Source organism: Trichosurus vulpecula, chromosome 1, assembly GCF_011100635.1.
Source record: "Trichosurus vulpecula isolate mTriVul1 chromosome 1, mTriVul1.pri, whole genome shotgun sequence".
Taxonomy (NCBI): Eukaryota; Metazoa; Chordata; class Mammalia; order Diprotodontia; family Phalangeridae; genus Trichosurus; species Trichosurus vulpecula.
This window is the reverse complement of record NC_050573.1, coordinates 3,583,621-3,718,087: the sequence shown is the minus strand read 5'-3', so window position 1 is coordinate 3,718,087 and position 134,467 is coordinate 3,583,621. Positions and strand designations below refer to the sequence as shown.

The 134,467-nt window shown below is 43.0% G+C and overlaps 5 protein-coding genes across 5 annotated transcripts in view; 1 reads left to right on the top strand and 4 right to left on the bottom strand.

Moving 5' to 3' along the window:
* Positions 1–15,115: 15,115 nt before the first annotated feature.
* Positions 15,116–32,818, bottom strand: LOC118849829 (zinc finger protein 420-like). Its single transcript, XM_036758861.1, has 4 exons — positions 32,588–32,818; positions 28,017–28,143; positions 27,479–27,574; positions 15,116–18,980 (listed from the first exon to the last, which is right to left on the bottom strand). The coding sequence occupies exons 1-4, from the start codon at positions 32,636–32,638 to the stop codon at positions 16,729–16,731; spliced, it is 2,526 nt and encodes an 841-aa protein (XP_036614756.1). The 5' UTR covers positions 32,639–32,818; the 3' UTR covers positions 15,116–16,728.
* A 9,716-nt stretch (positions 32,819–42,534) lies between these two features.
* Positions 42,535–78,178, bottom strand: LOC118849836 (zinc finger protein 721-like). Its single transcript, XM_036758871.1, has 6 exons — positions 78,104–78,178; positions 77,919–78,012; positions 71,973–72,099; positions 71,316–71,411; positions 66,348–68,554; positions 42,535–45,077 (listed from the first exon to the last, which is right to left on the bottom strand). Exons 2-6 carry the CDS (start codon positions 77,952–77,954, stop codon positions 43,863–43,865), a joined length of 3,681 nt encoding a protein of 1,226 aa, XP_036614766.1. The 5' UTR covers positions 77,955–78,012; positions 78,104–78,178; the 3' UTR covers positions 42,535–43,862.
* Positions 78,179–85,393: 7,215 nt separating this feature from the next.
* On the bottom strand, positions 85,394–87,039 carry LOC118834305 (zinc finger protein 501-like). Its single transcript, XM_036741760.1, has 3 exons — positions 86,398–87,039; positions 85,765–86,149; positions 85,394–85,629 (listed from the first exon to the last, which is right to left on the bottom strand). Exons 1-3 carry the CDS (start codon positions 87,037–87,039, stop codon positions 85,394–85,396), a joined length of 1,263 nt encoding a protein of 420 aa, XP_036597655.1.
* LOC118834302 (zinc finger protein 184-like) lies at positions 86,040–117,253 on the bottom strand. Its single transcript, XM_036741758.1, has 12 exons — positions 117,132–117,253; positions 116,947–117,040; positions 110,972–111,098; positions 109,672–109,767; positions 105,336–107,061; positions 101,451–101,584; positions 101,199–101,281; positions 100,953–101,133; positions 100,640–100,728; positions 93,894–94,020; positions 92,197–92,292; positions 86,040–87,822 (listed from the first exon to the last, which is right to left on the bottom strand). Exons 2-12 carry the CDS (start codon positions 116,980–116,982, stop codon positions 87,080–87,082), a joined length of 3,438 nt encoding a protein of 1,145 aa, XP_036597653.1. The 5' UTR covers positions 116,983–117,040; positions 117,132–117,253; the 3' UTR covers positions 86,040–87,079.
* A 12,743-nt stretch (positions 117,254–129,996) lies between these two features.
* The window catches only part of LOC118834280 (zinc finger protein 420-like), a 12,054-nt gene continuing 7,583 nt past the window's right edge, over positions 129,997–134,467 (top strand). The window contains exons 1-2 of the mRNA XM_036741742.1: positions 129,997–130,032; positions 133,912–134,038. Of these exons, the coding sequence (XP_036597637.1) occupies positions 129,997–130,032; positions 133,912–134,038 (163 nt within the window). The remainder of the gene's footprint in view (positions 130,033–133,911; positions 134,039–134,467) is intronic.

Genomic DNA, 134,467 nt, shown 5'->3' with positions numbered 1-134,467 from the left:
CAGTTAAGGGTGACAGTGAGGTTTTAAGCCCTCGACAGTAATGGGGACATCTGGTGGGAAAGGTCATGAGTTCACTTTTAGAGATGTTGAGGTTAATGTGTCTACAGGACTGAGGCAGTCGGACCTGCGAGTCTGGAGGCAAGGAGAGAGCTAGAGGCTAGGTAAGTGGGTTTGAGAATCATCGGCATAGAGATGATAATTAAAGCCATGGGAAGTGATGAGCTCTCCAGGAGTGTAGAAAGAAGACCAGACCAGAGCTTTGGGGGACACCTCCACCCCCGTTAGGAGAGATGGCCTAGATGAAAAACCAGCAGCGAAGACAGAAGAAGCCACAGGACATACAGGAGAAGAACCAGAACACAGCAGTGTCATAGGAAACCTAGAGAGAAGAGAGTTTTAAGGAGAAGAGGGTGATCATCAGTGTCAAAGGCTGTAGGAAAGTCAAGAAAGAGAGTTAGGAAGCTGGACCATAAAGAGTTAAGAGGAAAGTAAGCAGAGACACCTATTGTAGGTAGGTTGTCACAAGAGGGAGCAGAAATAAAGGAATATTGTTGTTCGGTCATATGTTTTCTTGGCAAAGATGCTGGAGTAGTTTGCCATTTTTGTCTCCAGCTCATTTTACAGATGAAGAAACTGGGGCAAATAGAATTAAGCGACTTGCCCAGGGTCACACAGCTAGTAAGTGTCTGAGGCCAGATTTGAACACAGGAAGAAGAGTCTTCCTGAATCCAGTCCTGGTACTCTATCCACCATGCTGCTTATCTGTAGGCAACAGGGAAGAAGCCAGCAGACAAGGAGAGATTGAATATGAGTGAGCGGGGTGGATAGCAGAGGGGGAAATTTGCTGGAGGAGACAAGATAGAATGGGATTGCTTATACAAGTTGAGGGGTTTGCCTTGACAAGGATATCGACCCCCTCCTTATGTGAGATGGGCGAGTGAAGTGAGATAAGGAAGAGGGGAGAAGAAAAAGCTCACAGTGAATGCCTCAGTTTTTTTTTTTTTAGAGAAATAAGAGGCAAAGTTCTCAACTAGTCAGGGAAGGGTGGCCGTGTGAGGTTAGAGAAAGAATGAAAAGGTTTGGAAGATCCACAGTGGTGAGTGGGATAGTGAGTTCATGATAAATGTATGAAAGGATTGCTTTGCAGCCATGAAGGCCCTGTAGAGGTTAACACATTTATAGTGGAGCAAGTCAGCACGGTTCCATGATTTTCTCCAGCTTTGCTCAGCAATACATGAATAGGAGTGAAAGGGGATTAGAAGATGGAAGTAGCCCAGACTGAGGCCTGGCTACCATAGGATAAGAGGGCAAAGGCCTCAGGAGAAGAGGACAGTCTAGAGCAGAACTGGTTCACCAAGGAGTGAAGATGAGGAAGGGAGAAGTGGTAGCCAATGCATGGGTGATGGCCTGGGAAAGGACTGAGGGGTCGAAGACTGGATGTCACAATGAGGCTGAAGAACAGGAGTTGGAGTTCCAAGGCAGAGAGAGAATGATAAAAGATTGTGATCAGATAAAGGAATTTCAAAGTTCATGAACATGAAAATGGAAGAACTTGTAGGTCTTGGCAAAATCACGTTACAATAATTTATACAGGTTGCTAAAATAGAGTAGAGAGGGTCACTGGGAATGAGTACATTGAGGAACTTGCTTGCATATTCATGCATGCAGTTTGTTCTGCTATAACATGACGTGTGCCCCGCCCCGCAAATGCAAATTGCATAATAAAAACCATGAGACTTATGGGGAAAATGGGGTAAGGAACATTATGTTAAAAACTTTGTCAGTGACATGTAAAAAAAAAGATAGGAATTCAATAAAAATGGTTTTTATACATAATAAATGGTTAAGAAATACACACATACTGCAATAAATAATGGTGGCATCCACAGCCTTGGGCCACAGCTCAGCCTGTGCAATAGTTCCCAGGTCTCGGCCATTGTGGAAGGAGATGGGGTGCAGACCAGCCATCCTCTCTCTACTCCTGCTGCACCCAAGATACTCAATATGGCACATTATCTTGAAAAACACCAGAAGTCTGCTTGGAGAAGTGGGCCCAGGTGTCCTGCCAGAGGATATCTTACATCAGAAAACTTGAAATTCAACTTCTACTGAAATTGTTCCTTAATGTACCAGTTGTTAGAACAGATTGCATTTTCTATGAGGGCAGGAGTTGGAGAGAGAGAGACCGTGAGCCAAGCACTGACTCCTTTAGGAAGGGAAATGTCCTTGGGGCTCAGTGGCCCCCAGGACCTTGATTCATTCATTAGAAAGAATTCTTTTTCAGAACAAAGTTGAAGTAGATGACCTCAGTGGTCCTTATCAACTCTAACAATTTGTAATTTCTGGACTCTCTGGAAGAGCACCTATGAGCCATTCTTCCATTTACATGCCACATCTTTATTTCCTTTGGCATTTCATGCATAGGTAAAATGACCATATGGAAGGTATACTGACATTTTGGTTAATATTGCTTTCTTTATTAGCATTTAAACCTCAGAATATTTGTTTTAGGGATAGGGAGTAGAGAAGGTATGGTGTTCATAGTCTGCTATAGGATAGGCAGGAGAGAAGCCCAGATCAGAAGCCATAGCAGTAAGAGAAGCAGGGCCAGACTAGGGAGTTGAGTGTGTTCAGAGAAGACTAGTCCCTCTGGCGTGAGGGTTGCCAAGCCCTTTTCAGGGCTGCTTTCCACCTTTGGTGTCTACCTAACTCTCACCTGTGGCTCCAAGAAGCTGTAGCATGCACAGTGGCCACACCTTGGTAAACTGTTTCAGAAGACAGGCTGAGCCGGGTTGAGGGTGACTGAGGAGTCTCAAATCCATTGATGAGTTAGAGGGTATCTGCTGCAAGCATGTGAAGACTTTCCCCTGGTGGAATGGGTGGATGAGAACAATTTGTTTCAATAGCTATGCTTGGTTAGACATCAAAGACACTGAGGTCATCCACTGCATCCTGGGCCATCATCAGTCATCTTGACTCTGTCCTGCCACTGGACTGAGACAACTCTGGAAGAGAGTGAGGCTGATGACTTCATGCAACTGTGCCTCACTTAAATCCAATTTATGCATGAATCAAAAGACATCACCTATACATTCCTACCTATCTCAAAGTCCTGTAGTGATAGGCAAATAATGAAGCAGCAGAGGCAGATGCACTGGGAGATATAGTCACAACCCTGCACACAGGTGGCCCAGACCATAGGGTCATCTTCTCACTGGAAGCAGCAGTGGGATTTCACAGTTGCCTGAGTGTCTGAGCAGCCTTTTAAGGATTACGTGAGGAAGAGGCTGGAAAAGGTGCCCTAAAAACTATCTGCTTACTAGCAATCATCAAAACTACTTGGTACGGGCTAAGAAAAGAGTGGTGGATCAGTGTTTGATAAACACAAAGACTCCAACTTCTGGGATAAGAACTCATTATTTAACAAAAACTGTTGGGAAAACTGGAAAATAATATGGCAGAAACTAGGCATAGACCAACATCTTACACCATATACCAAGATAAAGTCAAAATGGGTACATGATTTAGACATAAAGAGTGAGACTATGGGGCAGCTAGGTGGTGCAGTGAGTAGAGCACCAGACTTGGAGTCAGGAGGACCTGAGTTCAAAAATGGCCTCAGACACTGGACACATGTACTAGCTGTGTGACTTTGGGCAAGTCACTTAACCCCAACTGCCCTGCAAAAAACAAAAAAACTAAAAAAAAAAAAAGACTGAGACTATAAGCAAATTAGGAGAGCGAGGAATGGTTTATCTGTCAGGTCGATGGAGAATGGAAGAATTTATGACCAAACAAGAGACAGAGAACATTATGAAATGCAAAATGGATAATTTGGATTACATTAAATTTAAAAGTTTTTACACAAAGGCAGTGCAACCAAGATTAGAAAGGAAGCAGAAAGCTGGGAAACAATTTTTACCACCAGTGTCTCTGATAAAGGCCTTATTTCTAAAATATATAGAGACCTGAGTCCAATTTACAAGAATACAAGTCATTTCCTAATTGAGAAATGGCAAAGGATATGAACAGGCAGTTTTCAGATGAAGAATTAAAGCTTTCTATAGTCATATAAAAATGCTCTAAATACTATTGATTAGAGAAATGCAAATTAAAACAACTCTGAGGTATCACATCACACCTATTGGATTGACTAACATGACAAAACAGAGAAATGATAAATGTTGGATAAGATGTGGGAAAATTTGAACACTAATGCATTGTTGGGGGAGTTGTGAACTGATCCAACTGTTCTGGAGAGCAATTGGGAGCTATGCCCAAAGGGCTTTAAAACTGTGCATTGCCTTTGATCCAGCAATACCACTTCTAGGGCTGTATCCCAAAGAGACCATAAAAATGGGGAAAAGACCCACAATTATAAAAATATTTATAGGAGCTCTTTTTGTGGTGGCAAATAATTGGAAATTAAGGGGAAGTTTCTCATCAAATGGGAAATGGCCAAGCAAGTTGTCGTATATTAATGTAATGGTACACTATTTATTATTCCATAAAAATTGATGAGCAGGTGGACTTCAGAAAAACCTGGAAAGACTTACACGCACTGACACTGAGTGAAGTGAGCATAACCAGGAGAACATTGTATGCAGTAATAGCAACATTGTTCAATGACCAACTTTGATAGATTCCTCAGCAATCTAAGACAACTCCAAAGGACTCATGATGGAAAATGTTATCCACATCCAGAGAAAGAACTATGGAGTCTGAATGTAGAGTGAAGCAGACTCTTTTCTCTCTCTTTTTTTTGTTTCTTTCTCATGGTTTTTATCTTCAGTTCTAATTCTTCTTTACAACATGACTAATATGTTTAATATGATTGTACATGTATAGCCTATATCAGATTGCTCACCATCTTGGGGAGGGAGGAGCAGGGGGAGAGGAGAGAAAATTTAGAACTCAAAATCTTAAAGAAGTTAATGTTGAAAACTAAAAACAAATAAATAAATTTTTTTTTAAAAATTGTCTGTTTATTAAATCCTGGCCTGTTTACTGTGGCAGGTGGGTAATCCCACCCTGTGATCAAAACAGAAAAAAAATGTACAAAAAATTCTGCAAAAATGGTTTTAATCACCATTGGTACATGGAATGTGTGACATGGGGGACTCTGGCAAAGGACCACCCAGCAGGTGTTGGTTGGTTGTTGTCTTTCGTTCTTGAAGAGGGCCAAAATGGACCAAAATGACAACACTGTGCTTGTCGAGATTCGGTGTGTCTGTGGCTGATCAGGCCAACACAGGGTTAGGCACAAATAATCCGTGTAAACATTTGGGGTGGATACTCCAAATTTGCCCATCCTGTGCTTCCTTTGAGCTGTTTCAATTCTGCTTTGCTCAAAGAGCACAGTGCCTTCTCTGATGTGGGAATGCCATGCTGAGCAGTCCTATGCCAATGTCTCCTATGTCATACAGTCAATTCCAAAGTTCTTGAGAAACACCTTGAGAATGTCCTTGTATTGCTTCTTCTGACCACCATATGAATGCTTGCCCTGTGTGAGCTCTTCATAAAACAGTCTTTTTGGCAAGTGTACATTTTGCATTCCAACAACGTGGCCAGCACATTGGAGTTGTGCTCTCTGAAGTAGAGTTTGAATGCCTGGCAGTTTAGTTTGAGTAAGGACTTCTGTGTCTGGTACCTTATCCTGCCAGGTGATCTTCAGAATCTTCCTAAGACAATTTAAATGGAAGTGATAAAGTTTCCTGGTAAGACTGTCTAGGTTTCACAGGCATACAACGAGGTCAGCACCACAGCTCTGTAGACCTACAGTTTGGAAGTCAGTCTAATACCTCTTATCTCTCATATTTTACTTTGGAGTCTCCTGAACACCGAGCTAGCTTTGGCAATGCATGCATCAACTTCATTATCAATGTGTACATCCCTGGAAAGTACACTACCAAGGTAAGTGAACTTATCCACAACATTCAGAGCTTCTCCATTTGCTGTAACTGATGGTTCCATGCATGGATGTGGTGGCAGCTGATGGAGCACCTGTGTTTTCTTGGTGTTATTTGTTAGGCCAAAATTAGCACAACCAGCAGAGAACTGATTCATACTTCATTGTATCTCAGCTCCAGAGGATGCATTGAGTGCACAATCATCTGCAAACAAAAAATTCATGCACCAACACTCCCTCCACTTTGGTCTTGGCTTGTAGCCTTTTCAAGTTGAAGAATTTACCATCAGTGCAGTAGCTGACCTTGATACTGAGTCCATCCTCATTGAAAGCATGACAACATGGCTGAAAACATCTTGCTAAAAGCACGAGAGCAAGCACATAGACTTTCTTCACTCCACTTGGTGACTGGGAAGGTGTGTTGGTAAATAAAATGGGCTCTTAGCACTCAGTTCAACCAAGTGCCCTTGAAGAGTTTGGCCTTTGTTTCCTTGATTAGATTTGGGAGTCCTTGGAGTCCTCCTTGCCTCAGGGGAGGGCCTAGTTTACACATGAGTTCGAGTGACATGTTTGGGACATCAGAGGCTTTTAGACCACGTGGGTTTAAGTCACCTCTTTGTGATGATTTTAGGTCACATGGGTGAGTCGCATGTGTGACTCACCCTTGACCCTGAAAAAGATATAAAACCAGGGGTTGGCTTTCTCTTTCTCAGAGCTCTAGCCCACAGCTGTGGTGGCGTGCGTGACTCTGGGCCAGCCCTTGTTGAGCTCCCAGGCTGAACCTAGATGTTGGTAACTATGAATCTGTATTTGGTCTGTCTGTCGATGTTTGTAATTTGTTTGTATTTGCTCCGAAGTTCAGAGTGCTGGCTTTTTCCCCTGAACTAAGTGAATGGTATTTGTATGCTGAATTAAAGTAAGCTTGTCAACCCCTTAACGTTGCTTTCCTTACTACAGCAGATCAAAAGAACCTGGGCTTTTGAAGCTCTTTTGCAGTGTTCTTGTTGTTGGGCTTGCGTTGGTCTTTCACCCCCCCCCCCAACAGCTGCTAGCCCAATTTTGAAACAGAAGGCAGGAGAGCATTGTCCATTATCTAGAACCCAGGCAAGCATGCCATCATGAAATTGACATACAATGCTGATAAACTTCTCTATGCAACCAAATTTTGACATAATTTTCTATAAGCCCTCATGACTAACAGTATCAAAGGCCTTGGTCAGATCTACAAACTTTGTATATAGACCTTTGTTCTGCTCCTGGCATCTCTCCTGGAGTCATCGAGCAGCAACTGTATAGATTGTACCTCGGCCCTTTATGAAGCCACAGTGACTTTCAGGTAGATGGCCATCTTGCAGGTGAAGGATCAGCCTGTTAAGGAGGACTCTGGCAAGAATCTTGCCAGCAATGGCTAACGGAGAGACCCTCCTGTGATTGTCACAGGACAATCTATTTCCTTTACCTTTATAGAGATGGACAGTGGAGGCATCCTTGAACTCCTGGGGGATAACCTCCTCTTGCCATATAACCTGGAAAATTTCAGTCAGCTTTTGTATGAGCAATGGACCTTGTAAATATCAGCTGGAATAGAATCAGCACCAGGTGCTTTGCCACATGAAAGGAGCCTAATGACATTCAAAACCTCTTCTTCAGTTGGAACTTCAGCTAGGGAGGGATTGACTTCAATCTGAGGTAAAAGGTCAATGGCCTCAGCATTGATTGATGATGGTCTGTTGAGAACACAATGGAAGTGTTCAGCCCATCTCTCTAGGATCATGTCCTTATCACTATTCAATGTGGCTCCATTAGCACTGAGTAGTTGAGATGGACCATAGGTCTTTGGCCCATAAATAGCCTTCAGGGCATCATAAAAGCACTTTGGATTACTACTATCAGCATAAAACTGAATGTCATCTGCCTTCTTACTGAGCCAAGAATCCTGCATCTCTCTAAGCTTTGTCTGTATTTTACTTTTGATGGAATTAAATGCTGCCTTCTTAGAGATAGATGAGCTATTCTGCTGGTAAATGCTATGAAGTTCCTGTTTTTCATTTAGTAGCTTCTGAATTTCCTCATCATTTTCCTCAAAACAGTCTTGGTGTTTGTGAATGTTCTGACCCATATGAGCAAATGCAGTGCTGTACACCAAATCTCTGAAGGCTGCCCACTCCTTTTCTGCTTCACTGTTGCCAACTGTGTGTTGGCTCAATTTTCCCTCCAAGTTAGTAACAAACTGTTCCTGCTCAGAGAAGAGCTCTAATTTGTTCACATTAATTCTTCTGGTAGTCATTTTGCCTTGGGCGGTGCTGCTTTTGCTGAATGTGAATATTTAGCTTGGAAAGGATCAATCTATGATCAGTCCAGCACTTTGCACCACACATTACCTTCATCACTCTCACATCCTGTCTGTCTCTTCTCCTTACAGTCACAGTCCATTAAATGCCAATGTTTGCTGGGGCTGGGAGGTGGGGGTGGGATGCATCCATGAAGTTTTATTGTGTTTAGGTAAACAGAAGACAGTGTTGGTGATGAGGTCATGAGATGTAAAGGCTTCATTGCTGTTGCTGTTTCCAACTCCATTCCTCCCTAGGACTCACTGCCAAGTCAGGTAGTCTAAGCCTACTCTAGCATTAGTCACCCAGAATTATAAGCTCAGCCTCTTTTGGCATATTGATGATAAGGGTCTCCAGATCTTCATAAAATTTTTCTTTGACCTCATCAAGGTTCGTCAGAGCCTAGCACTGATGATGGTGGTGCCTGTTCATTCCTTTCGGCAGGCATACAAGCTTCTTGACTAGATTAGTGTTGCTTAGACAACACAAAATCCAGTAGACCTGAAAGATGAACAGCTCTTGTTGTAAGAGAACTTGGCATGTATCACATCCAAGTAGCAGCCCTGAGTGAAACAGGCTGGCAAATGAAGGCCAACTTACTGAAGTCGGAGCTGGATACAGTGGCTGCAGTGAAGGGGGGCGCCATGAAGCTGGCGTAGGTTTTGCAAGCAAAACTAATCTAGTCAATAAGCTTGTATGCCTGCCAAAAAGAATGAACATTCCATGTGCTGATGGTGAGTGGAATTGTGTTTGCAGATGTTTTTGTACATTTCTTTGTGTTTCGACCACAGAGTGGGATTCCCCAAGTAATCAGGCCAGGGTTGGGTAAGCAGACAATTTTTAAGGCACCTTTTCTAGCCCCTTCCTCACACCAGGAGCCGAATCCTACTACTGCTTCTAGTGAGAAATGACCCTATGGCCTGGGCCACCTGTGTGCAGGACTACAGCTCCCAGTGTATCCGCACCTGCTGCTTCATCACTTACCTGTCGCCATAGGACTTTGAGATAGGCATAATAGTAAAATGGTATGGGTGATGTCTTTTGATTCATGCATAAATTGGATTTAAGTGAGGCAGAGTTGCAAAGTTGTCGGCTTTACTCTCTCCTTCAGTAATTACAGTTCAATGGCAGGACAGAATCAAGACAAATGGTGATGGCTCAAGATGCAGTAGATGACCTTGGCATCTTCAATGTCTAACCAAGCTCTAAGCACTCCACAGCACCTGCTTCAGCTGCCTTCATGGCCACTGGAACAAATTGTTCTCATCCTCCTATTCCACCAGGGGACGTCTTTACATGCTTGGGGTAGACACTGCCCCCCCCCAACTCACCAATGGGTTTGAGGCCCCTTGGTTACTCTCAACCTGGTTCAGTCTGTCTGCTAAAATGGTTTACTGGGCATGGCTGCTGCGCATACTTCTTGGAGCCACAGGTAAGAGTTGAGTGGTACAGGTAGACACCAAACGTGGAAAGCAGCCCCGAAAAGAGCTCAGCAGCCATCACACCAGAGGTCCTAGTACTCCCTGAACACACTCTATACCCCCCAGCATGGTGTGCTGCATCAAAGAAAGTACTGTGCTCCTCGATCTATGATCAAAGAAGAACTGAAGTAGCTCAAAAGAAACATGGGATGCACAAATTGAGAGAATCCACCCCAAATGTTCACATGGGGCTATTTGTGCCTGATCTTTGGTAGAGGATTTGAAGCTTGTATTGGTCTGATCAGCCACAGTCAAATGCTTGACACTAACATAATGATGTCATTTTGGTCCTCTTCAAGAATGAAGGACAATAGCCAACAGACCAACCAATGGGCCTGTGGATCACAGTGGTTCTATAGGACTTTGCCTTCTTCCCCCGGTTCTGCCCCCATCCTCCTTTCTGCCCTAGTCTCCTTTCTGCACACACCTTGCTATAGGCTCTGTCCGATGTGAAAAGATACCATTGGCATTACATACAGAGTCTGCAATCCAACTGCTTTGTAGGTGGTGATGGTGGTAGGTGAATACACATTCCTACCACTATTGCAATATTCTCAGCATCAAAAAGCGGAACTCAGAATGGATTTTCCTCTAATAACATTTGTACAGTGGAAGAAAAACAGAACTTGGAGTCACAGGGTCCAAGTTTGAATCCTGCCCTGCCAAGAAATGCCTGCATGTCTTTCAACTACTGTCTTACCTCTAGGCCTTGGTTTCCTTATCTGTGAAATGAAGAAATGGGATTAAATGACCTCTTTAGATTCTTTTCACCCTTTTGAGCCCATATACTGATCTCCAGCTAGAATTCTCATTTCCTCCATTCTTCCAGATGTACATCTTCAGCCGCCTAGTGGACACTTCAAAACAGACATCTTATACTCAACATTTCCAATCCTGAACTTCTCTTTCCCCCCAACCCTTCCCTTTTGCTAAGTTCTCTAATACTCTTAAGGGTACCACCATACTCCAATTGACAACCAAGTGTCACCTCTGACTCCTTGTTTTCTTAGCCCCCATATCCAATCTGCTGCCACATCCTATAGGTTCCATCTCTGTAACCTCCTTCTCTCCTCTGACACTGTCTTGTACCTCCCAACTAGACTATTGCAGTAGCCTTCCCGTGGTTCTCCCTGCCTCAAGTCCCTCTCCATTTTGATCCCTCCCTCACTTGGCTGTCAGCGAACTTCCTAAAATGCAGGTCTGACCATGACTCCCCTATTCAACCAACTCTAATGGCTCCCATTCACCTCCAGGATCAAATACAAAGTCCTGTTTTGCATTCAGAGACCTTCATAACCTACCCCTCCCTTCAGTCTTCTTAAATTTTAATACCCCCACCCCCACCTTAGGGACACTGGCCTCCTTTCTGTTCCTTGCACAAGACATTCCATCTCTCCTCTCTGGCCATTTTCTCTGGCTGTCTCCCATGCCTCTCTCCTCATCCCTGCCTCTTGGCTTTCTTTGGGTCCCAGCAAGGGGCCTTCTGCAAGAAGCCTTTCCTGTTCACCCTTAAAGTTAATGCTTTCCCTTTGTTGGTTTCTTCAACTTATCCTGTCTATAGCTTGTTTATAAATAGCTGTTTGCTATCTCTCCCATTAGACTGTGAGCCCCTTGAAAGCAGGGTCTTCTTTACCTTTCTTTATATTTTTATTACTTACCACAGTGCCTGGCACATGTTAACTGGCATGGAATATGCTTGGATTTGCCCTTTCAGGTGGGTTCTGTTCTTGGTTCCAGCCCACAACATGGGTATTGGGGGCCTACCTCTGGCCTGTGAGTGAGGGGCCTCTAGTTGGCTACTGACCTGTACTTTAGTCTGTATATTAAACCTATCCTCTGGCATCTTCCTTCCTAGCTGTGAGCTAGGACTCTAGATTTGGTGCTGAGAATCAGATGGGACATGAGGTAGCTGCCTTGCTCCCCAACCCAGCCTCATGTGGTTGTGATCAGCAGCTTTGTTTTTGTTCTTTCCTGATATTGGGTGAATCAATGTTCTGATGCGGGAGTACCCAGAAAACATATGAATTCAAAAGATCCAGAGGGCCTATGTGGGGTTGGTGCTGGGTGGCAAAAGTTGCTTCTGGGTCCACTGCAGCAGTAGCTAATTCTCCTGGTGTCAGAAGCATCTGGAAAGGAGGAGTGATGCACGGATAATCATTTAATATCAATTTAATAACCTCAATGATGGCCAGAGCCTGAACTAATCAACCAGAAGAAGAGCCTGAACCTAACAGCTTCTTTGTTCTCTGAGTAAACTCAAAGAATACCTGTTCCTATGTTAACAAGGTCAGATGGGGCTGACTTAAAAGTATTTTCTCTGTTCATGGTCATTAAGGATGAGACCATTCACCTGAGACACTGTCTTGAATAATGGACTTTTTCTTATCTTAATGTTTTATGGACATTTGCTATGTCATGACATGTTAAAGCTAAATTAAACACAGAGATCCTGGGTTGTAATTTCAACTGCCACTTTGTCAACTCTCTTTTCTTGTATTTACAACCTATTCAATTAAGAAAATTCCTATTCTCATGCCATGGTTAAACATACATGGAGATCATAAATTTAAATGACACAGACACGCTGAGTTGGGACTATTCTAATACGTATTTAAGCCTTCTCATTCTTTTCTTCCGATAGTCAGAACTTACGTCTTGGCTCCTTGTACATACAAATTCACTAGCTTTAATAGCTTTAAGGGAATAAAAAATATGAATATACATATCACTTAGCCTGTGTGCCTCTTTTAACCAAACTTTCAGGTTGACAGTACCAAGGCCTGATGGGCACCCCGAGAGAGAGGAGTCTAATCACTCTTCCCTCTTACTTCCCTGTGCAAACACTCCTCCCCAGCCACCATTGCCCTGTATGGGCTGCCTTCCTATTAGAATGTCTGGTCTGCTTGTATTTTTATCTCCAGTCCTCAGCATGATTTCTGGTACATACTAAGCACATAATAAATGCTTTTTCATTCAATTAGGTTCTTTTACTTTAAAGCAGGATTGGGAAGGTATGCAGTAGAGAGTATATATTCCTTGCACTCAAGAAGCTTATATTCTAACATAGGAGACAACCTACACTTAAATGATACATAGAATGGATGGCAGGTGGCCTGAGTGGAAGGCAGTAGCCTCTGGGGGGAACAGGAAACAATTCCTGTTGAAAATATCACTGGAACATGATCTTGAAGGAAGCCAAGCATTCTTAGAGCCAGAGAGAAAAACATTCTAGGAATGGGGGACAGTCACTGCAAAGACAGAGATGGAGACTGGCTGGAGCATCACATGTGAGCAACAGCACACAGGCCAGTTTTGACTAGAGCACATGGAGGATAGTAACATGAAGAATCTTGGAAGTATAAGAAGAGATCAGGTTGTGAAGAACTTTAAATGCCAAAGAGAGAAATTCACCTTTGATTCTAGACATGAGCTACTGGAATTTACTGGGAAGAGGGATGACATGGCCAGATCTGTACTTTGGGGAAACCACTTTGTATCTATTACAAGAGAAGCATTTTATTGCAGAAGGTGGGGGAGATTGCACAGTAATGATATTGAAGCAAAAAAAAAATAGCATTAGTAAAACATTTTTAAAAATTACATAGAACAGAAGCTCAGGGGGCAAAACACAGAACTTTGGAATATGAATTTATTAAATACTTTTAAAAAGCTGTACACAATAGATTCATATAAAATCCTTTTCTTCTGTCCTTGTACATGGAAATGTTTGTTTGCCAAGTTTGGAATAATAAACTTTTTTTAAAAAACGAAATTCATTTTGGCAGTTGTATAGAGGGTGGGTTGGTGTGGAGACTTGAGATGGGCAGACCAATAAGTAGGTGGTATGATGAGGCTCTGAATTATGGTAATGGCTATATGAATGAAGAGAAGGGGTTACGTGTTTGGGGAAAGAAATTACAAGATTTGCAACTAGATGAATATGTAGGGTGAGTAAATGTGAAGTCAGACTTGAAACGGAGATTAAAAAAGTGGATGCCTGGGAGAATGGTGGTGCCCTCAAGAGTAATAGTGAAGTTTGGAAAAGCAGAGGGTTTGGGGAAAATATAATGAATTCTATTTTGGGCATGTTAAGTTTGAGATGTCTGTGAGGCATCCAGTTCAAATAGGCAGTTGGTAGCGTGGAAAAGAGCTCAGCATAGAGGCTAAAGTTGAATACATAGATCTGAGAATCATCTGCATAGATAATTGAGTCCATGAGAGCTGGGGACACCTTAAGTGTTAAGTGGGCATAACACAGATGAAGATCTAGTAAGGAGACGGAGGAGTGGTAAGACAGGGAGGGCAACCAGGAGAGAGAACCTCAAAAACCTGGAGAATTGAGAGTATCCCAGAGGAAAAGGTAGCAATTGTGAAATGTTGCAGAAGGGTTGAGGATTGAGAGAAGGCCATTAGATTTGGTAATTAAGTTCAATTTCAGTTGAACAATGAGGTATCAACTCAGATAGCAAAGGGTTTAGAAGAAGGGTGGGGGGGATGGAAACACTGAGTATAAGCCACTTTTTCAAGAACTTTACCTGAGAAGGGGAAACATGGGGTTATAGCTGGCAGCCATGGTAGGATCTAGTGAAGGTTTTTCAAAGATGAGGGAGATTGGGGCATATTTATAGCCATCAGGAAAGGAACCAGTAGATAGGGAGGATCTGAATATTAGAGAGGGAAGGTAAAAAGTAAAATTGAATCTCTTCCTTGGAACTGGAAGTGAAGGAGGAAATGAGAGAATGATGAAAGAAGTGAGAGCTAAGAGGGCAACTGAACCAGCCTTCTTCTTGGGGCCATCTGCATGCCACTTCTCCCATCTCAAGCTCTTGATGCAAGTAGTAATCAAGCCAAAGCTATCATCCCTAGAAAAGATGTATCTGTCATTGGTCCTATGATTCCTAATAATCATTCTCTTTGGCTATCCTATCTAGAACACCCCTCCCTGACTATCCCCCAATATGTGCTGACTTGCCATAATGATAAAGAGATCCTGAAGGCAAGTACTGTTTTGCTTCTATTGGTATCCCCAGCTCTTAGCACATGGCAAATGCTTAATACAAGGTGTCCCTAATGTCTGGACACCGAGGCAAAAATGCCCATTTTTGAAATATTTGGAATATTAACAGACCTTAGCCCCCTTGACTTCTTTTTCTGGGGTATGCTAAAAGAGGTATACTCAATGAAAATCACAGATGCAACACACCTGATTCAATGCATAGAGAATGTGCTAAAAGTGACAGCAATGTGGAGTCGCTGCATCGAGTTCACGTGAACCTTGCAAAGCACATCAATCTTTGCATCACAAATGATGCAAATCATATTGAAGATGTTATTTGTTAATATTCCAATTAAATAAAATGTTGAAAATTTCATTCATTTCTCGAAAATATGCATTTTTGCCTATGTGTCCAGACTTTAGGAACACCCTCTATATTCTTCACTCACTTTAGTCCAGGAGACCAGATAGATGGTTATCATAATTGGCCTGGTGATAAGAACCTGAATTAAGGTGGTCCTATGTGAGTGGAATATTACAGAGTTAGAAACAGTAAGATTTGGCAATTGGAAATTGCACATGAATGTTTATAGAGTGGAAGAACTTAATTGTAGGCAACTAGGAAAGACTAGGAGGGATAACCTGAAAACTAACAAGAGTATATCATTACTTGGGTGAGGTCCTGGAATTGGAAGGAGGGGGTGGGATCAAAGGCACGAGAAAAGGAATTAGCCTTGACAAGGTGCAAGGATACCTGTCTTCCTCTAGACTAGAAGGAAGAGTGGTTGATCATTACAATAGTGGAGATGGGGGCCTAAGCAAGCACCAGATTGTCACAATTTCCTCAGCAAATAGTCTTATGCCATCTACAGTATATATGGAGACTGCAGTAAAGAGATTACTGAAGATTTCAGGAGGGAAAAGGAAAAGCTTCTGTGAGGAAGTACATAGTAATTGACATGCCTCATTTGTGCAACTTTAGTCTGGATTCTCTAATTTTCAGTAAATAATGATAAATGTGACTGAGTCAAAAAAACACCCAGTAATTATAACAACAATAATTGAAAGGATGAGACACTAAAACATCAAAAGGAAATTAACAAAATTATAAAGATCCAGCAAGGTCAGAATGAAGATATGAGAGGACAACCCCTCCCCAACCTGCCCAATTATGGAGGTGGGAGGCCCACAGGGACAAGTGTTACACATTGCACAGATTTGGGGGATTATTCTATGCACTGAACAGTTGTGTTTTTTCTTCCTCTCTGAAAATACTATTCTATGGGATAGCTCTCTAAGAGGAAGGTGGGAAGAACACTTGGGATAACTATGATGGAAGAAGGAGAAAATATCAATAAAAACTTATTTAAAAAAAAAAAAACAATGATAGCTCTGACTGAAATCTTCATGTTCATTCCATTCATAAGATTTCTCTCCAGTATAAGGCATGTGCTTATGTGGAGGGCTTTCCTATTTTCATTGTGAAAAGGCTCCAGTATGAATGCTATGACAACATTTAAGTTCTGTTTTGTGCCTGAAGGCCTTTCCACATTCATAAAGAAAAAGAGTATTTCTTCTTTTCAGACTAAAGGGAAGGAAGAATGCTTCACAATTCCAAAGAGTTCTGGAGTATGAAACTGAAGTGAGAGCCTGTTATTTGACTGTGACTCTTTTGTCATAGATTAAGTCTAAATCACCTGCAGTACATATGGGGATTGTGGAAAGTAGGCACAGAAGGGAGACAAAGATTTTAGAACAGCTACTCTGAAAACTACACTGGAACTTGCTAAACCTATAGAATATCCTTTAGTTTGAATTCTCTTATTTTCAGTTAAGGTCTGGGTGAAACTCCTCAAATTCATACCATCCGTATGACCTTCCAATATAAATTATCTGATTTTTAGGTTTGTGCTCTAGCTAAAGGTTCTTCCACATTCCTCATTTTCACAAGATTTCTGTCTTCAACAGCAGCTGATGTTAAGTAAAGTGTTTGCTTTGGAACAAAGTCTCCCTTCAATCATGACATTCATAGAGTTTCTTTCCAGTATGAATTCTCTGATGTTGAGTAAGCTGTGTCTTCAGGCGAAATGACAAAACACATTCACTGCATTCATAAGGTTTCTCACCAGTATGAATTCTCTTATGTCGAGTAAGGTGTGTGCTAAGGCGAAAAGCATTCCCGCATTCATTACACTCATAAGGTTTCTCTCCAGTATGAATTCTGTGATGCCGTTTAAGTTCTGGTCGGTGGTTAAAGGCCTTTCCACATTCATTACATTCATAAGGTTTCTCACCAGTATGAATTCTCTGATGTTGGGAAAGTTGTGCTCTCAAGCGAAATGCCTTCCCACACTCCTTACATTCATAAGGTTTCTCACCAGTGTGAATTGTCTGATGTTCAGTAAGTCCTGTCCTCTGGCGAAAGGTTTTCCCACATTCATTACATTCATACCGTTTTTCACCAGTATGAATTGTCTGATGTTGAGTAAGTCCTTGGCTCAGGCGGAAGGCTTTCCCACAAACTTTACATTTATAAGGTTTCTCTCCAGTGTGAATTCTCTGATGCTGAGTAAGTTGTGAGCTCAAAGGAAAGGCCTTTCCACATTCATCACATTTATAACATTTCTCTCCAGTATGAATTCTCTGATGCTGAGTAAGATATGAGCTCAGGGGAAAGGCCTTCCCACATTCATTGCATTCATAAGGTTTTTCTCCACTATGAATTTTCTGATGTAGTGTAAGTCCTCTGCTCCATCGGAAGTCCTTCCCACATTCATCACATTTGTAAATCTTCTCTCCAGTATGAATTCTATGATGTCGGGTAAGTTCTGCCCTCTGACTGAAGGCTTTCCCACATTCCTTACATTCATAAGGTTTCTCTCCCGTATGAATTGTTTGATGTTGAGTAAGACCTGTGCTCAGGCGAAAGGCTTTCCCACATTCATTACATTCATAAGGCTTCTCACCAGTATGAATTGTCTGATGTTCAGTAAGCTGCGTTCTTAGGCGGAAGGCTTTTCCACATTCGTTACACTCATAAGGTTTCTCTCCAGTATGAATTCTATGATGTCGAATAAGATCTGCCCTTTGACTGAAGGCCTTTCCACATACATTGCACTCATATGGTTTCTCTCCAGTATGAATTGTCTGATGTTGTGTAAGTCCTGTGCTCAGGCGAAAGGTCTTCCCACATTCACTACATTCATAGGGCTTCTCTCCAGTATGAATTGTCTGATGTTCAGTAAGCTGTGTTCTTAGGCGGAAGGCCTTCCCACATTCATTACATTTGTAAGGTTTCTCTCCCGTATGAATTGTTTTATGTTGAGTAAGTCCTGTGCTCAGGCGGAAGGCCTTCCCACAGATTTTACATTTATAAGGTTTCTCTCCAGTATGAATTCTCTGATGTTGAGTAAGATATGTACTCACAGGGAAGGCCTTCCCACATTCATTACATTTAAAAGATTTCTCTCCAGTATGAATTGTCTGATGATGAATAAGTCCTGTGCTTAGACGAAAGGCTTTTCCACATTCGTTACATTCATAAGGCTTCTTCCCAGTATGAATTGTCTGATGTTGGGTAAGTTGCACTCTCTGCTGAAAGGTCTTCCCACATTCATTACACTCATAAGGTTTCTCTCCAGTATGAATTCTCTGATGTTTAATAAGCCGTGACCTCCACTGGAATGCCTTCCCACATTCACTACATTCATAAAACTTCTCTCCTGTATGAATTCTATTAGGTTGATTAAACAGTAAACTCTGGTGGAAGTTTTTCCCACTTCCATTATCTTGATAATGTTCTTCCCCAGTATATAACCTATGATTTTCAGTGAGCTCTGATGCATACTTGAAAGATGTCCTACATTCATCATACTTAGAAAATATCTTTTTTGCACAGATTCTGCTATATTTTCTTAGGTCTGTATGTAGTCTGAAGTACTTTTTAAGGGTATCATATTTACAGAGACTCTTTCCTACATATATTCTCTGTTGTGGAAAAAGGATTAGCCCCCGATTGATGCTTCTGCCAAATTTATTATGTTCTTGGACTCTTAGTTTATTGTGAGATTTCTTTGGGGTGATTTTTACTTTCTGAGAACATTTCTTATTGCTCTGCTGCTTCTGTAATTTGGTATCACATTCCCAGGCTTTTTCCATTTTGGAGATACAGGTATTATTCCCTGTGATTCTTTCTTGGAATGATTCTTCAACTGAAATACTCAGCATTAGAGCTGACTCCTTAGTTTCAGGCCTAGCTCCCCAATCTGAAAGACAAGAAAAGGTAACTCTATTATTCTTCCTCATATACATGGAACTTTGTTGTATTCTCTATCAAGAAAAAAAAAACTAAGCATATTTTCTCATAGAGAGGCAGTGAAGCGTAATGAACAGTGCTTGGCTTTAAGTCAAATTAGGTCCAAATTCCCCCTCTGTCTCTAATTTTATTACCAAATAATTTGACCTCTCTCTACCACAGGTAACTTTGAAACAAGAAATGTATTGCCATGTCCACTGATGGAGGGAATTATTACATTGATGCAAGCTTGTTAGTTAGATTGCTGCATTTTCCTCAAAACTGTGTTTCAGGTGTCCCAGTAGTTTATGTCAAACAGGATCCCAATCTCAGCACTTTATGCTGGGCTTGTTCAAAAATACTATTTGCCTGTAGGTTTTGATTATCTAGTCCTGAATTTGAATCTGAACTATTTGTGAAAAGGACTAGATAGTTTTCATAGTTACTACTGGATAACACATCCTAGCATTTTAAATTATTTCCTTTGCTATAGCTAGCTAGAATTTACAAAGAGCTTTACAAATATCTCTTATCCTCTCAACACTGGGAGATAGGGACTATTATTATCCCCATTTTACATATTGGGAAACTGAGGCAGGCAGCAGTTAAATGACTTGCCCAATATTACAAAGTTAAGTATAAAAAAGATAAACAAGGGTGAGGTAGAAAACAGGCCTGAGACCTGTAATTCAAAGATCCTGAGGAGACAGGAGAAAGGGGAAAAAAGGGAGAAAGCCTGTTACTACCCTGTTGTGGAAAGGACTGGAGTCTACCTAATTGGGGTTCTTTGTGACCCATAAGACAGACCTGAGGAGTCAAGGAATAAGGAAGTGCCTGGAGCCAGATTTGAACTGAGGTCTTACAGACTGCAAATCCAGTTCTTTATCCAGCACGTCACTTGGCTGCCTCTAATAATATTCTTGACCTTCTCCTCCTCCATATGAATTTTGTTAAAGTTTTCTTTAATTCTTATTATGAGATTATGTTCACTGCAATTATTTCCCATGATTTACCCTCCCAAATTCTGTTGAAACAAAGAAAATAAAACCAATAAATAATGACTAAGTCCATAGATGTAATAGCCTTTGCCCATCGTTCACTGTTCTCCGCAAAGAGGAAAGTACATTTCATCCCAAGACTGATCCTTACATTCAACTGAGTTAAGAGGGCTTCTAGTGCTGGTTTCATTTATATTAAAATCATTGTGAATATTGCTGTCTTCATTCTTCATCAGTTAATAGAAGACTCCCCATGTTCCTCTGAATTCCACCTATTTGTTGTTACTAATGGTAGAATAGTATTATTATTAATAGCTAGCATTTATAGATCACTTGAAGATTTGCAAAGTACTTTTCCTCACGTTGTAAGGAACAAATATTATCCCACTGGTTCCTTACAACATCCCTATAAAGTAGATGCTATTACTAGCTTCATTTTGTTGTGGTTCACTTGCTTTTCTGTGGTGTCCAACTTATCCTGATTCACTATGGGGTTTTCCTGGAAGATTTTGGAGTGGTTTACCATTTCCTTCTCCACATCGTTTTACAGATGAGGAAACTGAGGCACAACATCATTACGTGACTTGCCCAGGATCACACAGCTAATGAGTGTCTGAAGCCAGATGTGAACTCAGGAAGGTGAGTCTTCCTGACTCCAATCCTAGCCCTCTATTCACTATGCCACCTATCTGCCCCGCAGCCTCATTTTCCAAACTGGGAAACTGAAACCAAGAGAGAGGTTAAGTGATTTTCCCAGGGTCACAAAGCTAGGAAGTGTCTGGAGGCAGCATTTGAACTCAGTGTAACAATAATTTTGTTAGCAGCTACTGTGGCTGTGTAAAACCAACAACAACCAGCACACAGAAGGCTGCTAACACAGGTTCTTTTGATCTGCTTTACTAAGGAAAGTAACTTTATGGGATTAACAATCTTAGTTTAATCAAACATGTATATCATTCAGAGTTCAGGGGAGAAAGCCAGTACCCTGAACTTCAAAACAAATACAAACAAATTACAAACATCAACAGACTGATCTTGTCGGAGCAAATCACGATACAGTTACCAGAGAAGAACCAATGGGTCTGGGTTGGCAAAGCCAGAGGGCAGTTGCGGCTTCCCCAGTTTCAACACTCCTTCCGTGAGTGTGACCCCAAAGTCAAACGCCAAGCTCCCCTCAATTATATCCTGTTCAGAGCCCTGAGGGCTGTGACCTCACCCAGGCTGGGTGTGTAAAAGTTCCCCATCCCCATCCCCACCACACACAAGTCAACGGCTCCTGATTGTCTTAGTGCTGAGAAACATTCCAAGATCCTACTTTATCTGCCCCATTTAAACAAAGGCCAGAATCATTAAAGGCCCTTAAGAACAGCAAAAAGTCCCATCTTAATTACCATTATACTCAGATCTACACTAAAAGTTAGTTAACCATCTCCCGGTAAATGGGCACCAGTTTTGTTTTTAGTGAAAGGAAGAGCTAAAGCAGAGTATGCTGGAACTATTATTCTCCTTGCTTTGGAAACAAAGCCTCCTATGATAGTAATTTTTTTTGGATGCCACATCATATTGTCCTCTTAGTCCATTAAAATACCATTAAAATTGCCCCACCTGCGCTGAATTTGTAAAGTTTAATTTTTGAGTCGAAGTGAAGAATTTGATATTTAACCAACTATTAAATTCCATGTTACTCAGTGTGGTCACTTGTTCTAGCCTTTCTTCAGTCGTGAAGCTCTCCTTCCACATTCTAGGAGTTTTCAGAAACCATTAAGGCGGCTCACTATTCACGTCTATAATGTCTGTACTCTAGCACGGGGTTCGTGTGCGAGAGATGACTGTGATTCATCAAGGGCAGTGAAACGCGGCCTTCACTCGTCTCCCCATTTGGGTTGTCTTTTTCTGAAGCCAAGAGGGCCGTCCTTGAGGAGAATGCAAACCAAAGAAGAGTTGCTAGGGAAGCTAAAGCAGCCAGCGTCTGAACTAACGACCTCTTCCTCCCGTGGCGGCTGTCGGCATTTCATCACCGGACATCCGCTCATTCCTACAAGCCGCGCTACACTTTTTATCCCTCCTTAGCGACTCGCCATTGTTGATGTTTGCTACACGTGTATTTTTAAGATCCCTGAGGCAGCCACATGGTCTCCTGAAGCAGCTCCTCCTTTTCCTCCAAGTTGGAAGGATTTCCGTTGGTCAAAATTTTATTTCTGTCAGTTTCATATTTCCCTCGGACTGAATTCCTCCGCTAAACATCAGGTGATTGGATCTTGCCCGTTCTTCCTCTGAACCTCTGAAACCCTCTCCCCTAAGATCACGCAGCCCGGACACCGAGACCATCGTAGCTGTGAGCCAACTCAGAAGTCAGGAGTCACACCTGCGTCACAATAACGACGACGACGATGATGATGATGACACAGGTCCTACTATTATTCCCAATTTGATGAAGAAACTGAGGTAGGAAGCATTTAAACGACTCGCTCGGGGCACCCAGCTAGGAAGTGTCTGAGGTTGGATTTGAACTCAGGTTTCCTGACTCCAGGCCCACTGCTCTCGGCACTGCAGCCCCCCATAGCTGCCTACAGCTTGTATGTATCTAGTTTTTTACGTGTCTCTTTTACTAGAATATACGTCCCTTGAGGGCATGGACGTCTTTTGCCTTTCTTTGCATCTCCTCACACACAGTATCTGATTATTAATATATATATTTGTTAGGTGACTGACTTGACTTGCTAGTAATACTGGCTGTGCTGTTTATAAGGCAACTTTTGATGGCTTATATATTTTAGACATATTTGTAGACAAGTATTTCTGCCCACAGAACCCTTAACAGGGAAATCAGTCACTCATGCAATGATTCTGTCCTTTCTTCCAATGGACTATGTGTCTTTAGAGCGTTTGTCTAATTAAATGTGAGACTGAGGTAGGGCAAGAATCAAATCTGAGCATCTGATGTGAACTGTTTCACCCTAGTTGTTTGGTAACACCTGGTGGGCCCTTCAATTTACTGGGACCCATGATGGTCAGAAGAATTCCACCCATGCAGAAGTGAGTATGTCAGCCAAGATCAGAGGGGATTAGAAGCATGCAGGGCAGGCTTGAGATTCCAAGATGAAGTCTGCTCTGATCTCCCATGAGCCATCTCAGAATTGGTGGCCCTGTATCTAAATACATTACTGTCACTGAGAAGCGATTTCTGACAAATGATGCCAGGCGAAAGTCAAAAAACTGAAAATAAAATATGGGACAATTATACTGGAATTCAACCGCAATACAACCTGAGTTTGAACTCATTGAATGATGAAGCAACCAAAGTTAAGTTCTAACTTCTACCTGGGCAAAGACTAAGGAATGTCCCTGCCTGTATTATCATGCTCCCACTGGAGTCTGACCGTCAGACAGATATAACCAGGTACAAGACTGAGGCTGAGAAAAGGGGTATGCTCAATAGACTTGGCAAATCCCACCTCACACAAGCCTGGTGCACTTGCATTCCCAGAGTATATACCTCTGTGGGAAAAGGAAGGCTTGGGATGGGGGCCTTGGAGAGGGTGGCACCCAAGCCAATTCAGTGTCAAGTGGTGCCCCATCTAGCTTAATTCTATAACAAGTATCCTCGCTACCATACGATGTCTCCTGGAATAATGCTTGTGTCCACTAAATTTTGGTAACCGGCTGTGTCAAACTGCTCTTTGTTCAGCATCTCAATACCCACCCAAATACTCAGGAATGTCTAATAAAACGTGATATGTTAATGTAGTGGAATATTGTCATATCACCATATTACAGTAAGGAGACAGCACCAGAAGACTGATATTCACAATGATCACAGTAATGAACAATTCTTGATTGCCACTGTTTAAACCCCATTCTCCATCCTCCCTGAATGCTCCCTTATTCCCCTCTCCCTAAACCCAAGGTCCCAGCACAAGGTCCCACTCTCTGTGCTCTCTGGAATGGCCGCCCCACAGGTGACAGCTTGCTGTTATCTTACACCTCTTCCTTTCCTGATCCTTTCACCCTCCTGTACTCTCTGAGGGCTGGTTCACATGTTTCACATGGAGCTCTGACTCACTGCTCCTGGTGGGAAAGTTGGAATCCTCCCTGCTCACCATCTACCACTTCCAGGTTCTCCCTCTGCCACCAACACTCAGTTACCTCTTCTCCTTTGGGTGTTGTCTACCAACCTCCAGGACACTCCGCTTCCATTCTCAGTGAGTTCAATACCTGTTTTACAGGCTTTCTTTCCTCCCCAACTCTTGCCCTCATACTCCAGCAGTTTAACGTGCTTACTGATATGCCCTCAAACTGCCTAGCTTCCCAATTCCTGAACCTGTTCATTTCCCAGCACCTACTCCTCTACCCTAGCTCAGCCACACACAGCAGTGGCCGTAACCTTGATCTCGCTATCACACACAAGTGTTACTGCCTTTATTGCTGCTCCTCGAGCAACACACTCCATTTTCCAACTCCAAGCATTTCCACTCACTGTCCCCCAGGCCTGGAATTCTCTCTCCCTAACCCCATCTCCATGTCCTGGCTTTCTTCAAGTCTCAGCCAAAGTACCACCTTCTACAAGAAGCTTCTCAGTCCTTTCCTCTGAGACTATCCCCAGTGCAGCCTGGACGCATCTTGTTTGTCTGTAGTTGTTTGCATCTTCTCTCTCATTAGACTGAACCCTCTGAAATCAGGGACTATTTCTGCCTTTCTTCGCAACGCCAGCATTCAGCACAATGCCTACTTCATAAATGCATGCTGACTGACATATCACTTCTCTTCTTTCTCTCTGTTCCCATACAAATGGCCCAACTGCTGCTCCCCAGCCACACACTGCCCTCCCCTGCCTACGTACCTCTGCAGGGTCTGGAGGACACTCTCTCCTCCCTCTACCTCTCAGAATCTTTAACTTCCTCCCAGGCACAGCTCAAATGCCTGTAAGGCACTCATTTCTTCCCTTCTCTCCCCAATATCACAGCAGTTTCTTATAGGATATGTGCCCTTCTAGGGTTATGTAAACATGATCATAATAGCTAATGATAAAATAATATGATATGATAGTAACAGCCAACATTTATATAATGCTTACTATGCACCAGGTACTGTGATAAGCACTTTACAATTATCATCTCAATGAATCCTCACTAACAACCTTGGGAGGTAGGTGCCTAGGGAGTGTCTGAACTCAAGTCTTTCTGACTTCAAGACTAGTGGTCTATCCACTCTGTGCCATCAATGTGGGCCTGAGTGACTGTAAAGCATTAGTGGGTAGCCCCTGCATATCTATGTCCTTTGAGGAACAGCCAGTCTTCATCTCTTCTGACTGAAGTAACAGCAATGAATCCTGGGCAGGAGCTTAGGAGGCCCAAGGTCGATGCCAGCCCCTCACCACTCATGTGACATGGGGTTCTACCAGCTCAGTCTGTCCTCCTCCTTGAATCTGGCAGCTTGGGGATGCAGGGGCCAGACTCTCATGCTGGGTACCCCCTTCTTTCTGAGTTCCCTTCTTACTTCCCCTTCTCCATTTCCTTGACTGGACGAACACTCACACCTTGTTCCCTAAGTGGGAATGTTGTATCCCAGCTCAGGTGCCCCTTTCTTCAGAAGTCCTACCTGTTACTAATACCTCTTTCTACCACACCTTAACCCCAAATTAATTAATCAATAATCAACAGGTACTTATTAAATGCTTTCTAATTGCACAGCAGCACGCAAAGTGCGGAGGATGCAAAGAAAGGAGACAGTCCAGTGCCTGCCATCCAGAAGCCACAGTCTTCTTAAAAGGACACACCATGCAGACATGTACAACATGCAGGACCTGACGGAAGGTGTTGCTTTATAAATACTCTTATTTACTTTTCTGTGGACATGTTGTTTTTCCCCAACTGAATGCCAGCTCTCAGAGGGAAAGGCCTGATCTATTTTTCTCTTTGTGCCCAGCACCTAGCACAGCATCTGGTACATAGCAGCTGCTTAATACTTGCTGAATAAATGAAAGAACAGGCATAAAGCAGGGCTGTTACTATCTGGAGAGTATTAGACTATTACTACTGGATAGCCTTTTAACTATGTAATTTCTATAGTAGTAAGGCAAGGAAAGGCTGCTGGGGGCACCACAGTGCACAGAGAGCTCAGACTAGAGTCAGGAAGACTCATCTTCTTGAGTTCAAATCTGGCCTCAGACACTTGTATGACCCTGGGCAAGTAATTTCATCCCATTTGCCTCAGTTTCTTCATCTGTAAAATGAACCAGAGAGGGAAATGGCAAACCACTCCAGTGTCTGTGCCAAGAAAACCCCAAATGGGGTCACAGAGAATCAGACACGACTGAACAATATCTAAGGCAAGTGAAAAAAAAAAGGGGAAAAAAAGAGGCTAGAATATTTCCAGAATATTTCCATTTGCAAAATGGTAGCATAATTAGAAAACTTAACTCCAACAAAAAAATTATCTGTGATAATAAATGGGTTCCACAAGACAGACAGGAAATCATGCCACCCCAAATCCCTAGCATTTCTGTATCCAAGAGGCATCCTGCTTTAATGGAAACTTAGTTTCAGGCAAGATATGGGTTAACATAACACCAACTAAAATGCCAACCAGCATGTTTCTTTATGTAACTAAAGTGAAAGAATTTCTTGTTCTATCATTTGTTCCTGGTTTTTGTTATTGTTATATGGAAATGGTAATTATTTTTTGTATGTACTTTACATCCCACTACTTTGCTGAAGCAATCATTTCATTTTTGTCCTCTGCTGATTATCTGAATTTTCATCAGTACACAGTTGTGTCTACATGTAGGGATAATTATCTGCTCTCTTTCCATGTTAATACCTTAAATTTTTCTTTTTTTCCTATTCCTAGCATTTCTAGAATTATAAAAGAGTAGGGTAGAGGCATCTTTATTTTATGCCTATATTTACTGGGAAACCTTTTACTACTTTGTCATGGCCAACAACACTAGCTTTTTGGTTTTTTTGTTGTTCAGTTGTTTCAGATGTGCCTGACTCTTTGTGACCCCATTTGAGGTTTTCTTGGTAAAGATACTGGAGTGGTTTGGCACTTTCTTCTCCAGGTTTTAGATGTAACAAAAAAGGGTCATTCCATGCTTATGCATTTTAAGGTTTTTAGCATAAATGACTGCTGTGATTTGCCAAAGACAACTTCTGCATCTAATCCTTTAAGTTTTGTGTATCTGATTAATTGTGCCAATTTTTAAAAAATGTTGAGCCATCCTTCCTTGTAACTCTGGTACAACTCCAACTTGGTCACAGATGGTCTAGAGTTCTCTTTCTCTGAGACTATATAGAAGCACATAAGAGTGGAGAGAGGTCAGGACATAATTTTTTAAGTGACAGTGAGGACCTGAGAAAGACCTTCATTTTTTCTCTCCAGGTCAGACCACCAACAGTTTACGAGGGCTTCCCCTGAGTCACTGGAAGGTGGCCACTTGATCTATTGCTTTCCAAAGACTCATGTTACTCACTTTGGCTGCAACTTCTTGGAACTGCTCCCTTTGGGATCCAAGGTGCTTCCCCTTGCTCCAGCTGGTAGATCACATCTGGTTTGGAAACTTCAAGTCCTGCTCATTGAAAATGAGAAAGTACTGAGAATGGATAGCAACCACAGAATTCAGTCCTGAGCCCTGTCTCTAAGAAAGTCCACCTGGTGGCTCAACATTCCTCAGAAAGACACTCTGTATTGTATTGCTCAGAAACAGGGAAGAATGGATGACAGTAGATTAGGGTTCAGAATGACTTTGGGGGATCTTAAGGAACAAAGAGTGGGAGAGGTTAAAGCTCAAAAGCAAGCTATACAGTCAAATTGCCAGGTTCGAGCTGTACAGAACAAAGACATTTCACCTGGGAACAGGGAGCACATGAATTCTCTTTGGATTAGCAACCTGAGTCTGCCCACTCCACCACCCCCACAACACTGGGATGCATTCAGTCAGGGAGAACATGAAGACCCTCCAGCAGTCAGGTGCTGAATCCGGGGGTGGGGGGGGCAGCTGCAGTCCTCACCCAGGCAGACAAGGTTCTGGTAATTCTCCAGCATCACCTCCCGATACAGCTCCTTCTGGGCAGGGCCCAGGTGCCCCCACTCCTCTGGGGTAAAGTCCACGGCTACATCCTGGAATGTCACCAATTCCTGAGGGAGCAAAGGCATTTATGATTATCCATGGGCTATCACTCCTCTTACCTTGTGAGAGGCAAAGTTGGAGGGACTGATCAAGAGTATTTCTCGTGAGTGTTCAGGCTTCAACGGGCTCTACATCAATTGGCTGACTGCCTCCTACAGCCCCAGTTTGTGCTAGATGAAGTGACAGAGTCTTGGGGCTTACCAAGCATTTTCCTCACAACAACCTTGTGAGCCAGGGAGGGAAAGTTTCATTACTGTCATTTTCAGATGACAAAAGTGACATGAAGAAAGGCAGAACAAGAAACATGTGAGTCACACACACACACACACACCCTAGTGAGGATCAAAGATAATGCTAGAATCCAGGCCTCATTCAATTACAGCTGGTTGTATCTTCCTTCTGAGTTCAAGGTCCCTCTTACATGTGACTTTGCCAAGGGAGCAACTGTGTCATGGACTCTGCTCTCAATCCCCAAAATTATACGCTGGAGATCAGGATGCTGACAGTAACACTGTCTATCATGATGCAGGTAGGTGGTGCAGTGGACAGATCCTGGCCTGGAGCCTGAAATACCTGAGTACAAATCCTACTGTATGACCCTGGACAAGTCATAGAACTTCTGAGGTCTGAAGCCTCAGTTGCTTCAACTGTAAAAGGAGGATAACAGCATCACTGACCTTGAAGGGACGCTGTGAGGATGAGATAAGAGAACATTTGTAAAGTGTTTAGCACAGCACCTGGCACGTACCAGGGGTTCTATGAAAGCTTATCCTTCCCTTTTCTCCCCCTTCTAAAAAGGCTTGTTTCCAAGTAGAGACAACACAACCATCACAGTCCATGTAAAATCTAACATTTCTTCAGGCCTTTCTAAGTCCACTGTTTCAAACTAAATGAAACATGCTCACCACAGCAGCCCGTACAAGGCTCTTCTTCCTTTACACTCAAATTTTACCTCTAGCCACAGACATTTTACCCAGGCATGAGAGGAGTTCAGAAGGATGTCTAGCAGGCAACTCACACACACAAAACAACTTTGGAACATGCTAATGAAAAACAGGCCTTAGGCAATGAAGTTTGTGGGTCATGGACAATTCTTTTTTTGTTCTTTATGCAAACAATTGCGTTTATTAGTGTTTCTCAAGTTTGGAATAAAAAACAAATTTTTTAAAAGAAAAATAGGACACTGTGGACTGATACATAAATAGGCAGGCTAAGAGCTGGTTGCATGGCCAGACCGAAAGACTAGTCAGGAATGGTTCAATAGGAGGTCTTCAATGGGGGGCCCCTGGGACCTGGGCTGTCTAACAGCACTGTCAGTATACTGGTGAAAGGTGAAATTGGCACGTTAGTCACGTTTGCCAGTGGTACAAAATTAGGAAGAGCTGAACTAATAGCTGTCCAAGTCCATATTCCAGAAGATCTTCACAGGGAAGATCCCTGGGCCGAATCAAATAGGATGAAATGGGGAAGGTGCAGTGAGGCAGCTGGTCCTCTGATGGTGGACAGCAGGTCTAGGGTTTTGAAGTGCAGTGACTTAACAAGATGTACAAGCCAGAAATGTCACTGTCACTTAGGTGAACTGAGGAAGGCAGAGCATTCCAGATTGTGGGGGTTATAGTCCCCCTATGGTCAGTTCTTGGAGTCACATTCAGGGAGGACACAGATAAAGTAGAAAGTTTCCAAAGGAGAGCAGTGGGTGAAAATAACCTGAGGAAACCTTGGAAGTTTAGGCTGGGGAAGAGAAGATTCCACAGAGGCAGGAGAGCTCTCTTCAAGGATCACTTAAGAGAGGTTAGGCTTGTTATGCTGAGACACAGTGAGCAGAACTAGGAATAACTGAAAAGTATACCATTTAATCTTGTTATCAGGAGCATCTCTTTAAGAATGAGACGTATCCACAACTGGAAGATAGGAGATCCTCCCTCACCCCAGCAGTCTCCCAATAAAGGATAAATTATGCTAACAGGCACACTGTCAGGTTCAGGAGGGATAAGGAAGTGCTGAAACCCCTCCCAGCTCTGCTGGACTCCTGGTGACTCCTGGCAGGGAAGGAACTGAATCCAGAGAGCTCCCGAATCCACGATGGGAGCTCTTGCCAAAAATACAAGCTGCTTTATTATAACTGCCTAGCAGTGACTGGTCCTAGATGGACTGAACAATGGGTATGGTTTCCATCTAGTTCTTCTCCTCACTTCTCCTTCACCTGGTTTTACAACTTAGCCTCTTAGGGAAGGTCCATCTCTGAAAACAATTCTCCTTGCTCACTCCCTAGTTATCCTTTGAACTGTCTCCTAAAGGAGTAAAGTGATATATAGGAAAAAAAAAACAGCAAAAAACAAGTAAAGTTTTAAACTATCTTCCTTCACTGAATACAATTAACCCTTAGTGCCAGTACAGACTCATTTGGAACAGTAAAACAGCAAGGGGCAAGACTAGCAAAGAATTAACAGCCATTCCTAGCCTCCTTTTCTGTCGCTGAACCAACACTTGCCATCACCCCAGTGTCCTCCACCCCAGTCTAGACCTCACTCTTTGGAACCTTCCAAAAAAGGAGAGATCCTAAGAGAAGCCTCCCTGTACTTCTTTAAAACAGTCAGTCAATAAACATTTATCAGACATCTACTCTGGGAGTATGAATTATGCAAGAAAAGTCACTTAACTGGTCAGACCTTTCAGCCCAGCACCATCCCACTCCCACCCCAAGGAGGTCAATGGCACAATGAAAAGTTTCATTTGTGCCAAAATATTCACATCAACACCACTGATGAAAAAGAAAAAAACAAAACTTGGAGGCAAAAGAGCCCAAATATTTGATAATGCTCAAACAAACTGTGTTTTAGGAAGGTAATGGATTCTTACTTACTCTAAGGAAAAATGAACGTAAAGAATGGAGAGAAACAGAGGATGTTGTGCCATGCAAAGAAAGAGCAAAAGAATGATATACATAGTTACGATAACATAACCGAGCACAATGACAGCCAATATGCTAACGTGGAGGTGGCGCCTTAAAGTCCACCAAGGCCTTTCTCCAGATTTTTTGTCATTGGATCTTTAAAACTTGTAGTCATGCAGTGATCCCATCTGGGGAAGAAGAGGCACTCAGGTCCTCCTGATCCCAGTTTCAACACTATCCACTATATACCAGCCCAGTCAAGTCAAGTACGATGGAGATCAGTGCTTCTAAATCACTAATGTTAAAAACAAAACATTCCCTGCCCCTTTCTGTTAGTAAGTAGTAACTGCAGAAAAATTACGTCTACTGTCATTTTCCATCCTGCATTAGGATTTTTGCTTGACCTTTTTTGAATGGGACGGCAATAGGTGGAATGCTTTTTATTGATAAGTAAACAAAGTATAAAAGCAAAATGCAGGCATATTAAAAAACCCCAAAGATAGGAATTGGAGGGAAATATTCCTTGGAAAGGCAAATGATAGACGGTCAGGAAGACCAATGGCAAAGGGGAGAGGGAAAAGTGAAGGAATGACCCTTGAGATTGGGTGGCACAGGAGAAGGAAGAGTGTTTCATCCCCACTCCAATGAATCACAGAAAGCCTAGAAAACCTTTCTGTATCAATTAAAAGTATGCAAACAAGTGGTACATAAAAGGCTCCTGATCAACAATACTAAAAAGCCCTAGGGTTATCTATAGAGCTCAAAGAGATAGTGGTAGTCAGGTGCTTTCTAGGGATCCAACTTGTTAGTTCCAGTGCAGAGCCTATAGTATGGACTACAATTAAATTCTAAAAAGTCCCGGAGGAGGTATAATTAAGATTGTATACCTCCAAAATACAAAAACACAAGCTTTTCCAGTAAAGCATAAACTCCTTGAGGGCATGAGGCTATATTCTTTTTTTCTCTTTGTGCTCTCCAGCACCTGGCACAGAGAAGGTACCTAATGCACCCTGGCTTAACTGCATTAAAATGAACTTGTTTCCTATGGGTGAGATGAGATGTCTGTGTGACAAGGAGTAGGATTGGGGCTGCAGAAAACAAGCAAGCAGTAACTGGCTGATGAAAAGAAAAATGGCACCAAAGAGGATGGTGGGAAAATGTTTCCAACTGCCCTTGAATGTCAGTGGGTCGAATGTGCCCATACAAAGGAAGTGCATCATTGACTTCTTCAGAACCCGAGATTTCAATCAACCTCCTGTCAGAGCCTGAACAATCCAAAAGGCGGAAACACAGCAAACGTTAGGAACTTCAATCCAAGGCCAGGAGTGGATCTGACAGAGGCAGGGAGACTCTGGAAAAGAAATTTCAGGGTGGGACCTCTGCATATCCCAGGCTCCCACGGGAGGTTCGGGAAGCGGGGCTGATCAAGTATTAGAGAAAAGGGTGACCCCAACACCGCCCCCCCCAAACTAACCCAACACAAAGTTATAACCTGCTCTAGCAGCATGACCACTAACAACGCGCCTACTACGTGCCAGCCCCCGGGGGCGCCTCCTCACCTGGCGGGCGGAGGCCATGCCCCCCTGCTCCTCTTCTCCTGGAGGGGGCATCCTGGGGGGCCAGGGTCATCGCAAGGTGCAACTGCAGAAGAGGAATCTTGGGACAGGGGACCGCCCCCCCCCACTACCGAGGATGAGCCTCCCGTACCCAGGAAGAAAGCGGGGCCCGGGGAGGCGGCGTGAGGACCCCTGCTGCAGGACCTTCAGAGCCTAGACCCCAGCAGGAGCAGTCTCCACTCTACAATCCTGGGAAGCAGCAGCACCAGCGGCCGCCCCGGCGAGGGGGCGGGAATAGAGCCCCGGGATGTACAGGGAGTGGCCGATGATTGGCCAGGAAGGCCGGTCCCGCCCCACAGAGACCACCAATAGAGTGGCTGAGGGCGGGGCGGCTGATTGCGCATGCACTGGGCGCGGCCTTTTCCTCTTTTCGTTCTGCCGAGGCTCCAAAACTAGGCCCCAGGCGCCCTGCCGCCCCCGACTCCCGGCGTCTCGCCAGCCAGGCCTGCGGTTGCCCCTCTCCTTGGAGCAGGCCGCAGGACTCGCGGCCCAGCAGCGGAACAGAGGACGGAGCGCAGCGCAGCAAAGGTGCTGCGCCCCAGGCGGCGGTGGCCCCGAGCGCGGACGTGACGTATTCTGTTGTACCGCGCTCGCGGGCAAGAGAGGCTGGCGGAAGTGGCTCCAGATGTCCGCCTACCGCCTCTCCCATTTCCGCCAATTCTGTGAAAGCGCTTTCCGCAATGGGGCCGGGAGGGATCTAGCCCGCGGGGTAGGCGCGCCGGAAGAGCACAGCCTTCTGGGAAACGTAGTCCTGTGGCCAGGGCGGGTCAGTGCGCATGCTTAGTCTGCATGCCGCTGCATTCGAGGTCCACCGTGCGGTCCCTGCCAGGACGTCCGGGGACTCCCTCACCCCAACCTGGGCTGGGGCGCGAGGGACCCTTTTCCCAGCCGGGTTTCTGGCTTTCCTACAGCCTTATCTCCTGGGGCTACGGATGCAAATGCCCGCAGCGGCGTCTTGAAGCCAGAGTGGAGGCGGGGGGTCTCGTAACCCCCCTCTCCCTAATGTCTTAGAGGTTCCTAAAACGCAGGGGCAGAGAATGGGGAGGCCCCAGCCTCACTGCTTCCTCGGTTCCCGGCTGGTGGAAGGTCTGCTTTCCCACAAACACAGCCAGGAAGCGCCTGCCCTCGGGGAGCCCACCGTCTAATGGTGATAAGGATGAGAGGGGAGGAAAGCCACTGGTGGGTGAAAGTTTAGCTGGGCTTAACGAAAACCAGGGAGGTCAGTGGTTAGAGCAGAGGACGGAGAGCATTCCAGGCAGTGAGGACAGCCAGAGATACTGCCCAGAGCCTAGAGATGCAGGGTCTTGTTTGTGGAAGAGCAAGGAAACCAGGGTCCCTGTACTGAAGAGTACATAGTGTGGAGTGAGGTGTAAGAAGACTGGAAAGGTGGGAGGGGGCTAGTTATGAAGGGCTTTGAATGCCAAAGAGCATTCTATATTTGTTCTTGGAGGCAACAGGAAGCCGCTGGAGTTTATTGATTTGGGGGGGAGAAGTGTGATGTGATCTGACTTGCATTTCAGGAAAACCACTTTAATGGCTGAATATAGATTGTAGTGGGCATGATCAGGAGATTGATCTAAAAGAGGAGACATAGGAGTTATCAGATAGGCAGGAGAAAAATCAGGAGGGAGTGATGTCCCCCAAACCTAGGAGAATATCAAAGAGGAGACTGATCAACAGTATCAAAGGCTGCAAAGAGGTCTAGGAGTATAAGGACTGAGAAAAGATCATTAGATTTGGCCTCTAAGAGATCATTAGTAACTTCAGAAAGACCAGTTTCAGTGGAATGATAAGGTCAGGAGCCAAGGAGAGAAAGCAGAGGCATCAATTGTAGATGGCCTTTTCCAGGAGTTTAGCTTTTCATAAAGGGCAGAAGAGATAACAGGATGATAGCAGGGATGGAAGACACAAATGAGAAGAGGAGAGACACAGGCACACTTGTAGATGGTAGGAAATGAGCCAGTAGAGAGGGAGAGATAGAAAAGCAAAAGGACAGGGATAACAGAGGAGGGCAACCTGTTGGAGGAGATGGGATGGAATTGGGATCACTTAAACAGGTAGAGGGGATAGCCTTGATTAGGAGTGGGGCCACCTCATCATGAGTAAGACCAAGAGGTACTCTCCAACAGATATTTGATCAAAGGATATGAAGAATTTTCAGAAGAAAGATGACTAACAACTGCATGGGAAAATGCCCTAAATCACTCATAAGAAAAATGCAAATTAAAGAAACCAAAGTTTCTATTCACATTTCATTAAATTACCAAAGATGAGAAAAGAAAATGGTCGGTGTTGGAAGAGATGAAGGATAGCCACTGTTTATGGAGCTATGATTTCATTCATCTTGGAAAATCATTCTAGAAAAATAACTAAATTGTTATCTTTGAACAGTTAGTCAATAAATATTTAGCAGGCACCTGTGCACCATAACTGACTAGTGGACTCTTATACTGTCCTCCAACCTGGTATCCTGATTGCCCTGAGTCTATCAATTTTCCAGGCTTCTATTTTCAGTGGGTCCATTTAACTCAAAGAAAAAACTTCATTAATCATGCCGAATATGCCATTTACTGGATTCACTGCTGGAAATAGAAATAGAACAGTACTTGCCCTCAAAGAGTTTTCATTTTCCTGGTGGCGAGAGAACCTAACATTTAAAATGATAAATGAGATATTTGGAAAGGGATAAAGTACTTCTAAATGGCAAGAGCAAAAAGCACTTCACCTTGGAGGTTGCATATTACTTGAACCTTAGGAGCTGGGGCTTCTAAGAAATGGAATTTATAGAAAGATTTTTTGTGCATGGTGGCCAGCATGAGCAACAGCCCAGAGGTGGAAAATGTTATACTGAATTTGGGGTAAGCAAATAGGACAGTTTGGCCCAATATAAAATGCTTGTAGAAGAGTAATGTGAAATGTTGGGAATGGTAGACTGGAACCTGCCGTATACAAGACTTTAAATTCCTAGGCATGGAATTCCTGGTTTACAAATAATGGGAAGCCAACAAAGTTTTTTTGAGTGGGAGAATGGACTGACTGGACAGAAGCCCTAGTCAGATTATTTTGGTGGTCCTGTGAAAGAGGCAGAGGCTAGAAGCTGAGAGTCTAATTAGAAGACTATTGCAGAACTTCCTGTAAGATATGACAAGGGCTCAAATGAATGTGGTTGCCATATGAGGGGGAAAGAGATGGATGTGAGCTCTGTAGGTAGAATCAAGACTTGCCCACCAAGTGGACACAGAAGCAAGGAAAAGGGTCCAGGACACCTCCAAGTAAACTTTAGAGCATGGGGAAAAGAAAAGGTTCTACCCACAACAGAATTAGGAAATTTGGGGAAAAGGTAAGTTTAAGAGGAAACATGAATTCCCTTTTGGACATACTGAGTATAAGGTGCTAATGAAAGAGGTAGTTTGATACAGGGGAAAAGATCACTGGCTTTGGGGTCAGAGAACCCACATTCAGTTTTCATCTCTGACACCTGCCTGTGTGACACTGATGAAGTCCCATAACCTCTTTGAACCTCAGTTTCTCCATCTATTGAATTGAGGGGGTTGGACTAGTTGGCTCCTGAAGTCCCCTCTAATGCCTCATCTAGGAATCTGTGGAGTTGGAGAGTCAAGCATCTGCTAAATCCACAATAAATTTGTTATCTAATAACTGATTCTTCACCTCTGGAAGACCATCCATTTATTCCTAATTGACTCTCTAAATCTACTCCCCCCACCATCACCACCCCCACCATTACCCTCCCTTATATCAAATATATTCAAGCAAGACAAATCCTGAAACGTACTTTTCCTCTCATCTCCACTGTCTCAAACTCTTAGCTTCATTCACTGCTTAACTGCATGGCCCTCTGCTACTGGGATCTCTTTGGGGTCCCTTTAGTTGAACCTGATCTATCCATCTTCACATTTTCTGCCTATTTAAGGAGGTGCCTCTAAAGGATTCTTAGTAGACTTGAACAGTTTTAAATTTTTATCTGTGTATTTGTTGGACCTAGCAGGATTTCTTATATTTACATATTGTCTCTCATTTTTTCATTCTTTTGGTTTTGATTTTTTTTTCTTGATTTCTCATGAAGTTATTAGCTTCCATTCACTCCCTTCTAGTTTTAAGGAACTATTTTCTTCAGTGAGCTTGTGGGCCTCCTTTTCCATTTGCCCAATTCTGCTTTTTATGGTATTCTTCTACTCATTGGCTTTTTGGACCTCTTTTACCATTTGGCCTAGTCTGTTTTTTAAGGTGTTATTTTCTTCAGTATTTTTTTGTGTCTCCTTTACCAGGCTGTTGACTTGTTTTCCATGATTTTCTTGCATCACTCTCATTTCTCTTCCCAATTTTACCTCTACCTCTCTTACTTGATTTCCAAATCCTTTTTGAGCTCTTCCATGGCCTGAGACCAATTCATATTTTTCTTGGAGGCTTTGGATATGGAAGCTTTGACTTTATTATCTTCTGAGTGTGTGTTTTGGTAGTCAAAATAGTAACTTTCTATAGTCGAGTTTTTTTTCCCGATTGTTTGCTCATGTCCCCAGCCTATTAGTTGATTTTTAACTCTTTGTTAAAGTAGGGCTCTGCTTCCAGGATGGAGGGTGCACTGTCCTAAGCTTCAGGGGTTTTGTGCAGCTGTTTTCAGAGATACTTCTAGGGACCTGTAAGTTTTCAGTTTTTCCAAGATGGTATGATCTAAGGTGAGATGTTTACTACTCTCCTGGCCTGTGCTCTGGTCTATGAGGGACCAGAAGCTCTGTTACTGTGATGTGGGTCCCTGCTCCACTGCTACCACAAGCTCTACTATGCTAGTACTGGGACTACCACTCGGGACCACCATCCAGGACTGCAACCTGGATCTGAGTGTGGGTAAAGCAACAGAGTCCTGCCTCAGTGCTACCAAAAAGACCCCTGTAATCTCCTTCTGACCAGTTGTTTGACACCACCACCTACCCCCTTCCTATTTGTGGGCTGAGAGCACTGGAGGCAGTTGCTGCCACTGCTGATTCAGTCAGTCCCAAGGCCTTCTGGTTTGCTGTGCTGGGGCAGCCTGGGCTGGACTGTGCTCTATTCTCACCCAGATGTGACAGACCTTTCCTGCTGACCTTCTAAGTTGTATTTGACATCTGTGGGCTGAGAGGTCTGGAAATTGCCACTGCTGCCAATGATTGAGTCACCCCAAGTCCCACTCTGAGCTTGCTGGGGCCCTCTCTACATTGGACTGCACTCCTAATTCACCCTAGTGCCATAGACCTCTCCTGCCAACCTTCCAAGTTGTCTTGGGATGGAAATTTGTTTCACTCCATCTTTTTGTGGGTTCTGCTGCTCTAGAATTTGTTTAGAGTCATTTTTAAAAGGTATTTGATGAGGTTTGGAGGGAGAACTCAGGTGAGTCCCTGCCTTTACTCCACCATCTTGGCTTTGACTCCTACATTTACATATATAGTTAGAAAAAACTTTTCTTGACTTGGGCAGTTGAACTCTAGACTGGTGGGAATGACTCAGTTTAGAGGAATTGAGTAAAAATGCATCATTGCAAGAGTGATATCCTAGAGCCAGCGGGAGAGGGGCGGAATTAAGAGGACAGGAGAAGTAGTAGTCTTGAAGAAGAGGAAGGATATTTATTTCTTTTGATAGGAGTGAGGGTGGTGGATAGTCCTCAGACTTTTGAGTAGCCAAGTTTAGGGAGTACCTATGAGATTTTCCTCTATTTTCTTAGCAAATAGATAGATGAAGTCACGTGGAATAAGTTTAGTGCTGTAGATTTCAGGATTAATAGGATATGAATAGCCACTGTGGGAAAGGGTTTCTCTAAGTTTCAGCTTCCTGTAAAGGAAGTGAACTCTGGCTTAAATGGCTCTTATATTTGTTAATCTTATCTCCTCACTATCTCTTATCCCCCATATTCAAACTGTTGCCAAGGAAGGCCTGTCCATTGCACTTTTGCAGCATCTCTAATATGCTGACATGGCATGAGATGCTGGTGGCTCTGCCTACCTCGGTCTCTCCCCACTCCCAATCCTAGTCCATCCTCCATTAAGATTTTCCTACAGCACAGGTCTGATCAAGTCACCCTTGCCTAATCTATTCAAACCCCTTCAAAACCTAGCTCCCTCCTACCTTTCCAGTCTTCTCACAGCAAACTCCACACAAGTGATCCACTGACACTGGCCTTGTTACTGTTCCACAAACAACACACTCTATCTTTTAGCTCTTCCAGGTCTGGAATGCTCTCCCTCTTCATCTTAGCCTACTGGGTTCCCTGGCTTTTGTTAAATACAAGTTAAAATCCCATTTTTTTAACCCTTTTTCAGCCCTTCTTAATTCTAGTGCCTTCCCTCTCTCAATTTCCTATTTATCCTTAACTAGTTCATCTACTTTTGTTTGTTGTCTCTCCCATTAAACTGTGACCTCCTTGAGGACAGGAACTATCTTTTGCCTCTTGTTGTATCCCTAGCTGTTATGACAGTGTGGTAGGCAGTTAATAAATGTTTAACTGATTACATTCACAAGAGCTTTGTCCATATGATTTATTTGATGTTGAATATATTTTGATTCTGATTTAAGAGCTTTCCACATTCAATACATACATAAAGCTGTTCTGGTTAGCACAAGCTAATGGCAAGTTCAGTGCTTGCCCAGAAACAAGGCAGAAATATTCTCTTGTCTCAAGTCTACCACAACACCTTTTTCCCCTCCTTCATGGCTGAAGACCTTGCCCCATATGCTGTTGAGCAAAGAAGGGCCATTACTAGTGACCCCAGTTTTCTCCTTCTCTACATCTCACAGCCCCTTAACATAATTTATCAAGCTCTCTTGGTGAAGGGGGTGGCCCATGAGGGATTTCCCGTGTTCCGTGATCCCATCTGTTCCAGGCTTCTCTACTAAATTAACCTCCTCCAGGCACTTCCACATTAATCTTCAAGCACTACAAATTTACTGGCTCCTTCACTGCTGCCTACATTTATCTCTTTGTCTTTTAAAAAAACTCTAAAACCAACCATCCCCCAAAACCAATGTTCTATATCCATCCGCTGCTCAGCAGAATGAATATGCAGAAAAGCTATCAGCTCTCACTACCTATATTCCCCTTCCTCTCACTTTACAACCCTTTGCAATTTGGTTTCAGGCCTCACTACTCAAAATGACTCACTCAAAAGTTTCCAATGATGTCTTACTTACCAAGACTAATGGTCTTTTCTCAGTCCTTATCTCACTTGACTTCTGTGCTGCAGTGGACACTATGAACCAATTTCTGCTGGAAACTGTCTCCTCTCTAGCTTGGTACTGATAGTTTAGAACCAGCTAGTTAAGGTTTTTAGATGCCAAGGTGAGGAGTGACATTGTTTTCTCTTGGTTCTCCTACTATTGACCACTCCTTAGCATCCACTGCTGTGTCAGGATCTACGTCACAACTGCCGTGGATGTACTCCGAGGTTCTGTGTAAGGTCCTATTCTCTTTTCTCTTTATGCTTTCCTGGGGACCTGTATTAACAAGGCAATAACCACAATATAGATGGTAATTGTAAATATGCCTATGTAGTTAAGTATTGCAAAATATAAGAGACTCCCCATATGAAAGGCAGAAGTAGTAAACCATTTATTCAGACATCAGAAAACCAGATCCCAAAACCAAAAGTCCAGTCCTTCATACAGCAAAGAAATTAACATACATTATCACAGCAAAGAACAACTCCATTTCAAAACTATTCCCTCTCCCCACCAACCCTCTGGGGCCTTGCCACCAACAATCACTCACAGCACAGCTAGCACACATCTGCTCTCTCCCTCAGCTCTAACTGCTCTGAGCATTTCCTGCTCTACCCTTTCTTGTTCCTCTCATTCAGCAAGCTCTTACCACCACATGTGACTTAGGCTTCCTGTGATGTAAGGAGGTCACATGGGCCTATTAATGGGTGGGAAAGATCTTCAAATTTAAATTACCATTACAGGACCTCATCAGCTCATGTGGGTTTAATTATCATCTTTATGCTCATGACTTCTGGGTTTCTATAACTAGCTCTAGTTTCTTTCTTTCAAGCAGCATTTCTCAGGCATCCCAAATTTAACATGTCCAAAAGAAAATGTCACCCCAAAACCCACTTCTTGGAGATTCCCTATTTCTTTTGAGGGCCCCATCATCCTTTTAGGTTCCAGGTTCACAACCTTATTGTCACAACCTATATTGATCCTTCTCTCTTGAGAGAAATGATGATTAATAACCAATTAATATGGGGGGAAGGATCTAGCATTTTTTCCTATTTCCTCTTTTAAAGGCTAGGTCAGAGTGATGAGGTTAGGGAACCATATGTTGAGGTTTAGGGGTGCTGGAGACCCCCAAAATACTGACACTGGGTCCTGTTTGAACGAATTTGACTCATCTTCTTAAAGCCAAAGAAAAACAAAGTTTATTAAAGATGCACCATATTGGGCAGACTCTTAAGAGTCTGAGCATTTGTGATGCTAATGCCAGCAGGCCAGATTGAATCCAAAGTAGATTGAATCTGAGCACCTTCACGAAGACAAGATGGAGCTTATATACAGAAAGACTGTGGGAGGGATCTAGGAGTGGTTCTGGGGTGATGGGAGGAGTCTAAGGAGGATCTTGATGGTATTGGGGTAACCAGAGGTCAGACTCCAGGAATGGGATTAAGAGTGGGAAGTTGCCCAAGGTAATCTGAGAGGGTAACAGACAATGGAGGACTAGGCTAGTTTAAGGGTAACATATTTGGTCATAGATATTTTGGTAGGATCAAGGGTGGGAAGTAGTTGGACAACAGAGGGCTAGGCTAGGGAGAGATTTGTGCCTGGGGATAGTGAAAGGCTTATGGCCCCAGGCCTTCGATCAAGTGGGAAGATTCAAGTAGAGTTCAAGGGGGTTCCCAAAGCCTATACCCCATCATTAGCAGCCTCTGAAGGACAGGGCTCCTCAATCCTGGGCAGGGACCACCACCACCACCACCACCACCACCACCACCACCCCACCACCCACAACTGGGAGAATTTAGTTCTGATTAAAAGGTAAAGACCTTCTTATCTAGGTGAATTCCAGTCCACTGTTCAACTACCAAAGTAGTCTGGGTGGAGGACAAGATCCTTTGGATAGATTGGTGGAGGCAGAATGATCCAGGTGTAGGTTGAGTCTCTTTATTCAAGAGTGACATGATCAGTCACTCCCCCCAGTCCCTCATTAAAATAAGCTCACCTCTCATCATAATATTCATTCTCATTAATAACTAATCAGAGTTTATTTCTGCCTGTCAGGAACACCTACTCTTCCAAGGGTATTTAAACATTCAGGGATCCCAAGGTTGGTCTTCGGTTTCTGAAAGGACCACTGACCTAATTTTATTTGTTAGCCATAATCAATAAATTCCTCAGAAATTATATCTCTCAGACTTTTCATTTGTCACACCCTCATGTCCCTACATCCTGTCAATTTCGAAGTCTTGTTCATTCTGCCTTCATCACCTCTCACATCAATCCTGTTGTCTACATTCTCCCCCACCATCTTAGTTCCAGCCTTCTTCACTTCTCACCTACTGGAGGCTATTATGTTAATCTAATTGATTACCCTACTTCCAACTCTGCCCTCTCCATGCCATCCTCCAGTAGCAGGCAAAATAACCTTCCTACCAAAAGAGCTCTGTCCATATCATCCTTCTGCTCAAAAAATCCAGTGGCTATGTATATCTCCCAAGAATAAAAAATACCAACTCCTTACCTTGGGATTTAAAAGTTTCCACAATCTATTAAAACACTCTACATTCCACTAAAAGTCAGGAACCATTTATTTAACACTTAACAATATGCCAGACACTGAGTTAAGTGCTGTGGATAAAAAAAAAAAAAGGCAGAGAACAGATGATGGTTTACAGTGGATCAGTGACTAGCAGGGCAGTGTTGAAACTGCCATGTAAAATTTAGAAAAACACACAAAAATTCCAATCTATAAATAGTGGAGAATTACTGTTCATATTCATTCCTTTTTCTATTCTTTGCCCAGGGCAGGTATTCTTAACCTGGAGTCTAGGAGTAGATTTCAGACAATGGGGGGAAATTACATCTTTATTTTACTTTTTACAACTTCTAAAGTTTAACATTTCTTTTCCATTATGAATTAAAAAAAAATAAGAAGAAGATCCATGGAATTGACTAGGCTGCCAAAGGAATCTCTAACGTGAAAAAGTTAACAATCTCTTAGTCTAAGGAAATGTTCATGTTTTTGATGTTTGCCAAATACATAATAATGAAAAGGAAAAATTCTTTAAAATGCTGTATTGCCATGTGTTTGTATTTCTATTATGACTGTCCACCACGATAGAACTCCCCCACCACAGAACCCTCCCTAATATCAAGCATAGAAAAGCAAAACAAATCTATACATCTTGAAATGCACTCTTCACTTCACCTTTTAAAACCCTGTTAGCTTCGTTTAATGGTCAACTCCATAGCCACCCAGTAATAACTGGGATCTCTTTGGGATCCCCTTAGTTGGGACTACCTACCTTCCCATCACATGCTAATTCACTGAAGTGTCCTCTACTTTCAAAAGTAATCTCTGAGAAGACCAGGGCTTAAAAAAAGGTTTTGTCTGTATCTATAGAAGCATAGTGAATTGCATATATTTTTTAAAATCAGCATTTCTTTAACTGGATAGTTTAACTGTAGAGTGCTGGGAATATCTTGATCTAGATGAATACAGTGAAGAAGCCTCATTGCTGGAGTAATATCCTGGAATTAGCAAGGGGGGGGGGGCAGTGGGATTAAGTTGGAGTGAGAAAATAATCTTAAAGCAAGGAAAGTATATTTTTTCCTTTGTGACAGAAATGAGTGTGTGTGGTTGATAGCTTTCAGATAAAAGGTTAAGTAGGCAAGCTGAGGGAGCATCTAGGAGACTGTCATGAATTTTTTCAGTAATTGAGTCTAAGTCATGGAATAAGTTTGGTATTGTAGATATGAGAAGGAATAGGGCTGGGATAGCTACTGTGAGAAAGGGTTTCCCTAAGTTTCAATTGTCTAATTTTTAGTAAAGGATGATAACTCTAGCTTGAGCATTTCATTGGTTTGTTATATCCATATTTTTATATTCATTTGATGTTGAATTAGTTTTGTGCTCTGATTTAAAGGCTTTCCATATTCATCAAATATATGGGTTTTTTTTTTTTCTGATTAGTACAAGCTGATGATGAGTACAATGCTTGCTCAGGAACAAAGCCTTCCCTCAATCATATCCATATATTTTCTTTGTAGAATGAATTCTCTGATGTTGAGTATACTCTTTTCTCAGGTGGAATGACACTCCACATTCACTACATTCATAAGGTTTTATTCCAGAATGAATTCTTTTATGTTCTATGAGCTGTGTGCCCCAACAGAAAGCCTTCGCGCATTTATCACATTCGTAAGGTTTCTCCCCAGTATGAATTCTCCGATGTTGATTCAGCTGTGCTTTTAGTCGGAAGGCCTTGCCACATTCACCACATTCATAAGGTTTCTCTCCAGTATGAATTCTCTGGTGTTCAGTAAGTGCTGTGCTCAGACGGAAGGATTTCTCACATTCATTACATTCATAAGGTTTCTCACCAGTATGAATTGTCTGATGTTGAATAAGTTTTACTTTCTGGCTAAAGGCCTTCCCACATTCAAAACATTCATATGGTTTCTCTCCAGTATGAATTTTCTGATGCTCTGTAAGGTTAGAGCGCCTACAAAAGGCCTTCCCACATTGGTTACATTTATAAGGTTTTTCTCCAGTATGAATTCTTCGATGTTGATTAAGCTGTGCTTTTAGGCGGAAGGCCTTCCCACATTCAATACATTCATGAGGTTTCTCACCAGTATGAATTCTCTGGTGCTCAGTAAGAGTTGTACTGAGGCAGAAGGCCCTCCCACATTCATTACATTCATAAGGTTTCTCACCAGTATGAATTCTCTGATGTTCAGTGAGGTTTGAACGCCTGCAGAAGGCCTTGCCACATTCACTACATTGATAAGGTTTCTCACCAGTATGAATTTTTTGATGTTCATTAAGCTGTCCTTTTTGACGGAAAGCCTTTCCACATTCATTACATTCAAATGGTTTCTCACCTGTGTGAATCGATTGATGTTGATTAAGCTGTGCCTTAAGTCTAAAGGCTTTCCCACATAGATTACATTCATAGGGTTTCTCACCAGTATGAATTCTCTGATGTTTAGTAAGAGCTGCACTCAGACAGAAGGCCCTGCCACATTCATTACATTCATAAGGTTTCTCACCAGTGTGAATTCTCTGATGTTCAGTGAGGTTTGAACGCCTGCAAAAGGCCTTCCCACATTCATTACATTTATAAGGTTTCTCACCAGTATGAATTTTCTGATGTTCATTAAGTTGTCCTTTTAGTCGAAAGGCCTTTCCACAATTGTTACATTTATATGGTTTTTCACCAGTATGAATCGTCTGATGCTGGTTTAGTTGGGCTTTTAGTCGAAAGGTCTTCCCACATACATTACACTGGTAAGGTTTCTCACCAGTAAAAATATTCTGATATCTAGGAATCTCCATCCTTAGGCAAAAAGTGGTCCCACATTCATTAGTTTTATAAGGTTTCTCTCCAGTATGAATTTTCTCATGAAGGGTAAATCCTTTCCTTGGATTAGCCTTCTCACATTCATCATAATCATAAAGCCTCTCCCCAATACATATTCCACCACTGTCAATAAAGGATGAATTATACATAAGGCATTTCCTATATTTAGATGTTTTATTTGAGCACCTACTGCTATATTTTCTTCTATCTGTATGCAGTCTAAAGAACTCCCCATGTGTGTCACATGTACTCAGACTCTTTCCTACTATCTGTTGTGGGAAAAGAATTGGCCCTAGATTGAAGCTTCTGCAATAACTATTATTTTCATGGACTCTAAATTTATTGGGATGTTTCTTTTGGGTGATTTGGACTTCCCAGAAATGTTTCTCTTCATTCCTTAGATGATTTTCTAACTTGGCATTATATTCCAAGGATTCTCCCAATGAAGAAATAAGGAGACCATTCCTCTTGAGTATTTCCTCGGATGATTCTATCATTGAAATACTTAGTTTTGATGTAGACTCCATGGATTCATACTTAGTTTCCCAATCTGAAAGAAATAAAAAATTTAAATAACCACTGCTGCTGCTGCTGCTGTATACATGGTATCTATAGTACTACCTCTGAACAAATGAAGAAATATTATTCTCAAGCCATGTTTTCCTACAAAATGTGCTCAAATTCTGATCAAATAAAGAATCCCTTCCTCTAATAGTTTCTGCTCCTGGGTAGATCCAACACTAGAAGCCACATGCATTTACTTCAAGGTATTTCTTCTGATCTGGTGCAAACTACTAACTGACTTTTCCATTTTAAAAATCAATTCCAGACAGTTTTCATAATGATGACATTCACCAAGTAGAATCTCTCTAAACCTATTTTCTAGCAAACTACACACTCCAGTTTATTTATTTCTTAGCAAGTTGGATAAAATGATGAAAACCTCCCCCAGTAGTTTGTGGATCCAACACTACGCTGCCATAAACATTTCATTCTAAGTCTTCCTAATGGAGGGCATGTTACTAATCTACATTTTTTAAACTAGTACTATATAATTTTTATAACTTTTTCAAATATAATTTTAAGATCATCTGATGCTAGATAACTTTTACTCCTTATCTTTATGGATGAATGTCATTGATATTCTTAAATCTCCAAGCTTTTCCTATGATTTCATATTTCACAAAGAATTGCCTTTTTAATTAGATTGGCACCACATGATATCTGTAGAGTAATTTAGTGGTACTATCGTTTTCATTTGGGATACAATCTATCCATGAACACTGAATTCCTCTCCAATCATTAGGCCTTCCTTTCTTTCCTTGAAGGAAAACTGCTTCTTTACATATCTTCCCCAATATAATGTAAATTCATCAAGGACAAGGTAGTGTTTCATTTTTAGTTTCTATATCCCACAGTGCCTAGAATATTGTTGGTAGACTATAATATTCAGTGACTTCAATGTCAAGGTGGGCATAGGACAAGAAGGTGAAAAATATTTTTAAAAATATAGTTCAGGAAGAAACAAAAAAGGCCAAAAGGCTTCTACATGACACAGAATATGATGACACAGTGAGATAACTATACATCAGAAATACTTTCTTTGAAAAAAGTCAAAGACATTGAATATGAGCACTGAATACTATCCCCAAACTGGTATAGATTATCCTTTAACTTCTAGAGAATCACTCCTTACTGACATGAGCATTACATCTACAACAGTGTTGACTAGGCAGTTAGACCACCAAATATTCAGAATGCTCAAAAGAAATGTAAACTATTTACAAGTATATGAAAAATATCCCATATCCTTAAGAGTTAAGATAATTGTAAATTAAAACAACCCTAAAGATTTTCCTCACATCCAGCAAATTGAAAAGATTATATAAAATCATCTACAGGAAGAACTCTTGGGACATATTAATACAATCTGAGAAGAGCTCTGAATTGGTCCAAATACTCTAAAAAACAGTTTGGAATTACATAAGAGAAGCCCATAAAGTATATATAATCAAGAATTTCTTCACTAAATATAAACTCCAAAGAAGTAAAAAAACATACTTGAAAAGTCCTATATAAATGCCAGTACTCATTGTAGTTGTGAAATGTTCACTCTATACCAGCAAAATAGGTTATTTCCTATGGTGAAAATGTCATGTACATAACCAGCCAATACAGGGTACACTTACTTAATGCTTCCTCTGTGCCAAGGGCAGTGCTGGGTGCCAGGAACACAAATATCACAGTCATTCCACAAGAATACAAAGGACATGCAAACTCTTCCATGTAATTCTCCAATGAACAAGTCAAAACCACAATAGCCAACAGAATGACAAATTTCTGGAAAAAGCATCTAAAAAGACATTTTATTCATGCTTTTTGTATTTCCATGGCCACCATTCTGTTCTCCTCTTTCAAAGGGACCCCTCATTTGTGAACAAGTTGAATAGCATGGGACCAACATCTGCTCTGAGGTTTCTCTGACAAGGGACACCATCCTCTCTCTTAACAGTTTCCTGGCTCCAGTTCAAAGAGAGAGTAGTGTGATATTTAAAAAGCTCAAGAAACATAGTTTTATTAATAATGCTAGCATGTTATTAATAAAAGAGGTCAGTGACACTCTCGAATGCCAAAGACTCCTCATGACAGTGGGCACATAGTTTATATGTCCTTGGAAGAGTGGGTATTCCTGAGGGTGGCAATCAACTCCGGTTAAAAATTAACAAGAAAATGAATATTATAATGAGAGGTGGACTCATTGTAATGAGGGTCTTGGCAGGACATGACTTGGATCACCCAAGTCTTGGTCAAAGAGACATCCATTCCCATATCACCTGTCTGAAAAAAGGGAAAATCCACATTTTCCCAGACCTGTCCAAGTAAACACAATGAGCAAGAATCCACCCATTTACCTAAACTTAGAATTTCTTTACTGTCTTTGATTAGATCTTAGCCTGTGTAAGTCTTTAAGTCTTTGTGTAACATTTCCTACACTGATTGATTTCTGGATGAGGAAGTAAAAAAGGGGGAAAACCTTGGTCCTAATTCAATAATTAGTTATTAAATACAAGGAAATAATAATAATCACTTCTGTCAGCAGGGGTCTTGCCAGCTCATCTCCAGGACCTGTGGTTCATGGTTCATGGTTTGACTTCGTTCGAGGGACACTCCATTCACACGGCTGTAGACATGGTATACAATGTTCTCTCTCTGTTCCTTCTTTCATTCATTCAGCTTCATAGCCTACAAGTCTTCCAAGGTTTCTCTAAATTTCTTAATATTCATTTCTTACAACAAAAAAGTCTCCTATTGTATCTTTATCTCTTAGCTGTATAGGATATTTTCTAATCAATGGGCATTCACTTTATTTGTTAAGTTGAGGGCACCCACTTTGCTACCATTTCCTATGAAGAAGGGACCAGCCAACCCCAGCAATTGCCAACCATCAATCACTGTGTAGGCATACCATGATAGCTAAATAGCAGGGCACACTGAGGGAGAGATAGGAAGCAGCATGCGCCAGGCCAGTCAAACCACCATCACTACTTTGATCACTATCTCTCCTCAGATCCTGATAGTGGATGTTGGGCCCAAGAGCCTTGGAAATAGCCCAATGCCCACAGCCATCATCCTGGGAAACAACCCCAGGGGAGATGTAGGCTGGCCACTGTGCCTGCAGGGGCTAAAGCCACAACTGCTAAAGACAGAAAGAAAATACTTGTGACCAAGAGCCTTGGAAAGGATATCCAATGGTTCAGAATTACAAATAAATTTGATTTCAGCAGTGGAAATGACATTAAAGAAGAGGCATGACCATGTGCCTTGCCGCTGCACCTTAAGGACCTTTCCTTGATTTGCAACTAAAACCTTCTCTATATGTTGATTCTCCCACTAGAATGTGAATTCCTAGAGAGCAGGGACTGTCTTGACTTTTCTGTCTGTAAGCCCAGCACTTAGCACTGTACTTGGCACATAGTAAGCACTTAAATGCTTTTTAAAAATACCCAAAAATGCTAATGTGTTTTGGTACAGATCTTTCTACATTTCCTCAAGGCATATGCTCAGCAATAGGAGAGCGAAGTCCAGAGATAGCCTAGTAGTTTTGTTGGCTTAACTCCAAAATGAAATCAATAACAGTTGGACCACTTCCTGGCACCAGTAACGGGAAGTCAGTGTGCCTGTCTTCCAATACCAGCTACCCTTCGATGATTGTTCCTATTTTTTGTCTCTTTGTCAATTTTCATGGTGTAAGGGGCAGGGGGAGGTTCTTAGTTTTTGAAAATTGTTTAATTATATTCTTGTAAAAAAACTTTAATTAAAAATTCCAAAAAATTTGTAAACAAAAAACATTAGAAGGGAATAAGGTGGCAAAAGGCTTTCTTTCTTTTTTTTTACATGTGAAATAAGACCCTTTAAAAAGTTTAAAAAGTGAGGTGAAGCAGGAAAGACTGCTATTCTTGGGGCAATGCAAAAAGAAAAGAAGCAAGAGATCTGCCCTTTTTGAGGCCCTTCCTTCTCTATTCTGGGAGGGACATTCAAGTGGACCTATATCTCGGCATTGATTTGTTCAAGGGAAAATGAAGTTTGATAAATGAGTTCACTACAAGTAGGCTGAGCTTGGGTCCACAGTCCTAGAAGCTAAAAAAAGAGGCTCTCTGTTCAACATTTTGCAAGAGATTCTTACTAAAGGACCCAACTGACAGGTAGAGTAAAGACAGCAGAATAGAGGCAGCAACCTGCCAAGCTCTGCCAACACTTCCCAACAAACCACTTTAAAGTAACAACAGAAATAAAATTGTGGAGAGGCACAGCCAACAAAATGTCGGGATGAGACATTTTCCCAGTCCAAGACAAGTCAGTAGCTCAGAATGAGAGATCTGTGACACTGGATTGGGTGCTGGCCCAAAACACTCATGACAACACTAGCTGTGAGCCTCAGAGGTGGCACTGACAGGAAAAGCAGCTTTGGGACCTCTCAGCCCAGAGACAGTAAAAGATACTGGATAACTGGTCAAAAAGGGATACAGGGGAAACCTAGCAATGGGAAGAGGCAAGGGTGCTGTTTGGCAACTTCATTATCCATATCTGTTTCCAGGGTCACAGTTTCAAAGCAGGAAGGAACACTTGTGGTCAGCAGGGCCCCTGATGAACAATAGCACTTGTGGCTGCAGGGGATCAGGGGCCCTCCCTGGGTAAAGACTGGAAGGAAGACCAGAAGAGCAGTGACCACACCTCTCTGAGAATTACACCACCTTGGAAGCACCAAAAAATTTCCAATCCCCAGAACTAGCTCTGAAAAAGTCTGAAGCTTGGGATAGTGCCCTCTCCACTTCAGGTGAACAAAGGCCAATTTTAACAGAAAGTCTAAAGTCAAGAACTAGGCTAGAAGAATGAACAAAAAAGAAACTGACCATAAAAAGCTATAATAGTGATAGGGAAGATCAAGACAAACTCAGAGGTTAGGAAAAAAAGGGAAGACAGCTATAAGCAAAACTTCAAAGAAAAATGCAAATTGGAGAAAAGCCCAACAAGAAAAAAGATAAGAGCAAAAATTATTTTAAAAATCAAAGTCATAGAGGGAAAAAGGGCAAAAAATGAGTAATATAAAAAAATTATGAAAATTAATAACTTGGTAAAAGAGGCACAAAAAAATACCAAAGAAAACAACACCTTAAGAAACAGAATTGGCCAAATGGTAAAAGAGGTACAAAAATACACTGATACAAAGAAGTCGTTGAAAACCAGAATTGGACCCAAAAAAAGGATAAAAAAACTGACTGGAGAAAATAATTTCTTAAAAATTAGAATCGGGCAACTGGAAGCTAATGACTCCATGAGATGCCAAGAAACAATAAAACAAAAAAGAAAAGAAAATGTGAAATATCCCTTTGGAAAAATAATTGACCTGGAAAACAGATGGAGGAGAGATAATTTAAGAATTAATTATAGGACTACCTCAAAGCCATGATAAAAAAAGGAGTTCAAGAAATTATAAAGGAAAACTGCCCCAATATCTTAGAACCAGAGGCTGAAACTGAAAGACTCTACCAATCACCTCCTGAAAGAGATCCCCAAATGAAAACTCTCAGGAACATTAGACCCAAATCCCAGAACATCCAGGTCAAGGAGAAAATATTAAAACTAGACAGAAAGAAACCATTCAAAAAATACCATGGAGTCACAGTCAGGATCACATAAGATTTAGTCGCTACCACTATAAAGGAGTAGAGGGTTTGAAATATCATATTCCAGAAGGCAAAGGAGCTAGGACTAAAACCAAGAATAATTTACCAGAGAAAGACTAAGTATAATTCTACAGGACTGAAAAAATGGACATTTGATGAAATTGAGGCATTTCAAGTACTCCTGATGAAAACACCAGAGCTGAATGGAAAATCTGACATTCAATTATGCTTCAAGAGATGGAAATGGAAAGAAATCATAAGGGACTTAATAGGATTAAAATGTTTGCATTCCAATATACAAAGATGCTACATGTAACTCCTAAGGACTTGATCACTATTAAGGCAGTCAGAAGGAGTCTACATAGACAGTTTGAGTCAATTTTGTTGGGATGATCTCAAAAATAAAAAAGGAAGGGTGTGAAAGAGGGATGTACCAGGAGAAGGGGGAAGGGAGAGGAAGAATGGGAAAGTTATCTCATATAAAAGAAGCACATGAGGGAGAGCTTTTACAGTGAAGGAGAATGTGGGGAGGCAGGGGGAAAGAATGGTGCTGCAGCTTGAACATGGCTCTCATCTGAACTGGTTCAAAGAGGGAAGAATATATACACACCCTCATTTGCATATTAAGGTAGGCAGTGGTAAGAAGCAAAACATACTTTGAGAAAGAAAAGGATAAGAAGAGAGAATAAACAGAAGAAAAAAGGATTAAGGGAAATACACAGTAATCATAACTGTGAATGTGAATGGCATGAACTCACCAATAAAACAGATAGGATTAGAAACGAAAATCCAACATCTTGTTTACAAGAAACACATTTCAAACAGAAAGACACACAGTTAAAATAAGGAGATGCAGTAGAATCAGCCCAAGCATAAAAGGCAGGGGTAGCAATCCTGATCTCAGACAAAATAAAAGCAAAAATAAGCCTACTTAAAAGAGATAATCAAGGAAACTACATTTTGGTGAAAGGTACCATAGACAATGAGATAATATCAATACTAAACACATGCACCAAACAGCAGACCATCAAAATTCTTAAAGGAAAAGGTATTTACCTTTTGGTATTTACCATTTGGCTTACAGGAAGAAACAGTAAAACTATATAAGTGGGGGACCTCAACTTTCCCCTGTCAGAACTAGATGAATCTAACCATAATAAGATAAAAGCTAAGGTGATGAATAGAATTTTAGAAAAGCTAGATATGATAAATCTCTGATGAAAACTGAATGGGAACATGAAGTATACCTTTTACTCAGCTGTACATGGTACCTTCACAAAAACTGACATGTATTAGGTCATATAACCTAACAAAGAAAAACAGAAAAGCAGAAATATTAAATGCACCATTTTTAGACCATGATGCAATAAAAATTACATTCAATAAATGATCTTGGAAATATAGATTAGAAATTAATTGTATAGTAAATAATCTAATACCAAAGAATGAATGGATTAAAGAATAAAACCTAGAAATAATCATTAATTTCATTAAAGATAATAACAATGAGACCACATACCAAAATCTGTGGGGTGGAATCAAAGAAGTACTTAAGGGAAAATTTATATTTATAAGTGCTTATGTCAATAAAAAAAAAAAAGAAAGAGCAGATCAATGAATTGGTCATGAAACTAAAAAAACAAACAGGCAAACTATTGGCTAATTTGATTCAAAAAAAGAAAGAAAATCAAATTGCCAGTATCAAAAATGAAAAGGGTGAATACACCACCAATGAAGATAAAATTAAAACAACTATTAGGAATGATTTTGCCTAAGTATATTCCAATAAAACTGACAGTTTAAATGAATTGGATGAATATTTTTAAAAGTATAAGCTGTCTAGATTAACAGAAGGGGAAATAGAACACTTAACCCTATCTTAGAAAAAGAAATTGAACAAGACATAAATGAACTCCCTAAGAAAAATCCCCAGGACAAGTTGGATTTACAAGTTAATTTTACCAAATATTTAAAGAACAATGAATTCCAATACCATATATAAACTATTTGAAAAAATAAGTAAAGGAATCCTACCAAATTCCTTCTATGACACAAATATGGTTTTGATACTTGAATTAGGAAGAGTGAAAGAAAGAAAACTATGGACTGATTTCCTTAATAAATAAAAATGCAAAAATTTTAAATAAAACAACAGCAAGGAGATTATAGTAATATGTCAGAAGGATAATACACTATGAACAGGTGGGATTTATACCAGGAATGCAGGGCTGGTTTAATATCTGGAAAACTATAAGCATAATTGACAACATACATTACTGAAACAACAAAAATCGTTTGATTATATCAATACATGCAGAAAAGACTTTTGCCAAAATACAACATTCATTCCTATTAAAAACACTAAAAAACACATGAATGAATGGAGCTTTTCTTTTTCTTTTTTTATTTAATATTTTATTTTTTCCCCAATTATATGTAAAAACAATTGGCTTCTAAAAATTTTGAATTCCAAATTCTATCTTTCCCTCTTGTCCTTCCCAGCCTTGAGAAGGCAAGCCATTTTATATAGAGTATACATGTGCAGTTATGCAAAACACATTTCCATATTAGTCATGTTGTCAAGGAAAACACAGGCCAAGAAAAATAAAGTAAAAAAAAAAAAAAGCTTTGATCTGCATTCAGAATCCATTAATTCTTTCTTTGGAGATGATGGCATTTTTCATATGTCTTTAAGAATTGTCCTGGATTGCTGTATTGCTAAGAATAGCTAAGTCATTCACAGTTGATCATCATACAACTTTGCTATTACTGTGTACAATGTTTTTCTGGTTCTGCTCATTTCCCTTCACATTAGTTCATGGAAGTATTTCCAGGTTCTTCTGAGAGCATTCTGCTTGTAACTTTTTATAGTATTCCATCACAATCATATACCACAGCTTCTTCAGCCTTTCCAAATTGATGGGCATCCCCTCAATTTCTAATTCTTGGCCACCATAAAAAGAGCTACCATAAGTATTTTTGTATGTATAGGTCCTTTTCCTTTTCTTTTTTAATCTGTTTGGCATTCAGAGCTGGTAACGGTATTTCTGGGTTGTCAAAAGGTCGGCACAGTTTTATATCCCTTTGGGCATAGCTCCAAATTGCTCTCCAGAATGGCTGAATCAGTTCATAACTCCATCAACAATGCATTAGTGTCCCAATTTCCCCATATCCCCTGCAAAATTTGTGATTTTCCTTTTCCATTGTATTAGCCAATCTGATAGGTATGGGGTGGTCCCTCAGACTTATTTCAATTTGCATTTCTCTAATCAATAATGATTCGGAGCATTTTATCATATGACTATAGATAGCTTTGATTTCTTCGGAAAATTGCCTGTTCATATCCTTTGACCATTTATCAATTGGGGAATGACTCATATTTTTACAAATTTGACTCAGCTCTCTATTTAGTTGAAAAATCAGGCCTTTATCAGGGAAACCTGCTATAAAAAAATTTGCACAGTTATGATTACTGTGTTTCCCTCCATCTTGTTTTCCCCTATTTATCTTATTTTCTCTCTCCTTTCACCTTGTCCATCCTCAAAAGTGTTTTGCTTCTGACTACTGCCTCCCCCAATCTGTTCGCCCTTCTATAAAGTTCCCATCCTTCCCCTTCCCCTCCTACTTTCTTGTACAGTAAGATAGATTTCTATACCCAATTGAGTGCAAATGCTGTTCCTTCTTTGAGCCAATTTTGATGAGAGTAAAGTTCAAGCACTGCTTTCCACCCCCAGCCCCACCAACTTCCCTTCCCCAGTAAAAGCTCTTCCTTTCATGCCTCTTTTACATGAGATAATTTTCCCCATTCTACCTCTTTTCTTCCTTCTACCAGTAGAGCATTCTTCTCACTGCTTACTTTTATTTTTGGAAATCATCCTATCATATTCAACTCACCCCCATGCTCTCTATGTAGACTCCTTCTAAATGACTTAATGATTAAAGGCCTTAGGAGTTACAAATATCATCTTCCCATGTTGGAATGTAAACAGTTCAACATTACTAAATCCCTTGTTATTTCTCTTTCCTGTTTACCTATTTATGCTTCTCTTGAGTTGTATATTTGAAAATCAAAATTTCTATTCAGTTCTGGTCTTAAAATGAATGCCTGACAGTCTTCTATTTCACTGAATATCTATTTTTCCCCTAAAGGATTATACCCAGTTTTACTAGGTAGGCAATTACGGGTTGTAATCCTAACACCTTTGCCTTGCAGAATATCATATTTAAAGCCCTCTGATCTTTTAACACAGAAGGTGCTAAATCTTATGTTATTCTGTTGTTCCATATTTGATTTGTTCCTTTCTGGCCACTTGCAGTTTTTCCTCCTTGACAAGGGAGCTCTGGAATCAGCTGTAGTGTTCCTTGGAGTATCCATTTTGGGATTAGATGATCAGTGGATTCTCTCAATTTCTATTTTATCCACCAGTTCTAGAATATCAGGGCAGTTTCCTTGATAATTTCTTAAAATAGGATGTCTAGGCTCTTTTATTGATCATGGCTTTCAAATAGTCTAATAATTCTTATCTCTCTAGGATATGTTTTCCATGTCAGTTATTTTTCCAATGAGATATTTCATGTTTTCTTCTATTTTCACATTCTTTTGATATTCTTTGATTGTTTCTTGAGGTCTTATGGAGTCATTGGTTTCCATTTGCCCAATTCTAATTTTTAAGGATTATTTTCTTCAGTGAGCTTTTGTACCTCTTTTTCCATTTGGCCAATTCAACTTCTTAAGGAGTTCTTTTCTTCAGTGAATTTTTGTACCTCTTTTTCCATGGAGCTAATTCAGCTTTTTAAGGAGTTCTTCTTTTCAGTGGATTTTTATGCCTCTTTTACCAACTGGTCTATTCTGCTTTTTAAGGTGTTATTTTCTTCAGTATTTTTTTGTGCTTCCTTTACCAAGCTGTTACCTTTTTTTTATGATTTTCTTGTATCACTCATTTCTTTTCCCAATTTCTCTTCTACCTCTCTTCTTTGAGTTTGATAAGCCTTTTTGAACTCTTCTAGGAATTCTTTTTGGGCCTGCATCAATTCATATTTTTCTTTGACTTTGCTTTGACTTTGTTGTCTTCTGAGTTTATTTTGATCTTCCCTGTCACCATAGTAACTTTCTATGGTCAGTTTCTTTTCTTGTTGTTTGCCCATTTTCCCAGCTTATTTCTTGACTTTTAACTTCACAGGGTGGAGGGGGGCGCTATCACAAGCTTCAGGTTTTTTTGCGTAGTTTTCAGAGCTAGTCCTAATAGGTCTACAAGTTTTCAATTCTTCCAAGGTGGTATAATTTAAGGAGAGGTGTGTTTACTACTCTCCTAGCCTATGTTCTGGTCTCTAAGTGACTACAAGTTTTCTTTTCCACTTTCATCAGGGTTACCACTCCCACATAGCTAGAAATTCTGGTGTGCTAGTGCTCCTCTGCACCCTAGAATTGAGACCCAGATCCCTGTAAGGGCAATACAACAGAGTCTTGCACGTGGTGCTAGCAAAAAGGACCTCTGTAATCTCCTTCTGACCAGTTGTCCAGCCCCTTTACCATCTGTAGGTGGAAAGCTTTGGAAGCTGCTCCTGCAGCAGCATATGAATAAGCTCCTAAGGCCTGTTCCTGGTTTGCTGAGGCCCAGCCTGCACTGAACTGCACTCTACTCTCACCCCAATACAACAGATTTTTCCTGCCAACCTTCTAAGTTGTCTTGGGCTAGAAAATTGTTTCATCCCATCTTTCTGTGGGTTCTGCTGTTCCAGAACTTATTTTGAGGTGCTAAAGTTGTTTGGAGGGGAATTTGGGAGAGCTCAGACTCCCTTCTTTCTCCTAATAAATCTTTAATTCAGTAGCTATTAAACTGCATACTCTTTGGCACAGCAATACCATTACGAAGTCTGTATCCCAAAGAGATCAAAGAAAAATGAAAAGGAACTATATATACAAAAATACAGCAATTCTTTTTGTAGTGGAAAAGAATTAGAAATTGGGAGGATGCCCATCGACTGGGGAATGGCTGAACAAGTTACTCTAAATGTGTGCTTCGGCCCCTAAATTCATGCCTCCAACTCTAACTCTAAATGCCCACAACTGCAACTCCAACACTATTGGGCTATAAGAAATGATGAGAAAAAATAGGAAAGACTTACATGAACTTATGCAAAGTGGAGTGAGCAGAAGCAGGAGAACATTATATACAGAAACAGCAATACTGTATGATGAACAACTGTGAGAGACTTAGCTACTCTTAAGGAGACACTTCCAAAGGACCCCTGATGAAAAATGCTGTACACTTCCAAAAAGAGAACTGATGAACTCTGGATGCAGGTTGAAGTATAATTTTCACTGTGTTTGTCTTTTTTTTGTACCATGGCTAAAGTGGAAATATGTTTTTCATGATTTCACAAGTATAACTGATATCATATTGCTTATATTCTCAAAGCAGGGGAAGGGGGAAGGGGAGGAAAAGAATTTGGAACTCAATTTTTTTTTATGTTAAAAAGAAAGAAATATAACCATAAAAAAGGATGCATTGAGCTACTGCTTACAACGATGGACTGACCTGGTTGGACTCACTGACCTGGATGGCTAATCCTTGGTACGTCTCCCTCCGGAATCCATGGTGCTTCCCTTCGTTCCAACTGGTAGATGACATGTGGTTTGGAAAATGCAAGTCCTGCTCAGAGAAATGGAACAGGGATCAGGTTCAGAGAACCATAATGGAATTCAATCCTAAAACCTGTTTCTTTGTAGATGGTAGAAAGGTCCGGGAGTAAGACAAAACAGTTCTAAAGGATACTTGAGTTAAGCCACTAAAAAGTACTAGGTTTAAATGACAAAGGCTGGAGGGGCTTTGGGAAAACAGGCAGCACATTGATGCACTGCTGATGAAGCTATGAAATGTTCCAATCATTCTGGAGAGAATTTGGAATTATGCCTCCAATGTTAGAATATTCTGTTGTTGGTTTTTTTTTGGAGGGGGGAAGGCAGGGCAATTGGGGTAAAGTGACTTGCCCAAGGTCACAGAGCTAGTAAATGGGTCCAGTGTCTGAGGCTGGATTTGAACTCAGGTCCTCAGGTACTCATTGTGCCACCTAGCTGCCCCTGTTAGAACATTCTCAGTACTTTTTGACCCAATGATGCCATTACTGGATCTATGCCCCAAAGAGATAAAGAGGAAAAGGACTCATAGGTACAGACAAAAGGGAGTAAGCATTTATACGGCACCTACTATGCGGCAGAAAGCCTGCTAAGCAATTAACAAATATAATCTCATTTGACCAAAGAGGAAAACCTTTCTAATGCAAAGTGAAGTACACAGAACCAGCAGAACATTGTACACATAACAGCAATGTTGTAACAATGATCAACAGGGAAAGACTTAGCTACTCTATTCAACACAATGATCCAAGACAATTCCAAATGGCCCATGATGAAATGCTATCCACCACCAGAGAGAGAACTCACGAGATGAATGGAGATTGAAGTACACTTTATTTTTCTTGCTTTTTTTTTTTTGCAACATGAATAATATGGAAATAGGTTTTGCAGGGTTTCACATGTAGAACTGATATATTGATTCTTCTCAATGGGTGGAGGAGGGGCTGGAGGGAGGGAAGGAAGTTGGAACTCAAAAAAATTTTAAATGTATTTTTAAAAAAATTTTTTTAAAAGAGAAAGGAACCATGGGGAAAACAGTTAACTGCCACTCCCCCCACAAAGAAGACTTTTCCTTGATGAAAAAGAAGCTCATGTGTATCCAGTCTCTCTTAAACCCAAAAGGATTAGAGATCTCTGGTCTCTGCATTTCTAACATTAAATGCTCAACATCTGAGATACTCAAAATCAAAGAATCACAGAATTCAAGCATTTCCAGGAAACTTAGCAGCCATCTATTCCAACCCATATATCCTAGAATATTTATTCCAGTAGGAAAAAAAGGTCCTCCAGTAGGAAAAATCTGAGTACCAGGGGAAGCTGTCCTTACCCAGGCAGACCAGGTTACTATAGTTCTCCAGCATTACATCCCTGTAAAACTCCTTCTGAGAAGAGTCCAAGTGCACCCATTCATCTCGGGTGAAGTCCACGGCTACATCCTTGAAAGTCACTGATTCCTGAAATGGGGAATACATCTGAGTTTACCTAGGATCCAGATATAAACCAATAAGAGATGTAAAGTTGGTAAACAAATATGGAAATTTTGTTCTAACTCGTTAAACAGAATATTTGGGGGGGGGGGAGAAGGGTAATTGGGGTTAAGTGACTTGCCCAAGGTCACACAGCTAGTATATGTGTCAAGTGTCTGAGACCGGATTTGAACTCAGGTCCTCCTGACTCCAGGGCCAGTGTTCTACTCACTGAGCCACCTAGCTGCCCCAAGAATATTTTTAAAAATTAATTGCATATAAGAGAAATTCAATTTCATATATAAACCTTTGTGTTGTTTTGTTTTTGTGTCCCAGGATATTTCCACTTGTTGATTACTATTTATAAAAAATATACATTTAAAACATTTCTTCAATATATCCCACTCTCTTTCCTTTTTCCTCCCAGAACTCACTGGAACCTGGCTCCTGCGCTGAAGAGGACACCGCATCATCTTTAGTCATGCTCTTCAATACCCACCAGTCCCTGGCAGTGCCACTAACACTTTAAGTTTCTCCTTCTACCAGGATCACTCAGCAAGTCTGACTCTTGTGAGGTCTCCTCTACCCAAACTGATCACCCAATCCCACCCAATTGATGGCCATTATCTGTCAAGCCCCAGGGCTGGTCCCACTGTAAGTTCAGTGCTTGACTAAGAATTTCCCTCTCCGCCCCATCACACTACAGGCCAGGCTCAGCCAGGACTCCCCAAACTATTTCCTGACCTCTTCCCAATAGCCTTCTCATGTTGGCCAAGACTTCACTTCTCACTGATAAATATGGTCCCCAACCTTTATTTGACAAAGTATCCATGCCAGCCACACCCTCTCCATCCTAGCATTCCTGCTCCTCTCTGGAGTGTGTCATCTGCTTCTCAGCTAAACTCCTAGGAAAAACCATCCATACAGAAGGCATCCAATCGAGTCAATAAGCATTTACCAAACCCATACTATGTGCCCACCATTGTGCTAAGTGCTGGGATACAAAGAAAAGAAAAGAAAACCATGGTCTCTGCCTGCAAGGAGCTCATATTTTAACAAAGAACACAACATGGGGAAAAAATTTTTACATTCAATGCAGATATGTACATATGTCTATAAACATACACATATATAGACACACACACATATATATGGGGAGAGAGAGAGAACATAGAAGGCATTAACACCAAGCAGACTGGGAAAGGCCTCCAACTGAAGACTAGGTGTGATCCAAGGCAGAGATGAGAGGGGAGAACTTCATGGGGTATTGGTGAATACAAAGGGGGAGATGGGCGATGGCATGTCTTGGTCAAGGAATATCACATCACCCAGTGGGCGCTGCAGGATCAGAACATACATGGAAGGAAGGACACTTTCTTTGGATCCTGGATGTCACAGGGAGTCACTGGAGATTCCTGAGTGCATGTGTATTAGGAGTGACATGGTCACACCAATACATTAGGAAAATCCCTTGGGTAGCTGAGCAGAGGAAGGTCTGGAGTAAGGAGAGAACTGATGGAGGAAGACCAACCCAAACGCTATTGCTAGACACAAGGTGAGAAGGGCCAGCAGCAAGGTGGCAGCAGAATCAGAGAAGAGAAAGAAGTTAGGAGGGATCTGGCAAAGGTGGGAACAGGACTGACAACACACTGGGTTTGCAGAGTTAGTGTGAGGGAGAAGCGAAGCTGCAAGCCTGGGGAGCAGTGACGTTGGTGGTACCCTGAATAGTACCAGAGGAGTCTGAAACAGGGGAAGGGTTGAGGGCAATGACAACATGGTCTGTCTGGACATGCTGAGTTTGAATTGACCATAGGACATCCAGTTCAAGAGATAAAGATGAACCATGGCAGAAATAAGTAAATAAAGCTCCTCCTCTGTCTGCAGTGGCCAGAAAGTATCAGTGTAGAAAATTATACATATCATCAGACTTCATGTGTTTCATGTGTTTATTAGTTTTATTGAGTTGGTTTTTTCCTGTTGCTTTTTAAATATTTCTTGAAAGGGATGGTTTGCTGGACAGGGATTGGAGGAGGGACATATCCAAGAAAGGAGAAAACACAAAGACAAAAGATACCAATATCAAGATCTAAACATTTTGATCAGTAAAAATATAAATGATTTTTACAGGATGAAACAAAAAGGAAACTGGACGTCACCAAACCCACATGTTGCCCTTGGTGCAGGCATCTCTACAAGTCTGTGTGACCCTCCAGAACTGTACAGAGAGTATCCTGGGTCAGGGCACAAAACTCAAAAACAGGGAGAAAGGCAGAAATCTGAAACACGTGCACAGACCTAAGCGCATAAAGGAAGAATGAAGAAAAGCCCACAGGAGACACCATGACTCAGGCCAAGGCCCCACACTGTCCTAGACACCTGGAAACCCCCTGGGACAGCAGGACCCTCAGCATGCACAGGAAGGGCTCAGGGGCGCTTCACTCACCTGCGGGGTTCCAGGTGACAGCAGCACAGGGGCCATCTTCTCCCCAATCCTACCTCCTCCTGGGCAAGGGCAGTCATCAGAAGGCAGGGCTAGGAAGGAAAAAGAGGCCATGAGGAGGACACTGGCCCTGCCCTGCAGCCCCCTCCCCCACACACCTGAGGGACAGGGGCTCATACCCTGGTCCTGGAGCCACAGTCATTTCAGGAAAGGCCCATTATGGCCAAAGCCCTGGACTAGGGTCCAGGAGGAGACCCCGCCTGCCCTCCGGGAGCTTCCATCCCACAGGGGGCACACGATGTGCACACACACTCACCTCCCAGAGCCAGGAAAACACTGACAAGTGGCGGGGAAAGGCGGGAGGCGGAGTCAGGACGGGCGCCGGGGATTGGCTCCGACTGCCACCGCCCGACGACCAATGGGCGCCTCCACTCCCCGAGGGGGCGGGGCTGACACCACTCAAGTGGCCCGCATCGCTCCTCCCACCCAGGAAGCTTCTGAACCAGGCGCCAGACACTGGGCACACTGGCCCGGCGGGTCAGGTCTTTGCGTCCCTACCTACCCCAGGCTGGGACGCGGGGTTCGAGCTCCGGCAGCGGCTGAGGGCGGAGAGGGGCCAGGCAACTGCCTGCCTGCATGGGCCTCCCGTGTGCAAGGAAAAGGTGTGGGTGGGGGCAGGAGGAAGGGGCGGATGTGACGTCGGACAGGACCGCCCCCGGGTCTCTCCCCATCCAATCCCGGGCAGAGCCTGTCGGGTTTTTTTTTTCCTCTGCAATGGGCCTTACCTAGACTGTCATGCTCGCCCCTTCTCCCTCACCTGGGCTGGCAAAGACTCCTGGGAAATGTAGTCCTTGGGCTGACTGCGCAGGTCCAGTAGAGCAGAATGCCGGTGGCTGCGGCCCTGGCCTGGTCTTGCTCTGTGTCTGCGAGAGTGAAGCCCGGCTCCGCCACCAGAGTAGCCCGGCGGAGCCGACGTGCAGAAAGCCGCCCTGCTGCGACATCTGCCTGGTGTCCAGAGGATGGTTCTGAGCCCTGTGAGGCCTGGGAAGCTCCTGGGAAGCTGGGCTGAAGACCATGGAAGGGAGCTTCCGCGGGTCCCCGCCCGCACCCCTCCCCCTGGGGGTGTCTCACCTGAGCAGGTGGCTCCGCCCACGCCCAGCCGTCTACCTGCCCGCCCAGACACGTTCCTCTTCGCCCGCCCCAACCTGCCCTCCCTGGCTCCTTCCCAGCTGCCTCCACACAGGTCTCCTCTGGGCCCTTCCCTCCTGCCTTGCTCAGGCACAGGTCAGGGCCTTGGAGGCGCTTTGGCAGGGACGAGGCCAGCATCCGGGGGGCGTCTTCCCCCCCACCCAGGGAGGTTTCCAGTGCCCACGTCTGGATGGACCAAGGCCACAGCCTGTCTCTCTCCCCTGCCATTGGTGTGGCCGGGGAGAGACCAGAAAGCCTTGGGGGTTGGGGCAGGGGCCCCAGTCCTAGCCCCGGAGTCAGGGAGCAGAGACCCGGCCTGGGGCACACTTGGTCCCCAATTGAGCCTAACCCCAAGGAAGAAGAGTGGGAGGTTGTGGTGCAGCTGCTCCCAGGTCACCAGGTCCCCCTTGCAAGGACAGAGCTGGGGTGGTTGGGAGTTGCAGCCCTGGACAAAATACAGGACAAGATGGCAGCAGATGGACAGTGTAGCCAGTGAGCTTTATTGAGAGGACTGTGGGCAAGGTCAGGGAGGATGGCCCTCCACAGGATAGTCTGCTGGGGTCCTGCATGCATTAGAGGTAAAAGCGTGTGAAGTGGAGCTTTGTGGGGTTCTTGTCTGGGTCAGACACCCCCGGTACTGCGTCCAGGGAGGAAGAGCTCAGTCCTGGGAGATACCAAGTCAAGGTTCAGGACTTCCTCAAGCTGGGGTGAAGAGGGGGACACTTTCAGCTACTTGATGTGCCCCTGACAACAGTGTGAGAGCTTCAGGTGTTGCTGTAGCTCCTCCTCCAACAGAAGAATTAAGGGGTTTCCAGAGCTTCTGGGGGCTTCTTTGTTTAGCACACTCCTCTTATATGGGGATCACTATATGCTAGGCATTAAGGCTACCAAGGTGTGCCCCATTCTCTGCCTCCAATCCAAATTAACTTCAACTCCAAGAGGGTCATCTTTTTTGGGCTTCTTACATGCCCAGCAAGAGGCTGCTCTGGGGAACCTCCAAACAATCCTTATCTTTGTCCAGATTCCCCATGCAAAATCAGCTGTGGTACACTTAACAATGGCAATTCCTCAACCACAGCAACAAAAACACCATCACTGAATGGAATAAGGATGATTAATCCAGTGCCCAGGTAACAAGTATTCTGTGCCAGACACTTTGCTGTGCACTGGGTTGAACAAAAAGCAGAAAACAATCTCTCAAAAAGTTCACAGTCTAATTGGGGAAACAACAAGCAACTATGGATAAACGGAAGTTAATCAACACAGGGAAGGCACCAGCAAGAAAGAAGACTGAGAAAGCTTTCTTGCAGAGGCAGAATTTTAGCTGGGAAGTAGGAAGCTGGGGAATCCAAGCAATGGAGATGGAGTGAGAGCAAGACCCAGAACCAAGGGGCAGCCAGTGAAAATGCCTAGACTCTGGAGAAGTGTCTTGGAGGAACAGCAAGGCCAGTATCAAGGGATCTTGGGGAATGTGGAGGTCAGGGGAAGTGAGGTATAAGAAGCCTGCAAAGATAGGAAGGGGTCAGGTTATGAAAGGCTTTAGAAGCCAAACAGGTTTTATATTCAATTCTTTAGGTGATAGGGAGTCACTGGAGTTGATTGAATAGTTGGGTGCCATGATCAGCCCTCTGCTTGAGGAAGATCAATTTGATAAGAGAAGGCAGGGCAGAAGGAAGGAGAGACTTGTGGCAGGCCGACCCACCACAAGTAGGTTACTATGATAGTTCAGGTCATGAGATGAAGGGGGCCTGGCCCAAAATGTCACAGGAAAAAAGGGGGCATGTTCCAGAGATGTTGCTTAGGTGAAATCCATAGGCCTTGGCAACATTGCATGTAGGGGATGAGAAATCACCATCATCAATGACAAGAACTAGCATTTGGATGAAACTTAAAGGTTTATGAATATTTTACAAATATTCTCTCATTTTACCTTTTGTTATTGTTTAGTCATTTCAGTCATGTCAAAGTCTGGGTAACCCCATTCGGTGTTTATTTGGCAAAAATAGTGAGTTGGTTTGCCATTTCCTTTTACAGATCAGGAAACAGGACAACATGGTTAAGTGACTCCCCCAGGGTCACCAGCTAGCAAGTGTCGGAATCCAGACATGAGCTCAGGAAGAAGTCTTCCTGACTGCAGACACAGCATTCAATCCACTGTGCCACAAATGAGTAAACTGAGGCTGGGATGGCTTAAGTGACTTCTTTAGGTTCACACTAACTCTAACATAAATCATAGCACATCCCTGGACACCCTCTTCAGGATTACACAAATCTTCTCCAATATACCTCAATGCATTGTTCTTGGAGAACAAAGGGTGCCATTTCCCTCTCCACCCTACTTCATATGGAATTGATTTGGAATTTTGGATTTCAGGAGGAAAAAGACTGATATAGACACTGAACTCTTGTTTATGGAATAGACAAGAGGCAACTAGATCAAAGAGTACATTGCAGAGAGTAAGGTGTAAGACTGGAAAGGTAGAATGGCATAGGTTGTGAAGGACTTTAAAAGCCATACAGAGTTTGTATTTTTTTTTCTGGAGGCCATAAGCCACTGGAATTTAAGGAATAGAGGAGAGATGTCTTTATTTTTGTTATAGGAAAACTAGTACTATATCGAGAATGGACGGTAGTGGGCAGAAGTTTAAGGCAGGGTGACTTGCCAGCAGGATATTGCAATAATCAAGGTGTGGATTGATACGGGCCTGCACAAGGGTGTAGGCAATGTCAAAAGAGAGAAGGAACTGTACTTTGAAAAATGTTGCAAATGTGATATTAACAGCCCTTGGCAACCACTTGGAAAGAGGGGGTGACAGATAGTGGAGAATCCAAGATTATTCCTTGTTTGAGAACCTGAAGGGCTGGGAGAATGATACTGCCCTTGACAGTAAGAGGTAAGTATTTAGGAGAAAGATAATCAGTTCTGTTTTGGAAATACTGAATTTATCTAGCAGACATCTACTACTAGTAGTTTAATGTGTCTGAAAGGCAATGGGGGATGGTTAGATTGGAGTTCAGCAGAGAGACCAGGTGCAAGAAAGATTTGATCATTAGCATAGAGATGGTAATTAAATCCATGGAAGCTAATGAGATCACCAAGTAAAGCAGTATAGAGAGAGAACAGAAGTTTGAGGAACACCTATGGAGAGAGGGCTGATTTGTTAGAGGATCTTGCTGTGGAATGAATCTTTTTCTCAATCAGCATATCCATATAGTTTCTCTGCAGAATGCATTTTCTGATGTTTCGTTAGAGCTGTATTCCAATAGAAGGCCTTCCCACATTCATTACATTCATAAGGTTTCTCTCCAGTATGAATTCTCTGATGTTGAGTAAGTCCTGTGATCCATCTGAAGGCCTTCCCACATTCATTACATTCATAAGGTTTCTGTCCAGTATGAATTTTCTGATGTTGAGTAAGTCCTGACCTATGTCCAAAGGCCTTTCCACATTTATCACATTCATAAGGTTTCTCTCCAGTATGAATTCTCCAATGTTGATTAAGCTGTGCTTTTAGGCGGAAGGTCTTCCCACATTCATTACATTCATAATGCTTCTCCCCAGTATGAATTCTGTGGTGTTCAGTAAGTCCTGTGCTCAGTCGGAAAGATTTCCCACATTCATTACATTCATAGGGTTTCTCACCAGTATGAATTGTCTGATGTTGAGTAAGCTTTATTTTCTGGCTGAAGGCCTTCCCACATTCAATACATTCGTGAGGTTTCTCTCCAGTATGAATTTTCTGATGGTCAGTAAGGTTTGATTGCTTACAAAAGGCCTTCCCACACTGATTACATTTATAAGGTTTTTCTCCAGTATGAATTCTTCGATGTTGATTAAGCTGTGCTTTTAGACGGAAGGTCTTTCCACATTCAACACACTCATGAGGTTTCTCTCCAGTATGAATTCTCCGGTGTTCTGTAAGAGTTGTGCTTAGGCAAAAGGCCCTTCCACATTCATTACATTCATAAGGTTTCTCACCAGTATGAATTCTCTGATGTTGAAAAAGCTTTAGTTTCTGGCTAAAGGCCTTCTGACATTCAATACATTCGTAAGGTTTGTCTCCAGTGTGAATTCTCTGGTGTTCAGTAAGGTTTGAGCGCTTGCAGAAGGCCTTGCCACATTCATTACACTGATAAGGTTTCTCTCCACTATGAATTTTCTGATGTTCAGTAAGCCATCCTTTTAGTCTAAAGGCCTTTCCACATTCATTACATTCAAAAGGTTTCTCACCAGTATGAATTGACTGATGTTGATTAAGCTGTGCTTTAACTCTAAAGGCTTTCCCACATAGATTACATTCATAGGGTTTCTCACCAGTATGGATTCTCTGATGTACCGTTAGAGCTGTGCTCATGCAGAAGGCCCTCCCACATTCATTACATTCATAAGGCTTCCGACCAGAATGAATTTTCTGATGTTTAGTAAGGTATGTGCGGTGGCAGAAGGCCTTACCACATTCATTACATTTATAAGGTTTCTCACCGCTATGAATTTTCTGATGTTCATTAAGATGTCCTTTTAGTTGAAAGGCTTTCCCACATTCATTACACTGATAAGGTTTCTCACCAGTATGAATTCTATGATGTTCAGTAAGGTTTGAGCGCCGGCAGAAGGCTTTCCCACATTCATTACATTTATAAGGTTTCTCACCAGTGTGAATTTTCTGGTGTTCAGTAAGTTGTCCTTTGAGTCTAAAGGCCTTCCCACATTCATTACATTTATATGGTTTCTCACCACTATGAATTGTCTGATGTTGATTTAGTTGGGCTTTTAGCCGAAATGTCTTCCCACATACATTACATTCATAAGGTTTGTCACTGTTATGAATATTCTGATATTTGAGAGTATCAATCCTTAGGCAAAAGGTACTTCCACATTCATTACTTTCATAAGTTTTCTCTCCAGAATGAATTTTCTCAGGAAGAATACACTGTTTCCTTGAGATCTTCCATCCATTACGGTCATAAATTTTCTCTACTGCACCTCTTCCACAACTGTCAACAAAAGCTGAATTATGCTTATAGCATTTCCCATATTCATTATATTTGGCTGTTTTCTTTAAGCATCTACTACTACATTTTGGTCTATCTCTGTGCAGCCTAAAGTACTTTCCACAGGTGTCACATGGACTCAGACTCTTTCTAGCTAGCTGCCGTGGGGAAAAGATTGGTCCTGGATTGAAGGTCCTGTCATAACTCATTTGTTCACAGACTCTAGATTTATTGGGATGTTCCTTTGGTGTGATTTTGACTTGCCAGAAATGCTTTTCTTCATTGGTCAGATGTCTCTGTGGCATGATACCATATTTCCTACATTGTCCCTGTGGGGGAAAGAGCAGACTATCCCTCTTAAGTATTTCCAGGGATGACTGTTCCATTGAAATGCTCAATTTTGGAGTGGGTTCCTTTGATTCTTGCCGAGTATCCCAATCTGAAAGAAATAAAACATGTAAATAAACCCTGTGGCTGTTATACACACAGCATAAATAATCTTTATGAAAAAATTAAGAAAAATCATTGTAAAACTTTGTTTTCCAACAAAATGCAATCAAGTTCTGTCAGTAGTTCTGGTCCTATAAAGAATCACTCCCTCCAAGAGTTTCTGCTCTTGGGTGAATCCAGCTATATCCAGTTACTCTTGGGTCTTTCTCATATAGTGCAATATATTAATTTTCCATTTTTAAAATCAGTACCAGGAACTTTTCAGAATGACTACATCCATCTAGACTAATTATTTTATAAAACTATTTTTTAGCTATCTGCACTCCTATGTGTGTGTGTGTGTATTTTTAAACAATCTGGATCAAAAAATGGAAGCCTCCCCCAGTAGTTCACATTCTAGCATAGATCCAACACTGGGCTTCCATTTGCATTTTCTTCTAAGTCTTCCTTAGGAAGTGCATGCCATTAATCTGCTTTTTCTTTTTTTAAACTAGTACCAGTCAGTTTTGATAACAACTACTTTGGAGGATAATTTTCAGATCATCTAATGCTAGAAGACTTTTCATCATCACTGTCTTAATGGATTAACGTCAGTGATATTCACCTTGAAAGTTTTCATGTCCAAAATGTTCTTCTTCTGTATATTTCACAGAGAATTGCCTTTGTAATGAGATTGGCATCACATGGGATCTGGAGATTAATTCTGCAGTAGTATCATTTTCATTAAGTTGAAATATTAAATCCATGAACACTGAATCTCTCTAATCATTTAGACCTTACTCTCTGTCTTTGAAAATTCCTTCTTTATACATTATCTTCCCCAATATAATACAGGCTCATTGAGGACAAAGTAGGATTTCATATTTGTTTCTGTATCCGCTGTGCTTCCTACAGTATTTGGAATATCACTGGAAGGTTTTAATACTTCAATGACTTGAATGTCAAGGTGGGCAAAGGGGAGAATGGTGACAAATACCTAGAAAAATATGATTCAGAAAGAAACCAGAGAGGTCAAAAGGCTTCTACATGACACAGAATATAACAATGAGATAATTATAAATTGGGAATACTTTCTTCAACAAGGTTTTCAAATTAAAATTGAGGTTTCTTTTGAAATCCAGTAAACTGGTAAAGACTACAATGATAGCATTAGTGTAGGAAGGGCTCTTGAGACATGCTAATGGAACTTAGGAGGAAATCTAAATTGGTCCAACTGCTCTGGAAAACAGTTTAGAATTCTCTGAGAGAAATTCTCAAAGTATACAAAACCAAGGATCACACCACTGAGTACAAACCCCAAAGAGGCGAAAAACATACATGAAAAGTCCCACAAGAACCTCAATGCTAATTGCATTTGTGAAATGCTCACTCTGTGGCAGGTCAGTGAAACCACCATCATCACCATATTGATCACAATCTCCCCTCAGATCCTGATAGCGATAGCTCAGGGTGTGGGGCCCAAGAACCTTGGGAACAGCAATGTTTCCAGTCCAGTGCCCACAGACATAATCCTGGGAAGCAACCCCATGGGAGATGCAGGCTGGCCTCTGGTCCTGCAAGGGCTTTTTAAGCCATAGGTGCTGAAGACTCAGAAACAACGTCCTTGTCACCAAAGGCCAGGGAAAGGGTGTCAAATAGGGAAAATTTACAAACCAATGTGATTTTAGCAGTGGGAATGACGTTAAAGAAGAGGCCTGATCTTTTGCCTTGGCACTGCACCCCAAGGACCAGGGGACTCTTCCCAGACTTGCAGCTGAAACCTTCCATGTATGTTATTTCCTTGATTAGAATGGGAGCTCCTGGAAGGCAGGAATTGTCTGACTTTCCTGACTGTTATCTCCATCACTGAGCAACATCCTTGGAACACAGTAAGCACTTAAAAATGCTTTTTAAAAACATCCAAAAATCCTGCAGTGTTTTGGCACCAATACTGGACTTTGGTTTCTTTCTTTTCTTCCTTTCTTTCTTTCTTTCTTTTTCTTTCCTTCCTTCCTTCCCTTTTTCCTTCCTTCCTTCCTTCCTTCCTTCCTTTCTCCATTTCCTTGAGAAATATGCTCAGCATTGGGAGAGCTAGGTCCAGGGAGACTTTAGTCACTTTGTTTGCTTAATTCCAAAAATGAAATCAACAATGGTTGGACCACTGCCAGGACCGGTAACAGAACATCTGCAGCCTCTCTTCCAACACCAGCTCCCCCTCAATGACTGCTCCTATCTCTGCCAATTTGCATGGTGTAAGGTGAAACCTCCACATTGTTTTTCCCTTAATTTTTGAAAATTGTTTCACTATATCCTCATAAAGAAAACTGAATAACATGAATCGAAAACTTTTGTTAAGAAAAAAACAAACATCAGAACATGATAGGGAAGCAAGCAGGCCATGTCTTTTATTTTTTGCCAGTGAAATAAGGCCCTTTGAGAAGTACAAAGGAATGACGAATTAAGTGAGGAAAAGGCCCGCTATCCTTGAGGAGAAATGCCACAGGAGAGGAGGGACCAAAGATCTCTCCCCTGCTGAGGCCCTTCCTTCTCTCCCCCAAGAGGGGAACACAAGGGCATTGACATCAGGGCACTGACTTGTTCAGGGAAATAGGAGGCTTAATGAAGGAGCTCATGACAAGCAGGCTCCCCTAGGAAGCACAGGCCCAGGGAGCTGAAAGAGGGACTCTCTGCTCAACAGTTTCCAAGGGAATCTCACCAAAAGACCACATCAGCCATTGTTTGCAATGCCACACCTGCATGGTTGGACTCACCTGGATGGCTAATCCTTGGTATGTCTCCCTCTGGAATCCATGGTGCTTCCCTTCTCTCCAACTGGTAGATGATGTATGGTTTGGAAAATGCAAGTCCTACTCAGAAAAATGGGACAGGGAGGGCTCAGCACAGAGAACCACATTAAAAGTGAATATAATTAAAATATACAGGACTAAAATATACAGCCTCAGTGGGAGATCCTAATGAAAGAGTAATACTAAAGAGGAAGGAAATAAGCATTTAGATAACACCTACTATCTGCTAGTCGCTCTGCTAAGCTATTTGCTTAAGAGGGATAGTCTGCTCTTTCCTCCACAGGGACAATGTAGGAAATATGGTGTCATGCAACAGAGACATCTGACCAATGAAGCAAGTGACTTTGATCTAAAGGCAAAACCTTTCAGTGATGAATGGGAAGCATATGTGTATCCAGTGTCGGTCAGACCCAAAAAGATCAGGAATCTCTGACCTCTGCATTCCAAACAGTTAGTGCTCAACACTTGAGCCACCCCCAATCATTAATCACAGGATTCAAGGGCTGGAAGATACCTTAGCAGCCATTTAGTCTAGTCTTTATATCCTATAATATTTACCAGGGTGTGAAGAGAGGCCTTCCAATGGGGAAATTCTGAGAACCAGGGGGAAGCTGTCCTTACCCAGAGAGACCAAGTTACTATAGTTCTCCAGCATTACATCCCTGTAAATCTCCTTCTGAGAGGAGTCCAGGTAAGTCCATTCCTCCTGGGTGAAGTCCACCACCACATCCTTGAAGGTCACTGCTTCCTGAAAGACCAAGGACATATGAGTTTACAAAAGATCCACATGTAAACCTTGCAAGAGAGATAAAGGTGGTAAAGAAATCAGAAAACTCTGTTTTTCTTCAATGAACTAAATAAGAACTTTAAAATATAAAATTGCTCCTAACATGTTATTCCGTTTTTATTTATTCTGTTATTGCTTTTAAAGTTCTCAGTTTCATAAATTTTTAATGCTCATTTTTTATTTTGGTATACCTTAGCATTTGTTAGTGATTATTGTTTAGGAAAAAAGAGCACATTCAAAAACAGTCTCATTAATTATTGGACTCTCTGACTAATGTGTCAAGCCAAATAACCAACAGTAAGAAAACTTAGAAAAAAAGTGATGGAGGAACAAAGCAAAAAGAAGAAGTTTTAATGACATGAAATATTACAATACAACAGACCCAGAGGAAGATGAGAAAGTAGAGCAAGACCATCAGACAAATAATGCAAAGAATGTGAATTGATGAAACCTGAATAACATACCATAGGGATATATACACATCCTTCTCTGTAGCCTCTGACACCGTCACCCTCTTCTCTATGATAATTTCTCTTCAATACGTTTTTCTCATCCCTGCTCTCTCCTGGTTCTACCTGTCTGACCTCCTCAGTCCCCTTTGCTAGATCTTCAACCACATCATGCCCACACCCGCCCACACCCACCCCCAACCACAGGGGTCCCCAAGGCTCTTTGGGGGACTTTCCCCTCCTCTCCCTCTACACTATGTGACTGGGTGATCTCATCAGTTCCCATGAATTCAGTTATCATCTCCAGGCAGAACATCCCCACATCTGTGTATCTAGTCCTAATCTCCTGCATCACCAGCTCTCTATTGGATATCATAACCTGAACGGGCTAAAATTGGCATCTGAAATTCAAACTATCCAAAACTGAGTTCATGACCTTCTTACCAAAGCCTCCCCCTCTTCTTACTGTCCAAGGGTCCGCCATCCTCCTACTTATTCAGGCTTAAAGCCTCAGTGTCATCCTTGACACTCCCTCACACTCACTCCAAACTGCTGCCAAGGTTTATCATTTCTAGCTTCATGGACATCTCTCCTACAGGCCTCCTTCTCTATACCCACACAACCACCCCCCCAGGGCAGACCTTCATCATCTCACACCTGGTTCCCAGAATGTACAAGAATGTCATTCAGTTTATATGGGGATTAAATGGCGAAGAACAATACTGCTCACCAGAAATGTCCTAAAAGTCATAATCTTAGTGTAGAATTTGCTTAATGGAGAGAAGATGGTGAGGAAGGGGGTTGAGCTGGAAAAGTGAGTGGGTCAATTACTGTGCTTCTGAAAAATGTGAGAGATGCTGGAATGAGGGCTACTGGGAGATTTTTGTCAAACTGCAACGGGAACAGGAGCTGCCTAGGAGGACAAAGGGGTCACCCCTCACATTCATGGTTCCCCATTCACCACGGGCCTGGGATTGATTCTCTCATTTACTCTTATTCCCTTGAATTCTAGAATGGTTCCAGGGGCACCACTGAATAGACTCTTATTCATTAAATGGAAACTTTTTCCTCATTAATTACTTATATCATTCTATCCACTTCATGCAATATTACTTAATGAACTAGAGAAACTTCCTTTTCCAATAGTAATTTCTCTATGCTTAAATAAAGTACTACAATTCAGAGATATGTACAATTCAATAAATATCACAGGTGAGAAACATAAATAGATAAAAAATTATTTATAATATTTTAACTGTGCACAAGAACGCAGTCACCTCACACACTCTCTGGACCACCACCTGATTATTCTTCAGCAGTTACCCACAGCATTGTCTCAAATAAGGTTGAAAACCATTTCCTAAGCAAAGGAGATATGGCCTCTCCATCATATTCTCTCTCTCCCTCACCTTCTCTCCCATTTTTAATTGCATGGGGAAAAGGGCCTTTTTCAACAGTGACTTCAAAATTGCCACAACTCCCCTCTCCCAAGCCTCTCAGTTAAGGACTTTCAGTTCTGGGCTGAGAAAGATGAGGCCATCATGCAGGAGCTCCATCTTTTCCTTTTTTCTTCACTGCCAAGCCCTTGGTCACCACTGCCTGCCCTCTCCTTTTCTGCCTTTCCTGGGTTCTTTGGCACCATTGATCTCACTCTTCTGGATACTCTCTTCTCTCTAGGTTTCTGGGAGGTTACTTTCTTCTAGGTCTCCTTTCTGTCTCACCCTTCTCCTTTGTTGGGTTATTAAATATTCACCCTAACTCTTGGTGTACCCGCTGTCTTGGGCCGAGTATTATTTTCTTTCAACAATGTCCTTCAGGGACAGCATTGTCCCCTTCAGTTAAGAAAAAAACCCTGGCAGCACAAACTGCTTTTCTAAATGTTCCATTTGGCCTTTTGTCTCTGTGGGAAGCAGTTTTAGTTATTGTAGTAGCAATTAGATTTAAAGATCTTTCCCACCCATTAATAGGCATGTGACATGCTTACATCACAGGAAGCCTAACTTACATGTGGTTTGAGGAACTTCTTGACAAAAAAAGGAAGTTATGTCACAGAAAATGCTGAGAGAGAGAGATGTTATGGCTGCTAATGGCAGTGCTCATGATTGTCAGAACTGAACAGGCTGACTTAGGTGTACTGTGAGTTTGTTTTGGGCAAGACTCCATCTGTTGGTAAGCAAAAATGGGCTCCTTAGCACTTAGTTCAACAAGTGTCCTTGAATACTTTGGCTTTTGTTCCTTTTGAGTAATTCGTTGAGCCTTACTAGGTGCTAAGCCCCAGGCCCAAACCCCTATTAGGTGTAAAACCTTAGTGGGTGTGGATTGGCAACTAAGGTGGGGCCCAAGGTGGAGCTAACTCCAGGGAGGGCCTAGTTTACATGTCTGGGAGAGCAGAGGCTTTTAGACCATGTGGGTTTAAGTCTGCCTCTTTGTGACAATTCTAGGTCACGTGGGTAAGTCGCATGTGTGACTCACCCCTGATGCTGAAAAAGATAGAAAAACCAGGGGTTGGCTGTCTGTTCTTTGGAGCTCTGTGCTGCAGCAGTGGTGGCGCGTGACTCTGGGCCAGCCCTTGTTCTGAGCTCCCGGGCTGAACCTAGATGTTGGTAACTATGAATCTGTATTTGGTCTGTCTGTTGATGTTTGTAATTTGTTTGTATTTTGTTCTGAAGTTCAGTGTGCTGGATTTTTCCCCTGAACTAAGTGAATGCTGTCTGTATGCTGGATTAAAGTAAACTTGTCAACCCCTTCACCTTGCTTTCCTTAGTTAAGCAGATCAAAAGAACCTGTGCTGTTGGCAGCTTTCTGGGTGCTGGCTGTGGGTGGATCTTACACCCCCACGGAAGCTGCTAGCTGGATTGTTGAAACACCCCAGCAGGGAGTTGGAGAGGTTTTGGGATAGCAAGGCTCCAGGCTGTTATATGGTGTTTTAAGTTCCTTGCTGTTATGATAAAGTGGGCTGACTGGCTGTGGGAGCTGAACATTTGGTTATGGGATATGGTTTTCTGGTGTCTGAATAAATGGTATATATTTCTTTTACCTTTGTTAAGGAGTCTTTCACACTTTGTGATACAGAACTACATAGGCATATTCACAATTATCACTGATGTTATGTTTATTGCCTTACTGTTACAGTTATACAAGTTAATTTAAAATTAACCCATAACTAGCACTGAAACTAATTAAGTCAAAATTGCATTAACTTAACATCAGGTAAAATGAGGAGTAAAGGATAATGAAATATCAACACTGATCTGTTATAGCTTTTAAAGTTGTGTTTGTTCTAAGACTGGGCAGGCAGAAACAGAGACGGAGCATCACCTTTGACTTTTCAATAAGCTCCTGGAGACCTCAGAATATAAGAGACAGGACCATCTCCCATATGTCACAAGGCCATGCTTCCAGCTCCCCTGGGACAAATCACCATCACCTGATTTGTGACTGGGCAGTTGAGAGTAATACCAAGACCTTGAGCACCAGGGCCCAAGGAAGACCTTCAACCTTTCAATCACATGCCTTCATCAGCAAACCTATTCTCATGCACTGGACACATTTCCCAAGAGTTAGTATATTTCCAGCTCCTCTTACTCTGCCCATGTCAGTAAGAGCAAATTCACAAACTTCAAAGAACAAACCTTTCTTTCCAACCCTCATTCCCATATACCTCAATCCTAATCAGACATAAGTCTCCTTAATCCAAATTGATCACCCAATCCCACCCAACTGGTGCTATTATCTACCAAGTCCCAGGGCTGGTCCCACTGTGAGTTCAGTGCTTGACTAAGAATTTCCCTCTCTACCCCATCACACTATAGGCCAGGCTCAGCTAGGGCTCCCCAAACTACTTCCTGACCTCTTTCCCAACAGCTTTCTCATGATGGCCAAGACTTCAACTCTGTCTGATAAGTATGTTCCCCTACCTTCATTTGAGGAAGCCCAGCAAGCCACACCCTCTCCTTCCTAGCATTCCTGCTCCTGTCTGGTGTGTGTCATATGCTTCTCAGCTAAACTCCTAGGAAAAGCCATCTACACAAAAGGCATCCAACTGAGTCAATAAACATTTACTAAACTCTTCTATGTGCCCAGCATTGTCCTAAAAAAGAAAAGAATAGAAAAAAAGAAAAGAAAACCATGGTCTCTGCTCTCAAGGACCTCACAGAAGATACCATGGCAGAAAAAATCTACATATGAAATTACACATGCACATACACACATAGACAGACACACATACACATACACACACAGAGCCTTTACTGTTGAGGTTGAGGCTAAGGTTGCAAGGCTGGGCACCCTGATATTGATGATGCCCTAAACAGTAATAGAGAGGTTGAAAAGAGGGGTGGGTCGGAGGGCAATGATAATGAATTCTATTCTGGACAGGTTGAGTTTGACATCACTATGGGCCATCTAAGTCATGATGTAGACCACTGTAGAAATAAACTTCTCTCCCCACTCCTGTTGCAATGCTCACAAAATGTGAGTGTAAAATGCTACACATATTATCAGACGTTCATTATATAACAATTGGCTTTATTAAACTGGTTTTTAGCTCCCTTTCTTTTTAAATCCTTTTCAGAAGAGATGGTTTGCCAGGTGGGGATTGTAGGAGGGACTGTCCAGGAAAGAAGAAAACACAAAGTCATCAAGGATACCAATAAATATAAGATTTAAATATTTTTATCAGTAAAAACAGAAGCCAATGAGTATGGTAAAGACAAACATCTTTGAAAACCATAGGAACTGTAGCCAATATAATAGAAATCACAGTTCCAGGTGTCCTAAAGAAACATGCCGCCCACCTCCAGAAGGAGAACTGATGAACCCAGAGTGCAGATGGAAGCATATATATTGGACATGGCTAACAGAGGAATTTGTTATCCTTGAGTAGACAAGTCTGAAGTGAGGGTTTTGTTCTTGCTTTCTTATTTTGGGGTTAAACTGGTTGTACTGAGAAGCAGCAATGTGGATTTTTGCTGATACATAAACATACACGTTAAACTATAAATGATTTTTACAGGGTGAAACAAAAAGGAAACTGGACGTCACCAAACCCACATGTTGCCCTTGGTGCAGGCATCTCTACAAGTCTGTGTGACTCTCCAGAACTGTACAGAGAGTATCCTGGGTCAGGGCACAAAATTCATAAACAGGGAGAAAGGCAGAAATCTGAAACACGTGCACACACCTAAGTGCATAAAGGAAGAATGAAGAAAAGACAACAGGAGACACCATGACTCAGGCCGAGGCCCCACACTGTCCTAGACACCTGGAAACCCCCTGGGACAGCAGGACCCTCAGCATGCACAGGAAGGGCTCAGGGGGGGCTTCACTCACCTGCGGGGTCTCAGGTGACAGCAGCACAGGGGCCATCTTCTCCTCCCCAATCCTACCTCCTCCTGGGCAAGGGCAGAGTTATCAGCAGGCAGGGCTAGGAAGGAAAGAGAGGCCATGAGGAGGACACTGGCCCTGCCCTGTAGCCCCCTCCCCCACACACACACCTGAGGGACAGGGGCTCATACCCTGGTCCTGGAGCCACAGTCATTTCAGGAAAGGCCCATTGTGGCCAAAGCCGTGGACTAGCTGCTGGACTAGAATCCAGGAGGAGACTCACACACACACACACACACACACACACACACACACACACACACACACACACACACACACACACACACACACACACACACACACACACACACACACACACACACACACACACACACACACACACACACACACACACACACACACACACACACACACACACACACACACACACACACACACTCACCTCCCAGAGCCAGGAAACACTAACAAGTGCGTAGGGGGCGGGGGGCGAGCCGGAGGCGGAGTCAGGACGGGCGCCGGGGATTGGCTCTGACAGCCACCGCCCGACGACCAATGGGCGCCTCCGCTCCCCGAGGGGGCGGGGCTGATACCACTCAAGCGGCCCGCACCGCTCCTCCCACCCAGGAATCTTCCGAAACTGGCGCCGGACGCTGGGCGCCCCCCCCCCCCCCGGGCCGGTCCACCTACCTCAGGCTGAGACGCGGGGCTCGGGCTCCGGCAGCGGCCGAGGGCAGAGCGGGGCCAGACAACTGCCAGCCTGCATGGGTCTTCTGGGTGTGGAAGGAAAAGGGGGAGGGGAGGAAGGCGCGGAAGGCGCGGAAGGGGCGGATGTGATGTCAGACCTCCCCTGGGTCGCTCCCCATCCAATCCCGGGCAGAGCCTGTCGGGTGTTTTTTCTTTTTTCGTCTGCGCTAGGCATTACCTGGACTGTCATGCTCTCCCCTTCCCCCTCACCTGGGCTGGCAAGGACCCCCGGGAAATGTAGTCCTTGGGCCGGATGCGCATGCCCAGTAACGCAGAATGACCGTGGCTGATGCCCTGGGCTGGTTTTGCCCCATGTCTGCGCGAGGAAGCCCGGCCTCGGAGTCCCTGCTCCACCACCAGAGGAGCCTCGGGGAGGCGACATGCAGAAAGCCGTCTCGACGTCTGCCTGTGGTGCAGCTAATGGTTGGGACCTGGGCTGGAGCACTCCCGCGTCCCGCCCCCACCCCTCCTCCTGGGGTGGGGGTCTTTCACTTGAGCAGGTGGCTCCATCCCCGCCTAGCAGTCTAACTGCCGGCTCTGGCTCGCTCCCCTCCCCCGGCCCCACCCTGCCCTCCCTGGCGCCTGCACCCTCCCCTGGGCCCTTCCCTCCGGCCCTGCTCGGACTCAGATCAAGTCATTGGAGGCGCTTTGGGAGGGACGTGGCCAGCAGCGCAGGGGCGTCTTCCCCCCCACCCAGGGAGGTTTCCAGGGCACACGTCTGGGTGCGGCAAGCCCGCAGTCTGTCTCCCTCCCTTGCCATCGGTGTGGCCAGGGACAGACCAAAAGGGCACCGGGGTTGGGACAGGGGCCCCAGTCCCAGCCCCGGAGTCAGGGAGCTGGGGGCCTAGCCTGGGACACACTTGGTCCCCAATTGATCCCAGCCCCCAAGGAAGAAGAGTGAGAAGGTATGGTGCAGCTGCTCCCTGGTCACCAGGTCCCCCTTACAAGGACAGAGCTGGGGTGGTTGGGAGGTGCAGCCCTGGACAGGATGAGGCAATGGGGGGCTGCACCAGGTTGGTGGCAGCATCAGGGAGGAAAAGGGTCCTCTTAGTGACATGTGGCCAAGGTGAAATGGACGTGCCTTCATCTACAGATTGGCTCGGGTTGGAGTAGGTGATGTGGATTTAGACCTGAGAGAGGCTAGAGCTAGTTATAGACACCTGGAAATCATGAGTATAGAGATGATAACTAAACTCATATGAACTAATGAGGTCCCCAGGAAGGCATAAAAGAATAGGACCCTGCACAAAGCCTCAGTGTACATCCACAGTAGTTGTGACATGGATCATGATGCAGCAGGGAATACTCAGGAGTGCCTAATGGGAGAAACAAGAGAAAGCAACGTCACCTCTCAATTTGGCATGTTAAAAACCTCCATTAGCTGGTAACAAACTGTCAGTACTAGAGAGGAGAGAGTTTCCAGCAGGAGAGGGGGATCCATTGTATCTAATGCAGCACAGAAGTCAAGTAGGATGAAGGCTGAAAAAAGACCATTAGTTTTTGGCAAGAAATCTTTTCAAAACTTTTGAGTGAGTTCTTTTGGGTGTTGAGGACTGAAACCAGATTATAAAGGGTTGTGAAGTGAGAAGAGAGTATAGGCAGTGAGTGTGAACAACTTTTCTGTATATTCATTCTGCCAAGCAATGGATGAGATAAAGAACATTAGACTCAGGGCAGCTAGGTGGCATGGTGAGTACAGCACCGGCCCTGGAGTCAGGAGGACCTGAGTTCACTTGACACACTTACTAGCTGTGTGACCTTGGGCAAGTTGCTTAACCCCAATTGCCCTGCCTTTCCCCCTCCAAAAAAAAAACCCCATTAGATTCAAGATTAATGAGAACATAGGAATTATTGGGGAGGGAAGGCAATATGTTTGAGAAGCCTAGAGGGGCTGGGATCCAGGGAACAGAGAGAAATCCCTCTTGGACCTTGGTAAGAAGTGCCAACCCTTTGATCATTATAAAGGAAAAGAGATTGAGGGACTGTGAAATGTAGAGAGAGGAAAAGATAGGTCACTAGAAATGGCCCCTCTCCTCAGTTATGTACAGGACAAGGTTTTTGGCTGTGAAGGAAGGGGAAATGCTGGTTTAATAGGCCAGAAGAGAGTTTGGACTGATTGCTTTGTGGAGTGGATTAGAGAGTCAATTAGGAATAAAATGACTGTCTTCCAGAGGTGAGAGATCAGCTATTACATAACAAATTTATTATGGATGTAGCACAGATGCTTGACTCTCCAACTCCATAGAATCCTAGATGAGGCATTGGAAGGGACTTCAGAAGCCAACTAGTCCAATCCCCTCATTCACTATATGAGGAAACTGGGGCACAAAGAGGTTACGGGACCTCGTCAGTGTCACACAGGCAGAAAATGTCAGAGATGAGAATTGAATGTGGGTTCTCTGACCCCAGAGCCTGAGATCTTTTCCCTGTTTCAAACTGCCTCTTTCATTGGCACCTTAACACTCAGTACGTCCAAAAGGGAATTCATCTTTAAATCCCCTAATGGTGTTGCGGGTGGCACCTTTTTTCCAGGCTCTAAAGTTTACTGACTTTGGCCATCCTGAACTCTTCCCCTTGTCTCTATGTCCATTTGGTAGCATAGTCTTGAGTCCATCTGGTGAACTCATATCTATCGCTTTCACCCTCATGTGGCAACCACATTAGTTCAAGCCTTTGTTATATCTTACATGAAGTACTGGAAGAGTCATCATCATCATCTTCTTCTGCAATTCACTCTCTTTTATTCCCACTCCTGGTAAACCAAAGAAGAAAGTTCAGCAGCTGCCCTTCCAACAGCAAATAGGCTCCACTCCCTCTAAAGACCATGATCCCTGTGAATATTTTCCTCCATCTCTGGAATGCAGCTGGAGGTTTCTGCCAGGTTTCTATGTGTCAGCCAGGCCAAAAAATTAAAACAGGATTTGATCTAGCTGATACTTGCAATTTATAGGGAGCCAAGTTAGGGGCATAATGGCTTTGGTTCCAACTGCCAGCACCACTCTGAGAAGTAATCCTGTTTCATTACTTTTTTTTTCTTGCAATAGTCTAATTGGACTTAGCTTCCAGCCTCTGCCTTTCTAATCCATTTTTAATGTGGCTGCCAAACTAGGGCCTCTGTCCATTCTCCCACTCAGGAAACTCTGTTGGCTGCCCATTGTTTGTAGGGGGAAATACCAACTCTATGCCTGGGGATTTGAAGTATATGGTACATTCCAGTCTACCATTCCTGACATTTCACTTTATTCCCATGCACACGTTTGACATTTGGCTAAACTGCCCTGTTTGTTGTCCTCCAAATTCAGTCTTCCACTATTGGGCTGTTACTCAGGCTGGCCACTTTCTCCATAATTCCATTTCTCAAATGCTCTAGCACCTAAGCTTCAGGTAACAGACAACTTCCAAAGTGAAGTTTTTTTGGTCTCCCCATTTAGAAGTAATTTCTCTCTCCAAATTAGCTCCTATTTATTTATCACCACCAGGAAAATGGAAACTCCTTGACAGCAGGGACTGTTTTCCCTTCTGTCTGCCTCTGCAGCAGTGAGCCCAGTAAATTACATATTAAAGATGTTTAATGAATAACTGTTTCTTTGAGTTAAATGGATCCATTGAAAATAGAGGCTTGGCTTGAATGAACTGATGCTGAATGAAGTGAGCAGAACCAGGAGAACATTGTGCACAGTAACAACTACAATGTGCGATGACTAACTTTGATAGACTTATCTCTTCTTAGCAATGCAAAGATCCAAGACAACTCCAAAGGACTCATGACGAAAATGCTGTCCATATGCAGAAAAAGAATTATGGAGTTATTGAAGCATATTTTTTGTGCACACTCTCTTTTTTCTTTTTTTATTTCTTCTTTCTCATGGTTTCTCCTATTGGTTTTAATTTTCTTTACAATATGACTAATGTAAAAATAGATTCAATATGAATGTAAATGTAGAGCTTATATCAAATTACATGCCATCTTGGGGTGCAGGGAGGGGAGAGATGGAGAGAAAATTTGGAACTCTAAATCTTATGGAAATAAATGTTGAAAACTAAAGGTAAATAATTTTTTAAAAAGGACGTGTTCGCACGACTTGACCACCATGGGAAAAGAAAAAGGAAAACAGGCTTAAAGAAAATGATAAAGGCAGGGCTACCAGGATACCAGGTCAGAGGACAGTACCAGGTTGAAGGGTTAGAAAGTAGGAAAGATGACCAGAGCAGAGGTGATTGCCTAGAAAAGCAGGGAGGGGTGGAGTGCCCAGAGGATATGCTGAGACCAAAGAAGAGGGGTACTGCAGCCTCAGAGCCTCAATGGAGAAGGAAACCCAGAAGAGAATGGTCAGGTAGGAGAATGTCTGCACTGGGGAGGCTAAGCGCTTGTGGATGAGTGATCATATCAGTCAAGGATGTCGGCAGGCTTGTGTTTAACTGAGGTGGCATGACAGTATAGTTCAGATAAGCTCAGGAGGTTAATAAACTGGCAGGATGGTTGAGGAGTCATCAAGGTGTCTAAGAAAGTGATTCTATCCAAAGGATTGTTGGAGTACCCAAGGAGTAGAGGCAGAGGAAGCACTGTGGGGTGGTTCTTGGGAAATCCTTAGGAAAAGACAGCGACCCCTCTCTTCCAAACTCTGCCCCCCCCCCATTTTTTGAGGGCACCACCATGCTTCTAGTTACTCAGGTTCACAACCTCATTGTCATCCACTGTGGGGAAGTATCAGAACTGCCACATCTTATTTGGAATACACAAAAAACTTAACTCTGTACATAGTGGGGATTTACTGTTGTTGCATAATCAGTCCTTTTTCTCTTTGCCTAGGGAAAGTATTTTTAACCTAAGGATAGATTTCATGGACGCCATGAATTTGGACAAGGAAAAAATTTGACATCCTTAGTTTCATTAACCTCTAACTAAAGTTTGGCATTTCCTTCAATTATGAATTTTTAAAAAATAAACATTCTGAGACTAGGTACATAGGCTTCATTAGACTGCCAAAGGAGTCCATGACACGTACATAGATTAAGAACCCTTGGTCTAGAGTAATAGTCATATTTTTATGTTAAGTCAAGTAAAAAAAAATGTATTTTATCGTGACCACCTGAATCCCCACCACCACCATAGAACCCTCCTTTGTGTCAAATATATTCAAGCAAAAAAAAAAATCCTAAAACGCACTCTTCCCTTCACCTCCACCTTCTCAAACTCTTTTAGCTTCATGCAGTGCCCAACTCCATGGCTTCCTGCTATCAGGATCTCTTTGAGATCTCCTTAGTTGGGTCTGATCTATCCATCTTCACATTATCTGCTTACTTAATGAGGTGTCCTCTACTTTAAGGACTCTTAGAATATGAGCAGTTTAAAATTTTTATCTCTGTATTTGTTGGACCCAGCATGGTTTCTTATACAGCTTTTAAAAAATCAACAATTTTGAATTGGACAATTTAACTGTAGACTGCTGGGCATGACACAATTTAAGAGAAATAGAATAAAAATGCATCATTACATGAGTGTCATCCAGGAGTCAGCAGGAGGGGACAGAATTAAGAGGACAGGAGAAGAAATGGTCTTCCCTTTCATGGGAATAAGCATTTGTGGCAGATAGTCCCTCAGACTTTTGAATAGGCAAGTTCAGGGAGCAAGACTGTCTCTAATTTTCTTAGTAAAAGAGTCCAAGTCATATGGAATAAGTTGGTGTTGGGGATCTGAGAATAGGATTTGAATAGTCACTATGGGAAAGGGTTTCTCTGAGTTTCAATTTTCTGTAAAGAATAGCAACTTTGGCTTAAATAGTTCTTTATTATTCTTGTCTCCTCACCATCTCTTATCTTCCATATCCAAATTGTTGCCAAAGGTGTTCAGTGCACCTTTGCAGCATCTTTGGAATATGCTCCTTTCTCTCCTGACACTGACCTTACAAACCCTCATCACCTCATGCCTGGACTATGGAAGTAGCTGTGGCCTCTTCAAGTCTCTCCCCATCCCAGTCCACCCTCCATTAAGGGGCCAAAGTGATTTTCCTAAAGCACAGGTCTTATCAGGTCACACCTGCCTAATCCACTGAAAGCTCTTCAAAATCTAGCTGTCTCCTTTCCAATCTTCTTACACCAAACTCCTTACCACATAATCTATGATCCATGGAGACTGGCCTTTTTGCTGTTCCATAAACAAGGCACTCTATCCCTTAGCTCTTCCAGGTCTGGGATCCTCTCCCTCTTCATCTCTGCCTACTGGCTTCCCTAGCTTCTGTTAAGTACAAGTTTGAAAAAAAACAAACCAACCTCATTTTCTACTGGAAACCTTTCCCAACCCCTCTTATAGTGCCTTCCCTCTCTTATTTATCATCCTTTAAATAGCTTGTCTGTAATTTGTTTGTTGTCTCCCCCTTTACAGTGTGAAGTCCTTAAGGACAGGAACTGTCTTTTGCCTCCTGTTGTATCCCTAGCACTTAGCACAATGCCTGGCCCAGAGTAGGCAGTTAACAAATGTTTATTAATGGATTATATTCACAAGGGTTTTCTCCGTTATGATTTAATATTGAACATATTTTGAGTTCTGATTTAAGAGCTTTCCACATTCATTATATGTGTAAGGCTGCTCTGATTAGTACAAGCTAATGGTGAGTATAGCACTTGCTCGGGAACAAAACCTTCCCTCAATCAATACAGCCACATAATTTCTTTGTAGTTGGAAATCTATTATGTTGAGTATGTTCTCAAGCAGAATACTACTCCATATTCATCACATTCCTAAGGTTTCTCCCAGAATGAATTCTTTTATGTTCCATAAACTGTGTACCCCAACCGAAGACCTTTCCACACTCAATGCATTCATAAGGTTTCTCTCCAGTACGAATTCTCTGATGTTGATTAAGATGTGCTTTTAGTTGGAATGTCTTCCCACATACATTACATTTATAAGGTTTTTCTCCAGGATGGATCTTCTGATGTTCATTAAGCTGTCCTTTTTGTTAAAAAGTCTTACCACATTCGATACATTCATAAGGTTTCTCCCCTGTATGAATTCTCTAGTGTTCAGTAAGAGTTGTGCTTTGATAGAAAGCCCTCCCACATTCATTACATTCATAAGGTTTTTTACCAGTATGAATTCTCTGATGGTTAGCAAGCTTTGAGGGCCAATAGAAGGCTTTACCATATTCATTACATCGATAAAGTTTCTCACCACTATGAATTTTCTGATGTTCATTAAGCTGTCCTTTTTGATGGAAAGATTTACCACATTCATTACATTCCAATGGTTTCTCACCCATGTGAATTGACTGGTGTTGATTAAGCTGTGCTTTAAGTCTAAAGGCCTTCCTACATATATTACATTCATAGGGTTTCTCACCAGTATGAATCTTCTGATGTTTAGTAAGAGCTGCACTTAGGCGGAAGGCTTTACCACATTCATTACAATGGTAAGGTTTTTCACCAGTATGAATTCTCTGATGTTCAGTAAGGTCTGAGAGTCTGCGGAAGGCCTTCCCACATTCATTACATTATAAGGTTTCTCGCCAGTATAAATTTTCTGATGTTCATTAAATTTTCCTTTTTGTTGAAAGGTCTTTCCACATACATTACATTTATATGGTTTCTCACCAGTATGAATTCTCTGATGTTGATTAAGCTGTGCTTTTGTTCGGAAGGCCTTCCCACATTCAATACATTCATAAGGTTCCTCTCCAGTATGAATTTTCTCATGAAGAGAAAATCCTTTCTTTGAGTATACCTTCCCATATTCATTACATTTATAAGGTTTTTCTCCAGTATGAATTTTCTGGTGTTCATTAAGCTGTGCTTTTAATTGGAAAGCCTTCCCACATTCAATACAATGATAAGGTTTCTCACCACTATGAATTCTCTGATGTTTAGTAAAGGTTGTGCTACGGCAGAAAGCCTTCCCACATTCATTACATTCATAGAGTTTCTCATCAATATGAATTCTCTGATGTTTGGAAAGCTTTGAGGGCCAGTAGAAGGCCTTGCCACATTCATTACATTGGTAAGGTCTCTCGCCACTATGAATTTTCTCATGTTCATTAAGCTGTCCTTTCTGTTGGAAAATCTTACCACATTCATTACATTTAAATGGTTTCTCATCAGTATGAATAGACTGATGTTGATCAAACTGTGCTTTAAATCTAAAGGCTTTCTCACATATATTGATAGGGTTTCTCACAAACATGAATTCTCTGATGTTTAGCAAGTGCTGCACTATAGTGGAAGGCCCTCCCACATTCATTACATTCATAAGATTTCTCACCAGCATGAATCCTCTAATGTTTTGCAAGCTTTGAGGGCCAGCAGAAGGCTTAGCCACATTCATTACACTGATGAAGTTTTTCACCAGTATGAATTTTCTGATGTTCATTAAGTCTTACTTACCACATTCCTTGCATTCAAATGGTTTCTCACCTGTGTGAATTGACTAATGTGTGTTGATTAAACCGTGCTTTAAGTCTAAAGGCTTTCCCACATATATTACAGTCATAGGGCTTTTCTCCAGTATGAATTCTCTGATGTACAGTAAGATCTGTGCTCAGGCAGAAGGCCCTGCCACATTCATTACGTCCACAAGGTTTCTCACCTGTATGAATTCTCTGATGTTTATTAAAGTTTGAGCACCAGCAAAAGGCCTTCCCACATTCATTACATTTGTAAGGTTTCTCAGCAGTATGAATTTTCTTATGTTCCTTAAGCTGTCTTTTTTGTCGGAAAGTCTTACCACATTCATTGCATTCAAATGGTTTTTCACTGGTATGGATTGACTGATGTTGATTAAGCAATGCTTTCCATCTGAAGGTCTTCCCACATACATTACATTTATACAGTTTCTCACCAGTATGACTTCTCTGATGTACAGTAAGATCTACCCTCAGGCAGAATGTCTTCCCACATTCATTACATTCATATAATTTCTCACTATAGTGAATTCTCTGATGTGCAGTAAGGTCTGAGTCCCTGTGGAAGGCCTTGTCACATTCGTTACATTGATAAGGTTTCTCAGCAGTATGAATTTTCACATGTTCCTTAAGCTTTTGTTTCAGTTGAAAGGTCTTTCCACATGTACTACATTTATATGATTTCAATATTTCTTTCATTGAAACGTTCAGCTTTGTAATGGGCTCCTTGGACTCATGTTGAGTTTTCAAATCTGAAAGAAATGACAAATATAAATAGCCCCTGCTGCTGCTATACACATAATGTATACAGTCCTACCTCTGAATAAATGAAAAAAAATCCTCCTTGGACCCTGTTTTCCAGCCAAATGATCACAAGTTCTGTCAGTACTTCTGTTCACATAATGAATCCCTCACTCTAGCAGTCTGTGTTCCTGAGTGGATCCAACACTAGCTGCCATATGTAATTACTTCTAGGTCTTTCTTATCTAGTGAAAACTACTAAATGGCTTTTCAATTTTAAAAATCATTCCAGGTATTTTTCATAATGACTATATTCATAAAAAAATTTATTTCCTAAACCTATTTCATACTAAACTACACTCCAGATTTTCTAAGCCTCACCCAGTAGTTTGTGTTCTTGAATTGATCCAACATTAGGCTGCCATATCCATTTGCTTCTAAGTGTTCCTTACGAAGTACATTCTACTAATCTACTTTTCTGGTTTTTAAACTAGTACCAGAGTTTTGATGATAATGGCTTTGGGGCATAATTTTTAGATCATCTGCTGCTAGACCACTTATTTGGAATTGACATTATCTTGAAGGTTTTCATGTTAATTATGTTGTTGTTTTGCATTGTTCTACACAGAATTCCCTTTGTAATTAGATTGGCACAGCATTAAATCTAAAGATTAAATTAGTAGTACTAGTATTTCATTAGAATGGTGTAGTTCACGCACAAACACTGAATCTCTCTTGAATCATTTAGGCCTTTCTGTGAACACTGCTGGCTTTATATGTTGTCCCTGCAATATGGTGTAAACTCACTGAGGAAAAGGCATTTCATTTTTTGACTTTGGATCCCCTGTGCTTACCACAGTGCCCAGAATATAGATGGTATTTCATAGATGCCTGCTGATTGGTAGAATTCACAGTTGTATTTATAATAGTGTACTCTGGAAACTTACCTTACAAATATTTTGTGTAGTTTTTTCCTGCATTTAAAAATGGAAGTTCTAATTTTACTCATACTTCCCAGTTTCCCAGTCATAGAGAAATATTACTAATCTTTAGAAGTTTGTTTTTTATCCTGATAATTTATTGCACCTATTAATTTTGCTAATTAATTTTAGGTTGCTTTTCCAGGATTTTGTAAGGAAACCATGATATTATATGTAACTAAGTATAATTTTGCCTCTCATTCATTTCCTTTTTCTCAAGTTTCTGCTACAGTTACGCTGGAGTGGGAACAGGAGAAGACTGCTTCATCCTCATCATACTGAAAAACTGACATTTCTCCATCAGAAATTATTCTGCCTCTTAGTTTAGATTAATACTCTTGATTCAATTAAGAAACATTTCCTCATTTTCCATGCTTCTTGGTGTCTTTAATATGAAATGTTCTATTTGGCTCTCAGCTTTTCTTTTTTAAAATTAAACCAAATTTTGTGACCTTTTTCTGCGTGACAATCATGTGATTTTTTTAATATTAGTTTAATGCTAGTGACTTTCAAAGGCAACAAAGAGCAGTGAGATCATTTCTTCTTGGCATTGTGCCTGACAAGCATTTGTAAGAAGCCTACCAGCTTCTGTACTGACACCTGCTGTGGAGAAGGAAAGTGAAATATCCCTCCAAGCGAGACCCCCTGAATGAAGTCAGTGGAGAATTTAAGACTCTGTGGCTTCGACGTCAAGCTTGGCCCAGGAGAGGATAGTGAAAAATGTGATGACACACAGAGTTCAGGAAGGAAAAAGAGAAGCCAAAAGGCTCACAGATCCATTTCTCATCAATACTTGTTTCAAAGAGTCAAGGGCATTGAATATGATGAACACCAAATATCATCATAAAAAACAGCACAGATTATATATTAGCTGTCTGGGAATGACTTGTTTATTGATATGAGCTTTTATTTTCAGAACATGCAAAAGAAATGTAAACTATATGTATTAGTATATGAAAAAAATACCTCAAACCCTTAAGAGAAACATACATTAAAATAACCCTGAAATTTCTCTTCACATCCAGCAAATTGGCAATGATGATAGAAGATGACAATCATCACTGAAGGAACGGCTCATGGGGCAGACTATTATAATCTGGGTGGACCTTCAGATTGGTCCAACTATTCTGGAAAACAGTTTGGAATTACACGAGAGAAATCCTTAAAGTGTACATAACCAAGGATTGCACCACCAAGTACAAACTCCAAATGGGTGAAAGACATTTATGTCACGTCCCACATGAATGCCAATATTCACTGTATTTGTGAAATGTTCAGTCTGTACCAGCCAAACAGCTCCTGTTCTATAGGTAAGACGTCACATACAAAATCAACCAAGCAGGGGCACTCATTCAGAGCATCTTCTGTGCTAAGGACACTGCTAGGTACAGACCACCGTCATTCCATAAGAACACAAAAGAACACATAAAGTATTCCATGGAATTATCCAATGAACAAATTAGAATCACAAGACAATAACCAGTGGAATGCCAAATTTCTGAAAAAGCATCTAAGAAGATGTTTTAATCATGCCTTCTGCTTTTCCACAACCACCACTCTGCTCTCCTTTCAAAGGGAATCCTCACTTGTGAACAAGCTGAAAAATATGGGACCAATATCTGCTCTGAGAGTTCAGCTGACAAGGTATGCTCTCCTGTCCCTTACCAGGGCCGCAACTCCAGTTCCGAGTGACAGTAGGGGTCTGGCCAGTTAATCGCCAGGTGGTGGCTTTTTTGAGTGACTCACTCTGTGACTTCCTTTGAGGGAACCTCCATTTATATGGTTCTAGACATGGTGCAGAATGTTCTCTCTCTGCTCCTTCTTTCATTCAACTTTGCTGCCTATAAGTCTTCCCAGGTTTTTCTAAATTTCTCAATGATCATTTCTTAGAGCAACACAGTTCTATTATATTCATATCCCTTAGTGGTATAGGCCACTGTCTAATCAATGTGTACTCACTACAGTTCCCTAAATGATGAGCATCCACTTCGCAACCTTGTCTTATGAGGAAGGGAAAGCCAACCCCACCAACTGCCAGTCACTGGGGCAAACATGCCAAGATAGATAAAGCAGCAGGGTATCCTAAAGGAAAGACAGGGGGCAGCATGTGCCAGTGTAACCACAACCTTGATCACCATCTCCCCTCAGATCCTGATAGTGATAGCCCAGAATGTTGGGCCCAAGAACCTTGGGAATAGCAATGCTTCCAGTCCAGTGCCCACAGCCATCATCCTGGAAAGCAACCCCATGGGAGATGCAGGCTGGCCTCTGGTCCTGCAAGGGCTTTTTAAGCCATAGGTGCTGAAGACTCAGAAACAAAGTCCTTGTCACTAAAGGCCAGAGAAAGGGTGCCAAATGGGGAAAATTTACAAACCAATGTGATTTTAGCAGTGGGAATGACGTTAAAGAAGAGGCCGGATCTTTTGCCTTGGCACTGCACCCCGAGGACCAGGGGACTCTTCCCAGACTTGCAGCTGAAACCTTCCCTGTGTTGTTTCCCCTATTAGAATGGGAGCTCCTGGAAGGCAGAGGCTGTCTGACTTTCCTGGCTGTATCCCCATCACTTAAAAATACTTTTTAAAAACATCCAAAAATCCTGCAGTGTTTTGGCAGCAATGCTGGACTTTGGTCCCTCCCCTGGTCCGGGGAGACTCTAGTCACTTTGTTTGCTTAACTCCATAATGAAATCAACGATGGCTGGACCGCTGCCAGCACCGGTAACAGAGCGTCTGCAGCCTCCCTTCCAACACCAGCTCCCTCAATGACTGCTCTTTGCCAACTTGCACGGTGTAAGGTGAAACCTCCGTTCCAAAAATTTTGTTAAAAAAGCAAACATCAGAAGGTGACAGGGAAGCAAGCAGGCCGCGTCTTTTATTTTTTGCCAGTGAAATAAGGCCCTTTGAGAAGTACAAAGGAATGGCAAATCAAGTGAAGTGAAGTAGGAAAAGGACTGCTATTCTTTTTTTTTTTTTGGAGAGGGGGAAGGTAGGGCAGTTGAGGTTAAGTGACTTGCCCAAGGTCACACAGCTAGCAAGTGTGTCAAGTGACTGAGGCCAGATTTGAACTCAGGTCCTCCTGACTCCAGGGCCCGTGCTCTACTCACTGCGCCCCCTAGCTGCCCCTAAGGACCGCTATTCTTGAGCAGACAAAAGATCTCTCCCCTACTGAGGCCCTTCCTTCTCTCCCCCAAAAGGGGCACACAAAGGCATCGACATCAGGGCACTGACTTGTTCAGGGGACTAGGAGGCTTAATGAAGGAGCTCATGACAAGTAGGCTCCCCTTGGATGCACAGCCCCAGAGAGCTGAAAAAGGGACTCTGCTCAACCATTTGCAAGGGAATCTCACCAAAGGACCACATAGGCCATTGTTTGCAATGCCACACCTGCCTGGTTGGACTCACTCACCTGGATGGCTAATCTTTGGTATGTATCCCTCTGGAATCCATGGTGCTTCCCTTCTCTCCAACTGGTAGATGATGTATGGTTTGGAAAATGCAAGTCCTGCTCAGAGAAATGGGACCAGAAGGGCTCAGCACAGAGACCCACATTAGAATTCAATTTGTGGCTAGTAGAGAGGCCCAAGAGTAATACAAAACACCTGTAAAAGGTACTTGAGATACGTCACCAAAAAGTACTAGGGAAAATGACTCTAGAGCCTTTGGGAGGACATGTACATTGATGTACTGCTGGGCAAGCTATGAATTCATCCAGCTATTCTGGAGAGTAATTTGGGATTGTGCCTCCCAAATGAAAACACTTTGAGTACCTTTTGATCCAGTGATGACACTACTGGATCTATACCCCAAAGAGATCAAGAAGCACAGGACGCATAGGCACAAAAATGTTTATAGCACTCTGGAGTGGCAAAAAACTAAAAACTAATGGGGAGCTGTAGTAGCAATTAAATTTGAAGATCTTTCCCACCCATTAATAGGCCATGTGACCTGCTTACATCACAGGAAGCCTAAGACACGTGGTAGGAGGAGCTTCCTGACAGGAAAAGGAAGTTATGTCACAGGAAAATATTATCTGTCAACCCAGTTCATTGAACATTAGGTACTGAATAAACTGGAGAAATCTCCTTTCTTAAAGACAGTTACTTATATATATTTTATTAACAATGAAATCAATTAGAAAGCAAAGACACAAATTATTGTTTACTACATCTTAGCTCTAAGAAAGAACACAGCATAAATTACTTCAAACTCTTGCTAAACTAATATATTCCTCTTTACTTCTGAAAATACAAGTTAGCATTCAGTTCAAGCGAGATAGTGATTCCAGTCTCTTAAAAATCATCTTCATATTTCTTCTCAAGATAAAAGTTAAATGCAGTATTCAGGAAATAAGACATTTTAATTCTTTTTCTTTGTCTTCTATTCAACTACCATAGAAAATAGTCTTTCCAGAATACACTATAAATTGCCAATTCCTTATATACTGTTCATCAATTCTCTTTATAATGTTTCTTTAAAACAGAACATTTAAGACCATTCTGCCATGGTAGAAGTCTCTTATTACAATCAATCTTCCTTTATAGATTATCCAAAAAGATGTTATAGATTAAGGATAAAACACACACTCTGTCCTGACTCCACTGAGAGAAGCACCTCAAAGCAAGACAGTTACCACTGTCACTCTCAACTGCCCTTTACACAACATTCCACTTGGCTGTTAAAGATACAGTAACAGTATCTGTAGCCTCAATGGGAGACCCTAGCAAAAAAGTATTACTAAAGAGGAAAGGGGAAGGGAATAAGTATTTAGATAACACCTAGTATGTGCCAGGTACTCTGCTGAGCAATTTACAGATATAAGCTCCTTTGATCAAAAAGCAAAAACTTTCACTACTGAACAGAAAGCATATGTGTATCCAGTGTCTCTCAGACCCAAAAAGATTAGGAATCTCTGATCTCCGCATTCCAAACATTAAGTGCTCAACACTCGAGACACCCAGAATCAAAGAATCACAGAATTCAAGCATTGGAAGATACCTTAGAAGCCATCTAGTTCAGTCCATATATCCAACACTAGTGAACTAAGGTATGAATCAAGGCCTTCCAATGGGAAAATTCTGAGTACCGGGGGGAAGCCGTCCTTACCCAGAGAGACCAAGTTATTACAGTTCTCCAGCACTTCATTCCTGTAAAACTCCTTCTGAAAAGTGTCCAGATACATCCATTCCTCTTGGGTGAAGTTCACAGCAACACCCTTGAAGGTCACTGATTCCTAAAACACAAATAAATTTGAGTTTACCCAGGACTCTCATATAGAAACGGAGTAGGTAAACAAACCAGAAAATTTTGTTTCTACCTCAATAAATGGAAGAAACACAGTAAAAAATAAACTGAACATAAGAGAAGTTATTCTGTTTCTCTTTATTCTATTGTTTACATTTATACTTTCATATGTAATCATTTTTGGTTTGCAAATCTTGGAATATTTCTGTTTATTGATGACTGTTTATAAAACAGCACATTTTTAGAAATCTCATTAATGTATTAGACTCCTTGGAAAATAGAGTCTCTGCCAAAAGGAAAGAAAAAAACAGAGAAGGAGGAACAAAATGAAGGCAGGCAGGTAGGAAGGAAGGAAGAAAGGAAAAGTTTTAATGACAAAAATGAAAGATAGTGTGAAATCTTACAATACAGAGCACCAGAGGCAGATGAGAAGGCAGTCTGAGAATTAATAGTAAGGACGTGAAATGATGGAATCTGAATAACCTATTATAGGTATATACATATCCTTCTACGCAGCCTTTAACACAGTCACCCTCTTCTCCATGACAATTTCTCTTCAATAGGTTTTCTCGTCCCTGCTCTCTCCTGATTCTACCTGTCTGACCTCCTCAGTCCCCTCTGTTGGATCTTCAACTACATAAAGTCCACACCCACTCCCAACCACAGGGGTCCCCAAGGCTCTTTGGGGGACTTTCTCCTCCTCTCCCTCTACACTATGTGACTGGGTGATCTCATCAGTTCCCATGAGTTCAGTTATCATCTCCAGGCAGACCATCCCCACGTCTGTGTATCTGGCCCTAATCTCCAGCATCACCAGCTCTCTGTTGGACATCTTAACCTGAGTGGGCTGGAATAGGCATCTGAAACTCAAAACCGTCCAAAACTGAATTCATGACCTTCCCACCAAAGCCTCCCCCTCTTCTTACCATCCGAGGCTCCACCATCCTCCCAGTTATTCAGGCTTACAGCCTCAGTGTCATCCTTGACACTCCCTCACACTCACTCCAAACTGCTGCCAAGGCTTATCATTTCTAGCTTCATGACATCTCTCCTTCTCTGTACTCACACAACCACCCCCCCAGGGCAGGCCTTCATCATCTCACGCCTGGAATATTGTAACAACTGGTTGGTTGCTCTCCATGCCTCGATTCTCTCCCCACTGAAATCAATCCTGCACTCCACTCCTCAAGTGATCCTAAAGCATGATCTAACCATGTCACCCCTCTCCTCGATAATCTATAGTGGCTCCCCATTACCCCCTCTGTTGGCCTTTCCTGCCTTTCTAGTCTTTTTGTACCTTATACCCTAGGATCCAGTCACATTGGCCTCATTATGCATACAAGACACTCCCTCCTCCAACGATTCCCTTCCTGACTCTGTGCCTTTTCCCTGGCCATCCCTCACACCTGAAATGTTCTCCCCCCTCATCTCCATGGGATGGCCTCCCTGGCCTCCTATCAGACATGGCTCAAATCCTACTTTGTGCACCCCTTGCCCTTTCCCATTGCTGGTGCTTTCCACCAGAGATGATCACCCATCTATTCTGAATATCTTGTCTACATACATAATTGTTTTCATGCTGTCTTCCCCACTAGAATGGGAGCTCTTTGGGATAAGGGACCATGTTTTTGCCTCTCTTTGTATCCCCCAAGCTTGGCCCTGTGCCGGGCATATACTCAGCACTTAATAAATGTTTACTGACTTATTAAATACAAAAGAGTTTCCTAGAAGTACTGGAGACAAACAGAGTGCAGATCAAATTGTCATGGCACCAAAAGAGTCCCTAAGCAACTTACCCAGAAATGTCGTCACCAACTTCCAAAGGGCATTTAGTCAAGGAGGGTCTTTACAAGTAGCCACGAGGAACCAATTTATATACCAACTGTCACTTATTCAAATGTCACAAAATTGTTCGATGAAAATGAGAAATCAGAAGCTGGGGTATGGAACACTCAAAATCAAAGTATGGCCCCCAAGATCACCTCTGCCCACTTTGAGGTATGCCATCAAGAGAGGGGGGAAAGTAGATTTCAAATGAGGGCAAAAAATGCAATTCTCTCCTGGTGAGTGGTCCAGTTGTGGGCAGGCCCTCGGGCCTCCAAAGTGATCAACTAAAGGAAACACAAAATTGGTCCATAGTCAGAGGGACAAGCACAGAAAGGGAGCAAGACATTGCAGAAATAAGTAAATAAATAAACCTCCCGCTCTGCATGCAGAGGTCACAAAATATGAGTGGAGAACACTATGCATATTATCAGACATCATTCATGTGTTTTTAGTTTTATTGAATTGGTTTTTTCCTTTTTAAATCTTTGTTGAAAGGGATGGTTTGCTGGACAGGGATTGGAGGAGGGACATATCCACAAATGAAAAAAAAAAACCACACAAAAGTAAAAGATGCCAATAAAAATGAGATTTAAGACATTTCAATCATAAAGAAACCTACTCCTGTATCTCCCTAAGGGAGTGTAAGATAGAAGATGATGGAATATCTAAGTTTAGATTGTAACAAAGAATTAAGTTAAAATTGATGTTGTTTGGAAAAAAAACTGAATGGTATCATATTTTGTGCCAATATAAGAAAACAATTAACATAAGAACTAAAGGAGTAAAGTCTAATTTAACAATTATGACTTTTAGTTTTAAATAGACTGAATTCAACAATGAAAAGGAATATATTTACAAGATGGTTAGAAAACAAAACCGCATATTTTTTCTTACAAAAATCACATCTAATGCAAAGATATTGATACAGGATGAAAGAAATGAGCCAGAATAAAACCTCCTATGTGTCAGCTGAATCCCCAAAAGGAGGAGTTCCGGACTTGGTTTCAGAAAATATAGATGATATTAAGAGAAAGAAGAAGCAAGAAAACTACTTTACAATTCAGAGAAGTAATAGCAATAATAAAAATACACACCCAGATGTTTGTGTATGTGTACATGTGGAACATCATGGCAACTAGATTCAGAGGAGAAAGGAGAAGAAGATTTAAAAGATACATACATACATACAGGCAATATAAATGTTCCTGTCATTTCTCACTACATACATAATAAATATAACCAAGTAGGAAGTTACAGACTTGAACAAAATGATTGAAAAATGAACTTCAGAGGCAGAGTCAAGATGATGGAGCAGCAAGAAGGCGGACTGAGAACTCTCTGACACCAAAAGGACCAAAACAAAGTGAAAGAACAAAAACCCTCCTCCAAATGGAACTAGAAAATACACCAGAACAAATACTGATGGGGAAAGCCAAGAAGTCACAGTCAGTTCCTTGTTCATCTTGAGTCAGCCTGGAGAGGAGAAAGAGGAGCTGGGGATGGGAGTAGGCCAGCAGCATGCTGCACTACGGCTGTACACTAGGGAAATGGAAGATCCATACCAGCACACCGTGGTAGAAGCCTTGTGTCCCTTTGTTCAAGTGTGTGACAAATCCACGGCCAATGAGGTGAGGAACCGGGCCCAGGAATAGCATTCCAGGGCAAGGAGAGGTTGGGGGTCCCGGGCTGTGTACCAGTAAAGAGGAAGTTCAACAGAAGGTAGCAGTTGTGTGGCTTATACCCCAAGAACAGAGCAGGGGGCCTCATTTCCTCCTTCTAGCTCAGTCTGACTACAAAGGAATGACCAGGGCAGGAACTGCAGGCAAAAAAGAGGCCCAGAGTTGTACTCCTCTGGACATCCCAGAAAGCTTACAGTGGCTGAGTTTAGCGGCAGTCTACTGTTACTCAGACTAAAACACAAGTCAAGAACTTGCAACCTCTGATCAGCGAGAAAGCAATCAGGTTTTTCCCTGGAGAATACTCTGGGAACACTGAAAGCTTACAGGGTCCCACCCAGAGCTGCCCCTAAGATCATGGAATAACACAACAGTCAATACCCCAAGAACAGAGCAACAGGACCAGCCCAGACCTTCCCCATAGCAGCTTGCGGAGTTTGGCCCTAACACAAAATCTGAAGTGAGAAGCAGGCTGGAAGAATGGCCAAACAAAAGATCTCACCATAAAAAGCTACGATGGTGACAATGGCATTGAAGACAAATTCAAAGGAAGAGAATGACTACAAAATATCTACAAGTAAAGCCTCAAAAAAACCAAACAAATCCCAAAACACCTTGGACACAAATTCAGCTAGGTTTTCTGTAAGAGATAAAGACTGAATTAAAGAAAAAAAATGTTGAAAAAGATTTTTGTAAATGATATGAGAGTGCTAGAGGAAAACAGCCTGGAAAACAAATGACAGCTCTGAAAAAAGAATTGGAAAGCAACTGAATAGATTGGCAGAAGAGGCACAAAACTTTGTCAAACAACAAACTTCCTGAAAATTCATCTTAACCAAACAAAAAACCAATGACTTTATGAGACAATAAGATAGTAAAATAAAGCCAAAAGGATGATAAAATAAATAAATAAAAAGAAAATGTAAGTTACTTAACAGCAAAAATAACTGACCTGGAAAATGGATCGAGATGAAAATAAATTTAAGAATCACTAGACTATTGAGTGCCATGACCAAAATAGCCTAAACATCCTGTTTTGAGAAATCTTAAAAAAAGAATTGCCCATATCTATTAGAACCAGATAACAAAGGGGAAATATACAGAATCCACTGGTTGCCTCCTGAAAGAAAGCTCACAATGAAGACTCCCAGGAACGTTACAGCCAAATCTAGAGCTGCTCACTGGCTGCAAGCAGCCAGAAACAAAGAATTCTGAGGAGTCATAGTTTGGATTACACATGATTTAGCAGCCACTATTATAATAGTGAGGAAAGCTTGGAATAATATTCTAGAAGGCAAACAAAATAGGCTTATAGCCAAGGATAACTTATCCAGCAAAACAGTATAATCCTACAGGGGAAAAAATGGGCCTCTGATGAAAAAGACGACTTCCAACCATTCCTGATGAAAAGACCAGAGCTACATAGAAATCTCGAGGTTGAAACATAGGAATTAACAGAAACATAAAAAAGTAAATATGAAGAATAGTCACAAGGGACTAAACATTAAGATATGAAAAGATGATATGCATCCCCTCAGATCTCTATCATGATCAGGAGTCACAGAGGACATCTAATTAGATAGAAGGCTTGGGATTGGTTTTGTTATATCTCAGTGGGACATAAGAGAAGAAGGGAAAGAGAGGGAAAGAAAAAATACTGTGGAGAGAAGTACAGGGAAGGCTAGGAAAAGGTTAGGGAACATTATCTCACATAATCAGGGTATGGAAGTAGCCATCTACGCAAAGAAGGAAAAGGAGGTAGGGGAAATAGCTGACACTTGAACCTCATTCTCATCTCAATCTGTCAAAGGAAGAAAGACACACACACAGAGCTGGATACAGAAATACCACTCTGTGAGAACATAAGAAATAAAGGGCAAAAGGGAGAAGAGGTTATTAGGGGGAAAGTAGATCAAGGAAGAGGGATGGTAGACTTAGGATTAGTCATAAATAAAACAAACTATAACCAAGAACATATGAAAATATGTAAAATTTTTTTTGAGGTGGCAAAGAAAGGGAATCTGAGTTGGTACCCATCATTTCAGGAATGACTGAGCAAGAAGTGCTACATAAAAGTAGCAGAATACTGTTTTGCTATTTTTAAAAAACTGATGAAGGGGACGGTTTCAGAGAAACCCAGTAAGACTTGCATGAACTGATGCAGTATGAAGTGAAGAGAAACAGGAGGGCAATTTATGAAATGACAACAATATGGGAAAGGCAAGTAGCTTTGAAGGAATTGGAAACATTTAACAATATAATGACCAAAAGCAATTCCAGAGGAGCCAGGAAGAAACATGCTGTCCAGCTCCAGATGGAAAATTAATGGACACAGAGTGCAGATAGAAGCATGTTTTTTCGACATGGCTAATGCAGGAATTTATGTTTGACTATATATGTGCTTGCAGAAAGGGTTTTGTTTTCCTTGTTGAGAACTAGGGTGGGAGGAAGAAAAGGTAGATTTTTTTTTGATGTTTTAAAAAATGGATTTTAAAAAAAGTTTGATACTAAGAAATTGTATAGGAAGGCCCAAGGAAGTAACCTGAGGTAAACTGCTATGATCACAAACAGAAACACTCAGGTCCTTGGGATAAAGACACATCTTTGGTTTTTTCCCCCCTAGATACAGCTAATGCAGAAATCTGTCTTGCTTGACTATCCGTGTTTGCAGCAAGGATTTTTTTTCCTTTTTATTAAAAGAGTAAATTAAAATAGTAAAGGTGGTATGATTACATACATATATACACACATGCACACATACATGTACATCTATATATAACAATTTAAAAGGTGAAACAAAAAGGAAACTGGACGTCACCAAACCCACAAGTTGCCCTTGGTGCAGGCATCTCTACAAGTCTGTGTGACTCTCCAGAACTGTACAGAGAGTATCCTGGGTCAGGGCACAAAACTCAAAAACAGGGAGAAAGGCAGAAATCTGAAACACGTGCACAGACCTAAGCGCATAAAGGAAGAATGAAGAAAAGCCCACAGGAGACACCATGACTCAGGCCGAGGCCCCACACTGTCCTAGACACCTGGAAACCCCCTGGGACAGCAGGACCCTCAGCATGCACAGGAAGGGCTCAGGGGCGCTTCACTCACCTGCGGGGTTCCAGGTGACAGCAGCACAGGGGCCATCTTCTCCCCAATCCTACCTCCTCCTGGGCAAGGGCAGTCATCAGAAGGCAGGGCTAGGAAGGAAAGAGAGGCCATGAGGAGGACACTGGCCCTGCCCTGCAGCCCCCTCCCCCACACACCTGAGGGACAGGGGCTCATATCCTGGTCCTGGAGCCACAGTCATTTCAGGAAAGGCCCATTGTGGCCAAAGCCCTGGACTAGAGTCCAGGAGGAGATCCCGCCTGCCCTCCGGGAGCTTCCATCCCACAGGGGGCACACGATGTGCACACACACTCACCTCCCAGAGCCAGGAAAACACTGACAAGTGGCGGGGAAAGGCGGAAGGCGGAGTCAGGACGGGCGCCGGGGATTGGCTCCGACTGCCACCGCCCAACGACCAATGGGCGCCTCCACTCCCCGAGGGGGCGGGGCTGACACCACTCAAGTGGCCCGCATCGCTCCTCCCACCCAGGAAGCTTCTAAACCAGGCGCCAGGCACTGGGCACACTGGCCCGGCGGGTCAGGTCTTCGCGTCCCTACCTACCCCAGGCTGGGACGCGGGGTTCGGGCTCCGGCAGCGGCTGAGGGCAGAGGGGGGCCAGGCAACTGCCTGCCTGCATGGGTCTTCTGAGTGTGGAAGGAAAAGGTGTGGGGAGGGACGGAGGAGGAAGGGGCGGATGTGACGTCGGACAGGCCCGTCCCCGGGTCGCTCCTCATCCAATGCCAGTCAGAACCTGTCGGGTTTTTTTTTCCCCTCTGGACTAGGTCTGTCTTCGACTGTCACGCTCCGTCTTACCCGTCACCTGGTCTGGCAAAGACTCCTGGGAAATGTAGTCCTTGGGTCGGCTACGCATGCCCAGTAGAGCAGAAATGCAGGTGGCGGCCTTCCTGGCCCGGTCCTGCAGCGTGTCTCCGCGTGTGTTCCCCGGGCTAGGAGGCCGGGGTCAGAGCTGGGAATCCCAGCTCCGCCACCAGAGCAGCCCCGCGGAGCCGAAGTGCAGAAACCAGCCCTGCCGCGATGTCTGCCTGGTGTCGAGGATGGTTCTGAGCCTGTGAGGCCTGCGACCCTGGGCTGGAGACCATGGGAGGGAGCTGCCCAGAGTCCCCGCCCGCACCCCTCCTCCTGGGGATGTCTCACCTGAGCAGGGGGCTCCGCCCCCGCCCAGCCGTCTACCTGCCCGCCCAGACACGCTCCTCTGCCCCCGCCCCAACCTGCCCTCCCTGGCTCCTTCCCAGCTGCCTCCACCCAGGTCTCCCCTGGGCCCTTCCCTCCTGCCCTGCTCAGGCACAGGTCAAGGTCCTGGAGGCATTTTGGGAGGGAGGAGGCCAGCAGCCGGGGGGCGGCTTCCCCCCCCCCCCCACCCAGGGAGGTTTCCAGTGCCCACGTCTGGATGGATTAAGGCCACAGTCTGTCTCCCTCCACCTGCCATTGGTGTGGCCAGGGAGAGACCAGAAAGGTACAGGGGTTGGGGCAGGTCCCAGCCCCGGAGTCAGAGAGCAGGGACCCAGCCTGGGACACCCTTGGTCCCCAGTTGAGCCCAACCCCAAGGAAGAAGAGTGGGAAGGTGTGGTGCAGCCACTCCCTGGTCACCAGGTCCCCCTTGCAAGGACAGAGCTGGGGTGGTTGGGAGTTGCAGCCCTGGACAAAATACAGGACAGGATGACAGCAGATGGCCTACCGCCCCCCTTTCAGTTACTCAGTAGCCCTCTGGAAATCTTACAAACTAGGAAATAAGTCTCAGACTAAGTGTACAATTGCACCACAGGCTAATACCGCTGCTCTGGATCGCTCCAGAGCCCAGCTGGAGCGCCTATTGCCCAATCTTTGCCAGCGATCTTTATTGATCAAAGAAGTGCAGGTGAGGTCAGGGAGGATGGCCCTCCATAGGATAGTCTGCTGGGTTCCTGCTTGCATTAGAGGCAAAAGCGTGTCAAGTGGTGCTTTGTAGGGTTCTTGTCTGGGTCAGAGACCCTTGGTATTGGGGCCAGGGAGGGAAAGCTCAGTCCTGGGGCATAACAGGTCAAAGTTCAGGACCAGTGCTGCCTCAAGCTGCAGTGAAGAGGGGGACACTTTTTGCTACTTGATGTGCCCCAGGCAACAGTGTGAGAGCTTCAGGTGTTGCTGTAGTTCCTCCTCCAACAGAGGAATTCAGGTTTTTGGAGCTTCTTTGTTTAGTGCACTCTTCTTACATGGGGACCACTATCTGCTAGGCATTAAAGTTACCAAGGTGTGCCCCATTGCTCAGCCACCCTTCTCTGTCCCCAATCCAAACTAACTTGAAGGGTCATCTTCTTGTTCGTGCTTCTCACATGCCCAGTAATCTTGTGCTCTGGGAAACCTCTAAACAATGTTTGTGTCCATCCAGATTCCCCATGCAAAAATCAGCTGCGACTGGTAATTCCTCAACCACAGCAACAAAAACACCATCACTGAATGGAACAACGATGATTAATTTGGTGCCCAGGTAACAAGTATTCTGTGCCAGACACTTTGCTGTGCACTGGGTTGAACAAAAAGGCAAAAAACAATCTCTCAAACAGTTCAGTCTAACGGGAGAGACAAGCTACTATGGATAAATGGGAGTTAATCAACAGAAGGAAGGCACTGGCAAGAAAGAGGATTGAGAATGCTTTCTTGCAGAGGCAGAATTTTAGCTGCGAAGTAGGAAGCTGGGGAATCCTGGCAATGGAAATGGAGTGAGAGCAAGACCCAGAACCAAGGGGCAGCCAGTGAAAATGCCTAGACTCTGGAGAAATGTCATAGAGGAACAGCAAGGCCAGTATCAAGGGATCTTGGGGAATGTGGAGGTCAGATGAAGTGAGGTATAAGAAGCCTGCAAAGATAGGAAGGGGTCAGGTTATGAAAGGCTTTAGAAGCCAAACAGGGTTTTACATTCAATCCTTTAGGTGACAGGGAGTCACTGGAGTTGATTGAATAGTTGGGTGCCATGATTAGCCCTCTGCTTGAGGAAGATCAGTTTGATAAGAGAAGGCAGGACAGAAGGAAGGAGACTTGGGGCTAGCAGACCCACCACAAGTAGGCTATTGCAGTAGTTCAGACATGAGGTGAAGGGAGCTTGGCCCTCAATGTCACAGGAGAGAAGGGCGCATACTCCAGAGATGTTGCTCAGGTGAAATCCACAATCCTTGGCAACATACTGGATGTAGGGGATGAGAAATCACCATCATCAATGACACCAAGAACTAGCATTTGGATAAAACTTAAAGGTTTACAAATATTTTACAAATACTCTCATTTCACCCTCAAAAAAACCCTGTGAGGTTTTTGTTATCATTTAGTCATTTCAGTCATGTCCAACTTGGCAAAGATAGTGGGATGGTTTCCCATTTCCTTTTCCAGTTCATTTTACAGATCAGGAAACTGAGGCCAACATGGTTAAGTGACTTGCCCAAGGTCACCAGCCAGCAAGTGTCTGAATCCAGACTTGAGCTCAGGTAATCTTCCTGCCTCCAGACACAGCATTCTATGAGTAAATGAGTAAACTGAGGCTGGGGTGGCTTAAGTGAATTCTTTAAGGTCACATGAATGTAAACCACAGCACATCCTTGGACACCCTCTCTAGGATCTCATAGACCTTCTCCAATATACCTTGATGCATTTTTCTTGGAGAACAAATGTCCCATTTCCCTCTCCCCATCATCCCTATTTCATATGGAATAGGTTTGGAATTTGGGGTTTCAGGAGAAAAAAGTTTGGAATATTCACTGAACTCTTAAGTTCATGGAACAGAGAGGAGGCCAGGGCCACTGGATCAAAGAGTACATTCTTGAGCATGGTTGTCCAAAATGTGGCCTTGGCAGTGGGATTTATGTCGCCTGCTCACAAGTATAGAAATTTACATAAATGCTTTAGTAAAGGAAGCTGAGCTACTGCAGAGCTCTCACTAAAATGGCAAATCAAACTATATTGTCTATTGCTTCAATAAAAACCTAAGGTTGGACAGCCCTGTTCTAGAGAGTAATGTGTAGGAAAACTGGAAAAATAGGATGACATAGGTTATGAAGGACTTTAAATGCCATACTGATTTTTTTTCTGGAGGCCATAAGCCATTGCTTATGCTGAATCCAGAATGGACTGTAGTGGGCAGAGGTTTAAGGCAAGGTGATTTGCCAGCAGGATATTGCAATAATCAAGGTGTGAAGTGATAAGGGCCTGCACAGGGGGTAGGAAACATCAGAAGAGAGAAGGCAGTGTATTTAAGAGATGTGGCAAAGGTGACATCAACAGTCCTTGGCAACTGCTTGGAAATAGGGGGTGACAGATAGTGGGTAATACGAGATGTCTCCTTGTTTAAGAACCTGAATGATACTACCCTTCACAGTAAAAGGTAAGGTAGGAGGCAGGAGTGTTTGGTGAGAAAGATAATCAGTTCTGTTTTGGAAATTTGAATTTAAGATGTCTGGTAGACATCTATTACTAGTAGTTTAACATGTCTGAAAGGCAATTGGAGATGTTAAATTGGAGTTTAGTAGAGAGACCAGAGCAAGAAAGATTTGATTATCATTAGCATAAAGATGGTAATTAAATCCATGGGAGCTGATGAGATCACTAAGTGAAGCAGTATAGAGAGAGAAGAGGGCTCATAACAGAAGCTTGAGGAAAGAAAGCTGATTTGGAAGAGGATCTTGCTCTGGAGTGAATCTTTCTCTCAATCATCATCATCCATAGAGTTTCTTTGTAGAATGCATTTTCTGATGTTTAGTTAGAGCTGTATTCCAGTAGAAGGCTTTTCCACATTCATTACATTTATAAAGTTTCTCTCCAGTATGAATTCTCTGATGTTGAGTAAGTCCTGACCTATGTCCAAAGGATTTTCCACATTCATCACATTCATGAGGTCTCTCTCCAGTATGAATTCTCTGATGTTGAGTAAGTCCTGTGAACAATCTAAAGGTCTTCCCACAATCATCACATTCATAAGGTTTCTCTCCAGTATGAATTCTCTGGTGTTCAGCAAGTCCTCTGCTCAGACGGAAAGATTTCCCACATTCATTACATTCATAAGGTTTCTCACCAGTATGGATTCTGTGATGATTAGTAAGTTCACCTTTTAGTCTAAAGGCCTTTCCACATTCATTACATTCATAAGGTTTCTCACCAGTATGAATTCTTTGATGATTTGTAAGTTGTCCTTTTAGTCTAAAGGTGTTTCCACATTCATTACATTTATATGGTTTCTCACCACTATGAATTTTCTGATGAACAATAAGGTTTGAACGTCTAGAGAAAGCCTTTCCACATTCATTACATTTATAAGGTTTTTCTCCAGTATGAATTCTATGATGCCTGGTAAGTTCTGTGTTCTGACTAAAGGCCTTCCCACATTCATTACATTTATAAGGTTTCACACCAGTATGAATTTTCTGATGTTCATTAAGATGTCCTTTTAGTTGAAAGCATTTCCCACATTCATTACATTGATAAGGTTTCTCACCAGTATGAATTCTATGATGTTCAGTAAGGTTTGAGCGCCTACAGAAGGCCTTCCCACATTCATTACATTTATAAGGCTTCTCACCAGTATGAATTTTCTTATGTTCAGTAAGTTGTCCTTTTAGTCTAAAGGCCTTCCCACACTCATTACATTCATAAGGTTTCTCTCCAGTATGAATTCTATGATGCCTAATAAATTCTGTATTGTGACTAAAGATCTTCCCACATTCATTACATTTATATGGGTTCTCACCACTATGAATCATCCGATGTTGATTTAGCTGGGCTTTTAGTCGAAATGTCTTCACACATACGTCACATTGATAAGGTTTCTCAATATTTTGGATGTCCTCATATTTGGGAATATCAGTCTTTAAGCAAAAGGCACTTGTACATTCATTACTTTCATAAGGATTCTCTCCAGTATGAATTTTCTCAGGGAGAATACATTGTTTCCTTAAGGTCTTCTCCCATCCATTAGAGTCATAAATTTCCTCTACAATACCTCTTCCAGAACTGTCAAGAAAAGCTGAGTGATAGTTAGAGCATTTCCCATATTCATTATATTTAGCTGTTTTCTTTGAGCATCTACTGTTACATTTTGGTCTATCTCTATGCAGCCAAAAGTACTTTCCAGGTGAGTCACATGGACTCAGACTCTTTCCTGCTAGCTGTTGTGGGAAAAAGATTGACTCTGGATTCAAAGTCCTGTCAAAATTCATTTGTTCATGGACTCTAGATTCATTGGGATATTTCTTTTGTGTGATTGTGACTTGCCAGAAATGCTTTTCTTCATTGGTCAGATAACTTTGTTGCATGGCATCATATATCCTATATTCTCCCTTTGGGGAAAAGACCAGACTATCCCTCTTAAGTATTTCCAGGGATGGTTGTTCCATTGAAATACTCAACTTTGGAGTGGACTCCTTTGATTCCTGCTGAGTTTCCCAATCTGAAAGAAATAAAACGTAAATAAACCCCGCTGCTGTTACACACATAGTGTATATGATCCTTACAAATAAATGAAGAAAAATCACTGTCAAATCTTGTTTTCCACCAAAATGCAATCAAGTTCTGTCAGAAATTCTGGTCCTAGAAAGAATCCCTCCCTCCAAGAGATTCTGCTCCTGGGTATATCCAGCAGTAGAAACTATATCCAATTACTCCTGGGTCTTTCTTATCTAGCACAATCTATTGACTTTGCCATTTCTTAAATTACTTCCAGGTAGTTTTCAAAATGACTACATCCATCTAAACAAATTATTCTATGATCCTATTTTTTAGCTGTCTACACTCCAGTCTGTGTGTGTGTATTTGTGTGTATTTAAACAATTTGGATCAAAAAATGGAAGCCTCCCCCAGTAGTTCACATTCTAGCATAAATCCAACACTGGGATGCCATATGTATTTCCTCCTAAGTCTTCCTTGGGAAGTACATGCCATTAATCTGCTTTTTCTTTTTTTAAACTAGTACCAGATAGTTTTGATAACAACTACTTTGGAGGATAATTTTCAGATGATCTAACGCTAGAATCCTTTTCATCCTTATTTTAATGGATTAATGGCAGTGATATCCACCTTGAAGGTTTTCATTTGAATAATGTTCTGTATATTTGATACAGAATTGCCACTGTAATAAGATTGGCACCACATGGGATCTGGAGATTAATTTTGTAGTGGTATCATTTTCATTAAGTTGAAATATTAAATCCATGAACACTGGATCTCTCTAATCATTTAGACCTTACTCTCTGTCTTTGAAAATTCCTTCTTTATACATTATCTTCCCCAATATAGTGCAGGCTCATTAAGGACAAAGTAGGATTTCATATTTGTTTCTGTATCTGCTGTGCTTTCCACAGTATTTGGAATATCACTGGGAGATTTTAATACTTCAATGACTTGAATGTCAAGGTGGGCAAAGAGGAGAATGGTGACAAATATGTAGAAAAATATGATTCAGAAAGAAACCAGAGGTCAAAAGGCTTCTACGTGACACAGAATATAACTGAGATAATTGTAAACTGGGAATACTTTCTTCGATAAGGTTTTCAAATTAAAACTAAAGTTTTTTCTGAAATTGAGTAAATTGGGAAAGACTATGATGATAGCATCACACAGGAAGGGCTCAAGACAAACTAATGCAACTTAGGAGGAAATTCGGATTGGTCCAACTGCTCTGGAAAACAGTTTGGAATTCTGTGAGAGAAATTCTCAAAGTGTACATAACAAAGGATCACACCACTGAGTACAAATCACAGAGAGGTGAAAAACATACATGAAAAGTCCCACATGAACCTCAATGCTAATTGCATTTGTGAAATGCTTACTCTGTGGCAGGTCAGTGAAACCACCATCACCACCTTGAACAAAATCCCCACCCCCCAACCCCCGATTCTTGATAGTGATAGCCCAGGGTGTTGGGCCCAAGAACCTTGGGAAGAACAATGCTTCCAGCCCAGTGCCCACAGCCATCATCCTAGGAAGCAACCCCATGGGAGATGCAGGCTGGCCTCTGGTGCTGCAGGGGCTTTTTAAGCCACAGGTACTTAAGACCTAGAAACAAAGTCCTTGTAACCAAAGGCCAGGGAAAAGGTCTCAAATGTGGAAAGAGTACAAAGTGATGTGATTTCAGTGGTGGGAATGATATTAAAGAAGGGGACTTTTCCCAGACTTGCAGCCTAAACCTACCCTCTGTGTTGTTTCTCCTATTAGAATGGGAGCTACTGGAGGGCAGGGACTATCTGACTTTCATGGCTGTATCCCCATCACTGAGCACCATCCTTGGAACACAGTAAGCACTTAAAAATACTTAAAAACATCCAAAAATCCTGCAGTGTTTTGGCACCAATACTGGACTTTGGTCCCTCCCCTCCCCTCCCCTGGTCCGGGGAGACTCTAGTCACTTTGTTTGCTTAACTCCATAATGAAATCAACGATGGCTGGACCACTTCCAGCACCGGTAACAGAACGTCTGCAGCCTCTCTTCCAACACCAGCTCCCCTTCACTGACTGCTCTTTGCCAACTTGCATGGTGTAAGGTGAAACCTCCACATTATTTTTCCCTTAGCTTTTGAAAATTGTTTTATTAGAAAAAACAGTAAAGAAAACTGAATAACACAATTCCAAAAATTCTGTAATAAAAAATGTCAGAAAGTGATAGGGAAGCAAGTAGGCCATGTCTTTTATTTTTTGCAAGTGAAATAAGTCTCTTTGAGAAGTACAAAGGAAAGACAAATTAAGTGAGGGTAAGTAGGAAAAGGACTGCTATTCTTGAGGAGAAATGCCACAGGGGAGGAGGGACCAAAGATCTCTCCCCTGCTGAGGCCCTTCCTTCTCTCTCCTAAGAGAGGTACACAAGGGCATTGACATTAGGGCACTGACTTGTTGTGGGGACAAGGAGGCTTAATGAGGGAGCTCATGACAAGCAGGTTTCCCTTGGATGTACAGCCCCAGGGACCTGAAAGAGGGACTCTGCTCAACAGTTTGCCAGGGAATCTCACCAAAGGACCATGTAGGCCATTGTTTGCAATGCCACACCTGCCTGGTTGGACTCACTCACCTGGATGGCTAATCCTTGCTATGTCTCCCTCTGGAATCCATGGTGCTTCCCTTCTCTCCAACTGGTAGATGATGTATGGTTTGGAAAATGCAAGTCCTGCTCAGAGAAATGGGACCAGAAGGGCTCAGCACAGAGACCCACATTAAAATTGAATAGAATTAGAATATACAGCCTCTATCTCATATAAAAGAGGCAAGAAAAAGCTTTTATAATGGAGGGGAATAAGGGCAAGGTGAAAGGGAATGAATAACCCTTACTGTCATCGGATTTGGCTTAAGGAGGGAATAACATACACACTCAATTGGGTCTCTTAACTTACAGGAAAGTAGGGGGGAAGGAGGTATGAGGAGGGGAATGATAGAAGGGAGGCAAATTTGGGGAGAGGGTAGTCCAAAGCAAACACTTTTGAAAAGGGACAGGGTCAAAGGAGAAAACAGAATAAATGGGGGGGGGCGGGATGGGATGGAGGAAAATACAGTTAGTCTTTTACAACATGACTATTATGGAAAGTGTTTTGCATAACTGCACATGTATAGCCTATATTGAATTGCTTGCCTTCTCAATGAGGGTAGGAGGGGAGGGAAGAAGTGAGAGAATTTGGAACTCAAAGTTTTAAAAACAAATTTTAAAAATTATTTTTACATGCAACTGGACAAAAAGATATACAAACAATGGGATATGGAAATCTATCTTGCCCTACAAGAAAGTAAGGGGGAAGGGAATAAGGTGGGGAGGGGTGATAAAATGGAGGGCAGACTAGGGGAAAGGGTAATCAGAATGCATGCCATCTTGGGATGGTGGGGAGGGGAGAGATAGGGAGAAATTTTGGAAATCAAAATCTCATGGAAATGAATGTTGAAAACTAAAAATAAATAAACTTTTTAAAAAAAGAATATACAGGATCTCAGTTTCAGTGGGAGACCCTAGTGAAACAGTAGTACTAAAGGGGAAGGGAATAAGCATTTAGATAACACCTACTATGTGCCAGGTGCCCTGATAACAGATTTACAAAGATAATCTCCTTTGATCTAAAGGCAAAACCTTTCCCTGGTGAATGGGAAGCATATGTATATTCAGTGTCGGTCAGACCCAAAAAGATTAGGAATCTCTGACCTCTGCATTCCAAACAGTTAGTGCTCAACACTTGAGCCACCCCCAATCATTAATCACAGGATTCAAGGGCTGGAAGATACCTTAGCAGCCATTTAGTCTAGTCTTTATATCCTATAATATTTACCAGGGTGTGAAGAGAGGCCTTCCAATGGGGAAATTCTGAGAACCAGGGGGAAGCTGTCCTTACCCAGAGAGACCAAGTTACTATAGTTCTCCAGCATTACATCCCTGTAAATCTCCTTCTGAGAGGAGTCCAGGTAAGTCCATTCCTCCTGGGTGAAGTCCACCACCACATCCTTGAAGGTCACTGCTTCCTGAAAGACCAAGGACATATGAGTTTACAAAAGATCCACATGTAAACCTTGCAAGAGAGATAAAGGTGGTAAAGAAATCAGAAAACTCTGTTTTTCTTCAATGAACTAAATAAGAACTTTAAAATATAAAATTGCTCCTAACATGTTATTCCGTTTTTATTTATTCTGTTATTGCTTTTAAAGTTCTCAGTTTCATAAACTTTTAATGCTCATTTTTTATTTTGGTATACCTTAGCATTTGTTAGTGATTATTGTTTAGGAAAAAAGAGCACATTCAAAAACAGTCTCATTAATTATTGGACTCTCTGACTAATGTGTCAAGCCAAATAACCAACAGTAAGAAAACTTAGAAAAAAAGTGATGGAGGAACAAAGCAAAAAGAAGAAGTTTTAATGACATGAAATATTACAATACAACAGACCCAGAGGAAGATGAGAAAGTAGAGCAAGACCATCAGACAAATAATGCAAAGAATGTGAATCGATGAAACCTGAATAACATACCATAGGGATATATACACATCCTTCTCTGTAGCCTCTGACACCGTCACCCTCTTCTCTATGATAATTTCTCTTCAATACGTTTTTCTCATCCCTGCTCTCTCCTGGTTCTACCTGTCTGACCTCCTCAGTCCCCTTTGCTAGATCTTCAACCACATCATGCCCACACCCACCCCCAACCACAGGGGTCCCCAAGGCTCTTTGGGGGACTTTCCCCTCCTCTCCCTCTACACTAGGTGACTGGGTGATCTCATCAGTTCCCATGAATTCAGTTATCATCTCCAGGCAGAACATCCCCACATCTGTGTATCTAGTCCTAATCTCCTGCATCACCAGCTCTCTATTGGACATCATAACCTGAACGGGCTAAAATTGGCATCTGAAATTCAAACTATCCAAAACTGAGTTCATGACCTTCTTACCAAAGCCTCCCCCTCTTCTTACTGTCCAAGGGTCCGCCATCCTCCCACTTATTCAGGCTTAAAGCCTCAGTGTCATCCTTGACACTCCCTCACACTCACTCCAAACTGCTGCCAAGGCTTATCATTTCTAGCTTCATGGACATCTCTCCTACAGGCCTCCTTCTCTATACCCACACAACCACCCCCCCAGGGCAGACCTTCATCATCTCACACCTGGTTCCCAGAATGTACAAGAATGTCATTCAGTTTATATGGGGATTAAATGGCGAAGAACAATACTGCTCACCAGAAATGTCCTAAAAGTCATAATCTTAGTGTAGAATTTGCTTAATGGAGAGAAGATGGTGAGGAAGGGGGTTGAGCTGGAAAAGTGAGTGGGTCAATTACTGTGCTTCTGAAAAATGTGAGAGATGCTGGAATGAGGGCTACTGGGAGATTTTTGTCAAACTGCAACGGGAACAGGAGCTGCCTAGGAGGACAAAGGGGTCACCCCTCACATTCATGGTTCCCCATTCACCACGGGCCTGGGATTGATTCTCTCATTTACTCTTATTCCCTTGAATTCTAGAATGGTTCCAGGGGCACCACTGAATAGACTCTTATTCATTAAATGGAAACTTTTTCCTCATTAATTACTTATATCATTCTATCCACTTCATGCAATATTACTTAATGAACTAGAGAAACTTCCTTTTCCAATAGTAATTTCTCTATGCTTAAATAAAGTACTACAATTCAGAGATATGTACAATTCAATAAATATCACAGGTGAGAAACATAAATAGATAAAAAATTATTTATAATATTTTAACTGTGCACAAGAACGCAGTCACCTCACACACTCTCTGGACCACCACCTGATTATTCTTCAGCAGTTACCCACAGCATTGTCTCAAATAAGGTTGAAAACCATTTCCTAAGCAAAGGAGACATGTCCTCTCCATCATAGTCTCTCTCTCCCTCACCTTCTCTCCCATTTTTCATTGCATGGGGAAAAGGGCCTTTTTCAACAGTGACTTCAAAATTGCCACAACTCCCCTCTCCCAAGCCTCTCAGTTAAGGACTTTCAGTTCTGGACTGAGAAAGATGAGGTCATCATGCAGGAGCTCCCTCTTTTCCCTTTTTCTTCACTACCAAGTCCTTAGTTACCACTGCCTGCCCTCTCCTTTCCTGCCTTTCCTGGGGTCTTTGGGACCATTGACCTCACTCTCCTGGACACTCTCTTCTCTCTAGGCTTCTGGGAGATTATTTTCTCCTGGGTCTCCTTTCTGTCTCACCCTTCTCTCAGTCTCCTCCGCTGGGTTATTAAATATTCACCCTAACTCATGGTGTTATCACAGGAATCCATCTTGGACCCGGTATTTGTTTCTGACAACAGTGTCCTTCAGGGAAAGCATCTCCTCCTTCAGTTAAAAAATGTCCTGGTAGCACAAACTGCTTTTCTAATTGTTCCATTTGGCCCCTTGTCTCTGTGGGAAGCAGTTTTAGTTACTGTAGTAGCAATCAGATTTAAAGATCTTTCCCACCCATTAATAGGCCATGTGACCTGCTTGCATCACAGGAAGCATAAGTTACATGTGGCGGGAGGAGCTTCCTGACAGGAAAAGGAAGTTATGTGACAGAAAATGCTGAGAGAGAGAGAGATGTTATGGCTGCTAGTGGCAGTGCTCATGATTGTAAGAACTGAACAGGCTGACTTAGCTGTACTGTGAGTTTGTTCTGGGGAAGACCCCCAGCAGGGGTTCAGAGAGGTTTTGGGATGGTGTTTCAACAATTCAGCTAGCAGCTACTGTGGCTGTGTAAAACCAACAACAACCAGCACACAGAACACCTCAAGCCCAGGTTCTTTTGATGTGCTTTACTAAGGAAAGCAACATTAAGGGGTTAACAATCTCACTTTAATCCAGCACACAAACATCATTGACTCAGCTCAGGGGAAAAGCCAGCCCCCTGAGCTTCAGAGCAAATACAAACAAATTACAAACATCAACAGACAGACATTGTCTCATTCACATCTTAATGCATAGGTACCAGAGTTCAACAAAGTCCGAACAGCCGGGTTTATAAGCTGGAGGGCTCTTAACTACAGCTGCCCAGAGTCTCCACATCAGCATGCCTCCAAGAGCAAGAGCCCTAACCAAATAGCTCTGTCTTTACTTTTTATACAGTTTCAGATGTCATCAAACATCATCTGAGTGACCAGAATGTAAGCTCTTACTATTGGCTGTGGAGTTAGCAACTGCCGTAAGGACCCATATGACCTAAAATCAACACAAAAAATAGGACTTAAACCCACGTGGTCTAATAGCCTCTGATGTCACAAACACGTCACTCAAACCCATGTAAACTAGGCTTTCCCTTGAGGCAAGGAGGTCATCAAAGACTCCTAATTTAATCAAGGAAACAAAGGCCAAACTCTTCAAGGACGCTTGGTTGAATAAGTCCTAAGAGCCCATCTTGACTCACAATACAGATGACAAGGCTCCAGGCTGTTATATGGTGTTTTAAGTTCCTTGCTGTTATGATAAAGTGGGCTGACTGGCTGTGGGAGCTGAACATTTGGTTATGGGATATGGTTTTCTGGTGTCTGAATAAATGGTATATATTTCTTTTACCTTTGTTAAGGAGTCTTTCACACTTTGTGATACAGAACTACATAGGCATATTCACAATTATCACTGATGTTATGTTTATTGCCTTACTGTTACAGTTATACAAGTTAATTTAAAATTAACCCATAACTAGCACTGAAACTAATTAAGTCAAAATTGCATTAACTTAACATCAGGTAAAATGAGGAGTAAAGGATAATGAAATATCAACACTGATCTGTTGTAGCTTTTAAAGTTGTGTTTGTTCTAAGACTGGGCAGGCAGAAACAGAGACGGAGCATCACCTTTGACTTTTCAATAAGCTCCTGGAGACCTCAGAATATAAGAGACAGGACCATCTCCCATATGTCACAAGGCCATGCTTCCAGCTCCCCTGGGACAAATCACCATCACCTGATTTGTGACTGGGCAGTTGAGAGTAATACCAAGACCTTGAGCACCAGGGCCCAAGGAAGACCTTCAACCTTTCAATCACATGCCTTCATCAGCAAACCTATTCTCATGCACTGGACACATTTCCCAAGAGTTAGTATATTTCCAGCTCCTCTTACTCTGCCCATGTCAGTAAGAGCAAATTCACAAACTTCAAAGAACAAACCTTTCTTTCCAACCCTCATTCCCATATACCTCAATCCTAATCAGACATAAGTCTCCTTAATCCAAATTGATCACCCAATCCCACCCAACTGGTGCTATTATCTACCAAGTCCCAGGGCTGGTCCCACTGTGAGTTCAGTGCTTGACTAAGAATTTCCCTCTCTACCCCATCACACTATAGGCCAGGCTCAGCTAGGGCTCCCCAAACTACTTCCTGACCTCTTTCCCAACAGCTTTCTCATGATGGCCAAGACTTCAACTCTGTCTGATAAGTATGTTCCCCTACCTTCATTTGAGGAAGCCCAGCAAGCCACACCCTCTCCTTCCTAGCATTCCTGCTCCTGTCTGGTGTGTGTCATATGCTTCTCAGCTAAACTCCTAGGAAAAGCCATCTACACAGAAGGCATCCAACTGAGTCAATAAGCATTTACTAAACCCTTCTATGTGCCCAGCATTGTCCTAAAAAAGAAAAGAATAGAAAAAAAGAAAAGAAAAGAAAACCATGGTCTCTACCCTCAAGGACCTCACAGAAGATACCATGGCAGAAAAAAATCTACATATGAAATTACACATGCACATACACAGATAGACAGACACACATACACATACACACACACACACACAGAGCCTTTACTGTTCAGGTTGAGGCTAAGGTTGCAAGGCTGGGCACCTTGATATTGATGATGCCCTAAACAGTAATAGAGAGGTTGAAAAGAGGGGTGGGTTGGAGGGCAATGATAATGAATTCTGTTCTGGACAGGTTGAGTTTGACATCACTATGGGCCATCTAAGTCATGATGTAGACCACTGTAGAAATAAACTTCTCTCCCCACTCCTGTTGCAATGCTCACAAAATGTGAGTGTAAAATGCTACACATATTATCAGACGTTCATTATATAACAATTGGCTTTATTAAACTGGTTTTTAGCTCCCTTTCTTTTTAAATCCTTTTCAGAAGAGATGGTTTGCCAGGTGGGGATTGTAGGAGGGACTGTCCAGGAAAGAAGAAAACACAAAGTCATCAAGGATACCAATAAATATAAGATTTAAATATTTTTATCAGTAAAAACAGAAGCCAATGAGTATGGTAAAGACAAACATCTTTGAAAACCATAGGAACTGTAGCCAATATAATAGAAATCACAGTTCCAGGTGTCCTAAAGAAACATGCTGCCCACCTCCAGAAGGAGAACTGATGAACCCAGAGTGCAGATGGAAGCATATATATTGGACATGGCTAACAGAGGAATTTGTTATCCTTGAGTAGACAAGTCTGAAGTGAGGGTTTTGTTCTTCTTGCTTTCTTATTTTGGGGTTAAACTGGTTGTACTGAGAAGCAGCAATGTGGATTTTTGCTGATACATAAACATACACGTTAAACTATAAATGATTTTTACAGGGTGAAACAAAAAGGAAACTGGACGTCACCAAACCCACATGTTGCCCTTGGTGCAGGCATCTCTACAAGTCTGTGTGACTCTCCAGAACTGTACAGAGGGTATCCTGGGTCAGGGCACAAAATTCATAAACAGGGAGAAAGGCAGAAATCTGAAACACGTGCACACACCTAAGTGCATAAAGGAAGAATGAAGAAAAGACAACAGGAGACACCATGACTCAGGCCGAGGCCCCACACTGTCCTAGACACCTGGAAACCCCCTGGGACAGCAGGACCCTCAGCATGCACAGGAAGGGCTCAGGGGGGGCTTCACTCACCTGCGGGGTCTCAGGTGACAGCAGCACAGGGGCCATCTTCTCCTCCCCAATCCTACCTCCTCCTGGGCAAGGGCAGAGTTATCAGCAGGCAGGGCTAGGAAGGAAAGAGAGGCCATGAGGAGGACACTGGCCCTGCCCTGTAGCCCCCTCCCCCACACACACACCTGAGGGACAGGGGCTCATACCCTGGTCCTGGAGCCACAGTCATTTCAGGAAAGGCCCATTGTGGCCAAAGCCGTGGACTAGCTGCTGGACTAGAATCCAGGAGGAGACTCCGCCTGCCCTTCGGGCGCTTCCATCCCACGGAGGGCACATGATGTACACACACACACACACACACACACACACACACACTCACCTCCCAGAGCCAGGAAACACTGACAAGTGCGTGGGGGGCGGGGGGCGAGCCGGAGGCGGAGTCAGGACGGGCGCCGGGGATTGGCTCTGACAGCCACCGCCCGACGACCAATGGGCGCCTCCGCTCCCCGAGGGGGCGGGGCTGATACCACTCAAGCGGCCCGCACCGCTCCTCCCACCCAGGAATCTTCCGAAACTGGCGCCGGACGCTGGGCGCCCCCCCCCCCCCGGGCCGGTCCACCTACCTCAGGCTGAGACGCGGGGCTCGGGCTCCGGCAGCGGCCGAGGGCAGAGCGGGGCCAGACAACTGCCAGCCTGCATGGGTCTTCTGGGTGTGGAAGGAAAAGGTGTGGGCAGAAGGGAGGAGGAAGGGGGCGGATGTGACGTCATACCGCCCCCCGCCCCGGGTCTCTCCTTATCCAATCCCGGGCAGAGCTTGTCGGTTTTTTTTTTTTCCTCTAGGGTGGGCCTTACCTGGACTGTCATGTTCGCCCCTTCCCCCTCACCTGGTCTGGCAAAGACTCCTGGGAAATGTAGTCCTCGGGACGGCTGCGCATGCCCAGTAGAGCAGAATGCCGGTGGCTGAGGCCCTGCCCAGGTCTTGCCCGGTGTCTAAGCGAGTGAAGGCCGGATTGGGAGGCCGGGGTCCGGGTTGGGAATCCCGGTTCCGTCACCATAGCAGCCCCGAGGAGCCAACGTGCAAAAAGCCGCCCTGCCGCGATGTCTGCCTGGTGTCCAGCGGATGGTTCTGAGCCCCATTCGGCCTACGAAACTGGGCTGGAGCTGCCCCGCCAGCACCCTTCCTCCTGGGGGTGTCTCACCTGAGCAGGTGGCCCCGCCCCCACTGAGGCACAGCCCTCTACTCGCCCGCCCAGGCGCGCCCCTCTCTCCTGGTCCCACCCTACCCTCCCTGGCTCCTTCCCAGCTGCCTCCACCCAGGTCCCCCCTGGGCCCTTCCCTCCTGCCCTGATCAGACACAGGTCAAGGCCTTGGAAGCGCTTTGGGAGGGACGTGGCCAGCAGCGGAGGGGCGTCTTCACCCTCACCTGTGGAGGTTTCCAGGGCCCAGGTCTGTATGGGCCAAGCCCACAGTCTGTCTCCCTCCCTCGGCATTGATGTGGCCAGGGCACGGGAGTTGGGGCAGCGTCAGGGAGGGGAAGGGTCCTGTTAGTGACGTGTGGCCAAGGCGAAATGGACGTGCCTTCATCTACAGATTAGTTCGGTTGGAGCAGGTGACCATTGGAGTTAGGGATGACTCCTTGTTTGGGAGCCAGACGCCACAGGGAGAATCGTGGTCTCCTCCCACCTGAAAGGACATATTAGGAAGAGGAGAGCTCTTGAGGGGAAGGAGCTTTGCACAGCAAACATTCATCCCTGCTGCATCCTCGTCCGCACTGCCGCGTGTATAGCGTTTTAAAGTTCCAAAATGTTTTGTAAATATCATCTCAGCCATCTGAGATAGCTTGATTGACTGGTTTAGGGTCACCCTAACCAGAACAGAGCGCATTCCTGGAGACCCTCTCTAGGACTACCCAGACCTTCTGCCATTCACCTCAGCACACAATGGGCTCCTCCCAGCCCCCTGCCCCTTGAATTTCCAGCCCTTCTTCCCGAGGTCATCACACAGTAACCCATTTTTAAGGTTCATTCTTTGCACACCTATGGTTACCCTTCTGTTCAGACCCTGGTGGCTGTAGCTGTCTTCTCCCAAGGATTTTCCGAGAACCACCTCACAGTCCTTTCTCTCTGCCTTTACTCCTTGGATACTCCAAAAGTCCTTTGGATAGAATCACTTTCTTAGACACCTGGATGTCACCTCAAACATCCTGTCAGTTTATTAACCTCCTGAGCTTCTCTGAACGGTACTATCATGCTACCTAAGTTACACACAAGCCTGCCCACGTCCTTGACTGATGTGATCACCCATGCACAAGTGCTCCCCAATGCAGACATCCTCCTACCTGACCATTCCCTTCTGGATTTCCTTCTCCCTGTGCCTTGAGATTGAACTACCCCTCTTCTTTGGGCTCAGCACGTCCTCTGGGCACTCCACCCCTCCCTGCTTTCCTAGGCAATCACCCCTGCCCTGGTCATCTTTCCTACTTTCTCACCCTTCAGCCTGGCCCTGTCCTCCGGCCTGGTATCCTGGCAGCCCTGCCTCCGTCATTTCCCCAAGTCTCTATTTTCAATGGATCCTTTAATTTCACGGCAGCAGCCATTTATGAAGCATCTTTTATGTGAGAAGTTCTACATTAGTTGCTAGGGACAGAGAGAAAACATAAGAGCCTCTGCTCTCAAGACGTTTGCGTTTTCATGGAGGGAATGACCTCGATCTTGACACTCATCAATAAATACTGGATGATTTGAGGAAGGAGAAGGCACCAACAATGGAAGACAGGGAGAAAGGCTTTATCTCAGGTTGCTCAGTGATTAGCCTTACAGGAACCTCAGGTTTCTAAGAGATACTAGGGAGGAGACACTTTTGGGTGGTGACCAGCTTGGTGGTGGCAGATGTAATGTTTAATTTGTAGTATATCCAATAAGCCATATTGGTCAAAATATAAAGTACACAAAAGGGAATAATGTGAAATACCCCTGGGATGCTACTGCTAGGTTTGTATACCAGAGAGATTTTTTATAAAGGGTGGGGGGTGGGAAAGACCAAAAATCTAATAAGATCTTTTTGTTATTTGTAGCAGAGAACTGGCAATGAATGGGGCCCCCATCAATGGGGGAATGACTGAACAAGTTATTGTATATTAATCAGTAAACATTTAAGGCGATTATTCCATAAACATTTAAGCTCCTACTCCGTGCCAGCCACAATGCTATGTTCTAGGGATAGAACAAGAGGCAAAAACATAACTGCAACAAATGAAATGATGAAAGATGTGATTGACGAGAATCTTGGTATAAAGAATCCATGACATGGAGTCAAGCTATCCTGTGAGGTTTTTATTGTATTTTAGTTGTGAGGGGCCTGAGTGATGAGGGCACAGGCAGCTTGGAAGCTTTGTATGAACAAATGCAGAGTGAAGTGAGCAGAACCAGAAGAATGATTTATACAATAACTGTATCAAAGAGCCACACAACTTTGAAAAATATAAGAACTAATCAAAACAATGACCAGCCACAAGGGTAGAGGATGTGTTACGAATATGCTCCTCACCTACTGACAGAGGTGATGGTCTCAAGGTGCAGAACAAGATAACTGTTTCAGACATGGCAACTAGGTGAATTTATTTTGTTTGACTCTACTTATTTGTTATAAAGTTACCCTGCCCCACCTTTTTAGAGGATGGGAATAGGGTAGCAATAATATACAAAAAGAAAAAAACTAGAAAAGAGTAGAGAGTCCTTGAAATGTTTTATAAAATCTATAGAAGAGAGCAGAAGGAATCACAGACAAGCAGCACATCTCTGAAAGTCATATGTGTAATTTGCTAGAGTTTCCCCAAAATTGTGTATGGAATTCCTGGTTTCAGGGGCATTCTTCTTTCCATGTTCTTTTTGGTAGATAGATGTTTCTCTTCTACCATAGAAGTTTCTTACACACAGATTTAAGCCCGGAGTGATAGGAAGGTTCCAATTTGAGGCAAGAAATCAACAAACAGGAGCCAAGCAGTCTAGAGTGCTGGGCCAAATCTAATAAAGGAAAGAGTAAATAAAGCCTTAGGATTGGGCTGCAAACTCCTTGAGTTGGGGCTCAAGTGCTTCCTAGTGTCTTTGTGTGCTCTAAGAGGCATAGCCTCCAAGAATAAGCAAGTGAGAGTGCCACCCTTTCCTAGGTCAGATCACATCAGGATTCTTTCCTTCAGTTTTAGACATCGTATTTTAATAGTGTCTCCTGAGAAGGGCAAACATAGGTAAAGGCCCTAGGCATCCTGCCATATAAAGTCGTGGTCTAGCTGTGGTCCCCCTTGAACTCCCCCTTCTTCCAGCTTTTTCTGTTTCCATTCTAGTTTCTTTCATATCCTCCTCTCACCCTTCATTTCACTCAAGTTTAACCCATCTCCACTTCTCCTTCATACTCCTAACTCCCCAATCCAGTTTGTCCTCTGGGCTTCTTCCTCTGCCATTGAATTTTAAGATTAAGAACTCTAGAACTATAACTGAATCCAAGGTTCTGCTCCTCCTTCTCTGCCTCTCCTTTGCCTTTGATGCTGCTCCATTTTCTCCCCCATTCCCACCTTTCTTCTGCCCCTGCCCCTTTCTTCCTTCATCCAGTTTCCACACAGCTGCCAAATTCATTTGCCTCTTTTATACTCTTTATATCTGTAATAGCCTTCACAAACTCTCTGTTCAAGCCAAATGGGATTCAGAGCTGTTTTCCATATTCCCACCTCTGTGCATTCACACAGAGCATCTTTGTTACCCCCATGTCTGGAATGCACAGGCCTTCATTCACAACTCTCAGATTCTTTCTTTTCCTTCAGTGCTCACTCAAATTCTTTCTCATATTCCCATCTATCCGTTTGTTAGTGTTGACTTGCAGTGCGAGTTGCATGGTATTTCCCTATCTGTGTACACATTGTGTTTCCCCTAGGAAACTGTAATCTCTTTGAGGGTGAAATGGTTTTGTTTTGCTTTGATTGTTCAGAATGATTCATTCACTATTCCAGACTTCCATCTTTTCAGGATGCTGCATAAGGATTTTCAGGGCCTGGACCTAGGTTGTGGCTGCAAAGAAGGGCAATGCCCCTTTCATGTTACCCTCTTTTTCTCTAGCTCTGCTTTCAATGACTCTGCCCTTAACCAGGCAAACAAACCCTTAGTCAAGGAGGCAATCGCCCTGAAGGGGTGGAGCCAAGACAGCAGAGTAAAGGCAGGGACTTGCCTGAGTTCTCCCCCCAAACCCCTCCAAATGCCTTTTAAAAAATGACTCTAAGCAAATTCTAGAGCAGCAGAACCCACAAAAAGATGGAGGGAAACAAATTTCCAGCTCAAGACAACTTGGAAGTTTGGCAGGAAAGGTCTGCTGCACCAGGCTGAGAGAGGAGCACAATCTAGCACAGGCCACGCCAGTGCAGATCAGGCCACGCCAGTGCAGATCAGGCCCCGCCAGTGCAGATCAGGCCCCAACAAAGCTGGAGCAGGCCTCAGGGCAATTGAGTCACTCATAGCAGTGGAGGTTTCCAGAACTCTCAGCCCACAGATGCCAAAGACAACTCAGAAGGTCAGCAGGAAAGGTCTGTTGCACCAGGGTGAAAGTGGAGTGGAGTCCAGCCCAGGCTGCCCCAGCACAGCCCCAGTCCCAGCAAACCAAGAGCAGGCCTGGGGACTGACTGAATCAGCAGTGGCAGCAGCTGCCTCCAGAGTTCTCAGTGCACAGATGATAATGGGGTGTGGTGGGGTGGAGGTCAAACAACTGCTCAGAAGGAGATTACAGGGGTCTTTTTGATAGCACTAAGGCAGGACTCTGTTGCTTTGCCCACACTTGGATCCAGGTTACAGTCATGGGCGGCAGTCCCAAGTGGCAGTCCCAGCACTAGCATAGCAGAGTTTGTGGCAGCAGTGGAACAGGGACCCTCCTCACAGTGACAGGGAAGAAAAAAGTCCTTCTGGTCCCTCACAGACCACAGCACAGGCCAGGAGAGTATTAAACACCTCTCCTTAGATCATACCACCTTGGAAGAACTGAAAACTTACAGATCCCTAGAAGAATCTCTGAAAATATCTGCAGTGGACAGTGTGCCCTCTACGCTGGAAGCAGAGCCCTACATTAGCAAAGAGTTAAAAAGTCAACAAATAAGCTGGGAAAATGAGCAAACAATAGGGGAAAATGACTATTGAAAGTTACTACGGTGACAAGGAAGATCAAAACACACACTCAAAAGAAGACAACAAAATCAAAGTTCCCACATCCAAAGCCTCCAAGAAAAATATGAATTGGTCTCAGGCCATGGAAGAGCTCAAAAAGGATCTGAAAATCAAGTAAGAGAGGTAGAGGAAAAATTGGGAAGAGAAATGAGAGTTATGCAAGAAAAACATGAAAAACAAGTCAATAGCTTGGTAAAGGAGACCCAAAAAAACACTGAAGAAAATAATGCCTTAAAAAGCAGACTAGGCCAAATGGTAAAAGAGGTCCAAAAAGCCAATGAGGAGAAGAATGCCTTATGCAGAATTGGCCAAAATTAAAAGGAGGTCCAAAGGCTCACTGAAGAAAATAATTCCTTGAAAATTAGAATGGAGCAAATGGAAGCTAATGACTTCATAAGAAATCAAGAAACAATAAAATAGAACCAAAAGAATGCAAAAGTAGATAACGTGAACTATCTTATTGGAAAAACACCTAGGTCCAGGGGAGATAACTTAGAAAGTATTGGACTACCTGAAAGTCATGATAAAAAAAAAGAGCCTAGACAACATCTTTCAAGAAATTAGGAAGAAAATTATGAAGAAAAACTGCCCTGATATTCTGCAACCAGTAGGTAAAAATAGAAATTAAAAGAATCCGCCAATCACCTCCTGCAAGAGATCCCAAAATGAAAACTGCCAGAAATAATATAGCCAAATTCCAGAGTTCTCAGGTCAAGGAGAAAATATTGCAAGTAGCCAGAAACAAACAATTTAAGTATCATGGAGCCACAGTCAGGATAACACATGATTTAGCACTTCTACATTAAAGAATCAGAGGGCTTGGAATATGATATTCTGAGGGCAAAGGAGCTAGAATTACAACAAAGAACCCACCCAGCAAAACTGAATATAATCTTTCAGGGGAAAAAATGAATAGTCAATAAGATAGTGGACTTTCAAGCATTCTTGATGAAAAGACCAGAGCTGAATAGAATATTTGATTTTCACATACAAACTCAAGAGAAGCATAAAAAGCTAAACAGGAAAGGGAAATCAAAAGGGGTTCATTATGTTTAAACTGTTTATATTCCTACATGGAAGGATGGTATTTGTAATTCATAAGACCTTTCTTATTATTAAGATAGTTAGAAGGAGCATATATAGACAGAGGGCACAGGTGTGAGTTGAATCTGAAGGGATGATAACTAAAAAAAGTAAGGGGTGAGAGAAGAATGTACCGGGAGAGAAAGGGAGAGGTAGAATGGAGTAAATTATCTCACATAAAAGAGGCAAGAAAAAGCTTTTGCAGTAGAGGAGAAGAGAGGGGATATGAGAGGGAGTTAGTGAATCTTACTCTTATCAGAATTGGCTGAAAGAGGGAATAACATACATATTCGGTTGGGCATAGAAATCTATCTTACCCTATAGGAAAGTAGGAGGAGAAGGGGATAAGAGAAGGAGGTTGATAGAAGGGGAGGGAAGATTGGGGGAGGGTGTAGTCAGAAGCAAAACACTTTTGAGGAGGGATAGGGTGAAAGAAAGACTAGAATAAATGGAGTGGAGGAGAAATAGAATGGAGGGAAATAGCCATAGTACCTGTGAAAAAAATTTTGAAGCGAGTTTCTTTGATAAACATGAACATGAGAACAATGTACCTTCCATAAAGTAGACACAAAGTACTGAGGCTTATTGTTATGTAAGAGTGGGGGGACTATTGAATCAATTAACTCCCTCCCTTAAAGTAATCATCTTTGTCAGATGACAACTCCTCAATTGAGTCTTCAGAGGCATGAACTATCAGAACCAGGCCTAGACAGCTCTTTTCAATCATTCAATCAATCACAGGAAGTGAGAAGTCTAAAGAAAGTAGGTCAGGTTTTGTTGGTTTGCATAAAATAGCAGACAAGTTTAGAGCCCAGGGTATTCTAGTGTCTGGCAGCTTGGAAGTAAGAAAAGTTCTAGTTATGACTGAGTGGAGGGAGTGAAGAGTTCCTCTCATTTACTAGAGGATAACCTTGCTAATTTGGAAGAATCTCTCATCATGTCCTACCAAGTTCCCAGGAAGCAAAAGGATTGGTGCCATACCTGTATTGGAAGCAGATGCCAAACTAAACACAGTGATAAACGGCAGCTTCAGGACCCTCGAAGGAGCCCAGCAGAAAGTGACCCCATACCTAAGCAGCAAAAGGACTTTAGAGATGTGTGACTACCTCCCATAGAAGAGTGTGCGCTAGACTTTTATGCAGATGTTTTGTACCAAATATTTTTATTATGCCGCACTAGTATCTCTTACTAAACTGCTTTTTGAACCTTAAAGTGTTCTATAAATGCCTGCTGACTCATTGCTATCCACTGATAATCCACCAGAGCACACAGATGGGGGCTCATAGATAAGGAAAAAAATCCTCTCCTATTCACTGATAATCCACAGGAGCACATGGATAGGGGCTCAGGGACTAGAAAGATGCAAACCTCCTTCCTCACCTCCCACCCTTTCTAATAGAGACCCAAGAGGGCTGGGTGGGACGCTACAGAGTATGCGCTAGATGTTCAGCAAAGATAGACTCGACCCCTGGGGACTTGGGGTTGGAGGGAGCCTGTAGGAGAGCTGAAAAGCCTGGCTTGGAACCGCCTTCTGGGCCTGCGCACATGTGGCGTGGCTGGACCTCTATACTTCTTTGTAGTTCAGTCATTTCAGTCATGTCCGACTCTTCGTGACCCCATTTGGGGCTTTCTTGGCAAAGATACTGGAGTGGTTTACCATTTCCTCCTCCAGGTCATTTTACAAATAAGGAAATGGAGGCAAACAGGGTGAAGCGACTTGCCCAGGGTCACAAAGCCAGCCAGTGACAGAGGCCGTATTTGAACTCAGGAAGAAGTCTTCTTGCCTCCAGGCAGGGCGCTCTAGCCCTGCAGAGCCGGCTAGCTGGCCCAGTAAACTACATCTTCCAGCAGGCTTTGCGCAGACAGCCCAGGGTTGCCATGGAAACACAGCCGAAGTCCTTGGAGTGGACGGATCTTGTGACGTCACTTCCTCTGCTGAAGGAGCAGCAGCCGCTCTGAGGACTATGGCATTACCCTGGGCTCCGCTCCTTCTCGGCCGCCGCCAGCCTGGCCTGTGCGTCCCGGATCCCGGGTGAGTGGGAGCTAGGAAACCGGCGGGCGGACCCGGAAAAGCCCCCGGAGCCGCTGTCCGGGCCCCAGCAGAGGGAGTAGGCGGAGCGCCAGCCCCGCTGCACGCTTCCCTGTCCTCTCCAAGCCCCGCCCCTACCCCGTGGGGCACGCCCATTCAGCAGTTGGGCGGTGTGTGCCCGCCAGTCCGCGGCGGGCCAGCGGAGGGTGGCACTTAGCATGCGTGGGGTGGCCTGGCATTAGCCCTCCTGGAGCTATGAACGCAAACAAATGGGTACCTGGGTTCCGGGGGGAATTAAAGGTGCGGTGTTCTCACCTGGGGCGGGTCTAAAAGCTCTTTCTGTAGCCCAGAGTAGGTGAGCAGGGCCAGGATGCCTGGCCTGGGGGACGGCCTGGGCAAAGGCTCCGAGGGGAGAAGAGGGAAACTGTCCCCAGACAAGCTGCCTCTCATCCCCGGCCCTCCTTCTCACTTCTCCCCCCTCCCATGATGAAGGGGCCCTCCTCCTGACCAAGGCCGAGCCCTCCCCGGCGCAGCTGGTCTCATTCCATCTAGTCTCCTCCCCTACCCCCTCTGGCATCCCCCTGTCTCTCCCCCACTGTTGGCTCCTACCCTATTGCCTGTAGATACACCCCCGCCTCCCCCCGCCCCCACTGCCCCTCGCCTCCTGCCCTCCTTCTCTTGTCTGTGGCCGAATTGCTCAGAGGTGTCTACAGCGGCTCCTCGACTTCCTGCCCCGCTCTTGACTCCTCGCAGGCTGACTCCCACCCCGTTATCCCCCGCGCTGACCCGTGGCCTCCTCTGCCAAAACCTTCAGTCCCCGTGGACACTGCGCGTCACGCCTCCTCCTGGTTACTGCTAGGTTCCCTACTCTGGCTTTTGGGGGACACCCATCTCCTCGATTTCCCTTTTACCTCTCTGACTCCTCCTCCGTCTCTGTGGCTGAAGAGAAATTCTTTGAGGGAGGCCCTCCCTCCAGGTCTAACCCTGGGGCCGGTGGGGATGTGTGCTGCCTGGGAGGTCCAGTGAGACAGGAGGCAGGAGCTGGTGAGTCAGGCCCTGTATATCTGGGGTGGGGGAGAGGGGATTTGCTCTGAGGAAGGGGGCCCGGGGTTCTTCAGGAAATCCTTAGAGAGAAGGGACTCAGATAATCTAGAGCTTGTGGTCTACTCAAACCTTCAGATCTTTTTCAGAATAACAGATGTCTATCCCTGCCTCCCTGAGCTAGCCTAGAGTTCAGCAAAGTGTGTCCTGAGAGCCAAATCCAGCCTGCTGAACGTTTTTATAGGATCCATGAGCAAAGGATGGTTTATACATTTAAAATCATACCATAAATCTGTATTTAAAAATGTAAAGCTATTCTTAGCATGTAGGATCCACAAAAAAGGGGTGGGGGGAGAAGATCCTTCGGGATTGGGCTCCTTCACCTGCTATGTTAGAGATGCCTCCCGCGTGGAGTCAGTTACAGCTTTGATGGGCCTTTTTCTAGGTCATCGCTAACAAGGTTAAACTGCATCTCCCCAACCACCGATTCCTGGGGCACTCCACTGACACTTGGAGCCCAGTCTCATCCAGCCAGTTTGGAATCCATCTGGTTGCATTACTTCTAGTCTGTTTCTGTCCATCTTCTCCATGAGAATAGTATGAGGTCCATTGCGCAGATTTAGGTGTGTGACATCCACAGCATTTCCCTCACCTAGCTTGGCCATTCCATTAAAAAAGGAAATTAGGTTCAGCCGGCTTTTCTTAATCCTCTCCTTTTTAAATGTCATCTCCTATCTCTTCAGTAACTGCTTCTAGAATTTCCCAAGCTGTTGAAGACAAGGCCACTGGCTTATTGTTCATGGATTGTTCTCTTAATGGGGATAACCTTGACCCTTTGCAATCCCTGAGGCATCTCTCTCCTTTTCTGTGGTGTTTCCCCATGGAGAATGTCAGGTCTGTTAGGGTCCTTTTACTGTCTCCTTGATTAGCTTGGGTATCAGTTCCTTGCTAATCTTTTGTCTTCTTATTTCCAATGTAAAGGTCATCTTCCTTCAAGGAGAAAACAAGAACAGAACAAGAATTGAGTACATCTGCTTTTTCTTTTATCAGTTACTATCATGTTTTTCTCTCTGAGCAATGGTCCTGTTCATTCTTTGAGCCTTACCTTTCTCCCATTGTAGCTTTAAGAGAAACAGTTACTATTTAGTATTTACATTTACTCTGTGCTCTAGGAGGGCAGGGACCTATTGTCCAGTCTCTGAGCTCCAGAGTGAACTGGGTTTAAGGCTTCGTTTTTTGAGAAAGAAATCTAGCCAGTAAACCTGAAGTAAAGGAGGCAGCCTTCAGCCATCGAAATATACCTTGTACCTTCCTTTGGGCAGAGGACCAAGAGGAGGGAGATTGAGAGGGAGAAGCTACCCACTGTTATGTTTGTCCTGTTTCTCTTTTGCCCAGGAACCCTAAAGGTCTCCCCCTTCCAGTTTGATTTTTTTTTTTGAGTTTTGATTAAAGGGACCATCCCTTGATTAACTTCTTAAAGAGACCTTTTCACTGAATGGGCATTACCTCACTCAAAGTGAGAACCTGAAAAGGCCTTAGCCTAAAAGGCCAGGGTCTCCCATGGCATCCTAGGTCATCTCCAGTTATCCTGATGAATATCTGGTCACTGGATCCAGATGGCTCTGGAGGAGAAAGTGAGGCTGGTGACCTTGCACAGCCCTCCCTCACTCAAATCAAAGTCAACTGCAAGTCATATCATCATTTCCCTGATATCATGGTCCTGTTTGAGAAAGAAGGACAAACACCACAACAACAGCTTTAAGAACTACTCTTTTGTTGTCCCTAGTTTCCTTCACCAGCCTCAGCTCATCTGGATCTCTGGTGTTCCTGACACTCTTTTTTAACAGGAGTGTTATAGCCTGATCCTTGGCTTTGATTCTGTACATTCTTTTAAGAATCTAAGTTGGGGAGCTCCCTTTGCATCCACACTGATCTCTTCAGTTAGATTCCATTTTTCCATTTCGTTGGAATAATTTCCCATTGTGTCTTTAGAATTTCATTCTTGAGCACCTCTTATTCCTTCTGGACCAACTTTTCTGAAGCATTTTACTCTCAAGGAACCCTACTTCTCCTTCCCCTGGACTCTCTGAAATTTGCTTTCATAATATCTATGATTAGTGTGTGACTATGCCCAGATTTCTTCTCCTCTTTTCTAACAAAAATTCTAGGTTGGAGCGATCACTTCCTTCCCAGTTTTTATCATTTCCATCCCAACCACCAGGCACTCCCCATTAGTGAGAGTCAGATTGAGAAGAGAATGTCCGCAGTTGACTCCTCCACCTTTTGATACTCTATTAAATGCCATGCTTTTGGCAGCGATAGAGAGAGAGATGGATTCTCTCTGTTTACAGAGAGAGAGAGAAAGAGAAAGGGGGGGAAGGAAGAAAAGAGAAAGAGGGAGAGGCAAGAGCAAGAGGGAAGGAGATGGGTGGGAGAGAGAGAGATCCTTAAAGTAGAGATAGTTTCATTTTTACTCCCCTTCAGGTAGCACAGTACCTTGTGCATAAAAGATGTTTAATGCATTAAACTGGATTCTAGAAAGCCTCATTTCTTTTTTGTTTATCACCACTGCAAGGAGTTGTATAGGGAAGGTTGCTTCATGGGCCTGGGAACTGCAGGGAAGGGTCACTATTCCCCTCATGGTACCTTTTCTTCCCCAGTTCTGCCTTCTGAAGAATCTGCCTTCATCAGGAGGAGGTAGTCTCCTTTGCAGAAGAGATAATGGTCCCTGGGCTTCTGACAGCCAAGACCCAAAAGGTGAGCAGATGTATGCTCTTTCTTCAAATACACTATCTTGGTATTTCCCACATTTTCTTCTTATTCTCTATTACATGATTTTTAATCTGTCTTATTATATAGTCTTTTGACCCTTTCATTATTTAGCTTTCGCTTAGGGTGGTATGTTTCCTTAATTTTTCCTTTATCGAGTTATTGTCTGTATGGCATATATTTAAGATTTCTGTCTTTCAGCATGGGTTATAAGTTTGTGTCCTAACATGTAGAGGTTATTTGTATAATTTGCCTGGGAGTCTAAGAATTGTTGAGGTATCCATTTAGAGGTCATGATAGGTCTCTTTTGTTTTGCCAACATAGATTTTATTCATCTACAGTGATGAATTCCTCTTTTTCATCTTTTGTTGTATATGATGCCTATGATCATAAGGTATTTTCCCTGCTTCTCTCATGATGATATCTGTTTTCCAGAATTAATGATTGCATTTCCTCTTTTTTTCTATTCATCTGACACAAAATTTATTTTATTCAAGTTACATTCAGCTACATACTTCCCTTCTCATTAGATGTTTTCATGTAAGAAAAAAATTTAGATTTTTGTTTTTTAATTCATTGTACAAACAACTTCCTTTTATTGGTGAATTCAGCCCATTAATAGTCAAGATTATAATTTTCAAAATAGGTTTTAAATCCATTAGTTCTTGGTATGTTAATATTTTCACCATGGCAGGGTACTAGTCTATTAACTTGTTTGTTATTTTTCTAAAGTCCCTGCTCGTAATCTAATCTTAATCAGTTCTCTCTCCTTTCTTCAGATTCAACTTTTATTGAGGCAGCTAGAGGTAGTGCACTGGATAGAGTCCTGGACTTGGATTCATGAAAACTTAAGTTCAAATATTATTTCGGACACTTACTAGCTGTGTGACCCCAGAAAAATCACCTGATTGTCTCTGAGCCTCAGTTTTCTCATCTATAAATGCGGGTAATAATAGCAACTACCTTACAGAGTTGTTGTAAGCATCAAATGAAAGGCCACGTGTAATGAGCTTTGTACACCTTAAAGCACAATGTAAATAAGTTATGTTTTAAAAATCTTATTTTTATTGGCATCCTTTGTTTTTATATCATCTTTATTTTTGAACATATCCTTCTCCTGTTCCGTAGTCAGTGAGCTGTCCCCTTATAACAAAGATTTTTTTTTTAAAGAGGAAAAAGGTAGCTCAGCAAAACCAGTCATGCCTGACAGTGTGAGGCATTTTCCCCGCTCCTCATGGAAGGAAGGTGGGAGCGGTGGCAGGGGAGTTTCCTCTTCAGCTCTGTTTCAGAGCCAAGCCTGACAGATGGGCTGGTCAGTGAACACAGGGCCAAGGAAGGTGAACAAAAACTTCTCAAAATGAGCAGCCGTGAGAAAGAGTGCTCCAAATCACTAATTTGTTATTCAGTTTCCTTTTACAAACCTTTCAATTTTTTGTAATTAAACATTTCTATAATTTTCTGTGATCCTTTCTGTCCCTTCTTAGGTCTTCTATTCATAATTGTGAAGGATAGTGCTCTCTCTCTGCTCCTTTGATTGTTTATAGTATGACCTTTGATGAGATACCTTAGCCCAGTGGATAGAAAGCTGACCTGGAAGACCAGGTTTCAGACCTGCCTGTGACCTAAACTGGCTGTGGGACCCTGGGCTGTTTCTTGATGTGTACCTAGTCTGTTCCATTGATCAACTCTTCCCCAGGGAAACTGCCGTCAGAGGGCAGGATTTCAGAAAGGGAACATTGGGGGAATATAAAAAAAAGAATGAAATCACCAATGACTTCAGGAGGAAGAAAACTCAATTAAAAACCTTGAGCATGAGCAGATGCTTTTGAGAAGGCAATAGCAGGAGAAACTCTGGCTTCTAGATGGAGTAAAACGGTCCAGACATCTGTGAGTAAGTATTTCAAGATAGAAGAAAATGAATCAGCACCTCATGAGAGAGGACCGCGTGGATTCCCAAGAAATCTTGGAACTGCAGTGGGATGTTTCTCAGTGGTTTAAAAGAGAGGGGAAAAAAATTATAAAAGCAGAATTGATGGCTTCTACAATAGGAATAATGGACAGAATAGAAAAACTTGAACCCACTAGGGCAAGTCTCTCCAAAGAAAGGCAGATGGGTTGCCCGGTGAATAGCATTCTGGGCCCAGGGTCAGCCAAACCCGATTTCAAATCCAGCCTCAGATATTGACTAGCACGAGTCACTGCATCTGCTTGCCTCAGTTTCCTCATCTGTAAAATGGGGATCGTAATAGCACCCGCCTCCCCGGGCCGTTGTGAGGGTCACATGAGGTGATGTTAGTAAAGTGCTTGGCACAGGGCTGGGCGCGCAGCGAGCGCCGTCTGAACGCTAACTGTCATTGTTAACGTCACGAGAAACAACAGAGAGAATGCCTGAGTGGGGATGGGAGTGTTCATGAGTGAAAGACAGTCTGAGTGACAGTAACATTAAAAGTGAGCCGCAGGAGCAGAGCGCACCGAGCTGGGAGAGGAGACGTGCAGAAACAACTTGGGAATTTTAAGTCTCTTAGAAGAACAAAACAAATGAAAAAACCTGAATGTCATAATGCAAGAAATAACAAAAGTAAATTGCCTGGCACCACCCTCTGTTTTCAGTATCTCTGTGCAGTTTCCTTGTAGTTAGCCATTAAAATGTGGTGTTTAGATTTTGTTTGTTCTTATTTCCACAAGAGACCAGTGAGGTTCATCCCACCCCGGTCAGCACGATTTGTCAAGACCGAGTGAAATGGGCATCAACCAGGGGTCATTGACAACAGAGTGCAAAGACGATCCCAGATCCTAATGCCCAGTGTTGGTTATGGAACCAGTAAGAAGGCACACTTGCTGCGTATTAGATTCAGGGAATTTGGCATACACTTTGTTAAGGGGCTAGAAGCATTCCTAATGTGCAATGAACTCACTGTGCAGAGATTTATTCTAAGAATCACATAATTCTGGAGCTTGCCATTAAGATCACTATTTCAAACGCTCTATGGAGGAGTGGAGAAAGAGTAAACAGCTTTCTGTTTATTTAAATAAAACAAAACCTCAAACTAGCAGGAAACAAGCAACAAGTCAAAGGCAATCCATAATTGTGTCCCCTGGTGAGAGCGCATTCATTCTAGTGAACTTGGGCTCTGAAGCAAGAGACAACAGGCTGTAATGGGAAGAGCAAGGGAGTGAACTGGCTGCCAGGACCCCACACCCAGATTTATTAACTATAAGGTCCATCTGCTTCCCACTTATCCTTTCCTAGTTCTAGCTTTGCATTCTCTAAAATGGGCGTCATGTATGTTGTACCTGCCTCCTAGGGTTGCTTTAAGTTAAGTACTCCATAAGCCCCGAATCATGATTAAAACACGAGTTATTATTGTTCTGTTTGATGATTTGGAATCTCGTACGGACTGTGTCACAGAGGAGGTGCTAGGAAGACTCTTCACTGCAGACTTGACTCTCCAGCCTTTTCTGTCTCCTTGACAACCAGCTTTTCTCCCGGGACAAAGTTCTCGCCAAGGCTTTGCTCTTCTAATTGACTGCTGCCTCCCCTGGACTGCTATTTCAGGAAGGGAGCAGCTCTCTGACCTTCTCCTCCTCTTTGACAGCTGCCTTTTCCCCAAGTGGGTGCTCTTTTCTTAAACCACCCCCACTTTCTGTGTTGTCTTCCTCCATTAGAATGTAAGCTGCTTGAAGTCAGGGACTATCTTCCTTTTATTTGTATCCGTAGTGCTTAGCACAGTGCCTGGAATATGGCTTCTGTTAATAAATACTTTATTTACTAAAGCCTGAAGAGGCAGAACGAATCTGGATAGTTCCTGTGAAAATGCACTTCTCTTCCAGATCTATATGAGGTAAAAACATATCTATTTGTTTTAGGAATCAGTGACCTTTGGGGATGTGGCTGTGGACTTTACCCCCGAGGAGTGGGGGCAGTTGGACCTTTCCCAGAAGGAGCTGTACAGGGAGGTGATGCTCGAGAACTACAAGAACTTGGTCTGCCTGGGTGAGGACCATGGACTGCCCATCAGAGGGGGGAATGGAATAATGAGCTGTTGTTAGTTGGCGTGCACAGAGGTTCCGGATCCTTTTTCAACCAAGAAAGACAGGACGCATGTACTGTTAGTTCATAGGTAAAAGGTTTTATTTTCTACACCTGGAAATTGGTCCCTTGACTGTGGTCCATAAGGTTCAAGTTCCTACATTCCCTGTTCCTTATAATTTAATCCTCCCTTTAAGTCTCAGTGCAGATGCCTGAAATACGTGGATGGTTCCTCGCCTCTTAGCAAGGAGCAGGTCAAGGAAATGAACTGTTTTCTTTCATAGAGTCCATTTTGTGCCCTTTGTCCCCAAGCTGCTTAGCAGCACAATAAAAGATGATGCTTGTGGCCCTTCCTGCCTCTAACCATTTAACCCCAGAGGGGCAGGCTTTGGG

Coding starts and splice junctions, on each gene's coding strand:
- LOC118849836 (XM_036758871.1), bottom strand. CDS start 77,954: ATGGCCCCTGTGCTGCTGTCACCTGAGACCCCGCAG. Junction 68,555..71,315: donor ACCAAGGATTAGCCATCCAG/GTGAGTCCAACC, acceptor TATTTCTTTCAG/ATTGGGATACTCGGCAAGAA. Junction 45,078..66,347: donor AACATCAGAAAATGCATTCT/GCAGAGAAACTA, acceptor AACCAGCATCAG/ACGATTCATACTGGTGAAAA.
- LOC118849829 (XM_036758861.1), bottom strand. CDS start 32,638: ATGCCCCCTCCAGGAGAAGAGGAGCAGGGGGGCATGGCCTCCGCCCGC. Junction 28,144..32,587: donor GCATGGCCTCCGCCCGCCAG/GTGAGGAGGCGC, acceptor TTGCTCCCTCAG/GAATTGGTGACATTCCAGGA. Junction 27,575..28,016: donor CCAGAACCTTGTCTGCCTGG/GTGAGGACTGCA, acceptor TTCAATGAGCAG/GACTTGAAGTTTCCAAACCA.
- LOC118834302 (XM_036741758.1), bottom strand. CDS start 116,982: ATGGCCCCTGTGCTGCTGTCACCTGAGACCCCGCAG. Junction 101,282..101,450: donor TTTGCCAGACCAGGTGACGG/GTAAGACGGAGC, acceptor TTCCACACTCAG/AAGACCCATGCAGGCAGGCA. Junction 94,021..100,639: donor TGTCACCTGGAACCCCGCAG/GTGAGTGAAGCG, acceptor TTTGTGTTTTAG/GAATCAGTGACCTTCAAGGG.
- LOC118834305 (XM_036741760.1), bottom strand. CDS start 87,039: ATGAACATCAGAAAATTCATACTGGTGAAAAACTTCATCAGTGTAATG. Junction 86,150..86,397: donor AATGTAATGAATATGGGAAG/GTATACTCAAAG, acceptor GAATGTGGGAAG/GCCTTCCGCAGACTCTCAGA. Junction 85,630..85,764: donor CCATCAGAGAATTCATACTG/GTAAAAAACCTT, acceptor TTTAACAAAAAG/GACAGCTTAATGAACATCAG.